This window comes from Chiloscyllium plagiosum, unplaced genomic scaffold (assembly GCF_037043375.1).
Source record: "Chiloscyllium plagiosum isolate Xiang-an unplaced genomic scaffold, Cpla_swu_hap1 HiC_scaffold_48, whole genome shotgun sequence".
Classification (NCBI taxonomy): Eukaryota; Metazoa; Chordata; class Chondrichthyes; order Orectolobiformes; family Hemiscylliidae; genus Chiloscyllium; species Chiloscyllium plagiosum.
The window spans coordinates 52,187,584-52,331,762 of NW_028270186.1; positions in this window are offsets into that span (position 1 = coordinate 52,187,584).

A 144,179-nucleotide genomic window follows, 5' to 3' on the forward strand; every position below is an offset into this window, starting at 1 on the left:
TACTCCATAAGTATCTCCATCCTAAATAATGGACTGCTCTATACATCAGTGTAAAATATAAGGATATAGTGTCTGCACCGTCCTCAGCCAGGAGTGTTGAGTGGATGATTCAATGGCAATGGGCCCTGACGCCATTCCTGCAATAAGACTGAAGACTTGGGCTGCACAACAAGCCGTGTCCCTGGGGAAGCTGTTTCATTCCAGCTCCAACTCTGACAACTCCCTGGCAATGTGAAGAATTACTCAACTATATCCATTCCGCTAAGAGGGAATAACTACAATCTGTCCAATTACCATCCCTTCAGTCCGATCACGATAGTCACATTAGTGGGAGTACTTTTTGAGAGAGCTGTCAAGCAGCACAGGAATAACCAGCTCAGTGTGGTTTCTGATAGGTCCCCATGTGGCGATGGTACTGTTGTGGAAATGTCACTGGATTACTAATCCTGACCAGGCTAATACTCTGGCAGCTGGTGGAAGTTATAAACAATTAATAAAATATCGAGATCTAAAATCTGGTGTCAGGAATAGTGACTTTGAGGCCAATGTCAATTGTGATTACCATTTTCCTTCCCAAGTGTAGTTTCAGGAAGAGCGTCTCCCGTGTTTTCCTGGTCTGCCTAAAAGTGACTCCAGATACACAGACATGTGATAAACTCTTCAATGGTCTCTGAAACTTCCAAGCAAGGCACTCAATTGTATCAAACTGCTCATCATTCTTAAAGGATAAACCGGGACAGAACACCTGGTCTTAGCCTTGTTGTTGGAAATGGGAATGGGAAACACAGTCCTGACGTCCCCGCAGAGTCCTCCTTTCGAACGTCTGAGAGATTAGATTAGATTACTTACAGTGTGGAAACAGGCCCTTCGGCCCAACAAGTCAACACCGCCCCGCCGAAGCACAACCCACCCATACCCCTACATTTACCCCTTACCTAACACTACGGACAATTTAGCATGGCCAATTCACCTGACCTGCACATCTTTGGACTGTGGGAGGAAACCGGAGCACCCGGAGGAAACCCACGCAGACACGGGGAGAACGTGCAAACTCCACACAGTCAGTCGACTGAGGCGGGAACTGAACCCGGGTCTCTGGCGCTGCGAGGCAGCAGTGCTAACCACTGTGCCACCGTGCCGCCCACAACCACTGTGCCACCGTGCCGCCCACTACCACTGTGCCACCGTGCCGCCCACCGGCTTGTGACACGATTTGCAGAGCTAACCCACAGACTGCACAGAAACATCGGGAAGGGAGGAGGTCATTCAATCCATTGAGCATCCCCCATTCTAGACAGTCGAGAAAATCTCCTCAGTGCGATTTGCCCCATACAGTGTTCATATCATTTAACATGTTTAAACGTCGGGATATATAAAATTGGAACTGCAGTAGTTGCTTTGGTCCATCAATTTTGATCCACCCTTCAATATACAGGCAGTTCTCCAATAGCGCATGTTCATTAAACACAACTTGTCTGCATCACAATTCGTGAATTGTGCATCCTCTTTATAAAGCGAGCTCCCATTCACTGTAACGCATTTCCGTCCGAGGCACCAGTTGAAGAGCAAAACCCAGCCTCAGGATCCTTTGTCTGCAAAATGCACCCTTCAGTGTGTTCACTACAGCAGGAATTTAATCTGCTCTGCAAGCCTTGAAACTGAGACTGAAACTAGGAATTGTAGTCTACATTTAGACGGATCTTTATTTCAAACCGGAATTCCATGTCAGCATCATGTGGTCAGTCGGCTCACGCGCTTGCTGGCGAAGAGCTTGGTGAAAGGTACAGTGCTGTAGTCAGTGACATTAGGGTGAAAGTGCAACATGTACAACATTGTTTCATTACATTATATGATTTAAAGATTTTCTTAGACTATGCTCGTGTGTGTTAGATTAATTTAAATTTTTGGTTTTTACTGATCTATATTTTTTTGGGGGGGAGGGGTGGTTTGACGGTTCCCCACTTTTTCCCATAGACCGCATTATTAATATTGCATGATTTTCTACAACACGGTGTTCCACAGGAATACAACTACCGTGTTATTGGAGAAAAACATGGAATGATATCTGATCCTCTATCTTCACACGATACTCCTGCTCTCTGTCTATCCCTTTAATTTCCAGAAATCCTCATTTATATTCAGTGTCTTGGCTTCCACAGCCTTATGTGTCAGAAAATTGACCAAGTTCAGCAGTCTCTGAGTGAAGATATTTATTCTCATCTCAATTCAGAATGGCCTGTCTGTACCTAATGTTGTGGCCCCTTGTTCTTTGACGTCCCAGTCAGGGGAATTATCATCCCTGCTTCCAATCTGTCTCACCCTGTCAGAATTTTAGATATTTCACTGAGATCACCACTCATTTTCCTAAACCCCATGAAATACTGGCCCAGTCGCCTCAAACTCTGTTCGCACAACAAGCCTGTCTTCTCAGAGATCATTCTGGTATTCACTGCTCTCCCTCAATGTCAGATGTGTCCTTTATTGGTAAGGAGAGCAAAACCGCACAAAATACTGTACAATGTTCGAGATGGGGTCTCACCAAGGGCCTGTACAGCTGCAGTAAGACACCCTTACTCCTATACTCAAATACTCTTGAAATGAAGATCAATGGGCTATTTATCTTCCAAACTGCTTTCTGTTTCTGCAATATTGCTTACTGTGACTGGTGTACAAAGAGATCCAAATCCTTTTCAACCTTTTCAATGTTAGAGCTACCCACTTGGTGGGTCTATGCACACTGGTCAGTGGGTCAGTGCTATTCACAATATTGAGTTCTGGTTTCAGAACACACAGCCCTGCATGGCCTTCACAGGTCGGCGCAGAAGGAAACAAAAATGCAGCTTTAGTTCCTTTATAGATCAACATTTTTCAATCAATCCATTTTCAATTGATCGGCTGGCTTTCTATTGTTTCCAACAAAGTGTACAACGTCACATCTCCCCACATTGCTCTCCATCTGCCACGTAGTTGCACAGTCACTCCAGTTGTCTCAATCACCTTGGAGCTTTTTGACATCCTGCTCACCCACTCACAATCCAACATCGTTTAATGCCATCAGCAGACTTGGGAATATTGCATTTGAGACCCTCAACCTAAGATATGATGTGTATTGGGAATACCTGTGTGCCAAACCCCGATCCTTGCAATATCCTCCAAGCCTTCCATTCTAAAAAAAAGTTTTATTCCCACTCACTGTTTCCTGTCAGCTCTCCCATTCTAAAACCATGACCATATATTAGCCCCAGTCCCATAGGATTCTCATTTGCACAACAGGCTTGGGGCTTTATCAAAAATCTTTCTGAAAATCCAATCGTATTGCATTGATAGCTCCTCCATAATTTTGCTAAAATTCACTTTCTCAAATATGATTCCCATTTAATAAATCTGTGTTGACTTTGTCTATGCCCATTATGTTCTGTTACAATACTTTCTCTCGAACTGTTTAGTTGCTAATTTCATTCTATTCTCTTTTTCTCAACAGACTAAAATTGCATGGTATTGCTGGGAAGATTTGTTTTTGCTTTTGTATCTTCTGTGAATACAGAATGAAGTAGTTGCTTCATAGTTCTGCCATTTCCCTGTTCTCCATTCTCCATTCTCTGGTTTCCGGCTGTACTGAGCTGCAATTGCTTTATCTTACCTTTCACACTGGCATATCTTTAGAAGCTATTACAGTTCACTCGTATAACTCTCATTGATATACTGTTCGGAAAAGCATCAATTTCTGTCTTAAACAGTTTAATGATGTGCATTTCACAATCATACAATCACAGAAACAAAGACTCCATATCGTTTGAAATACAGCACGATCGACATTTGTCCCACCTTCTGACATGAGGCCCAGAACCAGGCATGTTATGACTCTGCAAAAACTCGTCCAAGGACTTTGCGTTGTTGTGGAGTTACCCGTGACAACCATTCTCTCTCTTCCGGATCCCAACATCTTCTGGGTGACAAAATATCTTTAAATTCTCTCTAAACCTCAAGCACTTCACTTGTTCCCTTGTTCTTGACTAAAAGGAACAGGTGATGTCTATCCACTCTGTTCATGTCCCTCGTAATCTTATCCTTCTGAATCACGTCCCCTCAGCCTCCTCTGCTCCAAAGTGAACAACCGAGTTTATCCAGCCGCTCTCCATAGCTGATTCTCTCCATCCCAGGGAACATCCTGATGAATCCCCACCAAACCCCACCCCCCTCAGTGTAATGACATCATTTCATGATGTGGTATCCAGAACTGCACACTACATACCATCTTGCCCTAAACAAACTCCTGTATAACTCTTATAATCTATGTCTACGACTCCTAAACCTTTTTAGCTCGACTATTAACCTATTCAGCCACATTCAGGGAAGTGTGGAAAAGCACCCTCTGAGATTCCTAGTATGCTGCCATTCATTGAGTCCTCCCATGCCTGGTTCCTTCCCCCAAAGTGCATCAACTCATATTTATCAGCGTTACATTTCATCTGCCGTCGATCTGCACTTCTGACCCTTCCGTCTGTATCTTTCTGCAACATAAGGTCTTCCTCCTCGCTGCCAACCACCCGGCCAATCTTTGTGTCCAACTCAAACTGATTTATCACACTATCCCCCATTCTCCCCTCCACATTCTCATCTCCATCATTTATGATAACCATAAGTGATAAGGTTAAAAATCACACAAAATCAGGTTACAGTCCAAAATGTTTATTCGCTAGTACTAGCCTTCGAAGCGCTGCCTCTTCATCAGGTGGTTGTGCACTTTGAAAGTTTGTGCCTCCAATTAAACCTGTTGTACTATAACCTAGTGTTGTGTGATTTTTAATGTTGTCGACCCCAATCCAACACCAACACTTCCGAATCACAAATATTTGCTTGGATCCCTTCCATTCATTTAAAATGCTTGGAACACAGTTACTACCTTCCATTAGTCTACAATGGCTTCCAGTCTCTGCAGGAAGTTCAGGAAAATAAAACTCAGTTATCGACTACGCAATTAATACTTCCATTGGTGCCTTATTTCTGACATTTTGATACGAAGTAAATCTGTTTTGTCAGACTTAGCAATGCTCAATCTAGTTACATTTTCAAGTACTGCCCTGTTACTGATATAAATTGGCTTTATGTCTTTAGTCCCATAAACTCCATCTGATCACTTGGTTTTCTGGGTGAGTTTCTGGATCATCCTACATGAAGACAGATATAAAATAACTGGTTATTTTCTTGGCCATTTCCTTGTTCTCCACATTAACCTCTCCTCTCCCGATTACAAATTTCCACATTTGACATTGCTTTTATTTTGTTTCCTTTGAATTATAAATAGTAGATTGATGCAGTCTTTGTGTTCCTGTTTGTTTGCATGAATGTTCGCATTTTGATTTCCTTAACAGCTTCATGGCCCTCCTTTTCTGAATCAACAATTTCTTTGAATTCTCAGGTTTCCACAATTTCTGGAATTCTTCTGCAGTCACTTCCTATGATTAATATAATCTTTAATTTGTTATGTTAACCATCATTAAGTCACTTGCTCACTCTGTGGTGTTTTTAAGTTCTGGAAAGACTTTGCAGTACTTCTATAAATCTCCTGATCCTGACCAGATCTATTCAGGAATTCTGCAGGTGGATAGAGAAGAAATTACGGGAGCCCTGGTGGGCACTTTTCCAACTTTGCTGGCCAATGGGTGAGGTCCCGGAGGACTGGATGATAGTGATTGCTGTGCCCTTATTCAAGGAGGGCAACAAAGATAAACCTGGGAGCTATAGACCAGTAGAACTAACATCAATAGTAGATAGTTACTTGAGAAGATTCTGAGATAAGATATACAGAGGATTGAGATGAACGGAGCACTACTTCATTCAGATAATTGATTATTCGGTTAATTGATCTACTCTGGGGCTCGGAGTTTTCTGTGAAGTCTCCTCCCTGTTCAGGAGACAAGGCAAAAGCACACTGCGTGCGAGACCCCACCCTGCATCCGCTCCCACCCCGCCATGTCCACTCCCACCCTGCCCCATTTATGTCCCGCCCACCCCTAACCCTGTCCACACTCATCCCGCCCCCCGCCCGCCCACAACCCCGTCCAACGCCACTCCCGTCTGCCCCCGCCCGTTCCTAACCCTGCAACACCAACATCGGTCCCCTAACTCTGCAAGCCCAACCATCCCCACCCATTGTCCAAGCCCCATCCACACCCCCGCACGCCTCTATCCCTGCGCCACCATCCCCGTGTCCCCAAACCCCGCACCACCAATCATACCTACCCATCTTTGGACTCCCGTCTGCGTCCCCATCTGCCCCCTAGTGCTGTACCCCCAAACCGGCATCCTCAACCACCTACCTTGGGGCAGCCAGACTGTACACCAACAGAACTGCTGCTGCTGCTGTCTTTGTTGGGTATCTCATCAAATAGCACACACACACACACACACAAACACACACACGTTTTGACAAATTTCACCTTTGCTGTGTACAGGACAATGTTGGTGCAGTTATCTGGGGAAGGGGGTGTTAAGGGTAAACCCCTGTGTACAATTCCAGGGAATTTGTGGGGTGATAGAGACAGAGAAGGCGGGAGGTCAGACTTTTGGAGACAGTTTTTGGACTGTTCTTGGCAGCATTTTAGTAAGTCAAGTTTTTCTTGAATAATCGTACCTATAAACAATAGACGAAATCAGGGTTGAAAGACATAATGTTTCTATTGGGACCTTGAGGTCCCCTTCGGATAATCCAAATTTCGTATAATTGATATTTGGACAATGGTGGTTACTCTGTACATGCACTTGAAAGACAGGGTTTGATTGGCAGCAGTCAGCATGGCTTTGTGCATGAGAGATCATGGCTCTCAAACTTGTTACAGTGCTTTGATGAAGTGACGAGGAACATTGATGAGGGAGAATGGTATACATAGTCTGTGTGGATTTCAGTAAGGCCTTTGATAAGGTTACAAAAGATCAGCTACTCTGGAATGTTTGATCGCCTGGAATCCTGGGGTAACTGGTAAATTAGATACACAACTGGTTTGGTGGTAGGAAGCAGAGGGTAATATAGGAAGGATGCTTGTCAGAGTGGAGACCTGTGAATAGTGGAATACCTCAGGGGTTGGTGTTGGGAACATTGTTTGTTTCTATATATAGATGTGTATATACATATATATTCTCTCATCCACATCATAGGTGTATGTAATATGTTACACACACACACACACACACACACATATATATATATATATATATATATATATATATATATAATTTACCAATTACATACATCTATGATCTAGATGAGAATGCACAGGCATGATTTGTAAGTTTGATGACGACACTAAAAGGGGTAGCATCATGGAGAGTGAGGAAGGTTATCAGGAATTTCAGAAATTTCAGCAGTACGTTGATCAGCTGGAGAGGTGGACTGAGAAATGGAAAATGCAGTTTAGTACAGATCGGTGTAAGCATTTTAGAAAGTCGAGTCAAGATTGGAGTTTCATCGTGAATGGTTGGGCCTTAAGGAGTGCAGTGGAGCAGAAGGACCTTGGAGTTCAGGTGCACGGTACTCTGAAAGTTGATTCACAGGTAGACAGGGCAGTGAAGAAAGCTTTTGGTAGACTGTCCTTCATCAGTCAGAGCAATGAGTATCGAAGTTGAAGAGTTACGTCGCAGTTATACAGGACGCTGGTGAGGCAATATTTTAAGCGTCATGATCAGTTCTGTTCACTTTGCTATAGGAAGGATGCTATTAAACTGGAAAGAGTGTAGAAGAAATTGACAAGGATGTTGCCAAGCTCTTAATGGTCTGAATTTTATGGAGAGGTTGGACAAGCTAGGACTTTTTACTTGAGAGTATATGAGACTGAGAGGGATCTTATAGACGGTGAAAAGATCGCAGGAGGCATGGATAGAGTGAATGCACCCAGTCTTTTCTTCCCAGGGTTGGACAGCAATCACGGACTAGAGGGCATCAGTTTAAGGTCAGGGGGTAAGAATAAAAGGGAAACTGACAAGCAATGATCTTTACACACATCTTGGTAAGCAGATGAAATGAGCTGCCGGGGAAGCGGTTGAGGTGGATACATTAACAACATTTAAAAGGCATTTGGACAAATACACGGATCGGAAAGGATTAGAAGGATACAGGGCAATGGCAGGGAAACGGCTTGGTGTGAATGGACATTTTGTTCAGAATGGACCACTTTGAGCTGAAGGACCTGTGTCCATGCTCTAGGACTCTATAACTCGAACAAATATTGCTTGTCTCCCACTGAATGTTATATTGTATTTTCCCAATTTACTGGAGCAAACTTGACCCTCTACCCTCCAGGCTTCCATGATGTTTGACCAGAATGTTCACACATTTGATATTGAATGCGAACGCCATGCAAAATGCACCTTATTAACGTCACTATTCCTCAAAAGCTGTTTCAGTGTAAGGTTAGAAATATGGCTTTCTTACCACACAACACCAACTCCGAACTAGCCTGCTCTCTACTTTGTTTCACCACACACTTCAACCCACCTCATATACACTTATTCACAGCATGAGCAGTCACTTAGTTAACGCAGTTTAGATGCAACTTGAGACCATCCAATAAGACTGCAGTATTCACAATACTTGCATGTGTAATTTCCAGAGCACATGATGTTTAGATTTTCTGCTACCGTTTTGGTTTCAATATATAAAACAGCAATGTTTGCTTCTCCTTGCTATCTGTAAGCTCTATATAAACTGATTCTGTGAAAGCTGAGGGACGTGGTCTGTGTCGTTATTAATGATAGACATGGAAAAGACATTCGGGGAGGATCACCTCGATGCTGGGATGATCTGAATAAATGTCCAACAATACAGGACAAGCATCAATAATCTTCCCCGCTCTGCCCAGAAAAGTGTCACTGTATTCTGTCTGCCCCCTCATACTCACTGTATACTGTTATAGCACTACCCCCGAACAAGGTTCAAGCTCTATCTCCGAATAAGGCTCAGGCAGGAACACTCTCACTATTGAATTCAGCAACTTCCCTCACCCACTTTCTCTGTCACTTATGCAATAGCCTCCACACTAATAACACGATATGGATACAACACTGTGGACTGACTCACTCAGGACACCTCACCATGTCACCCCACCTGGACAAGCACTAACAGCAGGGCCACCCTCTCCCACCCTTACATCCTCCCTCCCTTTCTCCCATTCCAGGATATACAGCCTGGAATAGGACAGAAGAAGGCCAACCCAGGTGGTGGGGTGCCTGAAATCTGTTCCCTCTCCCCTCCCCACGCCGTGTGGGGAGGACCTTGGTACAAGCTGAAGAGGACTGGGGCGACTTGTGTGGAGTTTCTGAAACATCCACGTCCAACCAACCGAGTAAGGAGCAATGAACAGCGAAGCGCAATTCTCACTTTAAACCCATTGGCAGTTCCAGCGTCAGCTCTCTGGCAGTTCCAGCGTCAGCTCTCTCACTCTCAAATAAAAAACAGATACCTCTCTGCACAATGATGCAGTCATAGAATTACCTAGAAATATTGGTAAATACCCCAATATAATAACATGTACAATATGTACAAGGAGACAAGCATACACACACATAGAAGCACACAAAGACATGTACAGTCACACACAATAGGAACAAACACAGATAGAAATACACAGGTTGATACACAGACAGACGTAGGCAAACAAATCCTCATATAACAAGCAGATGGGCACACACAGACACTCGTCTCATTAAGACACAAATAGATCAGTTTTTAATTTATAAGGGGATCTAGGATTCAAGGCAAAAGGCAGAAGAATGAGTTTGAGGAGCATATAAGAAATTATTGAACGGCATATCGGACTCAATGGGTCGAATGGCCTAATTATGCTTCTTTTCTAATTCTCGTGTGGTGTGATGCTATCAGGTATTCTCTTCCTGAGACAGCGGCAGAAGCTGAGTTTGATAAGTATTTGATCAGAAAGAGACAGTGGGAATGTGGGACAGGTTTGGAGTGCGGAATGGTGTCTGTCTATTCCTAATTACTGTATCTTTTTTCCTGAAAAGTGGTGGCGATTTGATGTTTGGTTAACACAGTTTAAAATAACGAGTCCCGCAATGAAATAGTATTGTGCTGTCTGTGGTGTCCTCAGCCTCAGGGAGCAGTAAAGACTTGGTTATTGAAGATATTCAATGCTGAGCTCGACTGATCTTTGCTGGACAGGAGACAGATGGTCAGACACAATCGGATCAGCCATGAGCATTCTGAATGGTGCAGCCGAATGACCAACTGCTGTCCCTCCCCCATGTGTTGTTCCCTCAATCCACCCTCGAGGCTGTTACAGAGATATACTGCTGCCCTTACCCCACGTGTTGTTCCCTCAATCCACCCTCGAGGCTGTTACAGAGATATACCGCTGCCCCTAACCCACGTGTTGTTCCTTCAATCCACCCTCGAGGCTGTTACAGTGATATACTGCTGCCCCTACCCCATGTGCTGTTCCCGCAATCCACCCCACGAGGCTGTTACAGAGATATGCTGCTGCCCCTACCCCACGTGTTGTTCCCTCAATCCAGCCCACGAGGCTGTTACAGTGATATACTGCTGCCCCTACCGCATGTGTTGTTCCCTCAATCCACCCCTCGATCTGTTACGGTAGTATACTACCGCCCCACCCCATGTGCTGTTCTCTCAATCCACGCCTAGATACGTTACAGAGATATACTGCTGCCTTTACCCTATGTGTTGTTCTCTCAATCCACATTTTGATGCTGTTACAGGGTAGGGAACTACCCCATTCTGTCAGGCAGGATTGTTACAATGAGACGAGAGGAGACCATTCTGCACCACGAAGGAGTTACACATGAATATATAATGAAGTAATTCAGTTAGTTGAGTACATTACACATCCCAGGAGGAGGCCATTCAACCCGCTTGAACTGCTGCACAGGAACAGGGAAGCTGTCGTGAACAGAAAATAGAGTAGAGATAAATGTTCATTTTCAGGTTGCAAGACTGTAACTTATGGAGTGCCTCAGAGATCACTGTGGGGTTATCAATGACCAATAACCTGTATCAAAGATCTGGAGGAAGGGGACTAAATGGCATGAAGCCCAATTAGCTCATAAACCAAGATGCCCATTTAATATGTCGTCAGATGGAGGTAGTGAGTCTGCATTGTGATACAGACAGTGAAGGTTAGTGAGCAAGACTTCAGCAGAAATAACATACCGCGAGTTGTCCATTTTGGAAGGAAAGTTAAAACTATGGTAGTCAGTTTAAATGGGGAGAAATTGCAGAACCCTGTATATAGGCGTTTTCCATGTTCCTGGTACATGAATCATATGAAGTCAGTCTGCAGATGCAGCAAGGGATTTGGAAGGTAAGTGGAATTATGCTGTTTCTGGCAAAGGGTATTGCTGAGACCACATCTAAAACGCTATGTGCAATTTTGATCCACTACACTAAAAAGAAGGATATAATTCTTTCAGAAGATTTTCAAAGCTGTTTCCTTTTACTCAATCCTGGAATGAAGGTGTTTTGTTCTGGGGAATTATCAGTTTCGATCTTAGATGAGAAATTTTATTGAGCCATACATGACGTTCTGGAAAGTCTATCAGCTGGATGAACGTTTTCTCTTGTAAAGGAGACTAAAGCTAGAGAATAAATTTATGAATAAGATGTATTTATATGAACGCACATATTATGAAGGTACAGACCAATATTTACAAATTACGCAAATGCACATAAACATGACATCAAGTTATAAAGCGGGGACATTTTTTTACTAATGACAGGCACTATGTACAACAACAGCGATGATGCACCTGCATATAACCCATTATAATCTTTTCCAGAGAATGTTCATTGAGATCGTACATGTCCCAGTTTGGTGTTCGGTTGACATTATTGCACAGTTCAACACAGAGTGGGAGAAATAATGTTCCAAAACTGAGAAGGAGCAGCCGATTGATCCCTGTTTCTTATTTGTCCCGCCCGATAGCAAAGCGTGAGATCATAAAATCCCTGAGTTATCTTTACCACTTGTGAAGGATTCCTGACGAGGGTTCATTGGAATCTCTCCACAGCCCGAAGGAAAGGGAATTCAACCAAATCGAACTGTTCCAGAAAGAAATTCCAATATCAGCAGCTTGTGTGAGCAGAATAACTTCAAAGGCAGAATAAAATTTGGGACTTTATTATCTTACCATTTGTTACGAGTTCAAATTCCTATGTCTCACATTTGTTTTTGAAAATGTCCCAGTCTGAGACCGATGCCATTGGTTATATCCCTAAACTGTTCCATTTAATATTTGTTGTAACCAGTGGGGGAATGAAACTGGAAAAGGAAACAATGATCCTCCAACAAATGGGAAATTCTCAAAGTGCTATTCGAGTGGAAATTCACTTTCCCAGACTTTTGTGGTGCCTGGATGCTTGCACTTATTCAAAGATGAGTTGCATTCAAACATTTGACAGACAAATGAATGTAGGAAAATGGTATACAGACAGAAAAGTGATGCTCGATCACAATCAGATCAGGTAAGATCTTACGCCTGGAGAAGCAATGACAAAGTGTCTAATGAACAACTCCTGCTCCTCAGTCCTATATTCCTATGTTCTATTCAGACCATCAAACCTCCTGCACTGGCGCAGATGAGGGCGATTTGCTCCAAATACATAGTCCACAGTAACGCAGGATCTCATTCAGTCCATCAAGACTGTCACATATAGTTTGGAGTGGGTTGGAAAATGTTATTGGGAAATCGAGGCTGAATTCGAAAGATGCCTCTGGTCTCTTTACACAGTGTCTCCTCTCTGCAAATTGTGCTTCATTTGTTGGTTATGGTGTACACCCAGATTCACTGTGAGTACAGCACCCATATCTTACTCAGAGATGAGTCACAAAATACTTTGCTCTCTCTGACTGCAAAATTAATTAACAAAACTTTCAGGAAAATTGCAACCATTAACTTTGTAATTACAGAATATGAGAACATAAGGAACAGGATCAGTTAATTTGGACGATCACGCTATTGAATACGATCATGGCTGATCTACTGTTAAAATGAACTTCTCTCTAATGTCCAATTCTTCACACCCCTCAGCTCTCTGACAGGTCAAAAATCCATCTACCTGCTCTTTAAATACTTTCTGTGATGAAGATCCCCTAGCTCTCTAGACCAGATAATTCCTAATGTTCATTACCTTCTGTGAGAGCAAAACTCTCCCTGCACATACACCGTCACATATTGATATGAACCAGAGGGGAACACAGGGGCCCAGGAAAGAGTGAATGGCCTTGATATCAAGGCAGTTTTAGATTGAGGATGTCATCTGGACCACTTACTTCTTTGAGCTTAATGGGAATCAGGTGTAACCTCCCCACTGCTTGGGGTCTTTCAGAGCACAAAGGAAGATGCTTGTGGTCAGTGGCCGACAACCTCTCAGTCCTGGGACATCTCTTCAGGACATCCTCAGGGTAGATTCCTCAGCACAGACATTTTCAGCTGCTTCATCAATGGTTGCACACCCTACCACCAGCACCCCCCCCCCCCGTACCATTTTGTCCCTTCCTCAACTCCCGAACCAATCTATGCCCATGTGCAGCAAGACCTGGACAGCATTCAGGTTTGTGCTGTTCAAGTAACATTCATGAAACAGCACAGCCAGGCACTGCACATTTCCACAGTTAAAAGATTAGCTCATTCAGCATTTCAAGCTGGTTACACACGGATATGTGGAAGCCATTCATCCCATCGGAACTACTGAACAGGAAGAGTGATAACACATTCAGTCCTCCTGCCTGTTCCACTGGAAGAAGAGGGGTCTAGTCAGTACAGCGAACTGTGAAGCAGGAACAAGCAGAGCTCAATCAGACGCTTGAACCTGTTCCATGGGACGAGGTGGAGGCCATACAGCCCCTCGAGACACTTATACAGTAATAGGGGATGTCATTGATTCTCCAACATAACAAACCAGAGAATGCATTCATAGACGGCTCCACATGTTCCTCGTGACTCCGTTGCCTGTGGTGCACGTAATACTTTAATGTGGTTTCCTGGCAGTGAGGAAGGAAGCCAGATGATTTGTGCCAAGTCTCAAGGAGGCATCTTCCATCTCAAAGAACACAGACACATGTTCTCCATGGAGGTCAGAAGATGGTAGGAATAGGTAACTGTTTTCGAATGAAGGTATCGTGGCTGCTGTCAGTGTTGAGAATAACATGACGTTCAGTGCAGCATCACACACGAGACGAACCATTTTAACGTAGGGAGAGTTAATTCAAAGACTGGCCCTCTGTCTCTCTCAATCGACGTGGGGAGTGGGGTAGTGTGAGGGAATATTCTCAGAGGCTCTTAAACTATCGACAATCATGTAACCCAAGTAAAACATAAGTCATGGAATTTAATCACCATGTCAGTGTCTGTTCAGAACATCGTTAGTGACTGTCACTCCCCCTCAAGGTTCAATACAATCACCTCTCATTATTTCACAGCACTAGAGATTAATCTTCACTCACTCCTCATGGTAACATCGGACCAGGGATTAGTCTGGAGAAACTTCGTGGCAAGTGATCATTCTTTATAAATGAGAGAAAATCAGTCCACAATATCCCAAAGAATGCCTCAACAACACTATCAGGGTTGATTGCAATGACTAATTTTCCTCACTGAGACATCTCCGTTTCTTTCCTGTTCCATAAAAACCCTATTCCTTCTCGATGCACTGGGAATGATGTGGAATTTAGAAATTCCTTACATCTGAATGTCAGCATCAACAAAGCCAGCACCAGAGGTGCTAATGGAGATGAACATCATTGTCAGGGAGAGAGTAAGAAAGAATGCACTTCAAATAAGGAATGGTCACCAACCTGACTGAAAATGAGCTGTAGGAATATGGGAAACAGGCAGAGGGAGAGAGCTAACTTTCTTTTTGTTCTTCCCTCACGGGATGTGTGCAGCCCTGGCCAGGCCAGCAGGTTGTGCTGATCTTGAACTGAATAGCTGGTTCAGCTGTTTCACAGGACAGTAAGAAGTAAAAAAAAATATTTCTGTGGGTTTGCAGTCACACAGAGACCTGACCAGGGAAGGATGACCATTGCCATCTCAAGGGTATGAGATAAGCAGATGGGCTTTTTATAAATAATGATGTTGGTTTCATTTCAATGGCACCAATTTCCTTCATGACATATCAACAGATTATTATTCTGTGGCTCTAGATTGTGAGTGAATGACTTGAGCACCATGCACTATCTTCCCGTCTGACAGAGTCTGTGCAGAGAACAAGAGAAATATCTCAAATGCAATTATTTTCTAATGGATATGTGGTTAGAAGGGTCTTGAAACAGCTGTATCTGGATTTAACAAAGGCAAAAATAATGGTTTACACAGAAGTTGCAATGAGGCTGAGGAGGAGACTGGGATACCTTGTTGGTGGTATCGGACAGGATTAGTGAGTGGAGAGGTTATGGAAATGCACATCTGTGCAGGGCTAGAAGGATTATAGAGTTTTATAAGTCTACTTCCTGCCCGCATACTGGTGAGAAATTTTTAAATGGTAATTTATCAGTTATTATTTCTAACGAATGGATGTTTTGGTTGGAACTGAAAATGTTGACTTCCAACTTTTCATATTTTAAATAGTATGAGCAGCAATTCATTTTAACCGGCTTTAATGGACAGTTAGACTGACTTTCAAGGAACACCAACAATCGCGAGGATGGGATAATAACCACCTTGAATAATTCAAAGGGAATCCTGGATCCGTGATGCTCTTGATATCCAAGGTTGGGAAAGCCAGTAAAGGCCTGAGGATATATTCCTGCCCATTGTTGGAACATTCCAGTCTCAGATTCTGATCTCTCCTCCCCCTCTCTCTGGAACTGCTCATCCCTGTTAGTGCTGTCGGTGATGCTCCTACCCATACTACGGGGCAATACATGGAATACAGTTCAATACTGTTTTACTAAAACTAAAAAAAAATTAAACTTTACATATTCTGGATAGGATATGTGAGGGTGACTGAGGGAATAAATGTTGGCGTTGGTAGATCAATTGAGTATAATCATTCAATCTGACTTGGATATGGGAGTAATCCTGGTGTTTTATCGGAACATTAGCATGCTTCTCTATTTATAAATGGAAACATACATCCTGCAACTACTGCTCAGACATTACAATATCAGTAAGACATTGAGAGAACTTTTATAGTCCATAATCAGGAGAGAAAATGTTCCTAAGACAACGTGGAGTTAAAGCAGACAGACGGCATTGCATGTTAACCTGAGACAATGGTGACTGCAGATGTTGGAGAATTTAGTGTTGATAAAATGTGGTGGTGGAAAAGGCATTGCAGGTCAGACAGCATCCGAGGAGCAAGAGAGTCAACATTTCAGATAGGACCCTTCTTCAGAACTGCGAAGGGGTAAAAGGGGCTGGTGGGGGTGAGGAAGGGAGAAAGGTAGGCACTACATGGAACACGGTGATAGTAATATGTCGGATTGGAGTGTGGAGTGTATAGATGGGAAGGAAGATGGACAGGTAGATCCCCTCGAGAGGGTGGATCTGATTCGGAGGGTTGGATCTGGGATCAGGATGGGTGAGGGGAGATTTGTAAATCAATGAATCGAATGCTCATGCCATGCGTTTGTAGGCTCCCGAGGCAGAAGATGAGATGTTCCTGGCAACATTCTGGGAATTCTCTTCTGAAAACTCTCCAGCTTAGTAATCTCCTTCCTATAACAGCACTGCACACAGTACAACGGAAGAAACTTTTTCAATGTCTAGCACAATCTCAGCATGACTCCTAACTTCTAAAGTCAATGATCTGAGCACCCTTGGATCCCTGTGTTCTATAACTCTACCAAAGCACTACCATTAATTGTATAAGTCATTCCCTTGTTTGTTTTACCAAAATGCAATACCTCGCATTTATCCAAGTTAACCACCATCTGCCACACCTCAGCCCAGTGAGTGTTATTAATGCCCCCTCATCCTCTCCCTTCAGCTTTAAAAGAGCCTCCCCTCACCAAAGGTCTACAGATACCAACCTTGAGTTTTCGAAAGACCCAGAGGTTGGTTTGCCTTGTGTAGGCAGATTGTGCAGTGGTTATGGAGAGGCTGGAAAGTAAGCAGTTGCCTTGTGTCACTTAATGGTTTTAGGAAGACGGAAACCACATGTCTGAGATTGGAAATAGTGACCAGTGTGTTTTGGCCAGAAACTGGGCTCTTTCCTCATCTCTGTTGTTCGGCATTGATATCTTTTCGAGATCCTTCAGAGTGTGCTTGCAGGATTTCATTTGCTAATATTGCAGACAACAGATAATAACCATTTAAGATGGAAATCATAGCCAAGCAATTAAAGATGTTCATAGTTTATCTCAATAGCAGAGCACATGCGATTATCATCCTGTAGTTGAGTCTAATACCTTTTATTTGTTTAACAATAAGAACAGTGGCCTGTGTATATCAGTAATGTTAATCAGAATGTAATAGATGCATGCAGAGCTGAAAGCTGACACTTAAAATATGACCCAAATTCTGGGCATGGTCTAAGTCTTGTGTAATGGAAAGCGCCCCTGCCTCTGTGCCAGAGTTCTGGATTTGATTTCATTCCATGAACCTGTGTTAGTGTCACAATCTCTGGAGCAGATGATCTGGATTCATGTCCTGCCTGTTGTGGAGGTGTGTTACAGCATGTCAGAACAGGCTGATGAGCAAGCACACAGGAGAATCATGTTGCAGCTTTCGGGGCTATTGCTGATTAGTGGGAGTGCCCCTTCCTCTGACCCTAAAGGTTCAAGTTTTTAATCCGACAGAGATGTTTCATTATATGTCTGAACACGTGGATTAAAATCATTTTTGAATTGTGACTTGATGGAGATAGAAGAAGTGTCATGATTAAATTTCAGAATTTAGGCCCATGATGACTGAAAGCACAGCCATTCGTGTTGATTGGAGTCGCATTTGCAACTTCTAGAGGTTTATATAATCTTGGGAAGGGTATAGTCAAGGTCTATCTCCCAGGGTAGGGAAGACCAAAACTGAAGGGCATAGGTTTAAGGTGAGAAGAGAAAGATTGAAGAGGGACCTAGAGGGCAACGTTTTCACGCAAAGCATAGTGCGTGTATGAAATGAGCTGCCAGAGGAAGTGGTGGAGAATGGTACAATTACAACATTTAAAAGGCATGAGTATATGAATTGGAAGGTTTCAGAGGGAGATGGGACGAATGCTGGAAAATAGGATAAGATTAATTCAGAATATCTGGTCGGCTTGGATGAGTCGAAGGGTCTGTTTCTCTACTGTACAGTTCTACGAATCACATATTCAATTGATCAAGATATCGTTATAATCACGGACTGTAAAACATTAAATAACTTTGTCCACGATACAACCAATCTTGATGTCATCTGCAAATTTGCTAATCGTGGCTTCTACAATTCTAATCTAAGTTTTTGATATAAATGACAAACAAAAGGGGATCCAACACTTTTTCTTGTGAATCACATCTGATCCCAGGTTTCCAGTTTAAAAACAACCCACCACCTTCACCCTGTCTCCTGCCATTAAACAGACATACACAGAAACACACACACGCACAAAACCCATCACCACTACACTGCCTCCTGCAATTAAACTGATATACACAGAAACACATACACACAACCCTCCACCACCACCCTGTGCCCTGCCATTAAACAGTTACACACAGAAACACACACATCCCTCTACCACCACCCTGTGCCCTGCCATTAAACAGATATATACAAAACACGCACACATAACATTCCACCGCCACCCTGTGTCCTGCGATGAAATAGATAAACACACACACACACACACCAATATCGAGATACAGGTAGTCATATCTTTAATACAGAGATAGATAATTTTTGATTAAAACATGGGTTCAGAGTTACATTGAGAATGTAGGGGCATTGTGTTGAGAAACATGTCAGGCATGTCCGAACAGCAAAGTAGAGTTGATGGGCCTAATGATCTTATTTCAATTTCCTATACTGTGTGGCCGTCAGATGACAGGAATATTTTTTTGGAAAGTGCAATGGAGGCTGAGTTTGATAAATACTTTACTGAACAGTCAATGCGATTGTGGGGTAGGTTTGAGGAGCTGATTAGTCTACGTCTGTTCCTATTTGTTGTGCTGTTATTTCTCAGAAGAGGAGGCGACCTTCTGTGAGGTTAACACACTTTAAAATTAAAAGATCTCCCATTGACATTTGCGATAACGTTGTTCTGTTCTCCTTCGGATTGTGCAATTTGTGGCGCTGTCTTCCCCAGGGAACAGTGAAGACTGGATCATTGAAGATACTCAAGGCTGATCTTGACTGATCTTTGATGGGCAGACGAGTCAATGTTTATTGACAAGAGACAGGAAGGGGGTGGTCAGCTACACTCAGACCAGCCCTGATGTTTCTAAACTGAGCAGCAGGTTGGAGGGGACGAATGGCCAAGTGATGCTCTTATCCCACATGTGGTACTCCCAATTCGCCCCTCGAGGCTGTTACAGAGAGAGAGGAAAGTGCCTTTCAGCCAGTCAGGTGCGTAATAATGAGACAGAAGGGGACCATTCTGCCCCTCTGTGGAGTTACACAGGAATAGAATACATCATTCAACACAATGACTAAATTACATCTCACTGGAGGAGGCCATGCAACCTTTCTGGGCAGCTACACAGGAACAGGGAAGGTCTGGATAACCAGCTGGAAATATAGAGTAGAGATAATTTTCAGCGTGGAAAGCTGTAACTAGTTGAATTCCTCAGGGATCAGTGTGAGTTTATCAACAGATTACAATCCAGACTAATGCCTTGGATGAAGGGGCTGAAAGGACTGGAGCACAGTTTGCTCACACACCAGGACAAACATTCAATAAGGTGTCAAGTGGAGGCAGAACATCTGCAATGGCATACAGACAGGGGAGGGCAGTGAGTAAAGCTGTGACAAAAAAAAAGCAGTACAATGTGGGTGACTGGAACTTTGTGTTTTGGGGAAACAATAAACCAGCAGTAAATAATGTAAATGGAGAGAGAATGCAGAACTTGGTGGTATACAGGGATTTGTGTGTCTTCGTGGATGAATCACATCAAGTTGCTCTGAAGATGCAGCAATTGATTTGGAAGGGAAGCGGAATGATGCTGTTTTGTGCAATGGGTATCGGGTTTAAATTTAGCGATATTTTCCTGCATCAGTACGAGGCATTGCAGAGACCACGTCTGATGTATTGTTTGAAGTTATGATCCCCACAACTGAAAAAAAAGCTAAATTGGTTTCAAATATTACAAAGATGCTTATCTTTACTTGGCCTTCCGATGAAGGCACATGACGGATTACCAGTTTCGGCCTGAGAATGAGAGATGTTCTTATTGACCATACAAGATCACGAGGAGAGTGCAGCTGGTGAATATTTGACGGATATTTCCTCTTGTGTGGGAGAATAAAACTGGGGATGTAATTTAAGAATAAGACAAGTTCTGATGCAGGGTCACTAGACCAGAAACTTTAACTCTCATTTCTCTTCAGACATGCTGCCAGACCTGCTGAGCATTTCCAGCAATTTCTGTATTTCTTTCAGAATAAAACACATGCATTTTAACGCAGATATGGTGAAGACATTAAACGTTTTATTTTTATATTACGCAGGCACATATAAACACATCCTCAAATCAAGTAGGGTAAATTATTGGTTATTGAAATTGGTTATTGGTTATTGCACTTACATGAAGCAGGAAATGTGATGGAGTCATATCCTTCAGACAATGTTCAAGGAGATTTCACATGGTCCAGTTTGGGGAGTAATAACGTCATTGAATCAATTTAGAGATGGAAAAGTGTAATCTGTCTGAGAAGGAACAGTCTGTTCCTCCCTTTCTCTTTCCCTATCCCTCATCACAGCAATGTGTGCAAGCAAAAAGAAAGCGCAGTCGGTTTTATCACTCATGGAGGATTCCGGATGAGGATTCATTGGAATCTCCCCACTGCTTGAAGGAAAGGGAATTCAGCCAATTTCATCTGTTCCGGGAAGGAATCACATTTTCAGAAGCTTGTGTGAGCAGAATAACTTCAGAAGTAATTACTAAGACTCGATAGTGGTGGGGCGAGGGGTGCAGACAGGAGATTCTGTGGGATTCTGTGGCTGCAAATGGGAATTCAGGATGGTGTGTAGCCTCACACATGCCAGGGTCCAGGGTGTCTCAGAGCGGCTGCAAATCGTTCTCAAGGGAGAGGGGCAGCAGCCAGAAGTCATTGTGCACGTTGGTACAAATGACGGAGGTAGAAATAGGGATGAGGTCCCGCAGAGTGATTTTAGAGAGCTAGGAAAAAAGATAAAAGCCAGGATCATGACAGTGGTAATATCGGGTTTACTTCCAGTACTACATGCTAGTGACGGTAAGAACAGAAGGTTATGGCGGATGAATGTGTGGCGAAAGAATTGGTGCAGGGGGCAGAGATTCAGATTTTTAAATCATTGGGATCTTTTGTGGGGCACAAGCAAACTGTTCAAGAGGGACGGGCTATACCTGAACTGGAGGGAGTCCAATATGTTGCCAGGCAAGTTTGCTCGTGCTACAAGGGAGGGTTGAATCTAGATTGGCTGGGGCTGGGGAGGCTATTGAGCTTGGGATCCTCAACAGCAGGGAGAAAAGTGCGAGGATGGAAGGAGATACAGTAATCAGAAACAGTAAAGTGAAGAGAAAGGTCAGGCTGGAACACGACAGAGGGCAAGGAAAGCCTGTTGGATTAAATTGCATCTGTTTCAATGCAAGATGGCTGACAGCTAAGGCTGATGAACTCAGGGCGTGGGTAAGTACGTGTGATGGAGATATTATAGCCATTACACAAACATGACTAAGGGAGAGACAGATTGGCAGCTTAAGGTACCAGGTTATAGCTGCTTTTGGCGGGATAGTGGTGGTGGAAGGAGCGGAGGGGTAGTTGCATGTTTGATTAAGGTGAGTATCACAGCTGTGATCAGATATAAAACAATTGAAGAATCATCCAGTGAAGCTTTGTGGGCGGAGCTAAGAAATATGGAGGGAATGGTGACATTATTGGGGTTTTACTATAGGCCCCCAAATAGTCAACGGGAATTCGAGGAACAAACATATGTGGAGAGATTGGGGAGACTTGCAAGGCCAATAGGATTGTCGTTGTACGAGATTTTAACTTTCCGAACATAGACTGGGACTGACACAGAATTAAGGGCGTAGATTGGGTGAACGTATTAAGTGTGTTCAGGGAAGTTTCCTCAAGCAGTGTGTAGAGGGGCCTACTCGGGAAGGGGCAAAACTCGACATACTTTTGAGAAATGGAGCAGGACAGATGACTGAGGTGACAGTGGGAGAGCACTTTGTGACCAGTTACCATTGTTCTATTAATTTTATTATAGTTATGGAGGGGGACATACTGGTCCACAGGTGCAAGTTCTAACTTGAGGCAAGGTGAATTTTGATGGAATTAGTCTGAAACTTGCATGGGCTGTTTGGGGTAGTTTGTTTGCAGGCAAAGGGACCTCCAGCAACTGGGAGGCATTTAAAAGTGAGATAGCAAGAGCTCAATGTCTATATATTTCTGTGAGGGTGACGGGCAAGGTTGTCATGAAGAGGGTACCCTGGATAACAAGAGATATTGAGGCTTTAACCAAAAAAAAAAGAGGAGGAGGTGCGAGTAAGGTCCAGGTTGATAGCATCAAGGGAATCCCTGGACATATACTGGGGATACAGGAGTTAACTGAAGAAGGAAATCAAGAGGGTGAGAAGGGGGCACGGGATAACCTTGGCTGAGAAGATCAGGACGAATCCAAAAAGTTCATTTACATATATTAAGGAAAAGAGAATAACTACAGTGAGAATATGACCCTTCAAGGACCAAAGTGGATATGTATATGTGGAACCACAGGAAATTCTGAAGGTTCTCAATTGATATTTCTCCTCTGTATTTACTGTAGAGAAATACGTGAAGACTTGGTGTGGGAGCTTATGGAAGTTAGTGGTGATATCTTTGGGGACAATCTATATCATAGTAGAGGAGGTGTTGGATGTACAGGTATTAGAAAGTAGAAAGGTCGATAAATCTCCTGGTTCTGACCACATGTATCAAAGAACACAGCAGGAGTACAGAGAAGAAACTACAGGGAGCCTGTTTGATATTTTAGCATCATTGTTAGCTACAGGTGGGGTCCCAGTAGACTGGAGTGTAGCGAATGTTGTTACCTTATTCAAGAAGGGAAGGAAAGAAATACCTGGGAAATATAGACCAGTAAGCCGAAGCGAATTTGATGATGACAGTGAGGGAAGTTTTCAGAAATTGCAGCAGGACCTTGATTAGCTGGGGAATTGGGCTGAGAAATAGGAAAATATAGTTTAATATATATAGACGTGAGTTTTGCATTTTGGAAAGTAAAATCAAGGCGGGAATTTCGTCGTGAATGGCAGGGCGTGAAATGGTGTAGTGAAACAGATGGACCTTGGAGTACAGGTGCATGGTTCTCTGAAAGTAAAGTCACAGGCAGACAGGGAAGTGAAGAAGGCTTTTGGCACATGGGCATTCATCAGTCTGGAAGTTGGGAAGTTCTGTTGCACGTTTCAGGATGTTGGTGAGGCCCACTTGCATTGCTGTGTTCAGTTTTGGTCACATTGCTATTGGAAGGATGTTATTAAACTGGAAAGATTGCAGACGAAATTTACAAGGATGTTGACATGATCCAACAGTGTGAGTTACAGGGAGAGGTTGGTCAAGCAATGACATTTTTTTTTTTTTGAGTATAGGAGACTGAGGGGGACTGATGGTGGGACGGGTTTGTTAGAAAATACGCAAGATCATGAGAAGCACGGATATGGTGAACGGACCAAGTCTTTTTTTCCCAGAGTTTTGTAATCGAGGACGAGAGTGCGTCAGTTTAAGGTTAGAGGGGAAATAATAAAAGAGACCAAGAGGGGCAAATATTTCTCAGAGCACAATACGCATATGGAATGAGCTGTTAGTGAAAGTGGTTGAGGCATTAACATTAACAATATTTCAAAGGCACTTGGAAAAGTACATGGATAGGAAAGGTTCAGAAGCATATGGGCCAAGTGCAGGGAAATGGGGTTAGCATGGATGAACATTAAGGTCAGCATAGATTAGTTTGGACCAAAGGGCCTGTCTTCACGCAGTAGGGCTCTCTGACTCTACAAGTAGAATAACATTTGGGCCAAACTCTATTTTTTTCCTTTTGTCATGAGTTCCAATAATATTTGGACAATGTTCTTTCAAGTTAAAACCGCAGAGATTTTGATTTCCATTTTTTTATCAAACGTGTGTGTGTGTGTGTGTGTGTGTGTGTGTGTGTGTTCCTCAGTATTTTTCAAAGGGAAGTATTAATGTACATGTTTGCAAAACCCACTCATCATCCTTCTTTACATCATTGTTTGAGTAACTTTGTTTTAGTCATAAACGTTTTGTTTTAGCAGATTAAAGAAATCTGCCTGACCTATTCAGAAGAAGATGTTGTGAAACTTGAAAGGGTTCAGAAAAGATTTACAAGGATGTTGCCAGGGTTGGAGGATCTGAGCTAAAGGGAGAGGCTGAACAGGCTGAGGCTATTTTCCCTGGAGCGTCGGAGGCTGATGGGTGACCTTATAGAAGTTTACAAAATTATGAGGGGCATGGATAGGAAAAATAGGCAAAGTCATTTCCCTGGAGTTGGGGAGCCCAGAACTAGAGGCCATAGGTTTAGAGTTAGAGGGGAAATACTTTAAAGGGACCTACGGGGCAACTTTTTCACGCAGAGAAGATGTGGTGGAGGCTGTACAATTGCAACATTTAAGAGGCAAATGGATGGGTATATGAATAGAAAGGGTTTGTAGGGATATGGGCCGGGTGCTGGCAGGTGCGACTAGATTGGGTTGGGATATCTGGTCAGCATGGACGGGTTGGACCGAAGGGTCTGTTTCCATACTGTACATATCTTTAACTCTATGACTGACCCGACACACTCTGAGAACTATAACATTGGCCATTTCACTAACCTAGTAATAATTAATTTTTTTGTGACCAGTGGAAGAATGGGACTGGAAAAGGGAACAGTGATCTAAAAACACAGTTATGTGAAGCTGAGACAACAACCTGATCAACCACAGTCTTAGTGCCTGGTCGAGAAGTGTCTAATTACCCACTCCTGCTCCTCAGTCCCATGTTTCTGTGTTCCTTTCAGCCCCTCAAAACTGCTAGACAGGAGCAGTTGGATGCTACTTACTGCTATAACCTGGTGCACAGAAACAGCCTTTCAAGTCTGTCCCACACGGTTTAGGAGATTTGGAAAATAGAATTGGGATACAGACAGTAAAGTGGAGCTGAGACAACAACCTGATCAACCACAGTCTTAGTGCCTGGTCGAGAAGGGTCAAAGTGTCTAATTACCCACTCCTGCTCCTCAGTCCCATGTTTCTGTGTTCCTTTCAGCCCCTCAAAACTGCTAGACAGGAGCAGTTGGATGCTACTTACTGCTATAACCTGGTGCACAGAAACAGCCTCTCAAGTCTGTCCCACACGGTTTAGGAGATTTGGAAAATAGAATTGGAAAATCCAGGCTGGGTATGAAACAGGCCCCTCATCTCTCTTTACGGAGCTTCCCCTCTCTGTAACTTGTGCTCCATTTGTTGGTCATGTTGTAGACCCAGATTCACTGTGAATACAGCCTCGAGACCTCACCCAGAGATGGCTCACAGAATCCTCTGGTCTCTCTGACTACAACATTCAATAACAGATCTTCCAGGAAAATAACACCCACTAACATTCCAATAACAGAATGGGAGAACATCGGAAACAGGAGGAAATTGTTCAAACCCCAATCATGCCTTGCTCGTACTAAGATCATGACTGATCTGCTCTACGTCTCAAAGCCTCTTTCATGCCCGATTGATAATAGCCCTCACCTCTCTGATCGGTCAAAATCCATCTAAATCTTCTTTAAAAACTCTCATAGAAGATAGAACATAGAACATTATAGCACATTATAGTTCCTTTGGCCCTCAACTTTGCACCGACCTTTTGTCCTACTCTCAGATCAGACTAACCTACATGCACTACTTTGTACTATCTTCTCATGTGCCTATCTAAGAGTCGCTTACATGTCCCTAATGTACCACTGCTGGCAGTGCATTTCACACATCCACCACTCTCAGTGTAAAGAACCGACCTCTGACATCTCCTCGAAACCTTGCTCCAAATGATGCCTCATCCTGATAGCCATTTCTGCCCTGAGAAAATGTCTCTGGCTATGCAATGTATATGTAGCCCTCTCACCACCTTGTTTATCTCTATCAAGTCACCTCTCATTCTTCTTCACGCCAACCAGGAAAGCCCAATCTCCCTCCCGTCCAGACAGCATTCTGACAAATTTCCTCTGCACTCTTTCTAAAGTTTCCATCTCCATTCCTATAATTGGGTGACCAGAACTGAACACAATATTTCAAGTGTGGTCTAACCAAGGCTCTATAGTGCTGCAGCATAACCTTACGGCTCTTAAAGTCAATCCCCCTGTTAATGAAAGCTAACACACCATTCGCCTTCTTAACAATCCGATCAATTTGAGCAGCAACTTTGAGGGATCTATGTACGTGGGCCCCAAGATCCCTCTGTTCCTCCATACTGCCAAGAATCCTGCATATAACACTGTATTCTGCATTGAAATTCAAGCTTACAAAGGGAATCACTTCACACTTTTCCAATTTGAACTCCATCTGACACTTCTCAGCCCTGCTCTGCATTAGAGTCAATGTCCCATTGCAACCTACAACATCCCTCCACACTATGTACTACTCTACAAACTTTCGTGTCATTGGCAAACTTATTAACCCCAACCTTTCACTTCCTTATCCAAGTCATGTATAAAAGTCGCAATGGGCAGAGGTGCCAGAACCGATCCCTGCGGGACACCACTGGTCCCTTTCAGTGAGTTAGCTCCCCTAAGTCTCTGTGTAAGATATTTCCTGACAGTCACTACCGTCTGTTTGAAGAAAACATTCTCCGCTTCTACACCATGACCTATTTATATGAACAAAATAGGGAACACATGGTCTCAGGTAAGAAAGACTGGCCCTGAACTCAAGGCAGTGTTAGACTGAGATGACATTAAGGATCCTGAGGAAAATCGCACTTAATGAGAATCGGTAGTGATCGCTCCACTGTTTGGAGTCATTCATAGCACAAGGGAAGATGTTTATCGTCAGTCGACATCAATCATCTCAGCCATGGGACACATCTGTAGGAGATCCTCAGGGTAGCTCCCTCAGCCCAGGCATGTACAATTGGTTATTATAGAAAATGTGGGAGGAGGTCATTCAGCCCATTGATTCCAAACTGAGCAGAAGTGGGGATATTCATGGAAGGTTAGTTAATGTTCAAAACAAGTTGCCACTCCTCAGCTCTTGAAGTAGTCAGTATGCAACTAGAACTGGACACCATTCAAGACCATGCTTTTAAAATCTGGGTAACATTCATGTAACAGCACTGCTGGACACCGCAAATTTCCACAATAAATGGAGGAGATCATTCAGCACCTCAAGCTGAGTTCACAAAAATATGGGGAAAACATTCAGTCTATCAAACTATTGGACAGGACGTGTGGTAGCTCACTCAGTCCCTCCTGCCTATTACATTGGAAGAGAAGAAATCTGCTCACTCCCACACTTCACTTACACAGGATCAGAAAGAGATCATTTCACACTCGGAGTGATTAAAAAGAAACAGGAAGAGGTCATTCAGCTTATCATGTCATTAATACAGGAACAGGAAGTTGTCACAGATCCTCCAACATCGCAACAAATGGAGCAGTGACTGAATGGATAGACTGCTCCAATCTGGTCCACATGGCGTAATTACTCATACTACCTATGTGTTACTTTAACATGGTTTTCCGGTAGTATGAATGAAGCCAACCTTTTTTAACCGTTCTCCAAGATGTCTTCAATTTTCAAGAAAACAGACTCACGCTCCATATGGAGGTCAGATGCTGGTGCATAATTGTTAACTCTTTCAGACTGAAGGTATTTTGACTGCTGACAGGATTGTCTGCAAAGTAACATTCAATTCAGTGTCACACAGTAACTGTGCATTAAAGTGTTCAGAATTCATTCAGAGCGTGTACCTCTCTGTCAAACGACATGGGGGCTCTGCAGAGGCACACATCAGGAATCAAACATGCCATGGAAAGTATGGAATTGTCGCACTATTCAGCTGTTTGGGACATAATGAGTGTCCGTCCATAACCATCAAGTTTCAACTTCTTATGCTCTGACAGCGCTACAGATTAAACACATAGATCCTGAACTCTCTCGTCACGGTACATCATGCCAGGGTTTAGTCTGGTGAAACTCCTTTGCACTGTCTCGGTGACAAAGAGATCATTATTTATAAAACAGACCAAATCTGTACACAATGCACCAAATACTGTCTCAACAAATCACTACCATTGGTAAGATATATAACCCTGGTACTCCAATCATTTTGTAAAAAGAGCCACATATCATTTACTTCCTGTCCCGTAAGAATTTTGTTAGTGACTTATGACCAAGGACATCCAGGTCCTTTTCGACAAAAGCACTCGCCGACTCTCACCATTTAATAAATATAAATGTGAATGATGATATTTGTTGTTCCCATCTGATTCCGTTTTTATACCTTATGCACAGCTATTGACCAAACACTGATCCTTCTGATACACAACAAGCCTTCAGTCCAGAGAAAAGCACTACTCCCTTCATTGTCTCCACTATCCAATTTTTAATCCAAGTCGTATATATTCCACACGTACCTACCCATGGAATTTAACATACCCACTCACCTATATTCAACCGTGTCAAACGTCTGCGGAAAATTCAAATATTCCACTCCCATTGGTTCTCAATTGTTGATGTTATAATGGACAATCTCCACAAACTACAGCAGGTTTATCAATGATCATTTCCCTTTCCTGAATCTAGACCGAATCTACCAAATCATATCACTGTTTTCCAAGTGTCTAGTTGTCACATTCTAATAAAAGAATACAATGTTTTTCTCATAGCTGACATTAAGCTATTTAGTTTTCTGTTTTCCCTCTCCGTCCTGTTTTAAATATTTAGGCTTATAATAGCTGCTTTCCAGTCTGCAGGATCCTTTCCTGAATCTAACTAGCTTTGAAGAATAATCAATAATTCTTTCACTGGCTCTGTTGCCACTTCCTCAATACTCTGGGATGTAGCTCATCAGATGCAGCAACTTTTGAAACTTCAATTAAATTAGAAATTCAAATTCATACTCATCCTTAATTCCAATTTCCTGCGGTTTCTCATTTTTACCAGTCACTCTGTTTTCTCGTATTTCTGGAAGTTAGTTTCTGTACCTTCTCCTGTGGAGATGGAACCAATGTATTTCTCTTAGCAGGCAGATGGCTTCTGTTAGCTCGTGAACACATCGGAGGACTGCACTTCAGAGATGGTGGATATATTACCCACTCCAGCCTGGAAAGTTCCAGAATCAATCCAGTTCACTTCTCGGTGAGAGTTAGCACTGTCCTGTCACTGATGTGAGGCTTCAGGTTATACTGAAGGAAGGGATACAGCTAAGTGACTACCTCATTTTTGAAACAAACTGTTTTCACACTTTACACTTGGAAGGGGTCCAGATTAGACAAATATTTTTGGAAATCCCAGGGAGAAATGAGCAGTGCCCAGCCCCACCCTGTTTACACAGCTTCCCTTCTGTGTAGTCTCAGCTCCATTTGTTTTCCATGAACCCAGATAAACTGTAAATGCAGTGTCTAGAGTGGGGTCAACAGGCCCTCGGTCTCCCTGAAGAAACGCAGCCGCTGACAATACAAACCTGAAAACACTATGCACAGAATCTCCACTGACTTTCTAATGACAGCAGTGAGTCAATTCCCCACACACATGGTTCACCCATTCAGTGTTGAAAATACATCCGTCTCCTCAGTTTCCTTTCATAGCTGAGAAAGCCGTTACATCTCCACGCAGTCCCACAGTAACAGTTTATCTCTCCAAAGGAGCAGTTGACAGTGTAAAATTGCATTTCTTTTTATCTCAGCAACTATAAGGGCAGCACCAGTATTGCCGATGGCTTTGATCACCACATTCAGAGAAGAGGGACAGTGGGAACATGACTCACTTTAAACAGGACATGCCGAAATGGAGGTGGTATTCAGGAATATGGGAAAAGGGGAAATGTTAAAATAACTTCCCATCCTATTTTACTTCCGATCCATCATTAGCCATCCCTTTGCTTGTTTTTCCTCTCTCTTTTTCTCTTTTTATCTCTAATTCTCTCTCTCTCTCTGACTCTCCCTCTTGCTGGACATTTCTCCATCCATTCAATCCTCCCACTCACCCTGGAAAACATCCCTGATACAAATAATATTATTTCCTAGTTGCATTCAGTTTTGATAGGGTCACTGAACTCGAAACGTTATTTGTGTTTCTCCAGTCCGACAGACTGCCATACCTGCTGATATTCTCCAACATTCTTTCAGACGCCAGAGAATTTTATTTCAGATCTCCATAATCCACATTTCCTTCGTCATTTCACCTTTAATGTTGTTGTGAGACAGGATGCCAGCACCACTGGCAAGGGCAGCATTTGTTGTCCACCTCTAATGGCTCTTGACCACGCGGCTCCTAGTCAAGGCAATATGAACCAACCACATTGTTGTGTGTCTGAAGTTACACTTAGTCCAGATGGGGCAAAAATGCTAAGTTTCTTTACAAAAGGTTACCAGTAAAATAAGGAAAAGAATCCTGATGGTTTATGGTTGCCATGAGTGAAATTAGATTTCATTCCAATTTTTGTCATTGAATTTAAGTTTAGTCATTGGCGATGGTAGAATTTCAAACAATGCTTTTAGAGTCATTACCTATGCCTCTGAATTACATTCTCACTGACATTATTTCTCTGATACAGAGTCCCTGTTGTGAAGTAACTGTAGAGACAAGAAATTGCTTGTGGGCAAAATATTTGAAACTGGAAGATACGTCAGAAGAGAACTGGAGCCGTAAAATCTTTCATTGACAAAGGGGTAGACGATGGCTAATTCAGCACCAGCACGGAGGCAGAGCTGGAGACTGGGAATATTATGGATGTTGGTGTCGGCAAATTTGATGACAGAGAGAATATGGAGACATAAAACAGTTCAGAGCAAAAAGGCCATTCAAAGTTCCGAACGGGCATGTTACTTCTGTTTGTGTGTAAGCAGTTTGGAAATGCATGAAAAGGAAGTGGAGTTTGTGACTGAGAGTTCATATATTTGTAAAATATAATTAATTTGAATAGCAATAATCTTCATCATAGGTTAATAAATTGACAGAGATAGGCCCACCAGGAACACCAACAATAGCGTGGATGGGATAGTACACAGCTTGAATAATCATCAGTATGGCTTGTATCCGCAACTCTAACCATGCCCGCTCCCAATAAAGGTAGTAAAGACCCCAGGATAAACTCCTGTCCATTGTTGGAAAATTCCAGTAAAAAAGTTCTCAGATTCTGATCCATTGTTGGAACGTTCCAGTCTAATGTTCTCAGATTCTGATGCATTGTTGGAACATTCTACTCAAATGTTCTCAGATTCAGATCCATTGTGGAACATTCTAATGCTTTCAGATTCTGATCCAGCCCTCGCTCTGTAGCTGCTGATCTCAATCGTGTTGAGGATGACGCTGTCCAGATACATCGCATAACAAGTTGAAAGAATCACCTAATTATGGAAGAGGAAATCCCTCCAGTGATCCAGGAAGACTGATATGAATCACAGTCGCTGAACAAACAGATTCAGTTAACCCCTTTCACGATAACCCTGATATAACGCAATAATACTTGGTGTGGGTGGGATGTTGACATCGCTGACTATTGGGTGAATGGCACATCTCAATTGTGAAGTGAGAGGTGAGGGGCAGAGATGATGCTGTCTCTTCACAAGCTCGATGATCCTACTATGTTTTAGCAGGGTAGGAATTGTTGGAATCACGAGGCCGTCCGTGTCTGATCACCAGGCCTCCACATCCTTTTGTTTTATTTATTTATGCTCAACTTTGACATTTATCTTACCATCATTTAACGGCTTCGGTGGGTTTAGGCATTTTTGACAGGCTCTACGGTGCATTCCGTGGTCCTTGCAGCAGCAGCCTGGTCCTGTGGAGTAATTTCAAACTCTCACATAACCAGAATTCTTAGTTTTACCTTTCGCCAGTTATTGTTGGGGTCTTAGCAGGGTTGGAAGGCAGGAAATCTCTCCCCTATGCTACACTCTCTGTCTGAGATTTCTCTCAGAATTGTCTTTTGATGTTCTTTCCTTCTGGATTGGAGAACGTTATGTTTACTGAATTTGTTTTTTGACACGTCTGTGTTTATTGAATGTTACCATGTTTCAGCAGTTACTGTATCGTAGTTAAATAACCTATTATTCTGTTAAGTTTTCCAACAGAATTAAGTTATTCTAAGTTCCACTTCCTTTTGTTGTATTTTGTCGGCAATGTTTGAATAAACTGTGTTTTGCTTAATGTCGAATATTTTGAAGAAGCGAATTGTATCTAAAACACAACACCTCACATTTACCATTAAGATAAGAAAACTTTCGGCCCGAGGTTAATTTCTCCATGTGTTTGGAGGGGATATGCTCTGGTCCATAACAAACGGACACATATTTTCGTTTTACTTGGGTAATTACTGAATGAGGAGAAAGTGAGGTCTGCAGATGCTGGAGATCAGAGCTGAAAATGTGTTGCTGGAAAAGCGCAGCAGGTCAGGCAGCATCCAGGGAACAGGAGGCAGCATCCAGGGAACAGGAGAATCGACGTTTTGGGCATCAGCCCTTCTTCATTCCTGAAGAAGGGCTTATGCCCGAAACGTCGATTCTCCTGTTCCCTGGATGCTGCCTGACCTGCTGCGCTTTTCCAGCAACACGTTTTCAGCGCTAATTACTGAATGAACAAATATTGTAGAAATATGGGGTTTGGCAGTGGAATGGGCCGAGCAGGAGGAGTGATAGTTATGTCGGTTACTCAATCCACCTAACAGATCAAGCCTGGACATGCATAATCTAAGATGAGATATCTGTTCATCAAGAAACATTGCATAGACCAGGCTAGTGCACTGCTCAGCAATCTTTCCAGGATTGAACACTGTTCAGAGCTCACCAGTCCATTTCTTATCCCTCAAACAGTGCAATGATATTTAAACTGGACTAAATAACCTGTTCAGCACAGGATGTTGTGCAGATCACACCAGTTCATTGTTCGATAAACAGAGACTGTGTCTGTCCATCATGGGGAGCTGTGCAGTGAAAGTGAATAGAAGTGACGTTATGTGTTAATCTGGAGCAGTTACCTTCCCAGCATGTGCAGCTGTCTACACCAACCACTGCATTGCTGAGTAACACTGTGTTAGATCATTGCCCAGTGTGGGGGAGCTTGCAGCCCATGCTGGAAGTGACAGGAAGTACAGCTCCCATCCATGTACAGCTCCATATCTCCATTAGGCCATGTCAATGGGTGCTGTGGGTATGGAACTCTGCCAGAGAGAGACCATGAATCAGTTGAAAGACCACAAAATGGGAGGATCTTGGTTAAAAGAGGAGGGAGGTTGAGAAAGAATTTCAGAGAAGGATCTGATGTTAGGTATAAAAACTGTGAAATGAAAACATTTAATAGCATCTTGCAATTTGGGTCACTGTATCCAGGTGAACATGATATTGGTATGTGGTCAGATGATGGAGATTTTTGGATGAGTATTTGGTCTGCAGCTTTGTAACTGGGAGCAGGGTCACCAGAGTCTTCGACTCATTGCGCTATATCTAATACTAATATGTCTCAGTGCCATTTTCATTGAATGTGACAGAGGGATTGTCTGCACGAGGCCGAGCTATTTTCCTCGTTCTATTTTATCGAACTCACCTCATTAACTACCCGACCCACTTCATTCAATACCATCCCGATTCTCCCACCCATCATAGCTGGAGGTACTCACAATCGCCCCGGATGTCCCTGGATATTCCATGAACCCTGGCAATGCTGCCATCTTTAAAAGGCCAATGGGCACAATGTTGAGCTTTCTAAGTTTGAAGCTGCACGCACATAAGACCACATATCTGAGAGGGGGTTAGTTGCAGACGGGACAGTGACAGGATATATTGAATCTATCTGGAAGGTTTCTCGTGTGGTGAAACAAAGGGATCAGTTAAAGTGTGTCAGATTTAATTCAAGGAATGTTCGAAATAAGAGTGACGAACTTAAAGCATGGATCAGTACTTGGGGCTACGATGTCATGGCTATAACGGAGACGTAGGTTTCACAGGGACAGGGATGGTCGCTTGATGTTCCAGGGTTTAGAACTTTTAAAAACGTTTCGGGGCGGCACGTTGGCACAGTGATTAGCACTGCTGCCTCACAGTGCCAGCGATCCGGGTTCAATTCCTATCTCAGGGAACTGTCTGTGTGGAATTTGCAAATTTTCCACGTGGTTTTCCTCCGGGTGCTCTGGTCTCCTCCCATAATCCAAAAATGCGCAGATGAGGTGAATTGACCATGCTAAATTGCCTGTAGTGTTAGATGTAGGGGAATGGTTCTGGGTGGGTTGCTCTATGGAAGGTTGGTGTGAAATATTGGGCCAAAGGGCCTGTTTCCACACTGTAAATAATCTAATTTAATCTAAAAAAGAACAGTGTGGGTGGAAAATGAGGAGGGGTGTAGCATTGCTAATCAGTGAGTTCGTCACAGCTACAGAAATGAAGGTTGTTGAGAAAGGTTTGACTACTGAGTCGGTATGGGTGGAAGGTAGGAACAGCAAGGGAACAGTCACCGCATTTGCGGGTTTCCTGCAGACCACCTAATAACAGGAGAGAGATTGAAGATCTCATAGGCGGGCAGATTCTGGAAAAATGCAAAATTAGCAGGGTTATTATTATGGGTGATTTCAACTTTCCCAATATCGACTGGAACCTCCTAAGTGCAGATGGTGTGGATGAAGCTGGTTTTGTCAGCTGTGTTCAAGAGGGTTTCCTTGCTCAATATGTAGACAGACCGAAGAGGGGAGAGGCCATTTTGGATTTGGTGCTTGGCAACGAGCCAGGACAGGTGTCAGAACTCACGGTGAGAGAGCACTTTGGCGAAAGTAATCACAACTGCCTCACATGTAGCATAGTCTGGGAGAGTGAAAGGAGCAGTTTCCAAGGGAAGATATTTAAATGGAAAAGGAAATTATGATGCTATCAGACAGGAGTTGGGAAGTACAGACTGGGAGCAATTGTTCCACAGAAAGGGCACAGCAGACATGTGGAGACTGTTTAAGGAGCAGTTGTTGCGATTAATACACATATTTGTTCTTCTGAGACAGGTAAGAAGGGCCAAGATTAAGGAACCTCGGATGATGAGCACAGAGGAATGTCTCGTCAAAAGGACGCAGGCAGCATACGTAAGATGGAGGAAGCAAGAATCTAGCACAGCTTTAGAGGATTACAGGGATTGCTAGAAAGGAGCTCAGAAATGGACTGAGGCGAGCCATGATGGGGCACTAAAAAGGCTTGGCAAGAAGGGTTAGAGAGAAACCAAAGGCATTTTTCTCATACGTGAGGAATAAGGGAATAATCAGGGAGAATGTAGGGCCGATCAGGGATAGCGTAGGAACTTATGCGTGGAGTCTGAGCAGATAGGGGAAGCCCTAAATGAGCTTTTTGCTTCGATTTTCACCAAGCAAAGGGAACTTGTTGTAAATGAAACCTTAGAGGAACTGGGCCAGATCACTCTTGACCAGGTCAGGATTGATGAAGTTGATGTGCTAGCAATTTTGGGAAACATTAATATGGATACATCCCCAGGGCCGGACCAGATTTACCCTAGACTGCTCCGGGAATCAAGAAAGGAGGTTGCTAAGCCGCTGGTGAGGATATTTACCTCCTCACTCTCCACAGGAGTCGTGCCGGAGGATTGGAAGGAGGCAAATGTTATTCCTTATTTCAAGAATGGTAATAGGGAAATCTTTGGCAATTAGAGACCAGTCAGTCTTACGTCTGTGGTGAGCAAAGTTTGGAAAAATTTCTGAGGGATAGAATTTATGACTGTTTGACAAAACATTGTGTGGTTAAAGGCAGTCAGTATGGCTTTGTGAGGGGCAGGTCATGCCCCACAAATCTTATTGATTTCTTTGAGAAGGTGTCGAGTCAGGTTTACGACGATCGAGCAGTGGATGTGGTGCATGTGGACTTCAGCGAGGCATTTGATAGGGTTCCCCATGGAAGGCTCATTTATAAAGTCAGGAATTATGGGATACAGGGAGATTTGGCTCTCTGGATTCAGAATTGACTGGCTGGCAGAAGGCAAACAGTGATTATAGATGGGAAGTATTCTGCTTGGAGGACAGTGTTGAGTGGGATCCCACAGGCCTGTTTTCTTGGGCTTCTGCTCTTTGTAGTTTTTTTTATAAATGACTTGGATGAGGAGGCTGTGGGGTGGATTAGCAAATTTGCTGATGACACAAAGTTTGGACGTGTTGTCGATAGTATAAAGGGCTACTGCAGGCTGCAGTGCGACATCGACAGGATGCACAGCTGGGCTGAGAAATGGCAGATGGAGTTCAAACTGGATAAATGCGAAGTGATGCGTTTTTTAAGGTCAAATCCGAATGCTGAATATAGCATTAAATACAGGATTCGTGGCAGTGTGGAGGAACAGCGGGATCTAGGTGTGCAAGTGCATTGATCCCTCAAAGTTGCCACCCAAGTGGATAGTGTGTCAAGAAAGCATATGGTGTTTTGGCTTTCATAAACAGTGTGATCATGTTTAAGAGCCGCAAAGTTTTGCTGCAGTTCTGCAAGTCCCTGGTGAGACCACACTAGGAATATTGCGTGCAGTTGTGGTCGCCCTACTATAGGAAAGATACAGAGGCTTTGGAGAGGTTGCAAAGAAGTTTTACCAGGATGCTGCCAGGAATGGAGGGCTTGCTTTATGAGGAAAGGTTGAACAAGCTTGGACCTTTCTCTCTGGAGACAAGGAGGAGAGAGGAGACCTGATCGAGGTGTACAAAATAATGAGAGGAATAGATAGAGTCAATACCCAGAGACTTTTCCCCAGGGCAGGATTGACTAGTAGGAGAAGTCATAGTTTGAAGATATAGGAGGAAGATATAAGGGAGACGTCATAGGTAGGTTCTTTACGCAGAGAGTTGTGAATGCATGGAATGCGCTGCCAGCTCTGGTGGTGGAAGCAGAGCCATTGGGGACATTTATACGACTGCTGGACATGCACATGGAGAGCGGTGAGTTGAGGGTTGCGTAGATTAAGTTATTATATTTTACATTAGGATTAAATCTCGGGACAACATCGTGGGCCAAAGGGCCTGTTCTGTGCTGTACTTTTCTATGTTCAATGTTCTATTTAGTATATTTATAACAGAGGCAAATAAGTTCTTGATTGACAAGGGAATCAAAGGTTACTGGGAGGAAGCAGGGAAATGGGGTTGAAAATCTATCAGTCGTGATCGAATGGTGGAGCAGACTTGATGGTCCGAATGGCTTCATTTCTGCTCGTATATTCGTGTGGTCTGATGATATTTCGGTCCTGGATCGCATGGTGGCTCAATGGTTTGCACTGCTGCCTCACAGCATCAGGGAAAAGGGTTCGATTTCCTCTGGGTGCTCCAGTTTACTGCCACAGTTCAAAGTTGTGCAGGTTAGGTGAACTGGCCGTGCTGAATAGCCGATTATGTTCAGGGATGTTGAGGTTAGGCGCTATAGTCAAGGGTTTATTCATAGTATTCGGGTAGAGAATGGGGTTAGTTCGCATACTCTTTGGAGGGTCAGTATAGACCTATTGGGCTGAAGGGCCTGTTTTCACACTGTAGGGATTCTAAGAAAATGCAGGCTGCTACAATGTTCCAATGAAGCACAACCCAAGCTCGAGTAACACCTCACTTTACACATTGGTACGTTACAGTCTGTAGGAGTTAATGTTCAATTCCATAAATTCACAGCCTGAAACCATTATGGCTGTTCTCCATTTTCCGTACACGCTCCCTCCTGGGTTCCCTAAGTTCGTGTCTTGTCTATGTTGCATTCAACAGAGAAAATCAATTTCTAATATTTACACATTAATTTACACCCATTATATATCTGTGTCTCTTGCACCACAATTTAAAGCCCATTTGTCTTTCACACTGGGCTTCCAAACACTCTTTCCCACCTCTTCCAAGATACTAAAGCGCTCACTTTCCAATCCTTTACACGTCCAAAGAAGATTTAGACTGTACTTGAAGCATTAACATTGTTTCTCTGTCTCTGCAGATGTTGTCAGACCCACTGAGTTCCTTCAAAATGAAAAGTTACAGAATACATTTTCATTATAGCAAAGATAATTGGATACAGGAAATCTGAAACAAAAACAAAAATTGTTGGACTTACTGGGTGCTTTGAGGAACTGTCACAGAATCCGAAAGATTAACTCTGCTTTCACTGCACAGATGCTGTCAGACCTGTCACTGTCTTCAGCAATTTCTGTTTTTGAACAAGTTTCAAACATGTGTATCAAAGCTGCTCACACGCCCTGTCCAACATGGAGCGCCATACACCGGGAAGTGAATGATAATGCAAGGTATACAAATTCATTTGTTCTGAAACTACATAAGGCTGTTATCACCTACACTACAGAGCTCTGAATCATGGTCATGGAGACAAACAGAGGGAAACACATTCGCTTTAAACGGAAGATGGCATTACTGGAGGGGAAAATATTCAGGTGAAAACGTTAAATGCTATTGAGGAATGCGGCAAATTGGAGGAATGGCATCATGAAGATATCCTAACAGGATGAGAATTTTTATAAAAATGGAAGCGTTCTCACATCAGAAAGCGGGATACGGCACTGTGTACAGGGGAGAAGGGTGACCGGGTCCCCATGCGAATTGAGCAGAATTGTATTGCAGATATTGCAGCACAAACTGGGCATTCATGTGATGCTGCAAATCATAACAGCTGTAGTAGCAGCAGCAGAATTATATTCAACCACAATATAATCTCTCAGTCTACCATTACCATGAAGCCGATCTCTGTTTCAGTGATGAGTGTGGGTGAACCTGCCACGGTCAGGACCGTGTGTACCTAAACCTGATGACAATCCATTCAAGCTACCGCACTTACTGCTTACATTAACAAACAGCAGAACTAGTATCTGATAGAGAGGGAGCAATGACCTCAAGGCTGTGACCATTTCTTTTAAAACCAGCTGTGAATTACTGCTGACCTGTCTACTCTTAGTCTTATCTGATAGAAAAATCCTTGTTCCTTTTGTTAGAGACGGTTCAAGAACTTCCATCCTATTACCATTTTGTTAACATCATTGAAATACTTACTGTGCCTTCCCCTGTGATGAAAGATGTAAACTATGGTGTAAATTATCTGTCTGCTCCCTGTAGCCAATTCTTCAGTTACACCCTCCAATTATCCTGACTTAATTTCACCTAAAGTCACACACTCATCTTAAACTTTTTTTATATGCTCGAAAAAGCTTGTGCTGCATGTTTTTTGTATTTCTCGCCAATTTACTACATCATGTCTTTTCTCCCCTTTTCCTCGCTTTCTCGACTCATGCAGTCATATAGCTCATAAACAGACCCTTTGGTCCAGCTTGTCCATGCTGACCAGATTTTCCAAACTAAACTAGTCCCATCTGATTGCATTCTGTCCAAATGCCTCTAAACTTTTCCCATTCATATATTTGCCCTAATGAGTTTTAAATGTTATGGCTGTACTGGCATCTCCCACTCTTCCTCTGACAGCTCATTCCATATACACCCATCACCCTCTGTGTGAAAACATTGACCCTTCGTCCATTACAAATCTTCCCTCTTTCACCTTAACCTACGCCTTCTATGGGTGAACTCCCCCATCCCGTGGAAAAGGCCTTGGCTGGTCACTCTATTCATACCTCTCATGATTTTATAAACTTATACAATATCATCCCACAACCACCGACACGCTATCTGACACTAACTTTACGAACAAGCATTTAAAGATAAGCACTGCAAATTTGAAACAGTATTCAAATGACAGGTAAATAATGCTCAGCCCAAGCTTCGTACTGTGATTTGTTTTTCTCCATGTTACAATAGTAAGGCAGCATGAACTCTTACGAGTACCAATAAGAGGTCAAACACCTGAAAAGCTTTGTCCAAATGGAGTGATGATCTCTACAGTAAAAGCGCATCACTGGCCTCAACCATGCAAGAAGGGGAATTCTTATACCACACGGTCAGCGTGCAGTTGCCTTTAGCAGAGTGAGATGAAGGCTGAGTATACTTTTTGAAATTTGGATCACATTGTGAATTCAGTGCAAAGGGGGAGAGGTGTTTTCAATAAGGTTTACTCCAAGAAGGAAACTTTCCGGCGTGAGATGTGAATGGGAGGGGTAAAACAGCATGAATGGAGAGGCCGAGCCACACTGAGACCAGAGGCAAAGTCGCAGCATAAAACTCAGCTTGATGCTACTGCAGAGTAGGTAGGCTTGATCAAAGAGTTTCAGATGAAGTGGTTAGGGACCATAATGTTAGAGAATGTACTCTGTAATTTGAGAGGAAGAACCTGGAATAAGGAAGGGGAGACGAGCAGGGAAGAGGATGGAGCAGCAATGGTAGGGTTTTCTTGGGGGTAAATCAGGAAGCACAGCTGAAATTCAAGCCTAACATCTGCTTATGGTCCCTGAAATAAACATTATAAATCTGGCCCTCCACTATTGCTCATCAATAGCATCCTTGAGACCTTTTGTCAACCATGGGTGGTTCACCTTCTTATTGAGTTCTTCATCTTGAACAATTACTGAGCGGTTTGGGATATCTGCTTGAATGTCTGCTCACGTATACTCACTGACATTCCTCTGGGTCTATTTTCACATTCCGCTTCAGACGGGATGTGAGGCAGAAATCCTCAGTTTAGATGCCTGGTTCTTTTCAATCATTCAGGGGAGATTTCTGCATGTGGCTGAGCACATGATCAGCGGAGGCTGACTCCATTCTCCCAGTTTCTCTATCTCTGCTATTTTTGTTTGATAATGCCACATTCCTGTAAGCTGCGTCTAATGTGGCCACCTTTTTCTTCAAACCAGAAATCCCCTAACTCTGGTGGACAGGGCCTTCAGCTGTCACTGTTCCACCCCCACGGTGTTGCCCTCAATCCGTCCCCTCCATGTCAGAACAATGATAGATTCCTCCTGTCCACACTCCCTCCTGCACTAGAATCCACATTCACATAATCATCTTTCACCATTTCCACCATTTCCAACAGGACAGCACTATCAAACACATCTTCTCCTCCCACCCACTTTCAGTATTTCACAGGGACCGTTCCCTCTCTGTCCCCTCCATCACTCCGAACACTTGCCCACTCCCCCATGGCACTTTCCCATGCAATTGCAGAAGCTGCAACACTTGATCATTCGCCTCTTCCCTTCTCACTGTGCAAGGCCCAAACATACCTTCCAGGTGAAGCAGAATTTCACTTGTAAACTTTCAATCTGGTCTCCTATCATTGCTGCTCACAATGCAGTCTCTCTATATTGGTGAGACCAAACAGAGATTGCTTTAAGGAACGCTCCCACTCTGTCTGTGGAAATAATCTTGACCCTCTCATTGCTTCCCATTTCGATAATATCCCTTGCTCTCATACTAACATTTCGGCCCTGGGCTGCTGCAATGTTCCAAGGAAGCACAACCCAAGCTCGAGTAACAACTCACTTTACACTTTCGTAGTTACATCCTGTAGGAGTTTATGTACAATTTCACAACTTCACAGACTGACCCCATTATAACTGTTCTCTAGTTTCCGTACATTCTCCCTCCTGTCTCGCGATGACCTTGTGTGGTTGTATCTTCTTTATCTTTCACTCAATAGAGAGAATCCCTTTTCCCCATTCACAGCTTAATTTAAAGCTATTTCACATGATCTTCTCGTTCACCACTACTAAAAGCATGTTTACCATTTGCCGCACCCTCTTTTACCCTTCAACCCACTCCCCACATCTGTCAAGGATTATAAAGTTCATTTTCCAATCCTTTTCAGTTCTGAAGAAGTGTCATACTGGACTTGAAAGGCCAACTCTGTTTCTCTGTCTCTGCAGATGATGCCAGACCTGTTGACTTTCTCTAGAAATGAATAGGCTCAGAACAAGTTATCAATTATACAAATAACTATGGATACTGGAAATGAAAATGCAAAAATTGCTGGAGAAAATGGGAGCTATGTAGAAGGGTAACTGGCCCTGAAAAATTAACTCTGCTTTCACTCCACAAATACTGCCAGAATTGCCGAGTTTCGTCAGCAATTTCTGTTTTTAAACAAGTTCTATAGACGTGTGTTAAAGCTGCTCTAACGCCCTGTCTAACACGGAACGCCATGCACTGGAAATTGACCGATAATGCAAGGTGCCCAAATTCATTGATGGAAAATTGCATAATGCTGGCATCACTGACACTGCAGAGCTCTTTATTATGGTCAGGGAAAGAATCAGAAGGAAACACATTCACATCAAACACAGAAGATGGCATTGGGGGAATGGAAATGATTCAGAGGCATATGTTCAGGGATTTGAATAAAGTAACAAATTGGACGCGTGACACCAGGGATAGACCCTCAGCACAATGAGAATAGGAAAATTGAAGTGTTACCACATCAGAAACCAGGTTAAGACACTGAGTACAGAGCTGATGGGTGAATGGGTCTTGGTGTGAACTGGGGGACAGTCAGTAGAATTGAATTGAACATATTGGAGCTCAAAGTGGGGATTCATGTGGTGCGGTACAATCACAGCAGCAGCAGAATTGTATTCAATTACACTCTGTAACATTTTCCCCAGGATAATCCCTCAGCCTGCCATTACCATCAAACCGATTTTTGGTTCAGTGACGAGTATGAGTGAACATAATAGGGTCGGAAACATGTGTAACTAAACCTAATGATAATCTATTAAAGCTACCCTACTTGACTGGTTACATTAGAAACAGCAGAACTAACATCTGATACAGAGGGCGAAATGATCCCAAGAATAACAGATCAGATCGAAGTTCTGCAGTGCTGCCACGTCCAGACATAAATGTCGATGGACTATTAAACAACTCACTGGAGGAGAGGACTCCAGAAATATCACCATCCTAAATCACGGGACAGCCCTGTACATCAGTGTAAAAGACATGGTTGTATTATCTGCACCGTCCTCAGCTCGAAGTGTTGAGTTGATGATCCACCTGACCCTCGCCATGCTGCCCGCAGAATCACAGATGCCAGTCTTTAATCGATCTGATTCACGGCACGTGACATGAAGAAACAGCTGAACACAGTAGATATGAAAAAGGCAATGGGCCCTGACCCCATTCCTGCAATAGGACTGAAGACTTGTGCTGCACAACAAGCCGTGTCCCTGGGGAAGCTGTTTCATTCTAGATCCAACTCTGACATCTCCCTGGCAATGTGGAAAATTACTCAGCTATGTCCAGTCCCAAAACAAGGGAGTAACTACAGTCTGACCATTTACCACGCCCTGAGTCCCCTCGCAATAGTCACATTGGTGGGAGTTTTTTTTTTGACAGATCTGTAAAGTAGCACAGAAATAACCTGCTCAGTGTGGTTTCAGATAGGTCCTCATATGGAGATGGTATTGTTGTAGAAATATCACTGGATTACTAATCCAGACCAGGCTAATGCTCTGGCAGCCGGTGGAAGTTATAATTAATAAAATATCGAGATGTAAAACCTGGAGTCATTAACAGTAACCTTGAAGCCAATGTCGATTGTAAATACCAATTTCCTTCCTCAATGTACTTTCAGGAATTGAATCTCGGGTGCTTTCCTGTTCTGGCCTAAAAGTGACTCCAGACACACAGATATATGAAAAACTCTTCAATGGTCTCGGAAACAGCCAAGCAACACACTCTATTGTACCAAACTGCTCCGAGGTCTTAAAGAATAAAACCGCACAGATCACCCGGCACCAGCCTCAGTATTGGAACGGGAAACACTATCCTATTGACCCTGCAGAGACCTCCTTCCTAACATCTGAGAGCTGGTGGCAACATTTGCAGAGCTTTCCCGCGGACTGCACAGAAACATCGGGAATGGAGTAGGTCATTCAAAACACTGAGCATCCTCCATTCTAGTTCATGGTGAAAATCTCCTCAATTCAGTTTTCCCCACACAGTGTTCATATCCTTTAGTATGTTTAAACGTCGGAACACATAAAATAGGAACTACTGTATTCGCGTTGGTCCATCAATTTTGATCCTCCATTCAATATACAGGCAGTTATCCAATAAGGTGTGGTTATTAAACGCAATTTCGCTGCAACACAATTCGTGAATTGTGCCCCTTTCTTTATAAAACGAGCTCCCGTTCACTGTTATGGGAGTCCGGCTCTGGCACTAGCTGAACATCAAATCCCAGCCTCAGGATTCCTCTGTTTGCCAAATGCACCCTCAGTGTGTTCAGATAAAGCAGGAATGTAATCTGCTCTGCAAGCCTTGAAACTGTGCCTGAATGTGGGATTTGTGGTCTACATTTAGAAGGAATTTTATTTCAAACCGGGAGGGGAATATCTTGGAGAGAACTGGAATGCCGCATCGGCATCACGTGGTCAGTTAGCTCGTGCAATTTCTGGTGAAGATCTTGGTGAAAGGTACAGTGCTGTAGCCAGTGACTGTAGTGTTAAAGTGTGGCATTTACTGCACTAACTCATTGCAATATACAGTTTAAAGATTTATGTAGCCTGTGCTATTGTTTGTGTTAGGCTGACTATTATTATTGTTTTGATTTTTACTGGTAATTTGGGGGTTCGCACCGAAGTCTCTTTTTCCCATTGGCCCCATTATTTATATTGCACCGTTTTCTAAAATACGGTATTCCACAGGAACACAGCTGCCACATTATTGGATAACTCCCTGTAATTATTGCTGATTCTTTACCTCCACAACCAAACTCCTGTACTCTCCCCATCCCTTCTGTGTCTTGAAATCCTTATTTATTTTCAGTACCTTAGCTTTCACAGCCTGATCAGGGAAATAATTCCCCAAGTTCACCAGTCTCTGAGTGCAGACATTTAGTCTCATCTCGACGCACTTTGGCCTGTCTGTACCCAACACTGATCCCATGTTTTGGACATCCCACCCAGGGGAATTATCATCCCTGCTTCCAATCTGTCTCGCCATGTCAGAGTTGTATATAGTTCACCCATTTTCCTAAACCTCATGTAATACAGGCACAGTCGCCCCAAACTCTGTTCCCACAACAAGCCTGTCATCCCAGAGATCAGTCTGGTCATCCTTTGCTGCTCTCCCTCAATGTCACGTTTGTCCTTTATTAGGTATGGAGACCAAGACTGCACACAATACTGCACAATGTTCAAGATGGGGTCTCACCAAGGGGCTGTTCATCTGCAGTAAGACACCCTTACACCTGTACTCAAAACATCCTGGAATGAAGGTCAGCACACCATTCATTTTCAACAAAATTGTGTATTCCCGTGACAGCTGAGCCTGCTCTAACCTGAGTGGGAACCTTACAACAAGCTCGTAAAGTGTGGCTGCTGCTGTACAGGGTCTTAGTGAGATCACATCTGGAATAATGTGCACAGATTTAATCTCCTCACTAAGAAAGGGTATTGGTATTAACTCAGATATTATTCCCTCAACTGATTTCTGCAATGAAGGTGTTAATCATAGAATCCCGACAGTTTGGAAGCAGACCATTTGACCCATCGACTCCACACTGATCCCCCGAAGGCCATCCCATACAAACCCCACTCCCTAACCCCCTTCCCAACCCAATCTCTGCAACCTAACATTTTCCATGACTAATGCACCTAACTGGCACATCTTGGGACTTTGGGAGGAAACTGCATGACACGACAGACACCCCTTGCAGGCACAGGGGGAATGTGCATAATCCACACACACAGTGACCCGAGACTGAAACTGAACCAGATCTCTGGTGCTGGCAGGCAGCAGTGCTAACCACTGAACTACCTACTGTGGACAACGCAACCTGCCTGCTAAATTCAACACTCGAAATGTGGCATAACAGCAGGGAGATTCCATAAGTCTCCATACTTGTCATTGTGCAACAGGATGAGGACGATGGTATCTTAAGTGGCTTGGTCAGGAACAGGCGCAGGACATGCAAGACATCGAAGCTATAGTATAGGAACACCAGGATGACATTCAGCCCATCGTGTGTGTAAAGCAGGAACAGAATGAGTCCAATCAGCCACCCATGCCCCTCACACAGCAATTGGAGCCGATCTTTCACAGCCTCGTGCCTATTTCACAGGAATCGAAACGGACTGTCGAGGTTATGAAAAGAGAAGAACTTAGAATAACCAACTTAACTCGGGAGTGGAAAGGTATGAGCAAACGATTGGGGCTAAAGATAAATTGTTCAAATCTGTTATTAACGAATTAACAACAGAAGACTTTGAAAGTCAAACCACAATCCATCAAAGTCGACATGATTGTATTAAGGATAAATCATGTTTGAATGATTTTCCTATGTTTTTTGTATTAAGAAGTGTGACAAACAAGTTGAATAAGGGGGACCTGAAAGATGTATTATATCTGGACTTCAAGAAGGCAATGCATAACATGCTTGACGAAAGATTAATATGCAAGACAAGAGCACATGGGGTTGGGACGATTTATTTGCTTGGAGACAGAATTGGCTAACCAATAAAAACCATGATATGGAGGTGCTAGCTTCGGACTGGGATGAGTAAGGTCAATAATTATATGGCACCAGGTTATAGACTGACGGGTTTATTTGAAGACACAAGCTTTCATTGTCCTGCTCCTTCGTCAGGTGTTAGAGAGAGAAGACCTTAGGCACAAAATTTATTAGGAAGAGCTAAAAGGCTTATATAAAACATGCACATGAATTGATCACATCGAAGATGGCTGCTAAATCTTAATTCGGTTAGAATGGAGATGCAGGTTTTGATTGATGAATATGCAAATTCCAGAGTTCCTTTCAACTCCTGCCTGGAGATACCTTCAGGTATTATCAATGTAAAGGAGGTGACCCTTCCAGTAAGACAACGTATTTTAGGCATGCGGTCTTGTTTGGGGTCTGTATGTGTCTTCACCTGGAATCAGACTGGGTTTATTTCCAAAGTAGGAGTTCATAAAATATCACATTGACTGACTGTCTACAAATTGTATATTTGTTGAGAAAATACAATGCATCTTGAAATAAAAGCCAGCAAATGAAAATTCATCTTACATATTAGATGTGTGTGTGTGTGTGTGCCGATGTGTCTGTGTGTTTGCGTGCACGTGCGTGTGTGTGTTTGAAAATAAGGTGGAATGTCTGTGGGATGGAGAGAGAGTGTGTGTGTTTGTGAGAGAGTGAGGGTGAGGATGTGAGTCTTTGGGAGGGAGAGAGAGGGTGTGCGTGCGTGTGAGAGAGGGGTGAGTGTGTGTGTGCATGTGAGAGTGGGGGAGTGTATTTGTGTGCGGGGAGGAGAGGGTGAATATGCATGGGTGTATTTAAAGGGGAGAGGGAAAGGATGTATGTCTCCACGTTAAAACGCAGGCAGATTTAACAGATCCCTTTCCCCACACACACGCTGTGGTTTCAGAGCTTCCCCTCTCTGCAGTCTCTGCTCCATTTGTTGTTCATCTTGCAGACTCAGATGCTGTAACTACACTCCCCATGCTCCATCCAGAGTTGGGTCACCAAATCCTCTGGTCTCCCTGAATATCTGAGGCAGCTCACAGTACAACCTCCAGAAAACCATCCCCAGCCCCTCCACTAACCTTTCCATAACAGGAGTCAGTCAGAAGCCTCTCAGCTCCAAGTAAAAGACCTGCTACTTGAGAATATTTCTCGAGGCGTTTCCTCATGTGATGAACCGCACAATCATGTAAGAGGGACAAACACAGGCTTTCAGTGGTCAGGCACAGACCAAGTTTCAAAGACGTGTCTCAATACTGCTGGGACCCCCTTTACAACTTGGGGAAACAGCCCGCCACATGCCATTTGATTGTTTCTGAACTTCACAATGCCAGCACTCGATACACTTGGGAGCCAAAAAAACAACACCAGGGAAAGGTACAGAAAAACAAATAATTAATTAACTGATAACATGTTGTGAAAATATGGATAAGGAGACAGGGGAGTGGGAGTAACTGGAGAAGTGAGACAATGGTGGGTCCAATCACAAGAATGAGAGCATTCAAAAAAATTACTGCCATTTCGGTTGAAATGGTTAGTTACATCAAATTGTGAATCTGCCTCACAGAACCATCCCAGGCACCATAAACTGGGACAAGGGACCAGCCAGAATGGCAAGCTATGCGCACCATGCTCGTGGACTACTCTATAAACTGTTCTACCTGCCCAGCATGGGGACCATTGCAAACCTTTGCCAGTATATTGCTACTATACTTGCACGACAGAAATGTCTTGCACGGGAAGATTTGTAACCCATGCAGTGAGTGACAGTAAATGGACTCCCACAAATGTATGGCTCTGTATCTCCACTGCCGAAATATAAGGCAAGAGATTGTTTGTGTATGTGTGTGTGTGTGTGTGTTGGTGGCAGTAGATTTGTAAATTGCTATTTGAGAGAGAATAGACATAGAGGAAATCAGCTTAAATGTGCACAACTGACAGGGCTTTTTGTCATTAACAGAGGGAGACTGAGGACCGTGTCATAGACAGAGGTGACGCCGTGCTTGTGAATATTAAAGTAAAGGCATTGCCAGACCCAGCAACAATATAAAGCAATCCATACAGGAATGATGGGATTTTGGTCTGCGTTTAGATAAAAGCCATGGAATACCGACTCAGATTTGGTTAAGCAGCAGCAGATCATTGGCTTTATTAAGACTGTGTTTCAAATGAAGGTTCAAACAGCAGATGGGATGAACCAGTGAAGTATAATCTGCAGTTGTCAATAGTTAAAATTAGGAATGGTCAGGATATAGTGTCAATAATCAGTTTGTGGTCAAAGGGACCACCGTAGTTGTGACTCGTCTGTTTCAGCCTCAGTTATTGGCCAGGGATGAGATGTAGTCAGAGGACAGAAATGGAGTTTGCGTCCAGAACAGAAGACAGTGATCTTGAGGCTTTCAATATTTAATTAGCAAGGGCAGTAATGCAATGCATCCTGGTTCATACCTGAAAGTGAGTAGGTCAACCAACAAGGCACAGTGCCAGAACTAACGAAGGAGAGAAAGAATGAACAGGTTCACTGTTGTTTGTTGTGGTTTGGAGTGTGAATACTTACAGAGTAGAGTAACTGAAAAGAACAGTAATACAGTCGCACATGGTTAATGCAAATAATATATCGACAGTGAAACTTACCAGGGACACCAACAATAGCCAGGATAGGATAATAAAAACATTGAATAATGTAAAGTGCATAATTGATCCGCGATGTTAACGGCCACCAATAATATGAAGAAAGAATCCAAACAGAATAGGATAACCTCCTGTCCATTATTGGAACATTCCAGTCTATTGTTCTCAGATTCTGATCCACTGTCGGAACTTTCAAGTCGAATGTTCTCAGATTCTGATCTACTGTTGGAACATTCCAGTATAACATTCTCAGATTCTGATCTACTGTTGGAACTTTCCCGTCCAATGTTCTCAATTTCTGATCTCTCTCTCTCTCTCTCTCTGGAGCAGTCGATCCCAGTTAGTGCTATCAGTGTTACTCCTGCCCATACTATGGGATAACATATTGAATGGACCCCTTTTATCATGAAAAGATGGAAACCCTCCACTGGGATAATTAGAATCCATGGAGACTGACATTAGTCACAGTCACCAAACAAACAGGTTCAGTTAACCAGTTCCTTAAATCATTTTACATAACACAATAAAAGGGAACATTTACTTGGTTTTGATGGAAAGGATGAGGGTTGCTGAGGGATAGACCATAAATCTTTCAATCTTTCTAATCTGTCTTCCCTGTATGCGGGAGTATTGTCGGAACACTGCACTGTTGTATATGTTACACCCTGTTTATAAAAGGAGACAGGAATAAAGTAACAGCTGTATAAAATGTTTGGTGGAGATGTTTCTAGATATCTTTGAGTAATGCTGCTCCAAGTTTGAAATTCCATGTTATCAAGTCCTTTCTTAACCTTTCATTCAGAGCATTGAAACTGCTGATCAGGAACAGGGAGATACAGGAGGTAGTCACTCAACTGCTCAAGACTGGGGAACAGGGACAGGATGTAGACACTCAACTGCTTGAGTCTGGGACACAAGAACAGGAGGCAGTCTTTCAACTGTTCGAGACTGGGACACAGAGACAGGAGGCAGTCTTTCAACTGTTCGAGACTGGAACACAGGGACAGGAGGTAGAAACTCAACTGCTCGATACCGGAACACGGGAACAGGAGGCAGTCACTCAATTGTTCGGGACTGGGAAACAAGGAAATCTGGAGGCTAGTGAGGCCCCAGATTTCTGTTCCCCAGGAACAGGAGGAGGCGACTCATTACCCACCAGTCTGGGACAGTGGGAGAAAAGGGATATTGGCTTGTTACGAACAGGAATATCTGAATAAGTTGCATTAGCGAGCAGTTCAATCTTGCTCCAACGTTTTTCAAAACCATGGCTGATCTGATTGTTATTCCCTCATCCCATTTGACAGAGATTCCCCTCTCTGCAGCCTCTGCTCTATTTGTTGGTCATGTTGCAGATCTAGATGCTACAACTACAGTCACCATGTTTCATCCAGAGTTAGGTCACCAAAGCCTCTGGTCTTCATGAATTTCCACAGCAGCTTAAAACACAGCCTCCATGAATCCAGCCCCAACATTTCCACGAACGTACAAAAACTAGAGTTAAGTCAAATGTCAGTCAAATGCAAGTGAGAAGCCTGGTCTAAATCACTAACATGTTACTGAGTACATGAGCAGCAGAGAGTGATTAACACAGGCTTTCAATGGTTAGGCACAGAACAGGTTACAAAGGTGTGACTCAAAACTGCTAAAACCCCACTATCCAACATGGAGCACAGGGCAGGATACTGGGAAGTCAAAGAAAATGCAAGCAATGCTTTTTGAACATTGTTTCTAAGCTTCTTAGTGTTGGAAGCTGATGCTCTTGTGTGAGCAACATTCAAGGGCAGGAAAAGATATACGGCAGATATTCACATTAAAACTGGACTATTAAAACTGGATGGTGGGGAAGCAGTTTAAACACCAACAAATGGGACGGATTTGGGAAATAGACAAAGGGAGAGAGACTCTGAGTCAGTGTTATGGAAGGATGTGTTTGCAGGCTTCAGAATGCTGAATTGAAGACATTTCGATCATATCTAGCAATATAGGTTAGTATGTCCGGGAATGATGAATTAATACGATATTGGTGCAAGGTCAGATAGAGTCAGAGTCTCGGAGGTGTACAGCACGGAATAAGACGCATCAGACTAACTCGTCCATGCTGATGGAATATCCCAAATTAAACTAATCACATTTGCCAGCATTTGGCCAATATTGATGTAAACCCTTTCTCTTAATGTAACATCCAAATTCCATTTAGAAGTCGTAATTGTAAAAACCTCAACCATGCACCACACTCTTTGGGAAGAAGTAGCTCTTTAGGTCATTATTAAATCTTTTCTCTCTCATTGGAAATCGATGCCCTCCAGTTTTAGGGAAAAAGACCTTGGCTATACACCCTATACATGCTCTTCACACTACTGGAATAACCTACTCGCACGCTCCCTATAGCTCCAATCCTGGCAATATCCTTGTAAACCTTTACTGACTCTCTTCAATTTTCACAATATATTTCCAAAAGGAGGGAGACCAGAATTGAATGCAGTACTCCAAAAGTGGCCAAAGTAATGCGCTGTACAGCAGAAACATAACCACCCAATTCAAATAGTCAAAGCACTGGCCAATAAAGGCAAGCATACCAAATGCCTTCTGCACAATCCTATCTACCTGCGACTCTTCTTTCAAGAAGCTCTGAACCCGCATTCCAAGGTCTCTTTGTTCAGCAACACTCCCCAGGACCTTACCATTAAATGTATATGTCCTGACCTGATTTGCATTTCCAAAGTGCAGCACCGCCCATTTAACTAGATTAAAAACCATCTGCCAATTCTCAGCCCATCTGCCCATCTGATCAAGATCCCATTGTACTCTGAGATAAACCTTCTTTGCTCTCCACTACACCATCGATTTTGGTTTCAGCTGCAAACTTAGCAACTATTGCTGCAATGTTCACATCCAAATGATTTATGTGAATAGTGAAAAGTAGCGGATCCAGTACCAATCCTTGTAGCACACCAATGGTCACAACCCTCCTGTTCGAAAAACAATCTTTAACCACCACCCTCTGTCTCCTGCTTTCGGGCTAATTCTGTATACCTATGGCTAGTTCTCCCCGTATTCCATATGAACTAAACTTGTTAACCAACTTACCATGCAGAAAGTTGTCAAATGCCTTACTGAAGTCCATACCAACAATATACACCTCTGCCTCAATGAATTCTCTTAGTCACTTATTAAAACATACTCAGTCAATTTAGTGAGACACAACTTTCCATGCTTCGAGACATGTTGCCTATCACTTATCAGTCCTTGCTTTTCAAAATCCATGCAAACCTTGTGCCTCATAATCCTTACCAACAACTTGCCCTCCACTGAAGTCAGGCTCACTACCTTTTCCTTACCATCCTTCTTAAACATTGTCAGTAATCGCACCAAGTTCGCAAGCCTCCTATCTTCCAGCATCTCATCTGTGACAATTGACGATACAAATATCTCAGCAATGGGCCCATCAATCACTTCACTCGCTTCCCACAGTGTTCTAGGGTACATTTGATCAGGTCCTGGAGATTTTCCCACCTTTACGGGCTTTACGAACTCCAGCATCTCCTTCTCTGTAATACAGGCATTTTTCAACGTGTCACGGTTTATTTCCAAAGTTCTTTGGCTTCCATGTCTTTCTGCACAGTCAATACTGACACACGATGCTTGTTTAGTATCGCCTCCATCTCCTGCGGTTTTGCACATCGGCAACCTTGCTGATCTCTAAGTGGCCCAAAACTCTCCTGAGTTACTCTTTTGTCCTTAATGTATGTGTAGAGTCCCTTTGGATTCTCCTTAACCCTATTTGCCAGAACTATCTCATGTCCCCTTTATGGCCTCCGGATTTCCCTCTTATGTATACTATTACTGGCTTTAGACCCTTCTCGACAGTCACTTTAAATCTGGAATTAAGAGCCAAATGACGATGATGAATCCATTTTCGATTTTTGGAAAAACCCATCAGGTTCGCTGATGGCCTTGAAGGAAGCAAACTGCTTCCTTACCCGGCATAGGTTACATGTGACTCCAGACCGACAACAATGTGTTTGTGTTGGGTAATGAATGCAGGCCCAACTAGTGATAACCGCAACCCGTGATTGAGTACTGAAAAAAACCTTGACTCCTGCTCTCTCTCTCTCTCTCTCTGTACCTGACATATGCCTCCCTTTTATTTGTAACCTGACACTCAATTTCTGCAGTCCTCCAGCATTCCTTACACCTACCAGCCTTACCCTTCACTCTAACAGGGACAGACTGTCTCTGTGATTTTGACATCTCATTTTTGAAGGTTTCCCTTTCTCAGCTGGCCCCGTAACTGCGAATATTTGTTCCAAACCCGTTTGGAAGTTCTTGCTAATATCATCAAAATTGGCCTTCCTCCAATTTAGAGCATTATTTTTTAAACCCAGTTCGTCCTTTTCCATCTCTATTTTAAAACTAGTAGAATTATGATTATGTGTCCAAAAGTGCTTCCTCACTGATACCTCAGTCTCCTGCCCTGCCATATTTCCCAAGGGGAAGGTGACGTTCAGCTCCTTATCTGTGATGGAGAGCATTGGTCAAGCAGCTGCAGCGTTGTAACTGGGATGGGGCTCAACAGTGTCTTCGTCTCATTGGGCTGAATCGAACAATAAATTATCTCAGTACCATTTTCATTGAGTGTGACAGAGGGATTGTCTGCACAAGGTCGAGCTCGTTTCTTGCTGCTACCTTATCGAAATCATCTTATTAACTACCTCCCCCACCCCATGGTGCCTCTATCATTGAATATCAGCCTTATTCTCCCACCCATCACGGCTGGAGGTACTCACCATCGCACTGATACCCTTGGATATTATGTTATTCCTGGCACTGGTGCCATCTTTAAAAGGCCAGTGGGCACACAGTTGAGCTTTTTTGACGTCGGAGCTGCTTTGTACAGTTTACCCCGAGCATGGCAGATAAGGGGCAATTACAGCCCGGTTTGACGACAGTGGCACGGAGGTCCTGGTGGATTGACGAGTACAGAGGGGAACCATTCTCTTCTCAGAAGGGGCTCACACTATCAGACACACCTGGAATGGTCTGAGCTCACCACCCAGCTCAGTGCAGTACCTGCGGTCTGAAGAAATGCCCAGCAATACAGCACAACCATCAATAACCTGCCTCGTTCTTTCAGGATAAGGGTCACTGAATTCTCTCTGCTCCCTCACACTCACTGTATATCTGTTGCAGCAGCGACCCAGAACAACGTTCTTGCTCCACCACTCTCACTGCTGCTTGCAACAGCTTCTCTCTCTCTCTCTCTCTCTCTCTCCCCCCCCCCCCCCCCCCCATTATCCCCCCCCCCCTCCCCCGTCACACGCACACACTAATAACATTGCATGGATATGCCACTGTGGACTGACTCCCTCCAGACACCTCACCATATTTCCCCCCACCTACACCAGCACTAACAACAGGGGTACTCACTCCCACCTTCCCACCCTCCCTCCCTCCCTTTCTCCCATTCCAGGCGAAACAGCCTGGAATAGGCAGAAATGACCAAGCCTCATGTGGAAATTCTGAACTATCCACGTCCCACCTACTGAGTAAGGAGCAATATTCAGTGAAGGGCAATTCTCACTTTAAACTCACTGTCAGTTCCGTTTACCCTCCCGGCACAATTAGAAGCCGTGGCCCTGATGCCATCTCCCTTTTGTGTCGAGCTGGTACAAATGGAATCCCCACGGTCTCGGTGGGCAGGAAGGTGGACTCACATCACATCATCTCCATCACATCTCAGGAAGGGAGCATAGAAATTCCCTCGTTGACCTCCTCCTGTAAACAGTTCAGATGCTAAAACTAATCTGTGAGATTTACTGCTCTCCCCACCTGTCCTGACATCTTCAATAATCGGTTCTCATATACACCCTGGGCCCTCTGTTCCTGCACCTCCTTTATAACGGTACAACCTGTTTTATATTGTCTTTCAATGTCCTTCCTACTCAAGAGCATCACCTCACACTGCGCTGCATTGATCCTCATCTGTCATACACCTGAACACTACACCAACATATAACTTTCCTGTTGGAGTTCCACACCATCCTCAACAAACTTTACAATTCTTTCAGGTTTGGTATCTGCAAATATTGAAATTGTCCTACAGTCACACTCCACCCAAAAATAATGACACACACCAGACAGAGCGAGTGAAATATTGACACACTCTCCATGTCTGTATTACAGTCAATGTAAAGTGAGTGCCTCTATGTGTCTGTATTCGTGTGTGTATCTGTGTGGGGCGGGTCTGGCAGTCTCTGTGATGTTTAAAGTGATGTAATATCCCCCGATATGAGTTCTGAGTAAGGGTCACTCGATCCAAAACGTCAACTTTCATTTTTGTCCAAAGATGCTTCCAGAGCTGCTGAGATTTCTGTTGTTGTCAATCTCTGTTTCACACGCCCCACCCCGATGCCCCACCCCACTGTAATCGTGTGAAGTGTGTAAACGACCAGGGATTCAGTCTGAGAGGGAGAGAGGGAGGGCAGCAGCTCACAGCACAATCCAACCTGAACTTTGATTTCACCAAACATGCACACAGGCGCATACATGCACGCGCAAACATACATACACGCACACGCACATGCACAGACTAGGTTGGTTTGGAGAGGATTGTCATTGCACTTAGGCCCTCAGAGTGGAACACGTTCATGTGGAGAAATGTCTGCGCTCTTTCTGCAATGTAGAAATGGTTTTTCACTGGGTAGTATTTCCAACACACAGAATACGCATTAAAGCATATTTCCATTGTAATTATAACCAAGCAATTCCGAGTGAGCCGTTTTCCAAGGCAATGAGATTAATTTTAATGCACTTCCTTTAACTTGGAATTATTAATGTTTTACTCTTACAAGTAATCTTACCTTTGAGAAAGGATTGAAAAGACCTAAACCAGACGAGCAGAGTGTGGGCTTGTATCACTTTAAAGAAAAGAGGGAAAGGGAGAGGAAGGAAGAGTGATTTTGACCCCGTTTCAGTGATTCACACCAAAAACAAGAAGAGTTCCCATTGCACAGAGATGCAGAGACAGAGATCCACACACTAATGCAGGAACACATGTAACAAGCACAGAGAGAGATAGACATGCACACAGTGGTTAACAGAGACATATGCAGACACACAGGAATAGACAAACACCAACAGAAATATGCAGACACATACTTGGACATACAAACACACACAGACTCATCGAGTTACACAGGGTATTTGCATGCAGGCCTATCGGCCCATCCAGTCCATGCTGACCATCATCCGAAGCTAAATCATTCCCAATGCCTGCGCTGGGCCCAGATTTGTCAAAGTGTTCTCTTATTCTTGTACTTTACCAAAACGTTTTAAAAATTATAACTTTACCCAAAATCCATCACTTCCTCAGGAAATTCATTCCCTACACGAACCACATGCTGTCTAAAAAAATGAATCACCTCATAGGGTCGTGATCAGGGGGACCCAAGAAATTTGTAGGAAGCTAAAGAAGTGATTGCTGGGTCCATTGCTGAGACGTTGTCATCATCATCAATAGGTACAGGTGAGATGCTGGAAGTCATGAGTTTGACTAACGTTTTGCTATTAAACAAAATGGAAAGAAAAAGCCAAGAACTATAGATTGGGGATCCTGACATCAATGGTGGGCACGGTGTTGGAGGGAATCATGAGCTACAGGATTTACATGCATTTGGAAAGGCAAGAACTGATTAGGGATAGGCATAATTGAGGACTGCTGATGCTGGAGATCATAGTCTAGATGAGAGTGGTACTGGAAACGCCCAGCAGGTCAGACAGCATCTGACGAGCGGGAAAATCGACGTTCTGGGCAAATACCCTTTATCTGGATAGTGAAATGGGGTTTGCGTGGAAAATCATGTCTCACTAATTTGATATATTTTTTGTTGCGAAGTAACAGAGAGGATTGATGATGGCAGAATGCTGGATGTGATCTATATGGACTTCAGTTAGGCATTCGACATAGTTCCCCATAGAGACTGGTTAGTAAGGTTAGATCACATGGAATACAGGGAGAATTAGCTAGTTGGATACAGAACTGGCTCAAAGGCAGAGGACAGAGTGTAGTGGTGGAGGGTTGTTTTGCAGACTGGAGGCCTGTGACCAGTGGAGTGCCACACGGATCGATGCTGGGTCCGCTACATTTCGTCATTAATATAAATGATCATGATATGAACATAGGAAAGTTAGTAAGTTTGCAAATGACACCAAAATTGGAGGTGTAGTGGCCAGCAAAGAAGGTTACCTCAGATTACGATGGGATCTTAATCAGATGGGCCAATGGACCGAGGAGTGGCAGACAGAGTTTAATTTAGATAATTGTGATATGCTGCATTGGAAAGGCATATCTGGGCAGGACGTATACACTTACTGGGGAGTGTTGCTGAACAAAGTGACCTCAGAGCACAGGTTTATAGTTCCTTGAAAGTGGATTTGCAGGTAGATAGGACAGTGAAGAAAGTATTTGATATATTATTGGTCAGTGTATTGTGTATATGCGTTAGGAGACTGGAATGCGACTGTATAGGACATTGGTTCAGCCACTTTTGGCATACCGTATGCAATTCTGATCTCCCTGCTCTGTAGGAAGGATGTTGTGAAAGTTGAAAGGGTTCGAGAAGGGTTGACGCTGATTTTGCCATGGTTGAAGGGTTTGAATTCGAGGGAGAGGCTGAATCGGCTGAGCCTGTTTTTCCTGGAGGATCAGAGGATGAGGGTTGATGTTAGAGGTTAGTAAAATCATGGGTGCAACAGATAGAGTGAATAGCCAAGGTCTTTTCCCCAGAGTAGTGGAGTAAAAAACTAGGTGGCAAAGGTTTAAGGTTAGATGGGAAAGACAAAAAAAGGTTCTAATGGGCAACATCTTCATGTAGAGGATTGTCCGTGTGTAATGAGCTGCCAGAGGAAGGTATTGAGGCTGCCACAATTTCAACATTTAATAGGCATCTGGATGGACAGATGAATGGGAAGTGTTTAGATGGAAATTGACCAAATGCCGGCAAATGGCATGAGAATAATTTTGGCTATCTGGTTGTCATGGACACGTTGGACCAAAAGGTCTGTTTCCACGCTATACAGTTCTATGACGCTATGTCTTTTAAGACACTTCGTCCTCTTATCTTAAAATAATCTCCCAATCGAGGGAAAAGAGACCTAATATTCAACATTATCGATAACGTTCATGATATTATAAACCTCTACAAGGTTACCTCTCAGCCTCCTACGCTCCAGTAGAAAATGTCTGAGTCTGTTGAGCCTGTCCTTATAATTCAAACACTCCATTCCCAGCAACATCCTGATAAACCTATTCTGAACTATCCCGAACTTAATAATATTCTCTATATAACAGGGCGACCAGAAGTGCACACAGTCTTCCAGCACATGCCTCACGAAAGTCCTGTGCAACCAGAACACAACACTCCAACTCCTGTACTCAAAGGACTGTCCACTGCTATTCGTCATTTATATAAATGGTTTGGATGTGAATATAGGAAATATGGCTAGTAAATTTGCAGATGACACCAAAATTGGAGGTGTAATGAACAGTTAAGAACGTTACCACTGAGTAAAATGGAATCTTAATCAGGTGGGCCAATGGACTGAGGAGTGGCAGATGGAGGTATATTTAGAAAAATGCGAGGTGCTTCATTTTGGAATAGCAAATCAGAGCAGGACTTACACACTTAATGATAAAGTCCTGGAGAGTGTTGCTGAACAAAGATACCTTGGGGTACAGGTTCATATTTCTTTGAAAGTAGAGTTGCAGGTAGATAGGATAGTGAAGTAGGTGTTTAATATGCTTTCCTTTATTGTTCAAACCACTGAGTACAAGAGTTGAGGTCATGTTGCGGCTGTGCAGGACATTGGTTAGGCCACTTTTGGAATAATGCGTACAATTCTTGTCTCATTCCTATCGGAAAGATGTTGAGAAACTTGGAAGAGTTCAGAAAAGATTTACAAGGATGTTGCCAGGGCTGGAGGATTTGAGCTGGAGGGAGAGCCGGAATAGGCTTGGGCTGTTTTCTCTGAATCATTAGAGGCTGAAAGGTGAACGACAGAGGTTTATAAAATCATGAGAGGCATGCATGGGGTAAATAGACAATGTCTTTTCCCCGGGGTGGGAGAGTCCACAACTAGAGAGCATAGGTTTAGGATGAAAGGGGAAAATTTAAAAGGGACCTCAGGGGCAATTTTTATGCATAGAGGGTTGTATGTGTATGGAATGAGTTGCCAGAAGCAGGTCAAATTAAAGTATTTAAAAGACATCTGGATGAGTACATTAATAGGAAGGGTTCAGAGGGATATGGTCAAGAGTTGGCAAAATTGACAAGATTAGCTTAGGGTATCTAGTCGACATGGAGAAGTTGTACCAAAGGACCTGTTTCCGTGCAGTACATCTCTATGACTCTCGGTCTCTATAATGAAGGCCAACAGGTGAAACACCTTCATAACCACCCTGTCTACGTATGAAGAACACTTCAAAGAATTATGTCTGAAACAATTATGTTGCTCTGTTCTGCAACACTACCAATGGCTCAACATTTAATTGTATAATTGTTTTATTAGTTTGTTTTACCAAAGTACAATACATTGCATTTATCAACATTAAACTCCATCTACAATTCTTTAGCCCAGTGAATGATAATACTGGGGAAGAAAGGCTGGAAAGGAATCAGTTGCCTTGTATCATTTAATGGTTTCAGGAAGAGGGCAGTCACACGTTAGAGATGGGAAACGGTGATCGGTGTTTCAGGCCAGAAAGTCTGCTCTGGCTTTGTCTCTAATATTCAGTACTGATATCTATTTGAGTTCCTTCACAGTACAGAGTGTGTCTACAGGATTTCATTCCTCATATTGCAGACTACAGATAATAGGAGAAAATGAGGACTGCAGATGCTGAAGATCAGAGCTGAAAATGTGTTGCTGGAAAAGAGAGCAGGTCAGGCAGCATCCAAGGAGCTGGAAGAGAGGTCTGAAGAAGGGCTCATGCCCGAAACGTCGATTCTCCTGCTCCTAGGATGCTGCCTGACCTGCTGTGCTTTTCCAGCAACACATTTTCAGCGACTACAGATAATAGCTATTTCAACTGGAAACAATAGCCAAGTATTTAAAGATATTCATAGTTTATCTCGAAGGCAGAGCACATAAACTCGATATCCTACAGTTGAGGCAAGTACCTTGCATTTTTAACAACATTATTATTCTAACTGGGTAATTCAGTAAAGAGAACCAGATTTCAATGAATCCATACCGATCTGAAAGCTGGCATTTAAAGTTAAAAGTTTGGGCATGGTTTAGACCTTGTGTAGTCGGTAGTATCCCTGCCTCTGAGGCAGAGCTCTGGATTCTATTCCAATTCCTGAACTTGTCTAGTAGTGTCCCTAGCTCGAGACCATATTGCTAGGTTCTGGTGCAGCGTGTCAGAACAGACTGATGAACAAACACCACAGGAGAATAATGTTGTGACTTTCGGGTCTATTGTGGGGTGGTGGTAGTGTCCCTGCCTCTGGCCCCAAAAGTCTAGGTTCTAATCCTACTAGAGGTGTTTTTTAATATGTCTGAACACGTTGACTAAAATGATTTTAGAATTGTCGTTTGATCACGATGGAAGAGGTGTCAGTCTTGAATTTCAGAATTTAAGCCCCGGAAACACAGACCTTGGGTGGGAGACGCATTTGCACCTTCTAGAGGTTTATAAATTCATGAATTGCATGGATAGAGGGTGAGTAGTCAAGATCTTTTCCCCATGTTTGGAAGTCCAAAATTAGTAGGCATAGATTTAATGTGAGAGGGGAAAGATTTTAAAGTGACCTCGAGGCAACTTTTTAACTCAGAAAGTGGAAATGAACTGCCGGACGTAGTGGCACGCAGATGGGTATATTAATAGGATGGATTTAGAGTGATATGGGCCAATTGCTGGCAAATAGATTAGATTAGCTACAGTGTAGCACAAGTCCACACCAAACCTCTGAAGAGTTACCCACCCAGAACCATCTCACCACATTTGTCCCTAACTAATGCACCTCACATTATGTGCAAATTTGCATGGCCTATTCACATAACCTGCACAACTTTGGACTGTGGGAGGAAACCCACGCAGACACAGCGAGAATGTACAAAATCCACACAGTCAGTCACCTGAGCTAGCAATCAAACACAGGTCCATGGTACTGTGAGGCAGTAGCACTGAGCCACTGCACCACCCCAAGTAGGGCACGATTAATTTCAGAAATCAGGTTGGCATGGACGGGAGTTGGTCAAAAGTGTTTGCTTCCGTGCTGTACAACTCTAAGATTCATCAAGCTATTTGATCTAGGTCCCTGTTTAATCTTCATTGTCCGCTATATAGCCAAACTTGATTTCATCCACAATCTTTCTAACCGTGCCTTCTATTATTCTCATCTGAATCATTTGTCTTAATGTCAAACAAAAATGCATTGAGCACAAGTCCCTGTGGAACACCACTGTGCACAGTGTCACAAAGCTGGTACCTTTTCTCTAAAAGCTTCCTTTTCTCAAAGATACTGTGTCCTTGATTTTTTTTTTCAGAAGGGTCGTAAATAGTTCCCGGCTTCAAGGTGATTGGCTTGGTTTAGAGATTAAACGGTTTTGTGATTAAAGGTATAATCAAAAGGGAGTGGTCAGCTCTCTATGTGAGCAGTTCAGTCCAGAACCAGCTTGTCGTTCAGCTGTGTGGATAGGCTCTCTCTCTCGCTCTCTCTCTCTCTCTCTCTCTCTCTCTCCCTCGCACTCTCGCTCTCTCTCTCTCTCCTTCTGCCCTTCTAGCATCAACCTTTAAGCATTTGTTCCATTTGCACTGTTCTTAAGGGGGGTTTGCTTATTGGGATGGTTGTGTGCTTCCAGAACAACTAATTAAGTCTAGTTTGAATAGAATGAGTTCTGCAGGGGTTCTTTAGTCTGTTCTTTGTGTTTCATTGTGTAGTTTAGTGAATTCTTTTGCCTGTTTTAAAACCTGATAATTTTCACTGTGCACTTACTGAAACAAATTACAAAGTTACAGTCTGCGCAGCCTGGTTAAGAAAATTTTGAGTGGTCTGGCCTAGTCCATAACAACAGGCCTCCAGTCTGAAAAACACCCCTCCTCGATAATGCTGTCTCCTGCTATTCGGCAAACATACACAAACACGTACACAGACACGTACACAGACACACACACCCAGACACACACACACAGACACACACACGCACACAGATGCACATACACAAATACACACGCACAAAGACACGCACACAGAGACACACAGACACATGCACACGCACAGACACACACACACAGACAACACATGCACACAGACACGCATAGACCCACAAAGAGACATAGACACACTGACATACACAGACACGCTCAGACACATACACAGAGCGACACGCAGTTTGGTGGTCAGATAACATTATTGTATATTTCTGCTCAGAGATGGAGAAAATGCAACATGCTGGAGAAGCCACTGCTTATTGCTCCCTCTCTTTCCTGTTCCTTCTCGCAGCAATGTATGAGAGGTGAAAACCGTTCAGTCATCTTTATCATTCATGTAGGATTACTGTTAAGGAATCATTGGCATCTCACTACTGCCTAAAATCAAAGGTAATTCAGCCAAATCCGACTGTTCCAGGAATAAATCTGAGCAGAACAACCTCAGAGGCAGAATAACATTTAATTATGTTGTGGTTCTGTTCGCCGAGCTGGAAGTTTTTGTTGCAAACGTTTCATCCCCTAGCTAGGCGACATCATCAGTGCTTGGGAGCCTCCTGCGAAGCGCTTCTTTGATGTTTCCTCGGTGTTTATCGTGGTCTGTCCCTGCCGCTTCCGGTTGTCAGTTTCAGCTGTCCGCTGTAGTGGTTGGTATATTGGGTCCAGGTCGATGTGTTTGTTGATGGAGTTTGTGGCTGAATGCCATGCCTCTAGGAATTCCCTGGCTGTTATTTAAAAAACAACCATTGCCTGTCTTCCAGTACATCTTTTTCATGTTCTTCTCCAATTCACTGAATCTAATTTTAGCCTCATATTTTCGTGAATTACATACTCAGGTTTATAACCACAGTTTCAAAAATAACTGGTTTGCTTTCAGACATCATATAAAATGCAATATATTATAAATACTATTCCCGAAACCTCCTTTTCAGCAGGGTTTTCAATTTGCTCTTCTGATCACATAATATCCTTTTCAAAACAGCCTCACCTCTACCTCAGTACTCAACATACTGTTAAACGAAACCATCTCAAAAACGCTAATGAAATTCATTTTCCCAGCATTATTATTCAAGTGGGTTACCGCAGTTGAGATGTAGCTTGAAACTGTTCATTATTACTGCGGTACCCACAAACCTAGATATCTAATTTCCTGTTTTATATCATACCCAACATTTGTCTTGACACTTTCACTTTGACATATGACTTCCATCAATCTTTGCTTCTCCTTGTTGTTTCTAAGCTTCGACTTATAAGATTCTGTGGAATCAGAGCTATGTGGCCTCTTGGAAGATTAATGGTAGATTCAGGGAAGATATTTGGTGAAGGCTATTTGGACGTTGAGATAGTCTCGTCACGTCATTCATTCTTCTCAAGTGTTATTGTGACATTTTCACCAGATCTCCCGTTGTGCTGGTGGAGTAGAAAAGGACAATGATCGTTCAACAATGCTATGCATTCCCCCAGACAGCTGAGCGTGCTCTAACCTGACTGGGAACCTAGCAGCAGACTGGTAAAGTGTTGCTGATGTTGTACAGGATCATAATCAGATCACATCTTGAGTAGTGTCTCCAGCTTTAGTCTCCTCACTGAAGAAAGGATATTGCTATATTGGAAGCAGATCAGAAGTGGTTCCTTCAACTGATTCCTGCAATGAAGCGAACTAACTTACAAGGAAAGGATTATCAGGTTGATCCAATACGCATCAGAGTTTACAAGAATGAAAAGTGACCTTATTTTTGCATAGAACACCGGAAAGAGTCAGCAGCAGAAGCCACTTACAGAGCCAATTCCGTTTCTCCAACCTGCAACACAGGAACAGCAGAAGGGTATTCAGGACTTCGATCCTGTTACACTAGAACAGGACAAGGTTATTCAGCCCCTGAATCCTGATACACAGTCAGGAGGAGGCCAATCAGTCCCTCGAGTCTATAACACTGCACGCAGAGTAGGCCATGAGGCACCAGTATCCTGTTATGCAGCAACATGATCAGTCCATTCAACCTCCTCAATTCGCTAACACAGGAACTGAAAGAGATTGGTACACTAGAATAACAGGAGGCCATTCAGCACGAGAATTAAAGAAGGAGATCAAATTATTTGGAACTTGTTACGGAAAGTTCGAGCAGTTCAGACCGATGGACTCTAGGTTTAGAACAATGAGTGGAGACCCCATTGAGGCCTGTAGGATGTGAAAGGTGATTGACAATGTCGGTATGGAGTGGATATTTCCTCATCTGGGGCAAACTAGAACAGGAGATCATGGTTTTAAGATTAGGCAGAGCATATTTAAAACAGGGGTGAGGAGAACTTACTTCTCTCAAAGGGTTGTGAATCTGTGCAGTTCACTATCCCAGTGTGCAGGGGATGCTGGGATGTTGAGTAAATGAAGGGATATGGAGAGCAGGCAGGGAAATGGAAATGAGCCAGCGATGACATCAGTCATGATTGTATTCAATGGCGGAACAGGCTTGAGGGGCTGAATAGTTCCTCTTTCTTATTCAGGCCTTTGACTGTGCTCCACAGGAACGGGGGAGGACTGGTTATCTATCAGGAAGCAGGCACTCCGGATAAATCAGTCTTAATCAGTTTGACAGAACGGAACCAGTGGAGTCACACAGTGACCAGTGCTGGGTCCTCAACTGTTTTCAATCGATATCAGTGATCAGGATGTTAGAACAGATGTACTGCTACTAAGTTTGGTGATGACACTCAGGTAAGCAAGAAATTAAATTATCAAGAGAATGCGGAGAGTCTGCAAATTGATATGGACAGGTAAAGTCAATGAATAATACTTTCCCAAGTGGAATATAACGGAATGTATAACCTGTCAGCTTTTTCAGTAAGAATGGAAGGCAGTATGTTCCTGAAATGGAGAGGGATTACCCAACCTAGAGACACAGTGCGTTCTGGAGGGTTTACCCTAACCCATTCAGACTTGGGAAGTGTTGCTCCATCTCCCTGATGGTCTGCTCCCTGACATTCCCAATGGTTCTCAGTACACATGGGATATTTTGATGTGGTTGGTTGGCGGTGGGGAGTGGTGAGGGGGAGGATGTTTTGAGCCGTCCCAACCTACCTCTTGCAAAAATGCCGTCCTGTATTCCCAATTCCTCCGGCTCCGCCGGATCTGCTCCCAGGAGGACCAGTTCCACCACAGAACACACCAGATGGCCTCCTTCTTCAAAGACCGTAATTTCTCTTCCCACGTGGTTAAAGATGCCCTCCAACGCATCTCATCTACATCCCGCACCTCCGCCCTCAGACCCCACCCCTCCAACCGCAACAAGGACAGAACGCTCCTGGTGCTCACCTTCCACCCTACCAAACTTCGCATAAACCAAATCATCCGCCGACATTTCCGTCACCTCCAAACAGACCCCACCACCAGAGATATATTTCCCTCCCCACCCCTTTCCACCTACCGCAAAGACCGTTCCCTCTGTGACTACCTGGTCAGGTCCATGCCCCCCTACAATCAACCCTCCCATCCTGGCACTTGCCCCTGCCACCGCAGGAACTGTAAAACCTGCGCCCAGACCTCCTCCCTCACCTCTATCCAAGGCCCTAAAGGAGCCTTCCACATCCATCAAAGTTTTACTTGCACATCAAATAATATCATTTATTGTATACGTTGCTCCCGATGCAGTCTCCTCTACATTGGGGAGACTAGGCGCCTCCTAGCAAAGTGCTTTAGGGAACATCTCTGGGACACCCGCACCAATCAACCACACCACCCCGTGGCCCGACATTTCAACTCCCCTTCCCACTCTTTGAGTCCCCTTCCCACTCTATTCAGTTGAGGACATGGAGGTCCTGGGCCTCCTTCACCGCCGCTATCTGCTGAAAGAGAAAACATTCACCTCATCCACAATATATATCCTCTGTCACCAAATGGTGGCATTGATGTTGAGATTAGATTACTTACAGTGTGGAAACAGGCCCTTCGGCCCAACAAGTCCACACCAACCCGCTGAAGAGCAACCCACCCAGACCCAGTCCCCTACATTTACCCCATCACCTAACACTATGGGCATTATAGAACAGAGATAGAACATAGAACATAGAACAGTACACAACGGAACAGGCCCTTCAGCCCACAATGTTGTGCCGAGCACTGATCCTCATGTATGCACACTCACATTTCTGTGACCGTATGCATGTCTCTGAAATGTTCCCAATGACACTGCCTCCACAACTGCTGCTGGCAATGCATTCCATGCTCTCACAACTCTTGTGTAAAGAACATGCCTCTGACATCCCCTGTATACTTTCCTCCAACCAGCTAAAAACTCCTCGTGTTAGTCATTTCGGCCCTGGGAAATAGTCTCTGGCTATCGACTCTATCTATGCCTCTCATTATCTTGTATACCTCAATTAGGTCCCCTCTTCTCCTCCTTTTCTCCAATGAAAAAAGTCCGAGCTCAGTCAACCTCTCTTCATAAGATAAGCCCTCCAGTCCAGGCAGCATCCTGGTGAACCTCGTCTGAACCCTCTCCAAAGCATCCACATCTTTCTTATAATAGGGCGACCAGAACTGGACACAGTATTCCAAGTTTTATAGAGCTGCAACAGGATCTCATGACTCTTAAACTCAATACCCCTGTTAATGAAAGCCAAAACACCATGTGCTTTCTTAACAACCCTTGGGTGGCCATTTTAAGAGATCTATGTACCTGCACCCCAAGATCACTCTGTTCCTCCACACTGCCAAGAATCCTATCCTTATTCCTGTACTCAGCTTTCAAATTCCACCTTCCAAAATGCATCACCTCGCATTTATCCAGGTTGAACTCCATCTGCCACCTCTCAGCCCATCTCTGCATCCTGTCAATGTCCCGCTGCAGACTACAACAGCCCTCTATACTGTCAACGACACCTCCAACCTTGGTGTCATCTGCAAACTTGCTGACCCATCCGTCAATCCCCTCATCCAAGTCATTAAAAGAAATTACAAACAATAGAGGCCCAAGGACAGAGCCCTGTGGAACACCACTCACCACAGACTTCCAGGCAGAATATTTTCCTTCTATTACCACTCGCTGTCTTCTGTTGGCCAGCCAATTCTGCATCCAGACATCTATGTTCCCCTGAATCCCATTCCTCCTGACCTTCAGAATGAGCCTACCATGGGGAACGTTATCAAATGCCTTGCTGAAGTCCATATACACCACATCCACAGCTCGACCCCCATCAACTTTTCTAGTCACATCCTCAAAGAACTCGATAAAGTTTGTGAGGCATGACCTGCTCATCACAAAGCCGTGTTGACTGCATTTAATCAAGCCATGCTCTTCCAGATGGTCATAAATCCTATCCCTCAGAATCCTTTCTAACACCTTACAGACGACAGACGTGAGACTTACGTGTCTGTAATTGCCGGGGATTTCCCTATTTCCTTTCTTGAAGAGGGGAATTACATTTGCCTCTCTCCAGTCGTCAGGTACGACTCCAGTGGAGAGCGAGGATGCAAAGATCTTCGCAAGTGGCGAAGCAAGGGCATTTCTCGTTTCCCAAAGCAGCCGAGAACAAATCTGGTCCAGACCTGGCGACTTGTCAATCTTAATGTTTGACAGAATTGTCAGCACATCAGCTTCTTCTATCTCTATCCATTTCTGCATGCACACCTGCTTTTCAAAGGTTTCATTCACTACAAAGTTCGTTTATTTCATAAAGACAGAAGCAAAAAAAATCATTTAGGACTTCCCCTACTTCCTCAGACTCCACATACAAATTCCTTGATCGGCCCTACTCTTTCTTTGACCATTCTCTTATTCCACACGTAAGTGTAAAATGCCTTTGCGTTGTTGTGGTTCTGTTCGCCGAGCTGGGAATTTGCCTTGCAAACGTTTCGTCCCCTGTCTAGGTGATATCCTTAGTGCTTGGGAGCCTCCTGTGAAGCGCTTCTGTGCTGTTTCCTCCGGCATTTATAGTGGTCTGCCTCTGCTGCTTCCGGTTGTCAGTTCCAGCTGTTCGCTGTAGTGGCTGGTATGTTGGGTCCAGGTCGATGTGTTTGTTGATAGAGTCTGTGGATGAGTGTCATGCCTCTCGGAATTCCCTGGCTGTTCTCTGTTTGGCTTGCCCTCCAATGGTAGTGGTGTCCCAGTCGAATTCATGTTGCTTGTTATCTGCGTGTGTGGCTACTAAGGATAGCTGTTCGTGTCGTTTCGTGGCTAATTGGTGTTCATGGATGCGGATCGTTAGCTGTCTTCGTGTTTGTCCTATGTAGTGTTTTGTGCAGTCCTTGCATATTGCAGAACTGCAAAAAGAGGAAGAGGAACACCTATACAAGGTATTCGGCAAAAACGGATACCCTCGCAATTTCATCAAAAGATGCCTAAGGGAAAGACAACGGAACGAGGACATGCCTCACCCCAAAAGACTAGCCACACTACCATACATCAGGAGCATTTCCGAACTGACAGCCAGACTACTGCGACCACTAGGACTCATAACAGCACACAAACCAACAGCCACTCTCAGACAGCAACTCACCAGAACGAAGGACCCGATACCCAACATGAGCAAAATAAATGGAGTGTACAAAATCCCATGCAAGGACTGCACAAAACACTACATAGAACAAACAGGAAGACAGCTAACTGTGGTCACTATCACCAAAATGGCCTCCCACCACCAGATCTGATACCTGCCACGACTCGTTTCCGAGCACTAAGTCGAGAATGGCCTCTCCCCTCGTCGGCCTGTCAAAGTACTGAGTTAGGAATCCCTCCTGAACACACCTTACAAAAATAGCTCCATTCAAATCTTCTGCTCGAAGGAGGTTCCAATCAATATTGGGAAAGTTAAAGTCACCCATTACAACAACCCTACTACATCCACACGTTTCCAAAATCTGCCAACCTATGTTTTCTTCCATCTCCCTGCTGCTATTGGGGGGCTTGTAGTAAACCCCTAAAAAGGTGACTGCTCCCTTGCTTTTCCTAATTTCCACCCATACTGACTAGGTAGGCAGATCTTCCTCGACAATGGAAGCTTCTGTAGCTGTGATAATCTCTCTCTGATTAGTAGTGCTACACTCCCTCCTTTTTCCCCCCCTCCCTATTCTTTTTAACTGCTCTAAACCCTAGAACATCCAGCAACCATGCCTGCCCCTGAGAAACCCATGTCTCCGTTATGGCCACAACATCATAGCACCAGGTACTGATCCATGCTCTAAGTTCGTCACTTTTATTCCCGATACTCCTTGCGTTAAAGCAAACACACTTTAACTGATACCTTGGTTCCTTCCCAGGAAAATCTTTCTCACTAGCTGGTCTACCTCTTGCCATTGCCTCATCTGCATCAACTCTCACCTCCGGTATACAGCTCAGGTTCCCACCCCCCCTGCCATACTAGTTTAAACCCTCTCGAAATACTCGAGCAAACCTTCCACCCAGAACATTGGTCCCCTTCCAGTTCAGATGTAACTCGTCCTTCTTGTACAGGTCCCACCTTCCCCAGAAGGCATCCCAATTATCTTCATTTCAGAAGCCCTTCCTCCAACACCAGCTGTGCAGCCACGTATTAAGCTGCACCTGCTCCCTGTTCCTCGCCTTGCTATCTCGTGGCACCAGTAGTAAACTAGAGAACACTACTCTATTCGTCCTGCTTTGCAGCTTCCATCCTAACTCCCAGAAATTACTTTTTATATATTTGATCATTTTCCTGGCTATATCATTAGTGCCAATATGTAATAAGATTTCTGACTGTTCGCCCTCCCCTTTTAGAACCTTATACACCCGATCGGAGACGTCCCAGACCCTGGCATCAGGGAGGCAACATACCTTCCGGGAATTCAGATCCTGACCACAAAATCTCCTCTCGATTCCCCTAACTATCGAATCCCCTACCACGAGTACTTTTCTATTCTGCCCCCTCCCCTTCGTTGCAGCAGTGGCAGGCTCAGTGCCAGAGAACTGACTGCAATGGCTTTCCTCTGGTAGGTCATCCCCCCCCCCCCCCCCCCCCCCCCCCCAGCAGTTATCCAAAACGGTATACGTATTGCTGAGGGGAATGTCCACAGGGGATCTCAGCACTGACTGACTGTACCCTTTCCTTCCACTAACTGTAACCCATTTACCCTTGTCCTGAGCCTTAGGAGTGACCAAATCCCTGTAACGCCTCTCAATTACCCCCTCAGCATCCAGCTCTAACTCCAATTCCCTAAAACGGTTTTCAAGGAGCTGGAGTTGGGTGCACTTCATATCTTGGATCTCTCCCGGAAAAACATCCCGGTAACTCCTCTCAATTACCCCCTCAGCATCCAGTTCTAAATCCAATTCCCTAACACGGTTTTCAAGGAGCTGGAGTTGGGTGCACTTCATATCTTGGATCTCCCCCGGAAAAGCATCAGAACCCAGACAAAATGGTGCATTCACCTTCTCTTTCTGACCCATTGTGGTCAAAATACTGATCCGCTGTATTGCTATATGTCAGTTGAAGTGAGTAAGGAAAATGACTAATGTTAAAGGACCACGTGGGTCGCAACTAGCAGGCACTGCTCTGCAGCAACGGATACGCCTGCGCCGTGGCATCGATCTCTGCGAACATGCCAGGGGACTTCCCATTAGAGCTGAGCTTGGTCATGGAGTATGTAAAGATCCGAGAGAAAATTGATTCAGAGATGAAGGAGACCCAGACCAGGCTGGAACCGATCTTGGCCATGCTACAGAAGCATGACCAGGAGATCCAGCGTCTCAGGCACATGTCATGTGTCCCCTGAAATTGCAGTGGAATTCTCAGCAGGTCATGTCCAGGCCTTGGGATGGCAGGCACCGGTCGTGGAGGAGCACGTCAACTTCGAAAATCAAGGCCATCATTAGAATATCTGCCTGGTCGGGCTGGCGGGACGAGAAGAATAAGGCAAGCCCGTCAGTTTCTTGGAGTAATGGCTCCGTTAAGTTTTGAAACTAGAATTCGAGGCGGGCCGGGTGTAGGTTGAGCAGGCCCACCAGTTCGCAGTGTGCAAGCTCGGGTCATACCAGCACCCCCGCCCAGTCCTTGTGCAACTCCAGCTCCATGGAGAGAAACAAATGTTTCTCGAGCACTGGGGAAGGATCCACAGGCTCTGATAGCCAAAGGATTGCGAATTATATTTTTCCGGATTTTTTCTACGGCCATGCTCCACAAGAAGCAGGCCTTTGATAGGGTAAAACTGGGGCTGAGGGACGTTAATATTCAGTATACTGTAAGATTTTAAGTTTCAACCATGAATGGTCCGTGTTTAATTTTGACTCACAAGAAAATGTAAAGGACTTCCTGGACACCTTAAGATCGACTGGATGGCTGAAGTAATGTGGACAATCATGTTCTGTTTGTTTCATCTGGTCCTATTCGTTTCTCTTTCTCTCTTTACTCCTTTCTTCCTCCCCTCCCATATTCATTTTTTCTACCATTTCCTTTTCGTTTCTCTCTTTTAGTACGGAATTGGGGTAGTGTTTGGGGGAGGGGGCTGCATCCTTTTCACCAGGATTGCCTTGGATATGGATGGGACCCATCGATTGCCCATTTTTAATTTTGTTGTTGTAAGATGCACGTAACTTTTTATTACCTTGCTTTGTCTGGGATTAGAGAGCAGTTTCAGATAGTAGGAGCCAAGTGGCATTAGTGGGAAGTATGAGCGCTCACTGTGGGGAAGGTGGAGGGGGAGGGGGGCGCGGGGAGAACCTCCTCTTACTTTTGTTATACGTAGTTTCATTGTACAATGAGTTGTCAGACGTTTTGGTCTGGCAGTTTTTGCAGTTGTATTTTCATGTTTATATGAACTGTTTAATGCCTTCGCTCGGTGCACAATAAAAGGGGTCCTTCCTCACAGTGAGGCCATGGATTGTTTTGGATGGCTATGGCTAACCGCCCGTTTAAATAGTGAGTCTGGAACGGTAAGTGGAGTCACTCACCGACTGATGCTTTCAAGCCTTAGAAAGGATAGTGTCGAGGTAACAAGAAAAATAACATCTAACTGATAAGAAATATTTAAAGTAACAGAAGAGAGTGTTTGGTTGGGTGTTATTTTCATCGTTTAATTAAAGATGTAGAGGAATAGCTTTACTCATTCAGAAGAACCATCTATATCAACTGTTGGCCAAATTATTGAAAGGGTTTGATTATTTCTTACTCGGCGACTCGGAAGCTGTAGAAGGGAGAGCAGCAGTTGAGACAGCATATTTTGACAGACCGTCTGGAACCAAGTTGCAACAGATTACAATGCTCCGGTCTTCTCTGAACGCTGGGCTCACCCAGACAGCAAAGGGAGCGATGTTGTTTGCAAAACAGAGGGTATTCGAGTATGGTGATCATCCGGGTAGAGATCTGCATACTAGTCCACAAAGTACCGTGCCTCCAATCCATCACATCCATTTGGGAGTGTGCTGTTGCTAGCACCTGCGATCCCAGAATAATGCAGCATTCATGAAGTTCTTTTCTGGACTGTTCCAGTCAGTGGGCTGTGACGACAGATTGTCGATGATGAAGCCCATTTTTAGTAACCTGGACTTCCCAGGTGTAACTTCAGAGCAGGCATCTCTTTCGAATTCCCCTCTGACAATCCAAAAGATACTGGAGACGCTGACGCAGCTCCAGAGTGGTAAAGCAAAGTGCCCAGATAGATTTTAGAGTGATATTTGAAATGAGTTCACAGAGATGCTGGCTGGCAGATGTTGGATACGTACAATACTTCATACAGTCAGGCCTGCCTCCCATCCTGAAGAAGGGCCTGTGCCCGAAACGTCGAATCTCCTGTTCCCTGGATGCTGCCTGACCTGCTGTGCTGTTCCAGCAATAAAGTTTCAAAACTGCCTCCCATCCTCTCTGAGAGAAAGAAATATTTATCTTATTCTCCAGGTGATTGCACTTCATACCGGCCTATATATTTATTAAACGTGGACTTTAATATTTTGGTGAAAATGCTGGCGTTGAAGCTGGAGAAGGTCTTGCCCTTCGTTTTGAAATAGGACCAGACATGTTTTATTAGGGGGTCATAGGTCGTCTAACAATAATAGGAGAGTGCTAATATGGTTCAGGTGTGCCAACAAGGGTCGATTCCAGGCTTGGTAGTGACTGCAGAGAAAACATTTGACCGGGTGGAGTGGCCGTACCTCTTTTATATCCTAGAATGGTTTGGCCTTGGAGGGGCCTTTGCCAGGTGGGTGACATTTTATATAATTACAAAGCAGCGGATCTCACTCATGGTATAAGGTCTGACAATTTTAGCAATGGCTGAGGCAGCCATCAAGGGTGTCGTCTCTCGCCGTTATTATTTACATTGGTGATCGAGCAGTTGGCAAAGACCATCTGGAGGGACCACAATATTACTGCCCTGGAGGTAGGATCAGGATGGCATAAGATCACACTTTAAGCAGATGACGTTCTTCTCTTTCTAACTAACTCGATGATATCTGTGCCCCAAGTGATTAATGAATTTGGATCTTGGGCTATAAAATCAATTTCATGAAATTGAAGACCATGCCTGTCGGGGGTATTATTAGAGTTCCTGGTCTTGGAGGTGGAGTCCGATTCCCATTCAGATAGCCAGAGGGAGCTTTCCTGTATTTTTATCACACCAGCCTTCAATCAATTAGATAAATCTATCTTCCTGCAGTTGCTCGAGAACATAAGGCAGGACCTTCAGCATTGGGAGGATATTTCGATATTTTGGTTGGGTAGAATAGCTCCGGTCAAAATGAATGTATTCCCCCGTTTTTATATTTCATGCAAATGCACTTTTTGATGCTGCCCAGGAAACCTATTAGGAGCTTTGCAGTCGGCTTGGATCTTTTATTTGGCATCACAGGCGGCCTCTTGTGGAGCTCACCCAATTGCAGGTTCCGCAGGGGCTGAGGGATGTGGGTTTTACACACTTTACCAAATACCAATTGAGTTCTCTCCTGGCCTATGTGGCTGATTTGACTCGCCAAGACCCGCGGTCAATGTGGTTGGACATCGATGCCTCCCAGGCAAAATGTCCCCTCATTAATCTGGTGTTCATGGGCAAGATGCGAACTGATATGTTCCATTGCAGAAATCCAGCTGTCCTTAACACAGTTAAAGCATGGAGAATGATGCAACAAATTGAGGGCAATTTACAAAAGAAAACACTTCCCCTTTTACTCCCATTGTAGGATTGATGAATTCTGGGAGTACAGAGGAGTTTCCTGTTTGGTAGATTTATTTGACATGGTGGGCAGGATGCCTTTCAAGTAGCTGAGCGAGAAATATGAGCTATCTAGATTAGATTTTTTTATATAGAAAAAAGACTACATTAATGGTTATTTCCCAAAAGTCGAATATGGAGGTGAGAGTGTTTCAGTCCACGTGCACTCTCTCAGTCAGCACTTTCTAGCATTTGAGGAGGTACTGTCTCAAAGGACATCAAGCAGCTGTGTGGAGTTTGGGTTCAGCAATTGGCGGTGGATATCTTCACCAGAGGAGTTGGCAGAACTTTGGAAGAATGTCTGGAAGATTTCGATTTGCAATAGGACGCAAGCTATGCAACTGAAGGTACTCCACAGGGTTTATTTGGCATCGGAGTGGCTTGCCAAATTTAAGAACGGAGCGTTCCCAAAGTGCCCAAATGTAAAGCAGATGTTAGTACGCATATCACATCATGCCACAAACTTCGTAGGTATTGGGTCCCTATAGCGAGTGTTTTGGAAGGGGTCTTGGGAACCGAGGTCAAGATAGATCTGATGTCCCGCCTCTTGGGTTTGCCAAATCACCCATCTTTGGGAAGAAATTATTTAGTATACTTTCATTTTGTGCGAGAAAGAGCATTCTGATAAGGTGGTGTCGGAAAATCCCCCAGGATTTTCGGGGTTGTGTAGGTTAGTTATGGAGCATATCCCCCGGACTTCGTTACAATTATCATGCACCAGAAAATGGAACTTTTTGATAGGTTGTGGCGCAGACTTATTGACTATTTTAGTCAGGGCCCTTGTGTAACCATTAGCATTGTGTCCTCGATGTCCCATGGGAGGAAACATTCTGAACAAACACGGCTACACAATGCCAGCTCTCGATACACTAAGTAGCCAATTGGGACCCACAGCCAGAACATACAGGAGAGCTCAAGCCATACATCTTGCACATTGTTTCGGAGCTTGATAATGATGTCCATGGGATTCCAGGGATATGATAAGCAACTGCTAGGTTAAGGTACAGAAGGACGGATATTCATGTTATAATTGGATGATTACTTGACTGACAAATTGAATAAACGTGGCTCTTCTCAGAGAAACAGGACTAGCTGGAGATATCAGACTTTGGGGGCGGCGTCCAAGAACAAGTAGAAGAACATAAAATAAATATGCTGAGAGATAAGCTCAAAAAGTCAGTTATATCAGATGCCCAATCCGCCACACGGAATCAGATACCATAATCCAGAGGAGATATACGTTTAGCATGGAGCACAGTGCAGACCAGGCTAGTGTACTGCTCAATACAATCCAGTGCTCTGTACAGACAGTGCGGACCACACCAGTCCGTGGGGAGCTGTGCAGTGTATAACAGTGAATTGTCTGTAAAGCTGGAGCAGTTACCATACCAACATGTAGGACTGTGTTCACCACCCCAGTGCATTGAGCTGGAAAGCTGGAAGTTACCCTCCCAGCATGCAGAGCTGTGTACACCATCCTATTGCATTGATCTGTAAACCAGGAGCAGTTACCCTCCCAGCATTGAGGACTGTGTACACCACCCCAGTGCATTGTTCAGTAATATTGTGTTAGATCACTGCCCAGTATGGGGAAACTTGCAGCCCATGCTGGAAGTGGCAGAATATGAGCTCCCCTCCCTTTACAGCTACATACTTCAATTGTTCCAAGGGATGGAGAACATGTCGTCAAAAGGAAGCAGAAAGTTTACTTAAGGTTAGGTGGCAAGGATCAGACAAGGCTGTAGAGGGTTACAAGATAGCCCGGAAGGAACTGAAGAATGAACTCAGGAGAACAGGAAGCGGGCATGAAAACTCCTTGGTGGGTAAAAGCGAAGATGTTCTACACGTATGTCAGGAACGCGAGGACGGCCAGAGTGAGGGTAGGGCTCATCACAGATTGCGGAGGGAATTTGCGTCATGAGTTGGAAGAGGTAGGGGAGGTTCTGAATGAATGCTTTGCTTCAATATTCACTACTGAGAGGGGCATTGACGTTTATGGGGAGAGTGTGAAACAGGCTGATATGCTCGAGCAGGAGGGTATGACGAAAAAAATGAGAAACACAAGGATAGATAATTCTCCTTGGACAAACAGAATATAAGCAACGATGCTACAGGAAACGAGAGAAGAGATAGCTGCGCCTTTGGCAATGATCTTTGCATCCTCACTGCCCAGTGCAGCCATGTATTCCATTTCATGCAATGGAATAAGGATAATCTTGGAAATTATAGACTCATCAGTCTTACTACAGTGGTGGGCAAAGTATTGGAGAGGATTCTGAGAGACATGATTGATGATTATGTGGAAAAACCATCGTTTCACAGACATAGTCAGTATGCCTTTGTGAGGTGCAGATCATGCCTCACGGACCTTTTTGAATCATTTGAGGATATGACAACCCATTTGTGAAGGGAGATCAATGGATGTGGTGCATATGGATTTTAGCAAGACGTTTGATAAAGTTACCCACAGTAGGCTCATTCAGAAAGTAAGGAGGTATGGGATGCAGGGAAATTTGGTTTTCTGGATACACCATTCCTGGCCCATAGAAGACAGAGGTTGCTAGCAGAAGGAAAACATTCAGTCTGGAGCTCTGTGATGAATGGTGTCCCACAGAATCAGTTTTATGACCTCTGCTCTTTGCGATTTTTATTAATGGCTTGGATGAGGAAGTGGAAGTGTGGGTTAGTATGTTTGCCGAAAACACAAAGTTTGGTGGAGTTCTGTATGATGTTGAGAAATGTTGTAGTTTGCAATGGAAAATTGACAGGATTTAAAACTGTGCTGATGAGAAGAAGATCAAGTTAAACGTGGAAAAGTGTGAAGTCATTCACTTTGGAAGATCAAATTTGAATGTAGAATATTGGGCTAAAGGCAGTAGTTTTGGCTGTGAGTGGGAACAGAGGGATCTTGGGGCCCATGTCGACAGATCCCTCACAGTTGCCACCCAGGTTGATGGGAAATCGACAAAAGCAAGGACTGCAGATGCTGGAGATCAGAGTCAAGATTAGAGTGGTGCCAGAAAGCATTGTAGGTCACGGAGCATCCGAGGAGCAGGAAAACAGACGTTTCAAGCAGGAGCTTTTCATCATCTGATGAAGGGCTTCTGCCCCAAATATCACTTTCCCCGCTCCTCGGATGCTGCCTGACCTGCTTTGCTTTTCCAACACCACCCTAATGTTGATTCAGGTTGGTGTGGTTGTTAAGAAAGTGTATATTGTGTTGGCTTTCACAAGCTGGGGAACTGAGTTTCAGAGTTGTGAGATTATGCTACAGCTCTATAAAGCTCGGAATAAACCACTGTTATGAAGTTGAAGGTGTGTATAGTACCTTTTAAGAGAAAGTGAATGTTGTTTTGCACTGAGAGCTTGCAAGTACCTGTTGTATGACCAGCTAGCAGATCCCAAAGTATACTGCAAAATATAAAGCATGCAACGTTTGGCTGTGAAACAGATACCTTGAGTTTTGGTTGCTAATTGACAACAAGTCGAATTTAACCATTCAGTTTAAATTATGCCCCAGGATACAAAAGTCAATCGATTTTGAATTTATTCTTTTGCCAACATCCAACCAATGAGATGATCAAATATTGAGTGGCATAAAAGAGGCCGGCAGTTCGCAAGTTAGGCTGAGGATTACTGCCGTCTAGAGAGAGACTGCCATGCAAAACTCTCTTTGACAAAGATAGCGTTTTTGTATGAAACCTCCTCGCACTAAAATTCATAAGACAACCCAGGAAGATCTTCAGCTGAAAGAAAGAGGACACTGGAGATGACAGATGCTGGGTGGTTTTGAAATTAATTTGATGCAATTTTAATATGAGCTTTTCTTATTGGAACATTGTGTTGTTATAAATTTGGAGGCAAATACCAATCAGTTCCGAGAAAGAGGGGCTTAGAGTTGTGAATAGTTGTTGTTCAATGTTCACTTTTAGAGTTAAGGAATCAATTGATACTATTTATACTTAAAGAGTGAATTTTGAGATTTATACTTTAACAGCTTACGTTGTGAGTTGAGCTTTTATGGCTGTTTGGTTTAATTAGCAGAAGGGTTCATCGCCATGATGTAACACCGCACGTGAAACATTGTGTTCAGCTCTGGTCGCCTTGTCATAGTAAAATGTGGAAGCTATAGAGAGGGTGCAGAGGATTTCCAACAGTGCAACAGAGATTTTGATACACACCACACAGAGCACCTGAAATATTGAGAATGTCACCACGTGAAAAAGTAAATACTGGTAGATTCTCGATGTCTGTATCAGCATCAGTGTGTCAGTGTCTGTATAGTATGCCTGTATTGATGACAGAGTATCTGTGTATGCATGTGCATCAGAGTATCGGTATGTGTCTCTATGCGTCTGTATTAGTATTTATGTGTGTGTGTATCTATAATCTATAATGTGTGTCTTTGCGTGTCTGTATTCGTCTCTGTGTGCACCTGCGTGTCTCTGTGTGTATCCATGTGCATAGCGGATATGTCAGCCTCTGTGGGGTTTAAAGCGAAGCAATATCCCCTCGGTTGGCCTTCACACTCTACTATGTCCATGGCATTCCTGGTGAACTGCTCCGGCCCAAAAAGTTAATTTTCCGGCTCCTCAGAAACAGCCTGACCTGCTGTGCTTCTCCAGCACTCTGATCTCCAGCATCTGCAAACCTCACTTTCTCACGTCAGAGTTTCAGTCTGGGAGGCAGCCAGCCAAACTGACAGCACCGTCACAACACACACATGCATACACGCATATAGATAGGTATAGGGAGTATTGTAATTGTACTGAGGACCCCAAAAGTGGAGAATGCTTATGTAGAGTAATTTCTGCGCTCCTTCTACAACGTGGAAGTGGTTTGTCTTTCAAGATTATTCGTGACACGGAGTGTCCACAATAAAGAGTATTTCCATTGCAACTGCATCCAATGAAGGTCGACTGAAACAAGGGGACATAAATTTAAGGTTAAGGGTGGAAGGTATAGGGGAGATGTCAGGGGTGGGTTCTTTACCCAGAGAGTGGTGGGGGTATGGAATGCGCTGCCTGTGGGAGTGGTAGAGTCAGAATCATTGGTGACTTTAAGCGGCAATTGGATAGGTACATGGATGGGTGCTTAAGCTAGGACAAATGTTCGGCACAACATCGTGGGCCGAAGCGCCTGTTCTGTGCTGTATTGATCTATGTTCTATGTTCTATGAAACATTTGTAAAGTGATGAAATGCATTTATTGAACGTTCTTGAACTTGAAATCTTTTGTAGTGCACTTTTACAAATTATAAGTGAGAAAGGATTGAAAAGTCTTGAAACTGTCCCATTGATGTTGGGAAAATCTCAGGAACGATATGACTATGTATCAGATGAAACTGCTCTTTGCTTAAAAAGGCGTTATTTGAAAACCCAAGCAGCCGTGCAATCTGAGAGATTCACAGAATTTGATGTCATCTGAGAGAGAAAACAATCTGACTTTTGCACAGGGGAGGTCAGCAGAGGGTGCCATTGTATGGCTCTACACTTAACATTGACAGACAGTAGAGATGGAGGAAGGGGGAGGGTGTTGGTGTCAATTTCAGTGGATTTACCCCAAAAACTACAAATACCACGTTGAACAGAGATGCAGACAGAAATACACACAAACATACATAGACACATTAAACACACAATACATATACATACAGGTATGAACACTTACACACTAACACATGCACACTCCTGCACACAGAAAAAGTAGTTTATTTAAGATAGAGATAAATACGTTTTGCATGAATGAGGGAACCATTTTATCAGTTGACGAAGGCAGAAGAATGCGGCTGTGAAACATTTCACCCGTGATCAAACGGCACAGCAGATCCGATTGGCTAAATGGCTTACTTCTGCTCCAATTTCCTATTTTCTGAAGTGATTCATTTTGGAAGATCGAATTCAAATGCAGATTACAGGGTCATAGGTAGCATTCTTGGCCGTGTGTAGGAACAGATGGATCTTAGGGTCCACGTCCGTAGGTACTTCCAAGTTACCATTCAAGTTGATAGGGGTGCAAAGAGGAGTATGGTGAGTTGGTTTTCGTTAACAGGAAGATTGAGTTTAAGACCCGCGAGATTATGCTGGAGTTCTATAAAGCCCTGGTTAGACCACACATGAAGTGTTGTGTTGAGTTCTGCTCGCCCATTACAGAAAGATATGGAAGCTTTCCAGAGGGTGCAGACAGGATTTACCAGGATGTTGCCTGTGCAGGAGTGCATGTCTTATGGAGAATTTCGAAGGGAGCTGGGCTTTTCCCATTGGAGAGAAGAAGGATGAGAGCTACATAATGTAGGTGAGCAAGATGATGAGGCATAGATAGAGTGGACAGCTGGAGACTTTTTAACAGGGTGGAAATGGCTATCACGCAGGGAGAATAATTTCAAAGTGATTGGAGGAAGGCTGAGGGGAGATGTCAGAGACAGTGTTTTTTTCTACAGATTGTGGTAGGTGCGTGGAATGCACAGCCAGCGGTGGTAGTAGAATCAGATACATTCAGGACATTCAAGCAATTCTTGGATAGACACATAGATGATAATAAAATGAAGGGTATGAAGTTTAGTTTAGTCTTAGACGAGAATAAAAGATTGGCACAACATCGAGGGCTGAAGGGCTGTGCTGTGCTGCATTCTTCTATGTTTCAATTTCCTATACTCTTATGAGCTTATGGAATCTGGAGTTAATGTACCCTCAGCTGAGGCTAACTTTGGTTAGCATTTGATCGTCGGTTGTTAAAGCAAATTGGGACAGGTCTGAGTTTTGAATGGCCTATATCTGTTTCTAATTGTTGTGTCCCTGTGTCAAAAGAGTGGTGATTGGCTTGAGGGGGGACACATTTTAAGAATAAGGACATTCCCATTTCTGACTGAGACAGGGATGTTTCTTTCTCTTTAGTGTTGTGTGATCTATCGTGTTCCCACGCCCACGCAGCAGTGAAGACTGGGTTACTAAAAACATTCAAAATTGAGTTCCATAGATCATTCATGAACAAACGAATCCATGTTTATTGGGAACAGGCAGGAAAGGGAAGTTTAGTTACAATCAAATCAACAATGCACATTCTAAATGGGGTAGCAGGCGCGAGGGGCTGCATGGCCACCTGCCGTTCCGAACCCATGTCTTGTTCTCTCCCTCGATTCTTTTACAGAGGGAGAGGAAGATTCAATTCAGCCGATCAGCAATGAGACACGAGGAGAACTGTTTGCCATTTAAGGATTTACAAAGGAACTTGATAAAGCCATTCAGCCATTTAAGTACATTACACAGCACATGAGGAGGCCATCCAACCTTTCTGAGCTGCTACGCAGGAACAGGGAACCCTGGGTATCTATGAGGAAATTGACAGTGGGGATTGATGTTTGTTTTCAGTTTGGAAATCTTTAACGTGGTGGAGTGCCTTCGATATCAGTGAAAGATCAACAACTATTTCGAACCTGTCAATGATTTGGATGTGGGGATTGATTGGATTTGAGCTCATTTGTCTCAGCCACCAAGATATTCATTCAATAAGATGTCACGTGGAGGTAGAGAGTCTGTAATGGGGTAGAGAAAGGTGAGGTTAGTGTGTAAACCTTTAGCAGAAACAGTATAACCTGCGCAAATGAAGTTTATGCTGTGACAAAAGGGTAAAATACCAGTAAACAACTGAAAAGGAGAGAGATCACAAAACTCAGTGGTACAAAGGAATTTGTACATCCTGGTACATGCATCACACAAAGTAATTATGCAGACGTGTTAAGTGGTTAGGAAAGTATATGGAATTATTCTACTCCATGCAATGGCTATCAGTATATTTTACTGCATCTGTAAAGGGGCTTTCTGAGGCCACATCTGATTTATTGCGTGTAGTTATGATTCCTTAAACTGAAAAATAAATATACTCAATTGATTCGGAAGCTTTGCAAAGTTGTACTTGTTCCTGGAAAGAAGGCCTTATTCTGTCTTACAGCTCAGAAACAGACTTTTCGGTTCACCTTGTCCAGGACGACCCGATGTCCTCAATTAATCTCATTTGGCAGCACTTGGCCATAACCCTTCCTATTCAAGTATCCATTCAAATGGTTTTTAAATGTAATTTTCCCGGACGCCAACACTTCCTTTGGCGGTTCATTCCATACACTCCGAGAAAAGATTACCACTTTTATTTCTTTTAAATCTTTCACCCTCACCTTCAAACTATGTGCTCTAGTTTTGGACTCTCTAACCCTCAGAAAATGTCCTTGGCTATTCACCATTTCCATTCCCCTCATGATTTTATAAACCTCTACAAGGCCAGAGCACTTCAGGTTTGAGAATGAGAGATTTTCATACTGAACCATATAAGATCTTGGGGAGAGTGCATCACGTGCTTGGCTGATGGACATTTCCTCTGGTGTGGGAAACTAGAACTAAGGGTTCAAATTTAAGAGAACAATTTATTCATTTTGACACAGATAGCCCAAAGACATGAACTTATTGGACAAAATTATAAGGACACATACAAACGCATCTTCAAATGACAGCTTATAAATTGCTCCAACATGGAGCAGGGAACAGGGACGGATTCGTACAGTCCCAAGCATGTTCAACGAGGCTTCACATGGCCCAATTCGGTGGTCAGATAACATTATTGTATATTTCATTGAAACGTTGGAGAAGATGCAACCTGCTAGAGACGTCATGGCTTATTGTTTCCTTTGTTTCCTCGTTCCTTCTCACAGCAACGTATGAGAGGGGAAAACTCATCTTTAGCACTCGTGAAGGATACTTGTTGAGGATTCATTGGAATCTCCACACTGCCAGAAGCAAAGGGAATTCAGCCAAATCCAAATGTTCCAGGAAGGAATCCGATTGACAGCAGCTTGCGTGAACAGTATGACCTCAGATGCAGAATTCAGTTTAATATTTGTCTTGAATTTGACTTTTGCTACGAAAAGCTCTTTCAAACTGCTATTCTACAGAGTTGTTTTTCTGTTTGTCTTCATGCATGTGTTGTGTGTGTGTTGTGCACCTGTGTGTGTAACACTGTGAATGTCTCAGTGTTTGTGTCCGTGTGTGCACGTTTCTGTGTAGACAAATTGCGTCTCAGTATACATCGAAAGATAAATATTAAAGTACATATTTGTCCACACAGCTTGTCATGTATCTTTACATCAAAGGTTGAGTAAGTTTACTTTGGTAAATTACCTTTCCCAATTTAATTTATCTACCTGACTTGTCCATAACAAAGAACCTGACCTAGTCTGAGAACTACATAATTGGTCATATTACCAACGTAGTTACATTTAACATGTGTCATGACCAATGGAGGAGCTGAAGTAGAAAATGAAACAGAGACATCTCCATGCCCAGTCTGACAGGGATGAGGAGAAATTCACAAAAGGCTGTTTGAGTGGGAATGGTCTTCCCCAGAAGTTTGTGGTGCTTGTGTGTTTGCATTTATTCAAAGCCATGCGACTACGATATTGGATAGTAAAGGACAATGAACTACAGACAGGAAAGTGAGGCTGAAGCCATAATCTCATCAACCACAATCTTAGTGCCTGGTGGAGAAGGCTCAAAGTCTCTAATGACCAACCCTTCTCCTCTATTCCATGTTCCTATGTTCGATTGAACCTCTCAAACCTACTGGACAGGAACAGTCGGAGGCCATTTACCACAGTAACCTGGTGCATAGAAACAGCAGAAACCAATCAGCCAATGAAGACTGTCACACACATTTTGACATGGCGTTGGAAAATATTCTTGGGAAAAGAAAGGGTAGGTGACGGTGTGAAACATCTCATTCCCCTGTCTTTACAGAACTGTCTTCATTTGTTGGTCATGTTGCCGATCCAGATTCACTGTAAATACAGCGCCCATACCTCACCCAGCGATGGCCCACAAAATCCTCCGGACCCCCTGATTGCAACATCCAATAACAGAACTTCCAGGAAAATAACTTCCCAATAACAGAATGAGAGAACGTCAGATACACAAATAGGTAATTTAGCCCTTCTTGTCTTTTTTCCCGTCAGTATGATCATAGCTAATCTGCAAAATCCTCAACTATTCTTTTCTGCTCAATCCCTGCAGCCCTCAATATTCTGATGCCTCATATATCCATTGTGCCCCCTTCCAAATATCTTAGTGATCTACCTCCCAACTTCTCCGGAATACAGAAGTCCTGACAGTCACTACCCTCTGTGAGAAGAAAACGCCCCTCACAAACATACCGTGACCTATTCACATGAATAGAAGATATGAACACGCGGTAAGAGTGACTGGCCCTGGTATCAAGGCAGGGTTTAACTGTGGATAGTATCAAGGAACCCGAACAGAATTGAATACAAAGGGAATGAATTGTAAACTCCCCACTAGTTAGATGCATTCAGAGGACAAGTGAAGATATTTGTGGTTGGTAAGGATAAATCATTTCTGTCACAGGACATCTCATAGAACATAGAACATAGAAGAATACAGCGCAGTACAGGCCCTTTGGCCCTCGATGTTGCGCCGATCCAAGCCCACCTAACCTATACTAACCCACTATCCTCCATATACCTATCCAATGCCCGCTTAAATGCCCATAAAGAGGGACAGTCCACCACTGTTACTGGCAGGGCATTCCATGAACTTACGACTCGCTGAGTGAAGAACCTACCCCTAACTTCAGTCCTATATCTACCCCCCCCCCTTAATTTAAAGCTATGCCCCCTTGTAATACCCGACACCATACGCGGGAAAAGTTTCACGCTGTCAACCCTGTCTAACCCCCTAATCATCTTGTACACCTCATTCAAGTCACCCCTAAACCTTCTTTTCTCTAATGAAAACAGCCCCAAGTGTCTCAGTCTTTCCTCATACGATCTTCCTTCCATACCAGGCAACATCCTGGTAAACCTCCTCTGCACCCGTTCCAGTGCCTCCACATCCTTCCTATAGTATGGCGACCAAAACTGCACACAATATTCCAGATGCGGCCACACCAGAGTCTTATACAACTGCATCATGACCTCAGGGCTCCGGAACTCAATTCCTCTACGAATAAAAGCCAGTACGCCATATGCCTTCCTCACCGCACTATTTACCTGGGTGGCAACTTTCAGAGATCTGTGTACATGGACACCAAGATCCCTCTGCTCATCCACACTACCAAGTATCCGACCATTAGCCCAGTACCCCATCTTTTTGTTATTCTTCCCAAAGTGAATCACCTCACACTTAGCTACATTGAATTCCATTTGCCACCTTTCTGCCCAGCTCTGCAGCTTCTCTATATCCTGCTGTAACCTGCCACATCCTTCCTCACTGTCAACAACTCCTCCGAATTTCGTATCATCCGCAAACTTGCTCACCCAACCTTCTAACCCCTCTTCCAGGTCATTTATAAAAATGACAAACAGCAATGGTCCCAAAACAGATCCTTGCGGAACACCGCTAGTGACGGCACTCCATGAAGAAACTTTGCCATCAACTACTACCCTCTGTCTTCTTCCATCCAGCCAATTCCTAATCCAAACCTCCAACTCACCCTCAATGCCATATCTCCATATTTTCTGCAGTAGCCTACCATGGGGAAACTTATCAAACGCCTTACTAAAATCCATATATACCACATCTACCGCTTTCCCCTCATCAACCTCCTTCGTCACCTTTTCAAAGAATTCAATAAGGTTTGTGAGGCACGACCTGCCCTTCACAAAACCATGCTGACTATCCTTGATCACATTATTCCTATCCAGATGTGCATAAATTCTATCCCTGACAATTCTCTCTAAGACTTTGCCCACAACAGAAGTGAGACTCACCGGCCTATAGTTACTAGGGTTATCCCCACTCCCGTTTTTGAATAAGGGAACCACATTTGCTATCCTCCAGTCTTCTGGCACTACTCCTGTAGACAAAGAGGACATAAAAATCAAGGCCAATGGCTCTGCAATCTCCTCCCTTGCTTCCCAGAGAATCCGAGGATAAATGCCATCAGGCCCAGGGGACTTATCTATTTTCAAATTTTCCAGGATCTACAACACCTCTTCTCTACATTCCTCAAAGCCATCCATTCTACTTATTTGTGACTCAGTATTCACATCGACGACAATGCCCTGTTCCTGAGTAAATACTGAAGAAAAGCATTCATTCAGTGTCTCCCCAATCTCTTCCGCCTCCACACGCAACTTCCCACTACTATCCTTGACTGGACCTATTCCTACCCTAGTCATTCTTTTATTCCTAACATACCTATAGAAAGCCTTAGGGTTTTCCCTAATCCTACCGACTAAGGACCTTTCATGTCCCCTCCTTGCTGCTCTTAGCTCTCTCTTCAGGTCCTTCCTGGCTACCCTATAACTCTCAATCGCCCCAATTGAACCTTCACGTCTCATCTTGAGATAGGCCGCATCTCAGGGCGCATCCTCAAGGTCGCGTTCTTCAGCTGCTTCAACGTCTTTCCCACATCATACGGTCAGAAGTGGGAGATGTTCCCTGAAGATTGTTAAGAATAATTTTTCACCTGTCCACTGCTGAAGCAGTCCATATCCATGTGCAGCAATGCCTGGATAGCATCTAAACTGTGTTGCTAAAGTGAAGGTAAAATTCATGCAGTTCTCCAGCTAGTCCCACAGTTAAACAAGAGCAGCTCAATCAGCACCTCAAGCTGGTTGCAACGGAATGTATTAAACCCACTGAAACTATTGGACAAGAACAGGGGTAGCCCATTCAGTTCCTCCTGCCTGTTAAACAAGGAGGGAAGGAGTGTAGACAGAACATCGAGGTGTTAAACAGGTGACAGGAGTTGCCAAGTCAGGTCTTTGAGCCTCTTCCATGTGAGCAAGAAGAGGCCATTCACCTGTCAAGTCAATTACGCAGAAATAGGAATATGTCATTGATGACCCAACATGACAAACGGTGAAGCAGCGACTACACAGATAAACTGCTCTATGTTATTCCTCCTGGATCCATTGCCAGTGGTGCACGTGTTACTTTAACTTGGTTTACTGAAGGTGAGAAAGAAAGGTGGATGGTTCGTGCCAAGTCTCATCTAAACAGCTTCTGTCTCGGAGAAGACAGACTGGTGTTTTTATGGAGACTAGAAACTGGTGGGAATGGCTACCTCTTTCAGAAATACGGTATTGTGGCTGCTGACAGATTTCTGAACAGTGCAGGTTTGCACACCAATTGCATACTGAGACTGTGATAGTTCATTCAGAGCCTGGAGCTGCCTCTCAAACAACATGGGGGCTCCGCGCAGGGATGTGAACTATTGGGAATCAAATATCATGGAAAAATGTAATGTTGCACATGATCACTGTCTTTGTCTTGACAATATGAGTGTTAGTGCCTAATCCTCAAGTTTAAATTTAAAAGACTGTTAATCGCTCTCAGCACCACAAAGTAAATACTCATTTTGTTCACACATTCCTCACGGTACCATCATCCCAGGAATAAGTCTGGTGAAACTACTTTGCACTATCTCACTTGCAATGAAATAATTCATTATAAAGGAGAAAGAATCTGTACTCAGTGGCCTAAATAGTGATCAAGCAACACTCTACAACCGCAGGAAAATGAATTTACTTCAACACTTGAATCATTTTGTAATGAAGGACAACATACCATTTACTGCCCTGATTACTTGCTGGCTCATGTGAATTGTGTAAGTGATAACTGCAGTTCCCAATCTCTCATCTTCTAATAAATTCAAACTGAAAAGGTCTATATTTGTTGCTCACATTCAAGTCATTTATTTGCCTTGTGAGCAGCTGTGCTCCAAGCACTGATACATGTGATCCCTATGAGCAATGACCTTTAGTCCAGAGCAGGAACTTACTCTCTGTATTCTCCCCATTATCCAATTCTCAATACATGTAGTATATTCACTCCTTACATAAGGACTCTAACGTTCTTCCTTTCCTGTCAAAAGCCTCCTGAAGATTCAAATACACTGTTCCCATTGGTTCTCATTTGTCGATGTCACAATCAACATTCTCTACAAACTCCAAGTGGTTTATCAAAACGATTTCCCTTTCTAAAATCTAGGCTGACTCCGCAAATCATATCATTATTCTCCAAGGATATAGTTATTGCGAATTACTAAAAAAAAATCTAATATTTTCCCTCACATCTGAGATCGATTTATTCATCAGTTGGTGTTCTGTTTTAAATATTTGTGGTCACAGTAGTTACTTTTAAGTCTGCAGTATTCTTTCCATAACATAAAATGCTTTGACAATCTTTGCCCTTCCTCAAAGAGTTAAGGAATTGACTGTACAGAATCAGGCCATTTTGTACCTGCTGCCGAAAGAGCTATGTTATTTAGTCCAGCAACTTACCAACATTCAATCCAATGAGCTTTGTTTGTTTTTCCCCCAGTACTTCCTCTTTGATAATTCTAACTTCTTGCAGTTCCACATTTTCGCCAGTCACCCTAACATTTCGGGAAGATTTTCTATTCCTTCCTCTGTGTGGAGACATAACCAACATATTCACCTCACCGGACGGAGATGGCCTCCGTCACCTTGTGAGCACATGAGAGGATGGCAATCTGACAAAATGAATGCTTCACCCACTCCTACTTAGAAAGTTTAGAATCAAAACAGTTGATGGGCATTTTGAGTACTGTCCTCTCCTTGGTGTGAGACTACAGTTTGTGCTGATGGAGGTTTCACAGCTCTGTGACCTCATTGTTGAAATTAACTTCATACTTTGCACATGGGAAAGGTACATCATTTGGAAATATTTGTGGAAATCTCAGAGAGGATAGTCTGGTGTCCTTCTCCTTCCTATGCAGTCTCTGCAGTCCCAGACTCTCTCCAAAATGTAGTGCCCAAACCTTGTCCAGAGTGGGGACACCAGACCCTCAGGTTTCCCTAAATCACTGTAGTAGCTGATAACACAAACCCAAGAAAACAATCCAGAGAGCCTCCACTCACTTTCCAGTGACGGGTACAAGTCAAATCTCTGTATACATGTCACACCCACTCAGAGTTTAGAAATGACTTTTTCTCCTCAGTTTCTATTCCTGACTGACAAACCATTGCAGCTCTGCGCAGTCCCTGTGAGCTGAAATATTGCTGGCCCTGTTCTCCATTGAAATAGCTGACAATGTAACTGAACAAATTTCTTTACCTCAGTCACAATAACAGCAACACTACCCGTTAACAGTGTAGATACTGGGGATCCGACGGTCTCGTGCTATTATCTCCAGACCAGCTAATGACTCAGACCTGGTCTTGAATCCCGCCTCATCAGATTATGGAATTTGAATTCAATGTAGTATTTGGGTTAACAATCTAATGAAGATTGTCAATTGTCAAATAAGAGCAAACACCTGGCCCACTTGTGTCCTCCGTGGAAGGAAATCTGTTACCTTCACGTGGTCAGGTCTACGTGTGTCACCAGACCCAAAGAAATGTGATTGACTTTCAATTGCCCTTTGAAATGGCCAAGTCAAACATTCAGTTATATCACCACAAGATCTCAATGAAATGAAAACAGACAGATATAAGCACTGGCAGCCTACAGCATTTGGGCTACATTGGTTCAAGTAGGCAGCTCACCAACACCCTCTGGTGGGCAACCCGGAAAGTGAAATATATATTGGCCCAGCCAGTGACACCCAGGTCCCATTATTGAATAAAAGAAGATGACCATACTCAGGGAAGAGAGACAGAGGGGACATACCTCGTTTTAAGCAGAGATTTGGATATATATCTACATAGGCATGATACTCAGGAATATGGAAAAGATTTAAAAAAATCAACGAGATTAATATCACATTTTATTTCCATCCCAGCTGATCATCAACAATTCGTTTGTTTGATTATTTTTCTCTGTCTCTCTATTTCTCCATATATTCACCTCTCTCGACCAACACAATTTAACTATTTCCCAGCTGCTTTCAGATCTGATGCATGATGAGTGGACTGAAAATGCTAACTCTGTTTTTCTCTCAATAGAAACTGCCAAACCCGTTCAGTTTCCCCAGCACGTTGTGTCTTTTTGTTTCAGATCTTCAGTAGCTTTCTTTGTTTGATTTAATGTTTATTTTTGGTATTTTATGGGATGTCATCATCACTGCCAATGGCAGCATTTGACGACCATCACTAATTGCCCTTTTTATGACCATTCCACAAGGCAGTCCTGAGCCAAGCACATTGTTGTGGGTCTGAACTCACTCTCAATCCAGACCCGGTAACGACGTTAGATTACTTTAGCAAAGGACATCAGTGAAACAGGTAGATTTTTAGACAAAATGTTCCTCGTTTTATGGTTACAGATTGTGCATTTGTTTTTATTTATATTCTTATCATTTGAATTTAAGTTCTGCGATCAGCTGTGGTAGGATTTGAAACAGTATATTTAGTATTTTGATCTGTGCCTCTGAATTACCCATCCAGCGACATTACTACTCTGACGGTGTCCCTGTCATGCACTTACTTTAGAGGCATTACAAGTTTGTTATCCATCTATTCGTAACTGGAGCAGTGGCTAGAAGAGAACTGCATCTGTAAAATCTGACCTTTACCAAGGCATAGATAATGGTTTATTCAGCAACAGCACTGACACAATGTTGGAGACTCAGGGTGTTATGAAGCTGGTAGTGAGCAGGTTTGGTGATGGTGACAATACCAAGATATTAATCAGTTCAACGCAAAAAGAGTGCTCACAGTTTTGTGTCAAATGTTTGTGAGAAAGATGAGTGAAATTTGTGGATAATGAGTGGAATTTATAACGAAACTAAATACAGTATTTTCTGGTTTTACCAGATATAGATAACAAAAAAACGCAATGAAGTTGAACATGGTTTATGTAATTAATAAATAGATAGAGGTGGAAAAACTTACCCGGAACACCAACAATAGCGAGACTGGGATAATAACCTGCCTGAATAATCAACAGTACACCGTATATTTGCTCTGCTAATGTTGACTGAGACCAGGAAAACCAGAAAAGACCATTGGATATACTCCTGTACATTGTTGTAACATTCCAGTCTAATGTTCTCAGGTTATGATCCATTACTGGAGCATTCCAATTTGTTGTTCTCAGATACTGATCTCTCCTTTCCTTGTAGCTGCTGACTCCGTTAGTGTCTGAGGTGGTGTATCTGTTGCTACCAAGGGATAAGGCACCGAAAGAAGTCCCTTACTAATAGGAGAGGGAAAGCCTCTATTGACACAGTTGAGTCCATGGAGGCTCAAATCAATCACAGTTACTAAACAAACAGTTCCAATTAACCCTTTCACTACTGCACTTGCAGCTCACATTAACAACTGGACTGGATTGGATGTCGAAATCTCTAGCTATTGGCCACATCTCTAGACACTAATTGCTCTTACAAAGTTGGTGTCGAGGTGAGGGCGGGGTGGGAGTGATGGATGTTTTCTTTTTGCAGATTAGATTATTTTGCTGTGCTGTTCATGTACAATGTTGTAATGGCTTGCAGCTCCAAACATCACACAATCAAGTTGTTGTTATTGTGTTGTTCTCTCCTCCGCTAGAACAACTGCCAACCAAAAGATTGTCCCTGTGCATAGTTGCTGTTGAAATGCAGAGAAAGTTTGGAAAGGTTTGGACATGACTCTGACTGCTATCTGAAGGCAACACTGGAATGTCAACACACAATGCGCTTCAGGTTTTTTTTAAATCAACAAGCATCTTTTTGCTGTTTTATTCGCTTTAAAACAGTGAGATTTACATTTTTTGACTTCAGTCGAAAGAAAAAAAAACGGAATGTACAAAGATCTGGTTCATCAAAACCCCTGGATTAATGAGCCTGGGAGAGAATGAAAATCACATTAGTTATGAGACAGAAAGGAACGGGAGCAGTGGTTGTGGCGATTTGAGGGGAAGACAACGATATACCCCAGACACCATCACGCGTTCTGACAGACAGAATGAAATGCAAAGCAAAGCAACCAAAATGAGATAGAATACTGATAGCTGATGTGGCTCTATGGCTCAGGGATTAGCACTAAACTTTCACAGTGCTAGATCCTGGTTCGATTCCAACTTCAGGCGAATCTCTGTGTGGAGTTTGCCTATTCTCCACAGGTCTTAATGTATTTCATCCCACAGTTCAAAGACGTGCAGATTAGGTGAATTGGCCAAGCTGTTCTTCTCATTGTGGTAAAAACAATGACTGCAGATGCTGGAAACCAGATTCTGGATCAGTGGTGCTGGAAGAGCACAGCAATTCAGGCAGCATCTGAGGACAGGCAAAATCGACGTTTCGGGCAAAAGCCCTTCATCAGGAATAAGGGGGTTAGGCACAATAGTGAGGGGTCAATATCGGGGGCGGGTGGGGAGGGGTAGACGAATGGGTCTGGTTAGGAGACTCTTCCAAGGACCTGTTTCCACACTAAATGCATTCGATGAATGTGAACAGGGCTATTTCAAATGGAAAAAATATTATGCTACATAAATATTTCAATCACTGGATATACCGTTTGGCAGTTGTGTGCACAAAGAGAACATCGAACATTACAGGGCAGTACAAACCATTCTGCACTCGATGTTGCGCCGACCTATGAAACCTATCTGAAGCCCATCTAAACCACACTACACCATTTTTCATCCACGTGCCTATCCAATGATCACTTAAATGGTTTTAAAGTTGGCGAGTCTACAACTGATGCAGGCAGTGTTTTCCACACCCCTGCAGCTCGCTGAGTAAAGAAACGACCTTCGACATCTGAGCTATGGCTCACAGTGAGAACGAAAGAGTTAGGTTACAGGAGGGTAGAAAAGGATTGTTCAAATGGCCACATCAATGTCCGAAAAACTTAACACTGCAATATGTGAGATGCTGCACTTTGAAAGAAGTAACAAATCAACGCAGTACTCAAACCATGGAGATAAGTTAAATTTGCTTTTGTTTTACTTTGGATCAGAGAAGGTTATGGGTGAACCTGACAGAGGTGTCTAACAGCATGGGAGATATAGACAGAGGGAACAGACAGCAGCTGTTGCCCTTAGTCAAACGGTTAAATACAAGGGGATACATGTTTAAAGTGAATCACAAGAGATAAGTAATGATGTGTGAAATCTGCTTTGAACCCAGAGGGTGATATGCTTCTGGAATGCATTGCCTGTGAGGGTGGTTGAGGAATGAAACCGTACAAACTTGGCAAAACACTTGTGTCAACACTTGATGGTGCCCGATTTGATAGGCATCTTCTTTATTATACGATTCCATGATATATTGTGAAGCACCACCCTGTGCCAGCTGTTCATCACTGTACAGAAGCTTGTTTAACACTACCTGCACCACCAGTAATACTTACTCTCAGCTAAACTGGCACGAGATGCACAGCTGGCACTCCCTCCCAACAGCCATTTTGGATGGAACAACACCAACTGGACTGGAACTTCTCAACGGCAATTAATGTTGGACTAGCTCCATTAAAACCCCGAAGGAATTTTTGAAAAATCCAATTCACTAATAATAATTGATCAATGTAACCATGTTTATTGATCTGATGAGCTTGTTGCGGACATTGAAGTAGTGTGATATATTTGCAGAAACCATATCGTGAATACATTGAAATAAAAGGCCAACTGACAGCCCAGGTCACGAACAACCACAAGTTAATGCAGCATTTAATCAGCAGCTGACTGAGCCCAAAATGCCAGAGCAGAGTTGGTCATGCGCCTTGGGTTAACTTTCATTAATGTAGTTTGGTGTTTTCTGATTGGTGTAGACGTGTTGCGCTGAATGGCCTGTTTGTGTGCCATAAGACTCTATCACTTTAATTCTTGAAAACAGAAAATAGTCTCAGGATTTCCATAGCTTGTGAACATCAATTGGTGAAGAATATAGTCTCCAAGGTCACGTTGCATCCTGACTCGAATAAAAACCATTGTCCCTTCACTGTCACTTGTTCAAAATTCTGTAACTCTCTCTGAAACAAAAATGTTAGTGTTCCTGCACCACGAGGACCACTGGGGTTCACGAACACATTATGAGTGGAAATTAAACATAGGCGACGGATCAGTGTCTTTGCTGACGAAACTCACCTCACAACAATAACTGAAAGGCAGCTGCACTATTAAGACATCAATTCGACATTATCTAATTTCTAAAGCAGTTTCAAAGGAGTTTTTCACTTGTTAAAAAAAAAACACATTTGGAAAGTTGTGCCCATCAATCTGAAAGGAAAAGTCTTCATGTTGATGAGAATGATCTCCAAATTTTTTGGAAGCTGAAGACAACAAAAAAGTAGAAGCTAGCATCAGGCCAAGAAGGTCAGTGTTCCTTCTTTGCCCTTACAACGTTAGTGTGTCATATTTAGTCAAGAATCTCCCTGCCTCTGCCTCAGGAATATTAAATATCCTCGCCTTCATCATTCTCTAGGAAGAGAGTTTCACAAATACAAAACACTTTGAGAGGGCTGAAACAACACATAATCTTATGAAATGAGATATTCTTCAGTTTTACTTTCCATCCACTTATTGTAATCTCTCATACAAACTGAAGTATTATTTCAGATTTCAACTTAAAAAGACTATTCGGAATGTTCTGAGGTTAAACAAGATCACAGATTGTCCAGCTAAACTCCAGGAGATCCAGGGCCAGTCTGGTCAATATTTACTCCTGAAGTACAATTCTTCACAGGAGTCAGTCGAGTGAATCTTCTCTGGACTGCTTTGCATGTCATTATGGCCATAGCTCTTTCGATGTGGTCTCACCACTACCCTGTAAAACTGTAGAAAATTCTTCCTACTTCTCAATGAATTCGGTTTCAAAAAAGTTTCAACATTTGTCTGGCCTCTCTAAAACCTTGATGTACACGACCTTTTTTGTGTGATCCAGGTGCCTGATTCCTCTGTGCCTTAATTCAATCTCTTCATTTGAAGAATTCGTGCGTTTCCATTAAACTTCCAACATATTTGAACACAGACACATTTTCCATTCTACCTCCATACAGCAATATTTGTTCATTTGACCAAATTATATTCCTTTATTAACTCGTGTATTCTTCATATACAAATAAATACAAAAAAAAATGACATTGTCAAGTCCATTGGGATGCGACGACAGCCTATGTCTTTGACCAAATATTCTGTCTGTATTATGGAAGAATACACACATCTGAAATTGTCTGTGTCCTCTCAAGCAGGTTCACATGTTTATATTCTTCCATAATGCAAACAGAATATTTCGTCATACACATAGGTTGACGCCACAATCCAGTGGAATCGACACTGTCATATATTTAGTCCATGTCCAAGCTATAAATTAGCGACAATGCTGAAGTGATTTGCTGTCCTATTACTCAGTTGCCATCATTGAAACATGGACAGATCCTGTAGAATCTGTGTGGATGGAATTGAGGAACAACAAAGGTTAAAAGGCAGAAAACAGCGAGTGAGGATAAAAATGATCACGTCATTATGGTAGCCAGTGACATGTGATATTCCACAAGGCTCAGTGTTGGGACCACGACTTATTACTTTGTAAGTTAATGGGCTAGAAGAATGTTCTAAGAGCATTCTGGTTAACCTTTCAGATGATATAAAGATAGGTGGAGAGACAGGTAGCATTGCGGAAGTGGAGAGGCTGCAGAAGGTTTTAGACACGTTAGGAGTGTGGGCAAAGGAGTGGCAGATGGAGTACAATGGGGTAAGTATGAGGTCATGCACTTTGTTACGAAGAATACAGGACTGGGAAAATTCTCCAGTCTGAAGTGCAAAGACACTTGGGAGTTCTCGACCAAGGTTTTCTCAAGGTAAACTTGCAGGCGAACCAATTGTTAGGAAACTTTTGTATCACGACACAGTGTGTTTTAAAATCTAACATTCACCAAAAGAACTGTGATTCGGCCCATAAACAACAACATCTGTTTATTGAACTCAATTAATATTAGTACAATAAATTTTACTGTAACGTGACGAAACACACAAACAACTAACATATGCTTTAACCTAACTCTGTATGATCAGAATATTGTCGGGATCCGCGTGCTGATTTCTCTTTCTTACGATGGACTTGGAGGTATCTTCTGTTTTGGTGGTTATTCTCGATTTACTGCGCTAAGTGGGGTTTTTAAGTGATTCTCATTCTTCAGATACTTCACCTCATTTTGAGAGGATATGCAATGATCTGTCAACAGAATGACCATGTTGGATAACTCTGACCAATCAGACCCAACCAAGGGTTAAAGCATTGATGGCCCAAGGGCGGCATTCCGTTGTCCCATTCAAGTTCAACTCCCGGTTTGTATTCCATGGTCTGTAGTTGTCAAGTTCGTTTACAAACCGTCTGTGCGTAGCTGCAGCCTGTTTGGATTCTGCAGCATATGGATTAGCACAGAGAGTTTACTCAAGGCCGAGATCCATTTCCCAGCATACTTTAACCATTGTTCATTTTTGCAATCCCAGGGAAATTTGTTATTGTCTATGATAAGTTCATTATTTCAGGTGGCACGACTGGTCACAAAGGCAAAAACAATGATGACATTTATTTTGAGAGCACTTGAATATAAAAGCATGGATGTGCTTCTGAGACTCTATAAGACTCTAATCAGACAACATTTGGATTATTGTGTGATGTTTTTGGGCCCCATATCTCAGGAAGGATATACTGGCCTTGGAGCATGTTCAGAGGGAGTTCACAGGAATGGCCTCAGGAATGAAAAGCCTAACATACGAGATTTCTGGGATTAAACTCGCTGAAGTTGAGAAGGATAAGGGGATCTAATTGAATCATACAAAATACTAAATGCCTGGCCAGAATAGATGTCAGAAAGATGCTTCCATTGTTTGGAGGGAAAGGACCCAAAGGCATAGTCTCATAGTTAAGGGAGGACCTTTTATATCGGAGATAAGGAGAAACGTCTTCAGCCAGAGAGCGGTGAATCTATGGTACGAATGGAAGTTTCCTTTCTTAAAGGACATTAGTGAACCACCATGAGTTTTCCCTTACAATCGATTCATGATCACCATCAGTCTCTTAATTCCACATTTGAATTCAAGCTCCACCATCTGCCATGGCAGAGTTCAAATCCAGGTCATCAGAACATTAGCTGGGTCTCTTGCTTAACAGTTCAGCGAGAACACCACCAAGCCACTGCTTTGTCCAGTCCCCCAGAGTGTGACTAACTTGTGTAACATGATTTGCCTGAGAATTTTCCCTCAAGCTATTATTGATGTCCGTGTCAAATTATGGATGATTTTTCTCCATTACGCAATTCATCTTGCTCTCACCAATATACTTTAATTGAGGTTATTTAGTATCTCCTTTTGTCTTTGCTTTTTTTTTTATCTCTCCTGCTCTTGATAGTTTTGGGGGTTTTTTTCCTGGCCATTCCACCCAAGCCAACTCCTTCCTTAGCACAATATAATTATCATTGCTCAACACTAAAACCGTCATGTGTGACTCTTGCCTTTTACATTTAATCTGAGTTTGAAACTACAGCGTGTTGCGGTCACTGGTTCCAAGAGGATCCTTAACTGCAAGATCATTCAACAATCCTTCCATGTCACATAATATCAAATCTGAAGTAACCAAATCTGGTTGCATCCATGACATGTTGCTCTCAAAAACAATCCTTTCATGCAGTCTCCGAATTGTTCTTCGATGCTACCTTTGCCAAGTTGATTAATTGAGTCAATATGCATGTTCATCCCACTGTTGTGCCCTTGTCACCAGCCGGCATTATTTCCGACCTCAGAAATACTTCGGGGGGACGGTATCAGAACATTACTCTTCCCAAGAGATTTCTCCTCTTGCTTTTTAATTACAGCTGGACTGATTTACATGCCGTTCCCACCTGCCAATATAATTTCCTAATGCAGCCTTGATATCATTCTTAACCAATACATCAATTCCATCTCTTGCTCCTCCTTGTCTAACCTTCCAGAAAAGTGAGTGCCCTTGGATAGGTCACTGCCCTGTCTTGATCTCACTGTAACCATATTTCAGCAATCTGTGCCAGGTCATACACATTTGTCTCTGTTCCTATTGACAGCTCATCAGTATTTTTCCAAATACGTTGTGCTTTTAGGTACAAAGTATTTAAATAAGTTTTATTGGTTTGTCTTTCCCTTCTCATACTTTAGCTTCCTAATCTCACACACTTCGCTCCCTCACATCCCCCAAACTATCCAACTTTGTTTGTTTATCTCTGATAATTATGCACCTCATCTCCATCATTTATTCCAATCTCCAACTCACATTTGGAATTGACATGTTCCATCCTTCATCATGGTCATGAGACTGGCCATGCCTGCTGTCCTATTCACATTTAACTTCTGCACAGCTTCTGAATAGCTGCTTTGGTTCCCAGCCTCCTGGTTTATTCGTTTAAATCCACCCAATTTCCACTATCAAACCTCCACATTACGATCCTCCAGTTAAGATGCAACCTGTCCACTTATGAAAGCTCTCACTTGCCCTGGAAGAGAACCTAATGATCCAAAAATTAAAAGCCTCACCTCTGTACTAGTTCATTAACCACCTGTTAATCTATACCACCTTCCTAATCATTACCTCTTTTCTACGTGGCAGCGGGAGTAATTCAGACATTCCAGTGGATTGTTCTCTCTCTCACACTCTCTCTATCTCTCACATACACAAACACACCCACACGCATGCACATGTGCACACACAGACAGACGTATACACACAGGTGCACACATAAACACACAGATATGCAGACAAACACACACCACATTTCTTTGTAGAAGTATAGCCAGTGACCTTATAAATAATCAGAATGACAACTGGAATTAACGAACTAGTTAAAGGTATGATGCGAACAATTGGGGTTACTCTTCATTAAGCAGAACGGATAAAGCTGTGAAATTAGTGCAGGGCTCAAAATTATAGAAAAAAATGACAGCTTAAAATGCGAATACTCTGTTTCTGGTCGTTGGCATTACAGCGTCTAGGAGTCTTAGTTTCAAGATTGTCAGCACAAGAGCTAGGAGAGAGATAAGGAAAAACTTCTTTTTTGAGAGATGTGTTAGAAATTAGAATGCTCTGTCTGGAAGAGTTGAGAATGAAGATTCAAAAGGGAACTGGATATATATTTGTGAGTTATGAATGTAAAGGGCTGCAGAGACCGGGTGAAAAATGGGAGGAGTTTGGGAAACATTTCCGGAGCTGATGCATACATAGTAGCCCAATGACCTCTTTCTGTCCATTAAAGTTCTGTGCTCTATCATGTACAGATGCAAGCCAACATCAGTATCTGATTATTTCCTGTTGTAAATGCTGGCAAATATCTGATCATATTTGCTGCAACATAATCACTTAAAATGCAAGTATTGCAATGTCAGCTTAATTATTACTCAGCGCATAAATATTTTAAATCTTGTATCCCAATTATTAAAACAAATATTTCTTTGCTTTGGCACAAAACACTTTGTAAATGTTTGACTTTTCTCTCATATGGAAATATGTTCATCGTTTTTTATCATTAACCAAATTTCGCATTAAATGCCATTCAATCTTTAAAAGATGCAAGATTTCATATTATTGTTCGCTTCAACGGAATATCACAAATCATTTATTTACGGTAATATTCACAGTGCTTGTAGAATTATTGTCATTTCTCAATTGTTGGTAAATAGCTGAAGCTCGTACATTTAATTTAGAAATCAAACTGATTATTACTTAAATATATAAGAATGTTTTTTCTATATGATAGTTCAACTATTTTCTCAATCTGAATATGTAATCGGTCAGACACTAAGCACTTTCCAAATGTTGATGTGACAATGTATTTATTTGAATACCGACAATGAGCATGTAATTGTAATCACGTTAATAGTCAGATCGCTTATTCTTTGTTCGAAATAAAATAAAATGCCCATCTTTATTTTTGGGTCATTAAATGTTGACAGGGGTTTGTATTTTTGTTCCATAAATATAACATCAAACTCATTGTTTTCAGAGATGACGCAAGTGGTTGAATAATTATACTTCACATCTTATTTTTGTGCAATTCATGAAACATAGCAAATATCTGATTATTTTTCGGATCATATACTCATCATCTTGTAATCATAACCTTCATTGAAAATAGATTTAAAAGGATCTGAATTTAGGCAGAGTGTTACTGAACCTCATAGTTGCCTGTGGCACTTCGTGAGATCCTGGCCTGCACCTAAATGTATCCAGAGCACGACCACGTGATTCAGGGCAATCATTCAATCATTATTTCACAACAAATCGTTTGGAATCCAACTTGGGCCGGGGGAAATCGAGCCACCAGACTATCATTGGTCTCTATGTAAGTACAAACGCTTTCCAAATTAGACATCAATGACTGGCTACCAACCAAGCTTCACAAATGCATATTCAGTCAGACTCTGGCCCAGGAAGCAGATGTATGGACATGGAGTGTCAGAAGCACACCACACAAATTACTTACGGCGATGACATCTGGCCTACCTCCCAGACTCCATACATCTGCAACCTGGACAGACACTGAGTAGAGACGTTAACAAGGCGAAAGCGAAGACAACAGATGCTGGAAGTTAGAGTCATGAGGCTGGAGCTGGAAAAGCACAGCAGTTCAACAGCATCCAAGGAGCAGGAAAATCGACGTTTCGTGGAAAAGCCCTTCATCAGCAATAAGAATGGGATCCAAGAGAATGGAGTGATAAATGGGAGGGGTTCGGGCTGGGGAAAGGTAACTGAGAGTACGATAATTGGATGGAGGTGAGGATAATGGTGATACATCGGAGGAGAGGGTGGAGCGGATAGGTGGGAAGGAAGATGGACAGGTGGGTATGGTGTCTCAGTGGTGAGCACTGCTGCCTTACAGTGCCAGGGACCAATTTCAATTCCAGCCTCAGGCGACTCTCTGTGTGGAGTGTATGGAATGATCTGCCAGAGGATGTGGTGGAGACTGATACACTTGCAACATTTAAGAGGCATTTGGATGGGTATATGAATAGGAAGTGTTTGGAGGGATATGGGCCGGGTTCTGGCAGGTGGCAAGAGATTGGGTTGGGGCACCTGGTAGGCATGGACGGGTTGGACCGAAGGGTCTGTTTCCATGCTGTACATCTCTATGACTCTGTGTCTGCATGAGGTTCATCCGGGTGTTCCGGTTTTCTTCCACAGTCCAAAGATGTCCAGGTCAGGCAAATTGGCCATGTTAAATTGCCCATAGTTATAGGTGCATTCGTCAGAGAGAAATTGGTTACTCTTTGGAGGTTTGGTACTGACTTGTTGGACCAAAGGGCCTGCTTCCACTCTGCCGGGATTCTAAAAAAATCCATTCCCACTTAGAATAAAAAGATGGGACGGGTCATGAGGGCGGTGCTAAGCTGGAAGTTTGGAACTGTGATAAGGTGGGAGTAGGGGAAATGTGGAAACAGGTAAAATCCACATTGATGCCATGGGGCTGGAGTGTCCCGCGGTCGAAGATGAGGTGGGAAGGGAGTGGCGATGGATGAAGCCCTGGACCTGCATATCCTCAGCTGAGTGGGATGGGGTTTGAAGCGTTCGGCCAAGGAGCAGTGGGGTTGCTTGATGCGGGTGTCCCAGAGAAATTTTCTGAAGTGCTCGGCGAGTAGAGGTCCTATCTCCCCAACGTTTGGAAGACCGCATTGGGAACAATGGATACAGTAGCTGACATGTGTGCAACTGCAGGTGAAACCTTGATGGATGTGGAAGGATGTTTAGGGCCCTGGGGGGTCGATGAGGAGGTGAGGGCACAGGTCTTGCATTCCTGTGGTGGCAGGGGAAGGTGCCCAGACAGGAGGGTGAATTGTTGGGGGCCTGACGAGCACTACCTATCTTTTATCCTGTATTCTGCATTCAAATTTCATTTTCCAGAATGAATCTCTTCACACTTTTCCAGGTTGAAATCCACCTGCAACTTATCAGCCCAGTTCTTCATCCTGTCAATATCCTAGTGCAAACTACAACAGCCCTCCACACTATCCACAATTCTACCGACCTATTTTCCATTGACAAATATAATAACCCACCCTTCCACTTCCTCATCCAAATCATTTATAAAAATCTCAAGCAGCAGAGTTCCCTGAACCGAATCCGAAAGAACACCACTTTTTACCGATCTGCAGACTGAATATTTCCCGTTTACTACCACATAGTATGTCTATGGGCCAGTCAATTCTATATCCAAACAGGTTTCTCCGTATCACAAGCCTCCTTACTTTCTGAATGAATCTAACTGGGGGAATGTGGTCAAACGCCTTGTTAAAATCCAGGCACACCACATCCACTACTCTACCTTTTTCAATGTGTTTGATCCCATCCTCAAAAAAATTCATAAGGTTTGTGAGGCATGACTTGCCCCTCACAAAGCCATACTGACTATTTCTAATCAAGCTATGATTTTCCAAGAAATCATAAAGTCTGTCTGCCACAATCCTCTCCACTACTTTGCCCAATACTGATGTAAGACTGACTGGACTGTAATTCTCAGGATTATCCCAATTCCTTTTCCTGAACAAGGGTGTAACATTGGCCACCCTCAATCATCTGGCACTACTCCAATGGAGAGTGAAGACGCAAAGATCATCGCCAAAGGTGCAGAAATGGCTTCCCTCTCTTCCTGCAGAAACCTAAGGTGTTTCCCCTTTGGCCAAGGCGATTTATCTATTCTTATGTTTGTACTTCAATTAATCTGTACTTCACCTGCAATTGTCTCCTCCCTGTCCAACCAAATGATTGACTGCTTTCCATTTCAGGGCTATATACCGTGCTGCTTCACTTAGCACGTATGGTTCCCGATATCCTGAGAACCATGGAATGAAAAATATGGGAAGGCATGAATGCGCTCCTAATGAAGGGGAGATGCCTAAATCTTTGACTCTCTTGTTCCTCAGATGTTGCCTGACTGGTTTTTCGATTTCAGTGTCACACGTTTCGACTCTGATCTCCAGCATCTGCCGTCCTCAATTTCCCTATTACTGACGGCTGTCTCCTCTGCACACTCAGCAGGGACTTAATCAGCAGAAACTCATTGTATGCGGAACAGTCTGCTCAGTTCTGGAAAATTGCATTAGATTAATACATCGATGAAAAACGAAATTGCATTTCCACAAATACTAATTCAGTCCCAGAGTTACAGTTTTGGTTCATGAATTGGGCAGCTTGATAAGTAACAGTGAATGACTGAAAATCTCCGAGATACAGAGTATTCCAGGTGTTATATTCCAGGGTGGATATGCTTTACCTTAATGCTGGGAATATTATCGGACAGACAGATGAGATAAGGGAAAAAGATGACGTGGAAACGTGACAGTATTACTATTACAGAGATGCGTTTGAGGGAGGACAGGGCTGACAACTCAATATCCTGTGGTACAAGAACTATAGGCAGGACAGGAGAGGGGTAAAAGAGAAGGTGGTGTTGCATAATTAGTTATGGAGTCAGTTACTACAGTAAGGAGGGACGATATCTTGGAAAGATCTTCAAATGAGGCTTGGTGGTTAGAGCTCAGGATCAAAACCATGGCAGAGGCACTGCTGGGGGCATATTATAACCCCAAGATCAAAGAAAGTACAGGAGCAGATATAAAACCAATTTACTGAGGTGTGTAGAAACAATAATAGGTTTATTATACACAGGCATTTCATTTTCAAGCATTAATTAGGACAGTGATAACTTTTTAAGAGGGGAAAGATGCCTTGAAATTTATTCCAGAAAGCTTCTTGTATCATCATGCAGCAGATACAACAAAGGGTGGGGCAGTAATGTGCCTCACTGTGGGGAATGAAGCCAGTCAGTATATTGCAGGAGAGATGGGGAGAGCATTATATGGCCGTGACATCATACATTTTATGTTTGGTAAGGAAAAGATAAAATAACGCGCTATCTGGTAAATAAAAGATTTTTGGATTAGGGAGACAGATCTTATGAAAACAAAATGACAAGATCTGGACAAAGCTCAGTGACTTCTGGGTGATGCTATAGCAGAACACCGTGTTGAGGGGGGTTGGGGGATCATTTGATCAAAATGGAATTAATGAGAGTGTCCGCCCAACGTGTTACACTAAAGATAAAAATTTGGAAAACAAGCCCAGAGAACTTCGGGTGTCAACAAAAATAAAAAATCTGAACAGAATTAAAAACGAAAGAGAATCTTAAAGCAGGTACAAAGTGAGCAGGTCAATGGATGCACTAAATGAATATAGAAAGTGTCGGGCTAATCTTAAAAAGTCAGCAGAAAAGCAGAAGGGGGATCGTGATAATACATTAGTGGGTAAGATCAACAAGGATCCAAAGGCATTATATCAGTTTATTAAGAGGAAGATGGTAACAGCAGATAGAAAGGGGAGTATTAGAGACCAAGGGGACAGCCGATGCACGGAACCACAGGATATGTCAACCATGAGCTTCATATCGGTCTTCAGTTGGGAGAAGCAGTTCCTGGATTGAGGGAGAGTGACAGTGTGCCCCTTGAACGAATTGATAGAGAAACCAAGGAAGAATTGGAAGTTTATGCAGGGTAAAGAGTGGACAAATCCCCAATCCGGGTGAGCTGTAACTTAGGCTGATGTGGAAGATGAGGGAGACGAGTACAGGCTCTGACATTTTTTTCTCTTGTCTCTGGCTACAGTGAAAATGTGGTGGGACACGATAACATCTAATGTTAGCACATCTCTCACATAGAGTGCTAGAAATAAGGTATGGGATTAAAGACCACCAGGTCTCCCAACAGTGAGAGGGAAATAATTGGAGAAAATTCTGAGGGCTGTAGAGGCTAGATCATTAAACATCTTGAAGGCTGAGGCAGACTGATTTTTAAACAAGGGTTGGTTATAGTGAAAATGCAATAAAGTAGAATGGGGGATTATCAGAATAAATATAACGGAATTGAACAGAAAAGCAGACTGAGTGCGCAGATAGCCAGAATGTTGCTCCAATGTCTAATGCAATTCTTTTTCCAACAGCCCTGGATTCACTTGAAGATAGCTTCTCTCTCTTTGGAGTGAGACACTGTTTGGATGCAATCGACGAATTCAAGGATTTCATAAATGCAGTATTAAGAAACAGAAAGGACTAGGGGACTGCGACAACGCGGATTGGCTGTTGGGGTGAATATTTGCCTGAGCGCAGTCACCACCAGCAGGAGGAAGACTCAGCAAGACACCCTCTAAGTACAAGAAAAAACGTGCTCTGGAGAGCAGGCTTGGTGTCAAGGACTGCTTAAGGCACAAACATTGCATTACTGTAGTGTCTCCCTTCTTCCCTAAACAAAAGTAAATGTGGAGGAATAGAGAATATGCAGTTGGCAGCAGAGTAAGTAGTAAGTCATTAGTTTGAGAGGCTTCAGACAGCAGCAGCTCAGAACAAACGTGTAGGCAAGCTCAAATAAAGTCATTTTAATTTAGTATTACAGCAGTCAAGAAGGCAGTTAGGCCTATTGTACGTTCCTCCTGTGGGATGTGGCAGCTCAGAGAGATTTCCACCGTCCCTGTTGACTACACGTGCAGAAAGTGCACCCAGCTGCAGCTCCTGGGAGACCATGTTTGGGACCTGGAGCTGGATGCTCTCAGGATTATCGGACATGCTGCGAACTTCGTATATAAGTGCTTCAGTGTGGTGGTCACGACCAAGACCCACTCTGGCCATGTTTCTATAATGACTATAATGGCACAGTCCCACATAAAGATCCATGCCCTGAGTTCATCAGTCTTATCTGACAGCCCTATTGCATCTAAATAAACACAATTTAATCCAACAGCCAGTCCTTGCTCCCTATCATGTTCCAAAGCAGAGAGTTGGTTTGGAATGGCAAGGGGAGTAGGTAGAGAGTGCAGCTATTCCCTGTGGCCATTCCCCTCGAAAGCAAGTATACCATTTCAGATACTGTTGGAGGGAATGACCATTCAAGCGAAAGCAACAGTAGCCAGGTTGCTGGCGCTAACACTGGAAATGGGGCACAGCGGGAAAGGGTAAATTTGAACAGGGTCTTAGAGATAGGAGAATCGATTGTAGGAGGGATAGATTGGAGATTCTGGGCCTCAAATGGGAATCCAGCAAGTTGTGTTACATCCTAGGTGCCAGGGTCCAGGAAGTCTCCGAGTGGCTGCAGAATGTTGTCAAGGGGGAGGATGAGCAGCCAGAAGTCATTGTGCACGTTGGCATCACGAATGATACACGTAGTTATAGGAATGAAGTCCTCCAGAGTGATTACAGTGAGCTAGGAGAAAAGTTAAAAACCAAGATCTCAAAATGGTAATCTCCTGATTACTTCCTGTTTCATGAGGTCATGAAAGTAATAATAGAAGGATATGGCAGATACATGCATAACTAAAGAATTGGAGCGGGGGGAGGCACACAGATTTTTAGATCATAGGGGTCTTTTCTGTGACAGAGTTGACCTGTTCAAGAGGGCCAGGTGGCACCTGCACTGGAGGGATGACCAATATCCTGGCGTCAGGTTTGCTCGTGCTCCAAGGGAGAGTTTAAAAGAGATTGGCAGGGTTTGAGATCCTCAAGAGCAAGGAGGCAAGTGCGAGGCAGGAAAGAGATACAGTAATCAAAAAAAGTAAAGTGAAAAGACAGGTCAGGCTGGAACACAACAGGGAGGAAGAATACCTGTTTTTATTAAAGTGCTTTTATTTCAATGCAAGAAGACTGACAGGAAAAGGCCGAAGAACTCAGAGCGTGGATAGCTATGTGAGACTGGGATATTATAGACATAACAGAAACATAGCTAAGGGAGGGACAGGAATGGCAGCTTAATGTGCCAAGCATAGCTGCTTTAGGCAGGACAGGGATGGTGGAAAGAGGGGAGGGGGTGTTGCATTTCTGCTTAAAGGGAGTATCACAGCAGTAATCAGAGATGAAGTAACTGAAGGATCAAACAGCGAGGATTTGTGGATGGAGCTAATGAATAGGAAGGTGTATGGTGATGTTATAGGGGCTGTACTATAGGACCTGAAATAGTCACCTGGAATTAGAGTAACTAATATACATGCAGAGAGGTGGGATAAGCAGAAGCAAAAGGATTGTAATAATTAGGGATTGAATTTTTATAACATTGACTGGGACTGCCAGAGAGTTAAGGGATTTGGTGGGGTGGAATACGTTAATTGACTCAGGAAAATTCCCTCAAGCAGTATGTAGTTGGGCCTACTCGGGAAGGGGCAAAATTCGACCTTTGCTTAGGAAATAAGACAGAACAGGTGACGGAGGTGACGGTGTGGTAGAACACTGGAACCAATGGCCATTGTTCTATCATTTTTAACATAATTATGGAGAGAGACAAAACTGGTCCACTGCTTCAAGTTCTAAATTGGGGCAAGACGAATTTAGATAAAATTAGGTAGGAGTTTGCAGGGGTTTGTTGGAATAGTTCGGTGTCGGCGAAGGGACCGCTGGCAGGTGGGAGTCCTTTGAACGTGAGATACTGGAATTCAAGGTCTATTTGTTACTGTGGGGGTGAAAGGAAAGTTGGCAGGAATGGGAAACCATGGATGACAAGAAATATTTAGGCTTTGACCAGAAAAAATAAAGCAGCTCCGTTACAGGCAGCTGGCATCATGTGGATCCCTGGAGGTATACAAGAGATACAGGAATTTACTGAAGAAGGAAATCAGTAGCGCGAAAAGAGGGCATGAAAGGGGGCTGAGAAGATTAAGATAAATCCAAAATGGTACCTTCATATATTAAATGAAAAACAATAACTAGTGAGAAAATAGGACCCCTCAAATAACAAAGTGACATGTGTGTGTGGAACCATAAGAGATGGGCGAGATCATCAATGGATATTCCTCCTCTGTATTGTGGTTCTGTTCGCTGAGCTGGGAATTTGCGTTGCAGACGTTTCGTCCCCTATCTAGATGACATCCTCAGTGCTTGGGAGCCTCCTGTGAAGCGCTTCTATGATGTTTCCTCCGGCATTCCTCCGACATCACAGAAACACTCCACAGGAAGCTCCCAAGCACTGAGGATGCACCTAGACAGGGGACGAAACGTCTGCAACACAAATTCCAGCTCGGCGAACGGAACCACAACAACGAGCACCGGAGCTAAAAATCTTCTCCCAAACTTTGAATCTCTGCTCTATGTTTAACATGGAGAAAGACACGAATACTTAGGAACTTGGCGAAGTTCGTGGTGATTTCTTACGGACAGTCCACATCACAGTATCTGAGGTACTGGACAAACTAGAATGCTTCAGGTTGGATAAATCTCACGTTCCTTACCAGATATATCCAAGAACACTGTAAGGTGCTAGAGAAGCATTTGCGGGGGACCTGGCTGATGGTTTTGATCATCATTAATCAGAGTTGAGATCCTGGAAGGTTGGAGGATATCAAATATTTTGCCCTTACTTAAGAAGGTCTAAAAAAGCGCCTTCAAACGATGGAGCAGTAAGTTTAACATCTGTGGTAGGTACGTTACTTGAGAAAATTCTGTAAGATGAAATGTACATTAATTTGGAAATACAGGGTTTGATTAGGAATATTGAGAATGGCTATGTGTTTGAAAAATTTCTTAAAGTTATTTGATGATGTGACCAGGAAGGTTTTTAGGTCGGGTGGTAAACGTCAAAAAGTGTGGATCTGGAAAAAGCACAGCAGGTCAGGCAGGAACAAGAGAATCGATATTTCAGGCATAAGCCTTTCATCAGGAATGTCCAAAACATCGATTATCCTGTTCCTTGGATGTTGCCGAACCTTCCATGCTTTTCCAGCACTACACTTGTAGACTCTGATCTCCAGCATCTGCAGTGCTCACTTTATGCTAGGGTGGTAGATTCAGTCAATATGGATTTCAGTTACACCAGGACAACATAAGGCTTTTCAATCCCGGGAGCTTGATATACAGTTACAGGAGGAGGCCAATCAGCCCATCGAACCTATACAATTGTACCGAGATTATATCATGCAGCACCGGTATCCTGTTATGCAGCGACAGGATCAGTGTATTCAGCTACTTCAAGTCAGTAACACAGAAAATGCAAGAGACCACAAACTGACTGGACTCTGGGGAATGCTGGAATATAACGAGGCTATATAGCTCCTCAAATCTGCCCTTCCCTTCAGTAAGGACAGGGCTGATCTGCTCTTGGCAGCAATTTCTCTTTCATGCCATAATCTTTGTAGCCCTCGACTCTCTCAAAATCAATTGACACCCTCCTCACCCCCTCCAAATCATTTCAGGGATGCAACTGTCTGGGATAGAGAGGCCCCAACAATCACTATCCTCTGAGAGAAGGAAAGTCTCCCCACACATATAGCTTGGCCTATTGACATGAACAAAAGATATGAACACAGCGTCAGAGTGACTGGCCCTGACATTACATCAAGATTTGAATGAGCAAGGTTTCAAAGGGTCGGAACAAGATTGAACTTAATAGGAATCATCTGGAAACTCCCCACTGTTTGGGTCATTCAGAACATGATGTGGTTGGTGGACATCAATCCTCTCACTCCCTGGATATCTCTGTGGGTGATCCGCAGGGGAGCTTCCTCAGCACAAATATCTTCAGCTGTTAATGTGCAGGTAACATTCGTGTGTCAGCACTGCTGGACCCTGAACTTTTCCACAGTATGGAAAGAGGAGCTCATTCAGCATGTCAAGCTGGTTTCCATGGAATGTGAGAAAGCCATTCAGCCCATCGAAACTATTCGGTAAGAAGAGACCATTCACTCTGTTGTTTCTTACACAATAAGAGATTTTTTTAAAAATCTGCAAATGTTGAAATTCAGAATAGACTGTCAGGACGCCCAAACAACACAACAAGAGAGGCGGCATCAGGAGGTGAGAAGTCAATGACATGAGTAAAAGCCTTCTTCAGGACTAGGGTCGTGGCGGGGAGGGGGGGGAGGGGGGGTAAGGGGTCTACATTTAAAGAGGCGGAATGGGGGAAGAGGAGACAGGATGGTGAGGTGGGAATATGTGAACAAAAGTAGAGGTTATGACCGGGTTGGTCGATGGGAGGAATGAATCCAGTTGGGAGATGGAAGTAGGGCTGATCAGAAGGGAGGAGGAGGAGCTGGGAATGTATTTGGGGGATTGGAGGGGAGGTTATTTGAAATTGGAGAACTCAATGTTGAGTAACCCGGGCTGTAGGCTGCCCAGGCAGAAGATGAAATGTTGTTCCTCCAATTTGCGGTTTGTTTCATAGTGCAAGGATGGCCACTGTGGAAAGCGCGTGGAAGGGGGAATTGAAATAGGCCGTGGCTGGGAGGTCAGCTCAGCCTTTATTGGCCCAGCTGAGGTGCTTAGCAGAACATCCCCTTAGTTTATGCTTGGAATCGCCGATATCGAGAAGACCACATCTGGAGTACCAGATACAGTAAACTAGGATGGTTTCCAACATCTTGCACATTTTCCACAAGGACCATTCCCTTCGCTAATCTTTGGTTCGTTCCCCACTCCCCACCAAACCCTCCAATCCCCACTGACAACTGCCCCTGCAAATGGAAAAGATGCATCACCTGCCGGAACACAATCTCCCTCACCTCCATCCAGCGCCCCAAACAGACCTTCCAGGTGAAACAGAGATTCACCTGCCTCCCTTCCAACCCAGTGTACTGCATCAGGTGCTTCCGATGTGGTCTTCCCTACACTGGGGAGACCAAACATAAACTAAGGGCACATTTTCCGAACCATCACAGCCGGGCCCAAAGGGACCGACGTGAACTCCCAGTCACTACCCAGTTCACTTCCCCTTCCCCTGCTCTCCCCAGCCCCGACCATTTCATTCTCAATTTATCTGCAGCTTCCCCTACCCCCACCCCGCATCCTGAAGAACAGTTATACCGGAAATATAGACTTCTCCACCTCCTGATGCTGCCTGGCTTGTTGTCAGCCTCCTGTTTCTCTGTTATTACACAGGACGAAAATGAGTCTAGTCAGCACAACAAGCTGGTTAGCAGTTACCATGAGTCACCCCATGATCTCTTCCCTGGGATGAGGAAGAGGATATGCAACCCCTCGAGACGCTGACACACGAAAGGAAGAGACCATTCAGCCCCTCCAAACTGTTCTACTGAAATAGGAGGATGTCATTGATGCTGCAACACGACAAATCAATGAAGCAGAGACTGCACAGACAGACTGGCCCAAGTCGTTCCTCCTGGCTCCATTGCTTATGCTGCACATGTGTTGCATTAATGTGGTTTGCTGATGGAGAGGAGCACACCGGATGGCTTGTCCCAAGTCGCAAGGAGGCATGTACCATATCCGAGAAGATAGGTTCATCTTCTGCATGGAGATCAGAAACTTTTGGGAATGGCCAACACTATCAGCTGACATGTTTGATAACATCATGCTTAGTGCAGGGTCTCACTCCAACTGTACATTGAGATAGTGAGAGTTCATTCAGAATCTGCAGCTCTCTCACAACCAACATGTGGTCTCCACAGGGAGTGTAAAGTATCAGAGAGTCATAGAGTTTAACAGCAGGGAGACAGTCCCTTTAGCCTAAATTGGACAATGCCAACCAAAATGTCCATTCATTTTAACTCCATTTCACTGCACTTGGCCCGTATCCTACTAAACCTTTCTATCAACGTATATGTACACATATGAAAACATATACTGCAGGAAAACACGTTATATTTCACGCTATCATTGTTTTGTTATGGGAATAATGAGTCCTGGTTCAAAATGCTCAAGTTTTATTGCAATCACTTTTTAATCTTTTGCAGCATTACACATTAAACACTCATTTCCTTCACATTCTCCTCGTGGTACCATCACTGCAGGGATTTGTCTGATCAAACTACTTTACACTATCTCACTGTGACAAGGAGATCATTCCTTACAATGGAGAGAAAATCTGTTCGCAGTGCTTCATGTGCTGTCTCAATATCTCTCCACAGCTGCAGGGAGTTGTCTTCACGCCTATATTTGAATAATTTTTTCAACGAAGGACATTATACAAGTTACTGTGCTGATTACTTGCTGCTCTGTATGAATTCTGTCAGTGACTCATGACCAAGGGCATTCAGTGCCTTTTTACCAAGAGCCGTTCCCATCATCTCACCTTCTCATAGATACAAAATGAGAAGGATGGTATGTTTTGCTAAATCATTTCTTTGCCTTGCGAAACGCTACACTTCCAGCACAGCCACGCCAACAGCAACATCACTACTGCCATTGGAAATGTTTGGAGATGCTGAGGAGGCAATGACCAAACTGCATTATCTCCGGATTATTAATGCAGCGACACAGGTAATGACCCAGAGCACAGATTTAATTCCCATCACAGCAAATATTGGAAATCGAGTTCAATAAAATATCACGAATTAAGATACAATGAAACGATTGTCAGAAAAACCCTACCTGGTACACTGATGTCCTTCAAGGAATGAGATGTATCATCTTCACCTGATCGGGCTTACAGGTGACTCTAGACCCATAGCAATGTTGTTAACTCTCGGCTGCCGTTTGAAATGTCCAAGCCCAACCACTCAGTTATATCACTCATTATAAAGTCTCAAACAAATTAAACCAAACGGAACTAAGCATTAAATGCTTACAGCTCACAGACTGCAATGGTCAGGAAGGCAGCTCATCAACAGCTTCTCAAGGACAACGTGGAAAGGGAATTGCATGCTGTCCCAACATCCCTTTAATTAATGTTTAAAAGATTATTACTATTAGGAAAGGAAGACAAAAGGACATATCTCACTTCAAACCGTGACTTTGATGTATACCTTACATGGACAGGATTTTCGTTAATATGGCAACAGGAGAAAAATAAATAAGATTAATCTTGATTTATATTTCCATTCCATCTGGTCATCAACAATCCCTCTATTTGCTTCATTCTCTCTATCTCTCTCTTAATCTATCTGTTGAACTCCCTCCTTCTCCTCTTCACAACAGACATCCCTGTCACCAACATTAATCACACTATTTCCCAGTTGTGTGCAGTTCTGATGGATGGTCATTGGACTCAAAATGTCAATTCTATTTTTATCTCGATCCGAGGCTGCCAAATCTGCTCAGTTTCTCTGGCACTTCTTCATTCTCCTGATCTCTCGCATCATTTTTTTTTTTCCCAACGTTTAGTGTTGTCATTAGATAGGACGTCTGCATCGCTGTTAACTGCACCATTTGTTGACCTCACTAAATGCCCTTTACTATGAGGCCATACCTTATGGCAGTATAGAGCAAAGCACATTGCTGTGGACCTGACGCCGTCTTTATCCAGACCAGGTCCAAATGTTAGATTTCTTTACCAAATATCATCAGTGAAATAGATGAACTTATCGACAAAACGCTAGGGGTGGTTACATTAGTGAAATTCACTTTTATTTCCAGTACCTGTCATTTGAGTTTAACTTCTCTCATCATCTGAGATAGGATTTGAAACAATGTCTTTAGTGTAGTAACCTGGACCACTGAATGACGTGGCCAGCGACATTACTATTCTGACACAGTGTCCCTGACCTGTAATAACTTTAGAGATACGATCAATGTCATGATGAAAACATTGTATTGGAAAGAATGATTGGAAGAGAGCTGGAACCATGAAGTCTGAAATTTTCCAAGGCATGTATAATGGTGTACTTACCAACTGAACAAACGTCAAGCTGTGGAATGGGGATACTATGGAGCTGGTAGTGGGTCTGTTTGGTGATGGAGAGAATGTGAAGACATAAATCAATTCAGGACAAATAGGTACTTCCGGATTGTGAACAGTCTTGTTCTCAGATGTGTGTGAGGGCGGGGCAATGGGCGGCTTTGAAATTTGTGGTAATGAATGGATTTGCATTTGAAACTGAAGACAGTAGTTTCCAACTTTGCCAAATATAGTTAACAGAAATAGCACTGAAGTTCATCATGGCTTTTGGGATTAATAAGTAGATAGAGATGGCGAGACTTACCAGGAACACCAACAATAGCGAGCATGGGATAGTAACCAGCCTGAATAATCAGAAGTACACCTAATATCCGAACTGGTAATATGTTCCAATACCTGTAAGTAATGAAAAGACCCCAGGATAAACTCCTTTCCATTGTTGTAGCGTTCCATCCTAGGGTTCTCAGATTCTGAGCCATTGGCGCAGCATTCCAGTCTACTGTTCTCAGATTCTGAACCATTGTTGGAACATTCCAGTCTACTGTTCTCAGATTCTGATCCATTGTTAAAATATTCCAGTCTACTCTCAGATTCTGACCTCTCCTCTCCCGGTCTCTGCAACTGTTGATTCCTGTTAGTGTTGCAGGTGATGCATCTGCTGCTACAATGGGATAAATCACTGCAAGAAGCCCCTTACTAATAGAAGAGGGAAACCATCCAAGACATCATTAGGATCCATAGAGACTGACATCAATCACAGTCACTGAGCAAACAAATCCAGTTAACCCCTTTCTGTATGGTACAAACAACAACTGGATTTGATTGAATTTTGACATCGCTGACTATTGATCACATCTCCCATCACCAATTGTTCTCATGAAGTTAGTTGTGAGGGAGAATGATGGATGTTTCCTTAACACAGACTAGATGATTCTGCTGCATTGTCTGTTTGCAATGCTGTAACCATCTGAACACCGCCACACCCCCAACACAGCCACTCACAAAATACGCAATCTCGATGTCGTTAAAGTGCTGATCTCACCTCAACTAGACCAGACGCCAGCAAATAGATTCTCATTGGGAATATTTGCCTTGACCATACACAGGAAGTGTAGATCTATCTGGACATTCTTCTCATTGCTCTAATAAAACAATGTTGAACCTTCAACACACAATGCGATTCAACTTTGTTTTGTGTAAACTCGCAAACGCTTGATTACACTTTATTGGCTTCAAAGCAGTAAGACTTACATTTATTGAATTCAGTCCAAAGCCATATGTGGCATATTCTCACAAAACCAGTCCTTTTACAAGGTTATGTTGTCTTTAATTTGTTAAAGAGGGTCTAAATGAACCGAGATCCCAATATGTCTTAACTTATAAAGTTTCATTGGGATCATTTTGTTTATATCTAACAGGTAATGACTCAGCCAGAAGGCTCTCTCGTGTTTAATAGGAAACTTGTATAATCAAGAGGGCGTGGCCAACTCTCTAACTGGACAGGTCTGATCAGTTCTGGGGTTAGTTCAGTCAGGGTCACTGTTGGAACTGGACGCTCTCCTCTTCCTTCTGTCCTTCTGACCTTATAACCTGTAAGCCTTTGTGTCAGTTTTACTCTTGGTGATAAGGAGTTTGCTTATTGGGATTGTTGCTAGTATTTTGGAACAGGATCCTAAAGTCTGGATAGCCTGTCGGGTTTATATAGGATTAGTTATTCAGGTATTCTATTTTTGGTTTCTTATGTTTCATTCGGTAATTTGGTAAATGAATGCTATTTGTTTACAACTCGGCAGTCTGACCAGCTAATTCACCCAAGGAAGATCCACTGTACATTAACTTTTCATTAATAACAAAGTTATGGTCCAGGCTACCTGCTTAAAATGTTCTGTGGGATCGGACCTGTTCCATAACAGAATGGGGGCCATTTCCGGGTTTAGGCAGCGAGTGGCAAGTATTAGTGTCTCCTATTTCGTGTGTTGATTTGGTGGGGACACAGAGCTTTAGATAGCAGTGGCTCTTGCAGGAGCCAAGGATATTTTGGAGGTGGAAGAAGTGACCTTCGGGATTTTAACAGAATGCACATAAGTCCAAGCTCTGGACAAGCTAGCGTTGAAGCTAATTCCTAACGTGAGGAAAGATGAGATGATTGCAACAGTAGCCTAGCATTCCATTTTGCAGTAAACTCCATCAGGATCTGTAGAGATGAGCAAACTTCAATTGCAAATGATGCAGCTTGATTTAAAAGCGGGAATGAAGCACTTTGAGTTACGGCTAACATCAGAAGAGAAAGAAAGAGAATGAATAGGTTTAGCAGAGGAAAGAAAAAAGAAGAATGTCCTTAGCAGAGGTGTAAGAAAAATGGAGAGGGATTGTGATTCAGAGATGGGCACTTAGAATGGAAAGTTAGCTTAAAAGGACGGGGATGAAGGCTGAAGGTGAGCTTAGTGAAGAACAGAGTGAGGATGAGCAAACTCATGGTAGTTAAAAGCTGGAAATGTGTTGCTGGAAAAGCGCAGCAGGTCAGGCAGCATCCAAGGAACAGGAGAATCGACGTTTCGGGCATAAGCCCTTCTTCAGGAATGAGGAAAGTTTGTCCAGCAGGCTAAGATAAAAGGTAGGGAGGAGGGACTTGGGAGAGGGGCGTCGGAAATGTGATAGGTGGAAAGAGGTCAAGGTGAGGGTGATAGGTCAGACTGGGGTGGGGGCGGAGAGGTCGTGAAGAAGATTGCAGGTAAGGAAGGCGGTTGGAGGAAGAACAACAAAACGACGGTTGGAGGAAGAACGCCTCATCTTCCGGCTAGGAACGCTCCAACCACAAGGGATGAACTCGGATTTCACCAGTTTCCTCATTTCCCCTCCCCCCACCCTGTCTCAGTCAAATCCATCAAATTCAGCACCGCCTTCCTAACCTGCAATCTTCTTCCAGACCTCTCCGCCCCCACCCCAGTCTGACCTATCACCCTCACCTTGACCTCTTTCCACCTATCACATTTCCGACGCCCCTCCCCCAAGTCCCTCCTCCCTACCTTTTATCTTAGCCTGCTGGACAAACTTTCCTCATTCCTGAAGAAGGGCTTATGCCCGAAACGTCGATTCTCCTGTTCCTTGGATGCTGCCTGACCTGCTGCGCTTTTCCAGCAACACATTTCCAGCTCTGATCTCCAGCATCTGCAGACCTCACTTTCTCCTCATGGTAGTTAAAAGCCTGGTGAGAAACATTTTAAATATATTCACACCTTGCCTAAATTTGATGATTAGGATATGGAAACCTTTTCCATTTCATTTGAAGAAGTGACTAAACAATTGCAGTGGCCAGTGACCATGTGCGTTTTGTTGATCCAAACAAAACTTGTCGGTTGAGTTCGGCAAGTATTCGCAACACAACACGATCAGATGAGGGATCTGGGGTGTATGAGGAGGTAACGAAAGTGCATATGAGCTTGTGCCAGAATCCGACAGACAACATTTGAGAAATATAAGTAGGGATCCTGATCAAACATATATTGAGTTTGAAAGGATCAAACAAAGTAATTTTGATAGCTGGAAAAGAGCTTTACAATGCTCTGAGAGAGACAATTACTTTGGAGGAGTTCAAAGTTTCACTGCCTGACATAGTGCACACACATTTGGAAGAGCAGAGATTTGAAACGGCAAGGCTGGCAGCTGAAGTGGCTGATGATTATGAATTGGTCCATAAAACATGGTTTGGCTTCTAGAATCAATTTCAGTCCATGAGTAAAGTTCAGTTAACTGGAGCAAAAATAAAACCTCACGTGGGAGGGAAAGGTAGATCTCGAAGAAGGTCATAAAGATAACTTGGCACAGGCTAGAAATGAAAGAAACAAAGAAGTTAAATAGGTCCGGTGTTTTCATTGCAAAAAATTAGGTCAGATGAAATTACTGTGTTTGTGGGTTCAGAAAGCAAATATAGATGTAGGAAAACAGGGTAGGCTTGGAAGTTTTGTTGGAGTGGTAACAGAAAGCACAGTGGAAACTGCATCAGTGTGTATAAGCTGATAAGAGGTCTGTTAAAGAGCAGGTGGCAGATCTGCTTAGAAAATATAAATGCAAAGGGAAAGTTTACAGACATAGGGCATGTAAGATGATGCAATATTAAGGTACACAGGATCCTCTTAGTCCGTGATGCTGAAAGATCAAGAGATATATATTCAGAACGACTATGTTCAGAAAAGGTACTTCTAAAGGGAATTCACCTTGAGACAAAAAGTGCATAATGATGAAAAGTGAGGATAGAGTGTCCAGAAAAGTGTGGAGAAATTGTGGTTGGAGTATTGGACAAACTCTCAGCTCCAGGAATACAATCTATCCTTGCAAAAAATACAGCTGATTCAGCGGTAGGAGTACTGCCTACACTGGTTGAAAGCCAGTGGAGACTCAGGCAACTGAAGAAATGCAGGAGTCTAATCCTGGACGTTTCCTGAGTGTTGGTAACGAATCCCCAATGCCACCAGTTGAAACAGGAGATATCAAAAATGTAAAGATAAGGAAGCTGAAGTGGCATTTACAGAGACTTTGTTCCATCACATAGTTGTGAAAAATACTATTGAGCAAACAGGGCATCATGCAAATATTTTACTTCATTTAAACTAATTGAGTTACAGCAGAAAGATAAAAGGTTAAAGCAGTTTTATCAAAAAGCACATACGTTAGGAATTTTGAATGTATCCCTGAGTGCTATTACCCTAACAATTATGTCCAAATGACCAAATTCGAGACTATCACATATTCATGGAGATAATAAATGGGCAGAAGTTCATCAAGTCGTATTTCCCATGGGATAGAGAAAAGAGGTGATGTGAATAGCGCAGTGATGTGAATAGCGCATGGGCTACCACCAAGAAGTCATTTAGGAGTGAGGAAAACACAGGCTGAAACACAGAGACACTTTTACTCGCCTGGACAGCAACAGAATGTAGTTGAATTTTGCCAGACGTGTCATTCATGTCAAGTAATTGGGAAAAAAAAACACAAGCGGTAATAAAACCAGCGCCTTTCTTAACTATTCCTGCATGTGAAGAACCTTTTACAAGAGTCTTAATTGATTGGCTAGGTCCCCGACCTCAAACAAAAAGGTGGACACCAGTATTTGTTAACAATAATGGATGTATCGACTCGGTTTCCAGAGGCCATCCCAAGATGCAGTATCACAACTAAAAGAATTGCAAAGGAATTACTCTTTTAAAAACGAGACACGGACTACCAACAGAGATATAGTGAGGTCAAGGTTCAGACCTCACATCTAATTTGTTCACTATAATGTCTTAGGAATAAAGTAATTCAAATCGACTGCATACTATCCAAAATTGCAGGGAGCACTAGAAAGGTGTCATTAAATATTAAAGACCACGTTGAGGGCTGAAGATCAGGATTATTCAGATGATTAGGGTAAGGGAATTCCATTTGCGCTTTTTGTGATCAGAGATGCACCAAATTAACAGAGCAAATTCAATCCATTTGAATTATTTTTTTTTGGCATTAAGTGAGAGAACTATTAATATTGATGAAGGAGAAAATAGTAAATCAGAATTCAAAGACCACACATTTGGACTAGGTGTCAAACGTTAGGGAACGATTAATAGTGCTGGGCAGTTGGCTGGACAGCATTTAAAAGTACTTCGGCATGCAATAAAGCAGGAAGCGGACAGGAAATCAAAAAATGCAATTTTGCGATCGAGGAAAAGGTATTACTGTTACTTTCAGTTATAGGTGAACCTTGAAAAGTAAGGTTTGTGGACCTTAACAAATACAACGGATATAGAGTGAGGATAACTACTTGGTAGGGACTCCAGAACGAAAAAAAAAATCTCACAGCATATCTCATGTGAGCATGCTCAAAATATACTTTGATCGGGAAGGAAAGTCAGAGAACAAGGTGTTAATAATTACGGCACAGAAGTAAGAGCCAAGTTCAAAGGATTCTGAATTGGATATTCTTCAAATTAAAGTGGACAATCAGGTACTTGTCTAAAATTAGGATGATTTATTGATTTGCTTTCATGAGAAAAATTGAAATGATCATAAAGAGTTATTACTATCACGTGGAATTACGCAGATATTAACTTCGAAGTACTCACCTAATTGTGCATAATGTAGCTGTAGGAGATTTCGTCATGATTAAACAACATCTTTACAAGCATAATCCTCTATAAAGTTAGCACAGGCTCAGAAGGAGATTGAATGCAAACTCTAAGATGACATAATCAACGTGCGTTACAGTGACTGGAAATCACCCATCGTCATGGGGCCAAAGCCAAATGGTACCCAACGATTATGTGTGGACTATCGTAACGTCAATGCAGTTAAATAGGTTAACGTATACCCAGTTCCACGGTTGGAAGACTGTGATGAAATGTGGGACAAGCAACTTACATTTGGTATGAAAAATGTGCCGGCCACATTTGTGGCATTAACCAATACATTGCCGGATTATCCAACCTGTGGTTTACATCGATGACCTTGTGGTTTTTAGTGACTCATGGAAGGAATACTACAGAATCTATCAGACTTGTTCGATCGACTTCGGAAGGCAGGTTTAGTGGCAAACTTAGGGAAAAGTGAATTTGCCAAAGCAAAATTCACCTTCCTTGGCCATGCTATTGCACGTAGATAAATGGTGCCATGACATTTAAAAGTGACGGTAATTCGGGAATTTCGCATTCTGTTGACAAAAGGAGCAGTTCCTGGGATTAAGTCAATGTAATCGAATGTTTTTGCCTCATTTTCGCAGTGTGACTGCTCCACTCACTGAATTGTTAAAGAAAGGCAAGAGGTTTCAGTGGACAGAGGACTGTCAGAAGGCATTTGACAGACTTTGAAATATATGGTAACTACTGCCCACGATCAGACATACTTGATCATGCAAAACCATTCAAGGTGGATTTAAATGCGAATGATGTGGATTTTGGTGCTGGACTCCTGCAGTAAGATGACGAGAAGACAAAGACACTTACTGGGTATTCCTCCAAGAAGTTGAAAGTTCATTAGTAGAAATATTCAACAGTTGAGAAAGAGACTGTGAACTTTGTGTTGGTATGACAACATTTCAGTGTTTATATTAACAGCAACGTATCAGAGACACACCATTTACACTGATCATAACTCAATGAAGTCTTTATGAGAAATGTTAGAACAAAAATGCGGGATTATTAGCTGGAGCCTGTTGTTACAACCACTCAATTCGAAAATTGCGCACGTGGCAGGTCTAGAAAACATGATTTCCAATGCATTGTTGAGAGTTGAGTGACAAATGGAGGCACTCAAAGATGGAAGTACCACACATTGAATCTGGATGTAGTTGTGCATGTTTGCATGTTTATAGTAAACGAATGCACGTGTGCATTGCAGAATACGAACTAATATTTTTGGGAGTTTTGAAAACTGAAGCTATCTTGGATATTGAAGATTAAGTTTTATATTGGGGGAGTTGTCACACAGGTAGTATCTTTACAAGTTTATGTTGTCCTTGATTTTTTTTCATAGAAGTTCTAAACGACCCAATGTTCCTACATGTCTCAATATTGAATGCTTCATTGGGGCCCTTTGTTTTTTGCCTAATAGATAATGCCTCGGGAAGAAGGCTTTCAAGCCTTTTAGGAAAATGGTGTAATCAAGAGGATGTGGCCAGCTCTCCAGCTGCACAGGTCAGTTCATTTCGAGGGTTAGTTGAAACTGGACGCTCTCCCCTTCCTTCAGTCCTCTGACTTTGTAAACTATAAGCTCTTTTGTGTAATGTTTACTCTTTGTACTCAGGGTTTTTTAAATTGGATTGTTGCAAGTAATTTGGATCAGCATCCTTAATTCGAGGTAGCCTGTCAGTTTTAGATAGGTTGAATTATTCAGGTACGATTTTTTTGGTTCTTTGTGTTTCATTCCTTATTTTTACAAATACATTCAGTTTGTTTAAAAGTCGGCAGTCGGATCAACTAATTCACTCTGGGAATATCCAATATACACTTACCTTCAACAAATGGCAACATTACGGACTGAGCTACGTGCTTAAGAATGTTTTGAGTGGTTGAGCCTGGCCCATAACAATGTACAATAACCTTGTTTATTAAAAGTCATGAATGAATGAGTAAGGGATGGAATTAATATGATATTAGCAATGAGACAGAAAGGGCTGCGGCCACTGGCTGAGGAGACCTGAGGGGAGTGCAGCAATATCTCCCAGTCACTAGTATTCTGCCATCATTGTTTCTGACAAATGGAGTGAAATGCAATGCAGAGCAAGATAACAGATGAGCTTTGGTACATGGAATGCTGAACGACAATGTGAATGGAATAGGACAATTTTAAATGTGATGTACATAATTATATTTTATATGTAGACTGTTTAATCACAGGTTATACAGGTTGTTAAGATTGTTTATATCGGATATACAGAATCTGATATCGGATATACAGAAATAAAAACAGACACAGATTACAAAATGTGTTGGGTTATAGTGAGTTACTGCAGAGTAAGAGTGAAGACAAAGCTCATACTGAGCTGGTACAGTGATGATGGGCTGCAACCCATCTTTGTTGTTATTATTCAGAGAAACGTATTGAAAATGTTCAGAGACTGAGGAGACATATCTAGTCATAAAACACACAGACAATATCATAATTAATAAACTATTCCTACTTTTCATCAAGTGCAGCTGTCCCTAAAAGGCCTTTTAAATCAAAATTATATTGGTGAGAACTGCGCATTTATTTTCAGAACTTAAAGAAGAAACAGACTCCAGTGCAATACATGTGTCACTGGCACAAGTGATAGGAACAGGAATGGGGCATATTCCCCAAATATAACCAACATCCATAGCAATCAAGAAAAAGAAAAATATTAGAGATAGTGGAAATCTGATATGCAAATGCAAAATGATGGAGAAATGCAACAGATGACGCAGGAACTGGGCAGAGAAACAGAGTTAACATATCAAGTCTTATATGACCCTATATTGAACACGTTATGTTGGACTCAAAAAAAGTTAATTCCATTTTTCTCTGCTCCGATACTGCCTGAACTGTGGGGTTTCTCTCCAGCACTTTCAATTGGTGCAATGGCAGGAAACAGAGTAATGGTGGGCGGTTGCTTTTCGAACTGAAGGCTTGTGCCAGCAGTGTTCCACAGAGGTTGGTTCTGAGTTTTCTTTATTTGTCATTTATGTAAATGATTTGCGTGAGAATATCGAAGGCATGGTTCGTAAGTTTATGGATGACACCAAAACTGGTGGTACAGTGGACAGTGAAGAATGTTTTATAAGAATACAAAATAATCTTGATGAAATAGGTCAATAGACTGACAGATAGCAGATAGAGTTCAAGCTGAATGAATGTGAGGTGCAGGCAATTTTGTGTGTTTGTTGCTGTCTGTTGCACCAGGAATGGGATGATTTTATTCTCCATCTCCTGGGTTCAAAACATCGATATCCTCAGTGATCTTTGAGAGGCCTAACCCTTTCTACGGTTACCCTCTTACTGGTAATGTAGTTGCACAATAACTTTGGATTATCCTTAACCTTATCTGCCCATGCTATCTCATATTGCCTCTTTGATTTCCTGATTTCTCTCGAAATACTGACTAAGAGATAAAATTGAATAAAGTTGTCCATATCGAAAGTAAGGTTTTCTTTGATTCTTGAATAAAAGCTCAATAATTGCAGTTGTCCATTGTTCCTTAAGCTTATCAGCATTACCCTTCACTCTAACAGGGACATAATGACTCTCAACTCCCGTCGTCACACTGTTGAATGCCTCCCACTTGTCAGACATCGTTTTACCTGCTAACAGTCTACTTCAATTAAACTTAGTAAGCTAATGTCACATACCATTAAAATTTATGGTACTCCAATTAGAACAAACATTAATGGAAGGCTTATTATTTTCCATAACCATTATGAAAGTAATATAGTTATGATTGCAAAACCCAAAATATTCCCTCACGTTTACTTCAGTCACTTGCGCTGCCTATTGCAAAAAAGAAGGCATAGTTTTGCTCTTTCTCTGTTGCAATCATCCACATATTGATGAAGAAGATTTTCAGGAGCACATTTGACAAATTCTTCACCATCCAACCCGTTAACCCAGGGGTATTCCCAATCAATTTTAGAAAATTAAAATCCCCCATTATTACAACCTTATTAAGCTTAAATATATCCGGGATCTCCCTACATTTTTGTTTCTCAATTTCTTTCTTACTGTTGGAGAGCATATGGTACAATACAACCAACGTGCTCTTTCCGTTCTTATTTTTAATTTCAACCAATATATTTTCACTGAAAGATTTGTCACAAACGAGCATTTAGTGCAATCTGTTCAAAGTGAACTTTATTTTGGTATTTTTAATACGACTTATGTATTTTAACTGGTTAATTTTACAGAAATATCTTCCCCAGTTACAGCAATCAATTATTCCTTTAATCAAAAATGGCAGACCTCCCCCTCCCTGCCCTCTCGCATGTCTGTTTCCATCCTTTCTATGACACGTAACACCTGGAATATTGAATTGCCAGTCTTGAACATCTTTAAGGCAAAAGTGAGGACTGCAGATGCTGGAGATTAGACTCAAGAGTGTGGTGGTGGAAAAGCACAGCAGGTCACAGCATCCGAGGAGCAGGAAAACGTTAACTTTCCTGTTCCTGACATGCTGACCTGCTGTGCTTTCCCAGAACTACAGTCACGACTTGGACATCTGTCAAACAATTTTCTGTAATGCATATGATGTCACAATCCCATGTTCTTAAACATACCTTGAATTCATCAGGCTTCCCTGTAAGACCCCTTACACTGAAATAAATGCAATTTCGTGCTTCAGAATTACTACATAATCTTGACTCTGTCGGTTTTCTTTTCCAATTGACTTGCTCTCCTCACATTCATTAACTTTGCTAACCATCCTGCCATTTCCACTGCTACCTGGAATATCCGCCATGCCGTCTCTATCAATATAAAGTTTCCCTACATAGAATGAGCAAATCACTTTGCTGAGATATTCGTTGCTTTCCAGTTTCGATTAGAACATTTTTTTCTGAACAGGTCATTTCTATTCTAAAATAGATTCCAATTTCGCAAAAATCTAAATCCCTCAATAACACAATAGCTCTACAGCCGTAGATTTTTCTCCTTTAACCCTTTGTTCCTTCCCAGTTGAGTTTGGCATTGGGATAAACAAGAAAGTATTGCTTTAACGGTTTTATTTTTAATACTCTCCCTCACCTCTTAACATCGAACATAGAACATAGAACAATACAGCACAGAACAGACCCTTCGGCCCACGATGTTGTGCCGAACATTTGCCCTAGCTTAAGCACCCATCCATATACCTATCCAATTGCCGCTTAAAGGCCACCAATGATTCTGACTCTGCCATTCCCACAGGCAGCGCATTCCATGCCTCCACCACTCTCTGGTGAAAGAACCTACACGTGACATCCCCCCATAACTTCCACCCTTCACCTTAAATTTATGTCCCCTTGTAACACTCTGTTATACCCGAGGAAAATGTCTCTGACTGTCTACTCTATCTATTCCCCTGATCATCTTATAAACTTCTATCAAGTCACCCCTCAGCCTTCGCCATTCCAAGGAGAAAAGGCCTAGCACTCTCAACCTATCCTCGTTAGACCTATTCTCCATTCCAGGCAACATCCTGGTAAATCTCCTCTGCACCCTCTCCAAAGCTTCCACATCTTTCCGAAAGTGAGGCGACCAGAACTGCACACAGTACTCCAAATGTGGCCTAACCAAGGTCCTGTGCAGCTGCAACATCACCTCACGGCTCTTGAATTCAATCCCTCTGCTAATGAACGCTAATACACCACAGGCGTTCTTGCAAGCTCTATCCACCTGAGCAATGAACATAGACCCCAAGATCCCTCTGCTCCTCCACCTTACTAAGAACCCTACCGTTAACCCTGTATTCCACATTCTTATTTGTCCTTCCAAAATGGACAACCTCACACTTGACAGGGTTGAACTCCATCTGTCACTCCTCAGCTCTGTATCATATCTATGTCCCTTTGCAGCAGACAACAACCTTCCTCACTATCCACAACTCCACCAATCTTCGTATCATCTGCAAATTTACTGACCCACCCTTCGACTCCCTCTTCTAAGTCATTAATAAAAATTACAAACAGCAGAGGACCCAGAACTGATCCCTGCGGAACTCCACTTGTAACTGGGCTCCAGGCTGAATATTTACCATCTACCACCACTCTCTGACTTCGACCGATTAGCCAGTTCTCTATTCAACTGGCCAAATTTCCCTCTATCCCATACCTCCTGACTTTCTGCAAAAGCCTACCATGGGGAACCTTACTAAAATCCATGTACACTACATCCAATACTCTTCCCTCATCCATATGCTTGGTCACCTCCTCAAAGAATTCAATAAGATTTGTAAGGCAAGACCTACCCCTCACAAATCCGTGCTGGCTGTCCCTAATCAAGCAGTGTCTGTCCAGATCCTCATAAATCCTATCCCTCAGTACCCTTTCCATTACTTTGCCTACCATGAAGTAAGACTAACTGGCCTGTAATTCCCGGGGTTATCCCTATTCCCTTTTTTGAACACTCTACTGTTTTAATCTTTCCCTAAAAATGTCATTCCTGCCATTATCTACAATAATGTTTGGCTACTCAATCTCACCTTTAACAACGTGCTTAAAATGTTTCGAAACGTTCTTAATCCTCGCACAGGAAAAGCAACAAACCATCCTAAATTAATGGTCACTGCCTCAGAATCTCCTGTTGATGCCCTTGATAGAAAAGTCCACTGAAGCAATAATTCTACTAACACTTCTCAAACACTGCTGAACATAAGAATCATTCCAATTGTCCAATCATTGATTGCTATTCCATTTTCCTCAGAGAGACAATCCCCCTCAGCTGTTCTAAAAGCTGAAAAGCATTTTGATAGAGGAATAGCCACCGGAGACATTTGAACTACGTTCTTATCTTTCCTGACAGACACCCAACTATCTAAGTGATTTGCTGGACAACATTGTTTTTTTCTAAATCTTCTAACCATCTCTCTCTGTGCCTGACATATGGCCTTAATAACATTATGCCTCAAAGCAGGATTGTTTTTGACAACTTATATAGATGTTACCTTTCATTACCTGCAGCCAATAATGTTTTAAAAATGATAAAATATATACATATACTTATCAAACATATAAAACTTAAACAAAATCAACAATTTAGCTAATTAAATCCATAAAATATTCCTCTTCAATAAATCCTGAAAAGAAAGTAGTCTCCTCCGGAGCTGAAAACATGTAGGACTCTCTGGAAGGAAGGTTCAACTCCTTATTTTAAACAGAGATGATTAATTTTTCAAACCGAAAACACATATGCAGTGTAATAAAAGAAACCTTTTAAAATTGAAATAGACGTTTCCTTTCTTTCTTAAACTACCCTTAAAAAGTTCTTTTAAAACAAAAGTTCGTTTCAAAGAAAATTGCATTTTTTATTTTGTTTATTTTTATTTGTATGTTAATGAAACAAAACATAAACAAAAGATGTTAAATTAATAAACTATAATAACTATATCAACTGCAAAAAATGACTACATTAAATATTTCACTGCCTGCAATCCCAGGAGCAGCTGTAAGATCCATGCTGCTCTAAGAACATTATGCGAAATTGTTTTTACAATATGAAGAAAAGTGGTTGCATGTTTTAATAATTTGTTCCCAATTCAAAGTGACTTTACAATAAGATTTAATCTCCTGCCACGATTCTAAATGTAGAATTTAATTGAATCTTTATCCTCATCACTCGAACTCTTTCAAACAAAATTGTGAATCTGTGTTCATCGTACAGACAGAAAGTTCCTTCAGCTCTGACTATTGCAAGAATGAAACAAAAAACATTACCCAGGTCCACGTAAAACCCAAATGTTGCAGGAAAATCCACCTAAACCTAATCCAATATTAATTACGTACAAGCCTTATGAATAAATCATAGAGAAGGGCATAATATAAAAGGCGAATTCAGCTTCATGTCCAAAATCAAATTCGTGTCTCCCTCATAAAAAACCTCAACTGCATTACGCTATAAATTCACAAAAATAGGAATAACAAGAGAACGGTAAGAAAATCAAGGCTAAGAAGTGAACTTCATAAATGATGATGATGAGAATGGGAGGGATGGAGTTTGTGGGGAATGATACATAACGTTGTGGATGACACAAAGATAAGCTGGTGGTTCACAGCGAGGAGGAAAGTGTGAGGTTCCAAGAGGGTATAAACCAACTGTTCAGGTGGACAGACCAATCGCTGATGAAAAATGTAACACATATAAATGCGATACATTTCTGAAGTATTAAGACAAGAGAGTACTCAAACTGAAGAGAGAGGCTTGATTTACTTGATTTTACTTTTAAGCAAAGAAGGTTGAGAGGTGCTCCTGGTGGCGTTGTTAAACAGCATAAGGGGTATTCCCAGGGTGATCAGAGAGCAGCCTTTCCACTTACTCGGAGTCTCAATAATAAGGACATACACTTAGAAAGTGAAAGTGGTCTCACCATTAATCTGTAAACTGTAGAAAAACTTTCCTATTTCTAAATGTATTTGGTTTTAAAATATTTCAAGATTTATATTGTATTCAGAAAAAATGTGATATTGACGCAGAGGTTTGTTTTGTGATCCAGATTCCCCATTCCTTGTGCCTCCGTTTCGCAATCTGTTCATTAAAATAATACATTTTTTCCATTCAACTCTCCAACATGCTCAAACACAGACACAGTTTCTCAACTATGATCCAAAGACCAATATTTGCCCGTTCCCCTGACCTCTTGAAAGACTTGTATCCTCTTCACATCTTCCTTTTCTAATCTTTTCAATGTCTGTATTCTTTTATAATTATTCAAAATATTTTTCGTAAGCTGTACAGAATGACACTTTCCAACAGTGTTGATAATGTAATATCTTTACTCAGTATCTAAACTATAACGTTGCAACAATGCTAAAGTGTTTTGCAGTCCCGTCACCCACTTCCCAGTCTGAAATTGCAGCAAATAGACATTGAAATCTCTAAAGAATTGCCAAGTATTTACTTCTGATCGGAATGGTAATTTGTCTCTTTATTATGAAATGGGCATGTTAATTACGGACTGTCTGTCTGACTGCAACATTTTGATGTGGTTTACTGCAGGCAATTAAACATCAGGAATAAAGAGCAGGGGTAGGCCAGCTGGGTGCCAGGCCTGCTGTGGGAATCAACAAAGCCTGACTGCGGTCTTTTCTCCACATTAATGTCTTTTTCCGGACACTCAGAGCAACCTACACCTCCCTCAACCAAACCCGTCGACTCCTGTCACCCCAACCACCAACAATGAATAAAATTCAAAGAACTGTAGATGGAGCAACACAAGAACATAGAAATTAGGGGTGGCGGAAGGATTATCCACATTAAACACCATCCGCCAGATATAACAATCTGCCCTAATTTCCAATATTCATCAGTAAACTCTTTATTTCTGTATTACAGCCTGTTTGCCATCTAGTTTAGTACCATCTGTAAATTTAGTTGCTACACTCTGTCTCTCCTGCCAAGTCATTGGGATTGATTGTAAACAGTTGAGGTCTGAGAACTGAAACTTGCAGCACCTCACTTGTTTTAGTTCGTCAGAGAAAGAGAGTTATCCCGATGCTTAGCTTTCTGTCAGTCAGCCAATCTTTTATACAATTCAATATTCTACCCGTAACACCCTGGTATCTAACCTGCTCGATCAGTCCTTTATGCAGCACCTTGTCAAATTCCTTCTGAAGTTTAGATGTACAGCAGTTGCTATATCCCAATTATCCACATTGTCGGTTACGTTCGAAGTCCAGCAGGTATGTGAAGCACAACCTGCCCATCATGAAACCGTGCTGACAGTGGTGGACTGATCTTTGTTTTTCCAAATGTTCAGTTATTTCCTACTTTATGGTTGACTGAAGAAACTTACCCGCCACAGAGTTAAAACTCACTGGTATAAAATTTGCCTTTTTTTTGCTATCTCTTGTTTTGAATACGAGCGTCACATTATTAATTTTCTAATACTTCGGCACAGTTCCAGAATCAAAGGATTTTTTTAAATATCGTAACTAACATGTTAGGTACCTCTGCTGTTACCTCCTTTATTATAATCGACTGCAGGCCGAGAGCCTGACCTCCCTCAAATCCCATCAATGTATTTAATACATTTTTCCCTCAGCATCGTACTTCCATCAAGAGGCTTTGCAGTTGTTGTAAGTTTTAGGAAGAAATTATCGTCCACTGTGAAAGCAAGAAGTGTTAGCTTTACCTCTGCCCCTTCTGAGTTTCCCATTCCTACCCCGCCGTTTTCATTCTTTATAAGGCCAACATTTGCGTTCAGCATTCTTTTACTTTTCGTCTACTCGGAGAAGTGTTTTTTATTAATTCTTATGTTTTTGACGCATTTTCCTTCGTAGCCATTTTGATTTTGTTTTTAGCAAAAGTTTGCGAACAATTAAAGCGTTTTTCTTTATTCCATTCATAGGAAGATGGCGTCGCTGGTTAGACAGCACTCATTGTCCTTCCCTAATTGCTCAGAGGGCAGTTAAGCGTCAAGCAACTTTATGTGGGTTTGAAGTCACATGTAGGTCAGACTAGGCAAGGATGGCGGTTTCCGGTCCTAAAGGACATTCATGAAACATATGGGTGTTTCAAACAATAAGCAAAGGATTCATTACCATCAACAGACTCTTAATTACAGGTTCATATTGAATTTAAACTCCACCATCTGCCATGGCGGCATTTGAACCCGAGTCCCCAGAACATTATCTGGATCAGCAGTCGGTGATAATGCCTTCATGTTATAATTAAATTCCTTGTTAAGACATGGATCACTTTACACCTTTTTTAAATTTCCTCTTCCACTCAGGATTACACTTTAATTAAGGAGTTTGGACTATCTCCCGATGTAGTTGCCACTGTTCTTCAACTGTGCCGCCCTTAAATGTTTTTGCCAAGTCCACTCAGGCCAAGTCCTTCCTCAGGCCAGTAAACTTATCATTGTCCAACACTACACCTCACATCTGTGACTCTTTCTTCACTGTTTCAGTCTGAATGTGAAACTCGAGCATGTTGTGGTCACTCTTTCTAAGGTGATCTTGTACTACAGTATGATTGGTCACTCCTTCCTCATTACATTATAACAAAGTCAGTTGTCTGTTTGGTTCCTTGAAATGTTACTCGAAGAAATCATCCCTCCTACGTTCGACGAATCGTTCTTTGAGGCTCCCCTTGCCAAATTCATCAATCCAGTCAATATGCATGTTCAAATTACGCATGATCACTCTTGTGTCCTTGCCTCAAACCAACGTTATTCTCTGGTTCATGCTATTCCCTACTTTGAAAGTAGTTTGCCGGGGTGGGGGTTTGTGAGCTGGGAATGCTTCTACCAACGGGTATCTTTCGATGTAATTTATTTCGATCCGGATGGATTCATCATTTTTGTCCAACGTGCTAATATCATTTCTTATTACAGCCTTGAGATCACCCTTAACCAATACAGACACTCCACCTGTTATTCCTTCTTGTCTGAATTCTGAGTACCCTTGTACATTTAACACCCCAGTCCTGACATTCCTGCAACCACATTTCAGTTATCCCCACCAGGCCATACCTAGTTATCTCTGTTTGAGCTGTCAGCTGATTAATTTTATTTCAAATACTGCACACATTTAGTTAAAAGTATTTTTATGTAAGTTCTATTGATTTGTCTTTCTCTTTTAATAGTTTTGTGCACAGGCTCTTCATCCTTATTTATTGATCGCCGATAATAGTGAGCCTATCATTTATTCCAACTTTCTACTCATTTCTTAAATTGTTACTATTCCTTCCTTCAGCATGATCATGTACTGGCTCTGCCTGTTTAGTTGACTAACCTTCACTTTCAGCTCAGTTTCTAATTTGCTGCTTTGGTTCCCAGCCTCCTGTATTATTAGGTTAAACCTACCCGAGTTACACTATCACACCTCGCTTGCAGGATGTTGGGCCATTCCAGTTTAGGTGCGCCCTGTCCTTTTTGCACTGCTCTCACCCGTCCCAGAAGCTATCCGAATCATCCAAATATCAGAAAGCCTCCTCCAAGACCAGCTCTTTAGTCACGTATTCAACTATGATATCTCCCTCTTCCTTGTCTCAATTCTAGGTGGCACGGGGAGTAATCCCAAGATTACAATCCTGGAGATCCTGCTTTTCAACTCAGGCTTTGCCACCTAAAATTCTTTGCAGGACCTTTCAGTCCTCCTACGTATGTCATTCGTATCAATGTGTATCACGACCGCTGGCTGTTCACCCTCACCCTTCAGTTTGCCCAGAACATGCTCGGAGACATCCCTGATCCTCGCACCAACCGCCCTTTGTATGAAGAATTCATATAATCATAGAATCGCTGCGGTGGGGAAACAGGCCATTTCACACAGCACGTCCACGCTGACCCTCCGAAGAGTAACGCACCCTGACCCATTCCCCTACTTTATTACTCTGCATTTACCCCGACTAATGCATCTAACCGGCACATTGCTGAACACTTTTGGCAAAAAGCCAGCAACCTCGACCCATTCCGTTACACTGTGTTAAATCTGCTTTCTCTCAACAGATACTTCCAGAACTACTGAGCATTTCCAGCAATTTCTGGTTTTGTCACCGATGATAGTTGCATATTGATTATAACATATGCAACTCAGACTTGAAAGAAAGCTGAATTTAATCTCTCAGGAGAAAACTAAATATTTGGTCAGTCAATAATCCCAGTTAAGTTTTATTAAATTACTCCTGTTCTGTCCGTGAACATCATTTGTTCACTTTCTCAATCCTGAATAAAGGAAATTTTGCATTTTTAAAAAAATATCAGAAACCTCGAAAAAGTTGCACACTTACTTCTTCATATGGGAATGTGATTACATCTCATTCTTCCGTCTCAGTTCAATTACAGAGGATTATTCACAACACACACACACACACAGAAAACGGATCTTTTTTTGAAACTGAAAAAAAGTATTATGTCAACTTAGATGATCGAATTTATGGAAAACTATGTCGGGCTGACAAACGATATTGTTATGAAGGTATAGAGGTGTACATTGTTCTGAAAGAAGTTAAAATGTAACATTTGACTGTGAAGCTAATCTTGAGTCTGAGTTGCCACGGAACAAAAACAAATTCAGTTTAAATTATGCCCCAAACACTGAAATCCAATCGAGTTTGAAATATAATACGTTTGATGACGTCAAGATCAATGAAATAATCCAATGTTTTGAGGTGTAAAACTGGTCATTTTGAACATTTAGGGGGAGAACTGTCAAGGACACCCACAAAGATAGACTGCTGGCAGAAGAGCTTTCTAAAGGTACCTGTCTATAAGAAGTTTGCACAGCAGAACATCGAAGCTGACACGAGATAAAAATTTACAGTGCAAAATCTACAAAGGAGAATTGATAAAGCTGACTGGTTTTGAAACGTGATTTTGTTTTGTAAATCTTAATCGTGGTGTTTTGTTTTATCGGACCAGTATTGTAGAGTGGGAGGTAAAAGATAGGTTTAACGAAACGAGTTCTAAATAGTTACTCATTTTAATATTCTCTGTTGGAGTTAAATAGCAAAATTGTAAATTTTACTTTAAATAGTGACCTATGTAAATGGTTCTTTGCTTCTCGAAATTTAACAGATTCTGGCATGAGGTGAACATTTTCTCTGTGGCTGGTTTAATTTAGGTGAGGGGTTTACCGTTTGGTGCCCTTTGAATGCGATTTGAACGGGTTTAGACAGATCCAGTCTGGGATTCGGGCAGATTTAAATAGGTTTGGGGTATGAAAACGCACAGTAGATTTAATCATTTGCACATTATTGTCCGAGAGCTTTATACAAAAAGTCGGTGAGACACTTTGTTTAATTTCGGTGACTTGTGGTTGGTTAAATTAAAGGTGAGAGAAATGGTTCTTAAAATGTTAAAGAGGTTCTGAGCTTGAAGATTATTCTCACATTGGCCGAGGGCGTTTAGAAGCAAAGATAAAGGCAAAACTTTTAGAATTAGCAAATAACTTAGATTTGTGTTTCACCAAGAACAAGAGTAAAGCTGAAATTGTCAGGAAATTACTCAAACACAAAGTTATGTCAGAGAAACAATTACAATTCAAAAAAAATACAATTCAAGAAAATTCAGTTTAAAAATAAACGAAAGGAAAGAGACAGAGAAAGAAGAAAGAGAAAGCAAGAGAGAAGAGAAAGAAAAAAGAGAGAAGTTTCGTAGCTGAGCAAAGAGAGAGAGAGAAGAAAAGGCGAGAGAAAGAGAAAGAAGGTGCTTAGCTGAGCAAAAAGAGAGCCAATTTGCACTTGAGAAGTTGCGATTTAGTTAGCAAAGTCAAGTTAACATGATGAAGATTAAAAGGGACATTAGTGACATATATAACTATGTCAAAACTCTGCCACACTTTGATGAGAAGGATGTTGAGGCCTTCTTTATTTCATTGAAAAATTGGCTCGGCAGATGGAGTGGTCTGAGGATTTTTGAGTAATGCTACTTCGGACTAAGCTGTTCGGCAGAGCTCGAGAAGTATTCGCTGCGCTGTCAGATGAGAGGGTCACGAGATTATGAAGACGTCAAATAACGTGTTTTATCTGCCGATGGGTGAAATGAGAGGCACGTCAATCCTTGTAAGGCTCGAGGAATCGAGCCATCTGGGGCCGTGTTATTCGGAATAAAGGTGCAGCAACTTCCCCCTAACATAACACAAACTCCCTCTTTTTCTGCCAACATCATATCTAAGGCCATCCTATTTTCCCAGGCCATCCTGCTTGTGGCATCTAACTGTTCAGCTATTACTTTAACAGCGTTTCCGGTGCAATTTGTAAATCTTTGTTGGTTATAAAAAACGCAATTAATCCAATCGACATTTTTATTCATTGTTACCCTCCAGAAAAGAGATTCAAATCCAGCTGCTATTTTTGAGGATGTAACTGTGAAGATGGACGAGGGAGATCCAGTAGATGTAGTGTACCTGGACTTTCAGAAAGCTTTTGATAAAGTCCGACATAGGAGGTTAGTGAGAAAATTAGCGCGCATGGCATTAGGGGCAAAGTACTAACTTGGATTGAATGTTGGTTGGCTGATAGGAAACAAAGGGTAGTGATAAATGGCTCCATTTCGGAATGGCAGGCAGTGACCAATGGGGTACCGCAGGGATCAGTGCTGGGACCGTAGCTTTTTACAATATATGTGAATGATATAGAAGATGGTATTAGTAATAACATTAGTAAATTTGCTGATGATACTAAGCTGGGTGGCAGGGTGAAATATGATGAGGATGTTAGGAGATTACAGGGTGACCTGGACAAGTTAGGTGAGTGCTCAGATGCATGGCAGATGCAGTTTAATGTGGATAAATGTATGGTGTCCATTATGGTGGCAAGAACAGGACGGTAGATTACTACCTAAATGGAATCAATTTAGGTAAAGGGGCAGTACAAAGAGATCTCGGTGTTCTTGTACACCAGGCAATGAAGGTAAGCATGCAGGTACAGCAGGTAGAGAAGAAGGCTAATAGCGTACTGGCCTTCATAACAAGAGGGATTGAGTATAGAAGCAAAAATGTTCTTCTACAGCTGTACAGGGCCCTTGTGAGACCACACCTGGAGTTCTGTGTGCAGTTCTGGTCTCCAAATTTGAGGAAAGACATTCTGGCTATTGAGGGAGTGCAGCGTAGGTTCACGAGGTCAATTTCTGGAATGGCGGGATTACCTTACACTGAAAGACTGGAGCGGCTGGGCTTGTATACCCTTGAGTTTAGACGACCGAGAGGGGGTATAATTGAGACATATAAGATTATTAAAGGATTGGACACTCTGGAGGCAAGGAAACATGCTTCTGCCGATGGGTGATTGCCGAACCAAAGGACACAGCTTAAAAATACGGGGTAGACCATTTAGGACAGAGATGAGGAGAAACTTTTTCACCCAGAGAGTGGTGGCTGTGTAGAATGCTCTGCCCAGAGGGCAGTGGAGACCCAGTCTCTGGATTCATTTAAGAAAGAGTTAGATAGAGCTCTCAAGGATTGTGGAATCAAGGGTTATGGAGATAAGGCAGAAACATGATACTGATTAAGGATGATCAGTCATGATCATATTGAATGGTGATGCAGGCTCGAAGGGCAGAATGGCCTACTCTTCCACCTATTGTCTATTGTCTATTGTCTATCTGGTTATGAGTCTTAAATTCATCAGGCACCCCTCTGGGAAGCCCTATCCCGTCCAAATAAATATCATCATCCAAAGGAGGCAGCAAACACTGACCGTGCATTCCTCGTTTTCCCCATTCCAGGAATCTCACCTTTTTCAAATGCTAGGTTGAATAGAATAGCCAATTGCACAATTGCACCAGAGTCTCGCCAGTCAGAGGGCATAGTAGGTCTTAGAATCTTTCCGCCACAGTACCACCACAAATCCACTTGGGGTATCTTTAAAGCTGAATAGTTTCCTCCCACCACTGTCTCGGCAACCAATTCGATTTCCGAGCAGGACTTTACGTCTCCAAGAAATCGGGACCAGTCCGACACCTGCCTTCACACACAGGAGATACGATTCCCGACCACGTCCGAAAATGAAGGGGGACTTTTTAAATCCTCCGTCAGGGGAGGGAACAACAACAGGAAAGACCGACAGCCTGGGTCCCCCACGCTGTCTCATCCTGGTACAGGGCTATCATACATATCATACCAGACCTGTCCCGCATCTACCCGTGCGGAAAGGGAACCATGCGAGCCACCAGAGGCACATGCATAGCAAATGATTTTATTCAGACTTTTCACAGTGTACTTCACCCATTCAACCCAGGCATTTATATCCACGTATTCCGTTTCTATTTCAATAGACTGTTTCAAGTCTTTCATCTCTACAATTGTGACCGTCCCCCTCCCAACCCTGCCCTAACCTTGGCATTCGTACTTTCCACTACGGACCCGGTTCTCACCTGTAGGCGAAATCAACATCACGAGAAAATCAAATTCTGCCTGCCAATTATCATTTCTATGCCAAATGTTTCATTGAGCTGGACCTGGTAAACCCTCCTCCCCACCACCCCACCCACGCCGCCGGTCATATATCCCTTCCTTCCACTAGGTATTCTTCACTGTAATGTACACTGGGTTGCACCTTTGGTCTGGACAATGAGGGGGAGGCCGAACAGGGCTTCGGCGTACTTGGATGAGAGGATTTTCCTAAGGTTTGCCCTTACCGTGAAATGCATTCCAAAATGTATTCCTATCACCAAGATCAGCCATCTCTGCCATGGGGGCCCGGGGGTCAGAGGGTTTGAGGTCTAATTTCTTTCCATTTTGTACTGAGTAACCTCCATAGGATTTGAGATGAATTGCTGAGTTACTATACTTCCTCTGACTTTCCACAGTCCCACAATCTACCAACTGCAAATATCGGCTTCTGTGACATGGGGATTGGTACTCTCGGGGACCATTAGTACCACATAAGACGTTCTTACTAAAACGCAATCATGGAAGGGGAGCAAAAAGACTAAACTATACACTCTCTCCATTCGTGAAAAGGGCGTGCCGAGAGACGAAACCAACAATTTGACAGAAACTTATCCCGCGATCACGTTGCAACCTTACAAACAATCACTTATCCATCCATTAAACGTTCCTTTAAACAGTTCTCTTTAACTTAAGTTTAAACGGTTCCGTTGTTGTTTCTGTTATCCAAATTCCCTTGTCGTTCGGGGGTTTGACTGGCCTTTTGATTCTTGTATAATGTGTCCAGCCCTTTTCGGCCGTCCTAATTGCCGTCTCTGTCATGAGGAGGGCTTGATACGGACCTTCCCAGTCTGGCTGAAGTTTCGTCTCCGACTACGATTTGATTAGTACCCAATCGCCCGGTCTGAGCGGATGCACTGCAAAGTCAAGGGGGTGGCGTCTCGGCAAGCTGACCCTGAGTTTGAAGAAAAGATAGAGAATCGGACAGGGCCAGTACATACTTCTTTAACTTCTGTTCATTAATTTGAACCACCACTTTTGTGCCCAAATAAGGTAAGCCGAACAATATTTCATTGGGGACAGTCCCAAGTCGTTTTTCTGTGCTATTCGCCGAGGGTAGACACTTTGTCCACGGGGGTTTGGTCTCAAGTACTAATTTCGATAGTTGCTTTTTCAGCGTCTGATTCATTCTTTCAACCTTTCCTGATGAGGACGGGTGCCAAGGGGTGTGGAATTCCCAGGAGATTCCTAAACTCTTCATTGTCTCCTATAATACTTTAGAAGTAAAATGTGTACCTTGATCTGAGTCTATATGTTCTACTATCCAGTACCTGGGAATTATCTGTTCAAGAATCACCTTGCATACCCAATTCTCGGTGGCTGTAGCCAAGGGGTATGATTCAAACCGAACATATGGTCAACGAGCACCAACAGGTACTTCAAACTTTCCACACGGGGTAAATCGGTATAACCTACCTGGATATTCTGAAATGGTCGTAGCCCAGGTGGTCGTCCTCCCTGAACCTGTCTCCTCAAAACCTTTTTGTTTATCTTTTTATATGTTATACATCCTTCACATATCTGTTTGGCAATGGTATATACTTCTTTACACCCATATTTTCGCAGGACTAAATCGCACATTGCCTGCACCCCCCCCCCCCCCACCCATGACTTCCCTGATGCAAAATGGTCATAATTTCTCGCGTCATCATTTTATTAAGCATCTCCATTCCATCAGGTAGCAGCCAACAGCCCTCTTCTGTTTTAAACGCACTAATATCTTTCAGTTCCTCCTCCTCCTTATTATTAAATAACGGAGTACTCGGAGGATCAGGGAGCAAAGGTATCAGGGGACATATTACTGCTTCTGGTGGACTCATGGCCACCACCCTAGCTGCCTCATCTGTCAATCTATTCCCCCTTACTTCTAGGGTATCCCCCTTCCTCTACCATACCGTTGGTTTTTCTCATTTGGCCACATATTCCGTCGGTTATCTATTTCCTGTGTTTCAGTCTTTTTTGCCTTATTTTTGCCTTTTGTTTCTGTTTTTCGTCCTCTCTCCTTAAAAGTACTCTCTGAGCCTCCCTCAGCAATTCATCAAATGGTTTCTCACTCCATCCCAATATTTTCTGTATTTTCTTCTGAATATCTGGCCAAGACTTAGTCGCAAAGTATATTTTCAACAATCCTTCCCCTACTGGCCCCCCTAAATCCATCCCAGAATATTTGCACATAGAGTCCTTCAGTCTTTGTAAAAACGCCGAGGGACTCTCTTCCTTTCCTTGACGTACCTCAAATGCCTTCAATTGCTTCTCCAATTGCCCTTATTAATAAACTTTTCATAATTTTCATCTTTCCCCTATTTTCTTGTTTCTGATTATCCCAATTGGGGTCTCTTAAGGGGAACTTATCGTCTGCCTGACCTGCCCCTTCAATTCCCATGGGGTGTTCCCTGTTTCAGACCCCAAATGCTGCTTTCCTTTTCAAACATCTTTCTTCTCCACTAAATAAAATATTTAGTATGGACATCAATTCTGTCCAAGTATATACATGTGGACCCAGGAATTGATCAATTTGTTCTGACATAACTATCGGGTCTTCTATAAGGATTTACATTTGTTTTTTTAAAGGACCTTACTTCGCTACTAGTTAAAGGGGCATTATCAAATCCAATTTCTTTTTCCCCGATCGGGACATCTCTTAATGGAAGCATGTTTTGGACCAACATTTCTTCCGCCTCCCCTTCACTGTTTTCTAATCTTTCCATTTAGCTTCTGGTGCGTTTTGCAATCGGGACCTGACTTTTATCTATTTCCTGTTCTGTCTCAGATGTGGTGGGACCTTTATCCACCTGCCCCAGTCCCACTGCCTGCCCTTGACTCGTACCAGAAACCGCCATGGGCTGTTGGATTCTTCCAAATGGCGGGAGGTAAATTATCTAATAGCTCTCATGGGGATAAAGGTGGTGTACAAGGGATTTTCTTTTCATCTATTTTTACAATGCACATCCGTATTTTAGATCCACCCTTCCAACAGAACGCATAATCAGACTCCTCCTGACTGAAGGGTTATTTTTCATTAACATATAAATTTAAATATTGACAAACCGAGTCTTCGTCCGACTCGTACTTTGGTCAGAAGATGGCAGGACGAAGAATATGTTCCTTAGTCCATACAAAACTACAACACTTAATCATCTTCTTTCTAGCTTTTTATCGTGTGTGTTCATTTTGCTTCCAATTTCCCAACATCTTACCCAACGGACTTTCTCGAGGAATGTTGCCAGGAATGCTTCCCTTCTCAGCGGAGGATTTTCCTTTACTACTTGTTGCACAACCCATCTCACTCTCGTTCACCACCCAGTGGCTTCAATCACCTCTCCCAATAGGTATCCAATCCCTACAGAATCTGAGGAACCTTTCCCTAGAAAATCCTTGAGTCCAACTCAAGAAATAGGGCACTTTTTATGGGTTAGCCTGACCCCTGTCAGGTGATTCTGGTGTCCTTGTAAATCGCGAAAAGGCAATCGAGTTAGGGGTCCCACCCTTATGAACCAGAAACCTCGAGTCCTACTCGAGGTAGGAGTTTGGAACTCCCGAACCCCCAGGTTACTTTCATTAACACCTCATAACTACTAAAACCCAAGACCCAGCCACCAAGGTAATACTTAAAAGTCAGTTTTCTTACCTTGGTCTGTGCACAGAGCTACGTGGCTATTAGACGTCTTCCGGTTGTGCCTTCCCCCTTGGGTCCCACCCAAGGTCCCCATGAGTTCAACTCAAAGTACACACACTCACTGCCAACTGGTTCGGAACGATTCTTATAGAATTCAATTTACGCAATCCCTCAAGCCATCCACCGCTGAAAAACGGGGAACGGGGCGCACCTTCTCAGTTATCGAATGTGGGAGCCTTTTCAGGAGGTGAAGTTCATCCCGGACGAGCCCTCAATTGTGAGAAACTAACCCACTTAATCAATAATTTTCAGTCCAAGTCAAAGAGATCCGAAGCAGTACATTTATTCGAACATCTTTAAAGTTGGGTGGCTCTACAAGGAGAGTCACACCCGACAGTAAAATACAGAGCTTTTTTATGAGACCCTTTCTGAGGGGTCTCTCGACACCCCTACACTAAGCAATAAACCTATCATAAGTGCCTATTTCTTTCTACCCCCTTCTTTGGTTATTACTTGCGCCCGTTATTCCCTCATTTGGTAATTCCCTGCACCCAAGCCTAAGTCGATCATACTTATTAATTACCTCACTTGTTTTCCTTTTAAATATGTCTCATTTGGCTGTCCTTGTTCGTTACAACCTTTCTGTCATTTTATCCAGTTCCTCTTTTCTAACCTTCTGACTTCTGAGATCACCCTTTACTATGATGATAGACCAAAAAGCGGACCTACAAACTATAAGCTTATTGCGAAATGTCCCTCCTACTTCTCTTGTGGTCAAGCTACAATACCAAAAGTTATTTATTAGCTTAAAACTATTTCTTTAAAGGTCCTCTATATTCGTTAAAATCAACATGCACCTGACAACCTGAAAAGTTTCTCTCTCACCACAGCTCCAATATCCCTCCTTAGCTGTGTAACCTTTTCCAGTCCTGGAACACTCTGAAAATGTGGACATCCTACAATCCTCCCTGTCTGTGTAATCCTCTCAGGTCCCTGCAACAAACCCGATCTGTAGAACCAACTCCAATGCTTGTCACTCTCCCGATCAGTTTCTACAAGACTGGTGATCTATGTAACATCTTCCCGTCACTATCACCCACCCTGTTAATTTAAGCTCCTCTAGTCTCCCCACCAATCTAATCATATCCATACCCTTCTCCAGCACTTACACACTTATTGATGTAAACGTTACATTCCCCTACAACCATCCCTAAAGCAGAAACTTCCTCCAGTGTATCCAATGCTCCCTATCTGTGATGGTGTCTCCAGGCTCTATTGCTGTTCCTATCTCTAACCTCTGACAGATTGCTCAGCTTTCCGGTACATATAATTTCCAGAACCACAGCATCCGACATAAACAAGTGTTTTCATTAACTACAGCCTTCCATATCTCTGTTCATTCCTCAATTCTATACAACTCCCTTAATCTCTGCAAATAGCACAATTCCATAAAATACTCCCTGCCTGCATGAACTGCCCCAATCCTACACTGAGAAGCCTCACTGTCCTTTTGATCACCTGTCGTCCCTTCAAATCTCCCTGCATCTTTCCTGACTCCATTGAATACAGCTCATCTCATGTCATAACTCCTCTAACTCATATGTTACTCCCCATCTCTGTGATATTCTTCAGTTACTGAATTCTCATTCTTTATCTCCAGAGCTGCCAACTCCCCTGATGCTGTAAGGTTATTGATCCCTTGCAGCACGTTTAACACCTGCAGCAGCCTCCAACTCCTCAATGCATCCTGTCGCTGTAACCTCCTCAAATACTACAGCTCACTGTCTTTGTAATATTTTCCAGAATCTGCAATCCTGTTGATTTCTGTAACCTCCTCCAGAACAGCACTCCACATGTCTATTAACTGATGGCAATTCTTCAAACCTGCCTTCACAGTGCTCACTAGCTCTCTGAACTCCTGCAACCCTAAAATCCTCAGTATCTCTGGCTCCTCCAATCCCTCCACTTCTCCATGGGTGTGTGAACTGATCCAGCCCCTTCAACCCTCCCTATTTCACTCGCTCCCGCAGCTCCAACTGTTGTGCATGTCAGTGTAATCTCCAGCACCAATAATCATTCCGGTCTCTATAAACTCCTGCAGCTTCAACTACCACCCCATCTATGTAATCTATGTGCCTCCAATCCTCCCTTTCTCTATAAATTCCGGTAGCTCCAAATACCACCCCAATCTGTCTAATCTCCAGTGTCAAACACCCTCCCTTTCTCTAAAACCTTCTGTAGCTCCAGCTACCACCAATATCTATGTAATCTCTCGTCCTGACACATGTCCCAGTCTCTGTATCTCCTGAACTCCAACAACCACCCCTATCTGTTTAATCTTTAGTCCTTTTATTCCTCCCGATCTCTGTAACTTTCTCAGGACTGATAACCCTGTATCTCTCCTTGATATCTTTCAGGCCGACAACCTATCTGATCTCAAACTACTAACAGTGATCTCCAATCACCCGAACTGTGTAACATCCTGCAGTCTCTCCAACCCAGCTTTTCTCTGTTAGTTTCTCTGGTGTCTGTATTCCCGTTTATCTCGGTTACAGATCCCTGATCAGGAAAACAATGTCTCAGTACCGAATCTGTAAGAACACAAGAATCTTCGGTTTATCAATACTTGTGCCTCATTTTCTAAAATTTAACGACTGCAAGTTCAACCTTCTCCTCCTCTTCTCATCAAAGTCCCTCCATTTTGAAGAACAGCCTGGTGAACCTTCTCTGGGCTGCCTCCAATGCATTTTCCCTCCAGATAGGGGACCAAACCTGTTTACAATGTTCTTGGTGTGGGCTGACTGGAGTCCTCTATAATTGTTACAAGCCTTCCCTATTTTTATTCTCCATTCCCTTTGGAAACAATGCCAGCATTCAATTTGCCTTTTCTATGACCTGCTGGCCCTGTATGCTACCTTTCTGAGATTTATACACAAGGATTCCCACGTTACTCTGTGATGTAGATCTCTGCAGTTGATCTTAAACCAAGAGGTGACAGCAATAATCAGGAAGGTGCTGGAATGTATTGTAAACGACATGCCAAAAATGCTAAGTGCACACTTAGAAACCTATCGAAAAGTCCATAAGACCATCGCGTATAGGTGCAGAATTAGGCCATTCGGTCCATCGGGTCTATTCCACTATTTGATTATGGCTGAATTGTTTCTCAACCCTATTCTCTCACTTACTCCCTATTACCTTTGATCTCCTTACTTATCAAGAACTTAGCTATCTCTGAGTTAGACACGTTTAATCACTTCGGACCCACAGACCCATGAAGCAGTGAGTTCCACAGATCCATCACCCTCTGGCTGAATACATTCCTCCACATCTCTATTCTAAAGGGTCGTCCCTTCACTCTGAAGCAGTGCCCTTGGC